The sequence below is a fragment of the Talpa occidentalis genome, unplaced genomic scaffold, assembly GCF_014898055.3.
Source record: "Talpa occidentalis isolate TD23 unplaced genomic scaffold, MPIMG_talOcc4v2.1 talOcc4.4, whole genome shotgun sequence".
In the NCBI taxonomy this organism is placed as follows: domain Eukaryota; kingdom Metazoa; phylum Chordata; class Mammalia; order Eulipotyphla; family Talpidae; genus Talpa; species Talpa occidentalis.
Window position 1 is genome coordinate 86,088,402 of NW_023604295.1, and position 137,738 is coordinate 86,226,139.

The 137,738-nt window shown below is 41.3% G+C and overlaps 1 protein-coding gene, 1 non-coding gene and 1 pseudogene across 3 annotated transcripts; 2 read left to right on the forward strand and 1 right to left on the reverse strand.

Annotated features, from left to right (window-relative positions):
* Positions 1-12,574: 12,574 nt before the first annotated feature.
* Positions 12,575-12,678, reverse strand: LOC119258361 (small nucleolar RNA U13). Its single transcript, XR_005128224.1, has one exon. It is a non-coding gene; the product is annotated as a small nucleolar RNA U13 (small nucleolar RNA).
* Positions 12,679-47,895: 35,217 nt separating this feature from the next.
* Positions 47,896-110,834, forward strand: CLRN1 (clarin 1). 2 transcript variants are annotated; one of them, XM_037524641.1, is made up of 7 exons: positions 47,938-48,194; positions 66,649-66,671; positions 81,692-81,731; positions 83,310-83,326; positions 90,167-90,212; positions 92,224-92,274; positions 97,153-97,315. In XM_037524641.1, the coding sequence occupies exons 1-7, from the start codon at positions 47,938-47,940 to the stop codon at positions 97,283-97,285; spliced, it is 567 nt and encodes a 188-aa protein (XP_037380538.1). In that variant the 3' UTR covers positions 97,286-97,315. The 2 variants fall into 2 exon arrangements, with proteins under 2 accessions (XP_037380536.1, XP_037380538.1); XM_037524639.2 differs by lacking the exons at positions 66,649-66,671; positions 81,692-81,731; positions 83,310-83,326; positions 90,167-90,212; positions 92,224-92,274 and adding an exon at positions 110,077-110,834 and having other exon boundaries at positions 47,896-48,190; positions 97,153-97,332.
* On the forward strand, positions 56,845-60,952 carry LOC119257050 (Y-box-binding protein 1-like; annotated as a pseudogene).
* Positions 110,835-137,738: the final 26,904 nt, after the last annotated feature.

Below are 137,738 nucleotides of genomic sequence, written 5' to 3' on the forward strand. Positions count from 1 at the left end.
AGAGACATGATTGATTAACTCACTGGTCTTTGGTGATTGAATTCAATCTCCACCCACCCACTCCCAGCCCCTGAGGTCAGAATAATAGGACTGAAAGTTCCAACATTTCAATCATCTGGTTGGTTCCCCTGGCAACCCCCATTACCCTTTGGTGACACAGGAGAACTATGAACTTTCCAAAAGTCATCTCATTAGCACAACAAGCCACATTTCATGGTTCTCAGGATTTAGTGAATTCCAAGGGATTTAGGAGCTCTATGCTAAGAATGGGACAAATGCCATATATATATAATTAAAAATCACACCACCCCTTCCCAAAAAACAGAGGGCCTTATATCTGAACCTAGAGACTGTGTGAGTTTTGGTGAAGGAACAGAACCAGCAACCAGCCTGAGGGAGGTTCAGGGGAGTAGATACAGGGACCTCTACCTCATTCTGCCCTATAGCACCCTATTGATCAAAATGAACTGGAAGCAAATGCAAGAGAACACTTGTGATGTGCCTGGATAGGTCAGCTTCCCCATAAGTAGGGTGAAGTAGGGTAAAAAAATTAATCTGGAAAGGCAAACAAGAGATATCTGGCAAACCTGCTTTTTAAATAAGCCCCTCTCCCCTTATCCTTTACTTCCTTCATCTCTCCCTCTCTCCTTTTCAGTAAACTTCATTAACCTTTGTACCAAGCACTGTACTGACTGCTCTCATACATTATTTCTTTTAACCCTTAACTTTTTTTTTCTGAGGGAAGGGACATTACTTTTCCTAAGCAAGCACCTCCCATGATGTTGATTTCTCAGCAGTTTTCAAAGTTTTTAATAGAAGCGTTCTTTTAAAGAAATAAAACCTTGTAAGAATTCTAATATGTGAAACTATGTAGGGGCAGGAAGGCCACAGAGCAGGTTTTCTGATCCAGCAGACCGGGTAAAGGAGGAATCAGAGTCCTCAGTTGCTTTTGCAGGTCTTTTATTTAGATTTACCAGGCACACGGCAGGCAGGGGTGCTGGGGGCCGGGAGGCTGGCAGTCCTCCCAGCCCCCAGCAAATCCTCACTCTATCTGGGCCTTCTTGCGTTCTCTCTGCTTCTCTTCTCTTGGCTTCTCTGCTTCTTTCTCGGCTTCTGCTGGCGTCCCCGTGACGCCGCCCTTAAAAGCCCAGTCTTAGCCCAGGTGAATCCCATCTACCTATGCCCACACCCTACTCCAGGTGCCCGCCATCAGGCATGCAAGGATCCATCATCTATCCTGATGGCGGGAGGGCAGAAAAGCCTGATATTTTTTCCTTACCCTACAAACTAATAACACAGTTTTTATGGAAGTTTTAAAATGGAAACTTACATTTCCTTATTGTTAGGTTAATCAAGGAGAACAATAATGTTTCTATTAATGCAAATGTTTAAAGTTGGTTTCATTGGCCTACCTTGACATCAACAACCTGGAACATTGATAGACTTTTTGAAACAACTTGATAACCACTGACATAGTGTCTGGGAAAATATGAAGCTTCATTTTCCCTAACCTACAACTTCTCAGCAATCCTCCTCCAGTTTGTAATGAAAATCTGACAATGTGTAAATATGAGCTTTGACTCATAGCTATACTTCTCCAATCTCCTGGTCAGGAAATATCCCACCCCTCCAAAAACTGAAGTTTTATGTTTCAGTTATCGAACACTTTGCAGCAGCTAGCTGAGGGAAGGCAGGCTCTGATTAGAAACATGAAGATTTAGGGAGCGGGGACATGATTGCCATGTTGGCTTTTAGCCAAATAACCTGTTAGGCAGCAGAGCCAAGAAAACAAGCACTGATTAGTAGTCCCTGCATTTACAAAAGAGGTTTAGATCCAATCCTAACAATCTGCTGTGACGAATATTCCTAACCTACTGTATCTGTAACAGGGCTGCCTTAAAATTAAGAATTAGTCTAATCAAAATTTATTCATCAGTGCTTCTACTCACAAAGAAAATCCCATAAGATTATTTATATTTAAATTTAGCAGACTGAAAATCTCGAAGGCACTCTCTATAAAACATAAAATTGAACTTTGAACCTACTTATAAGGTTTCTGTTGCCTAATGTTTATTATAAAAATGTTTCAATGTTAAATTTAGTCATTCATTCATTTAACAAATATTTGAGTGCAGATCATGTACCAAGCACTGTTCTGAATTCTGGTAAGAGGTCTCAGTGAGCTATAGCAGAAATAAACAACTTTCTGAATTTAATCAGAATTGGTAGACCAGTTTTGAAGGCATTTTAATTCAAGTAACAGAATTTCAAATTAATGCTAGTTCAAATTGCCTTTGGTATGTTTGCCCAATGCTACAGGGAAGCAACCGCTGCCTATGGTTCAGGGTATGACAGCCAGGGGCCACACTTTTGAAATACTCTTGCTCTTTCTCTCAGACTCATCACGTTATGTTGAGCAGATGACTGTGAGGGAAGGAGGGACATAAGGAAATAAGTAGGCAAAGGTGATGTTGGAGGAGGGATGTGATAACAAGCTTTATTTGGGGTAGGGTGAGTGTAAGGGCAGGAATGACCACTGAGCAGGTTTTCTTTGATCCCATGCAGACTGGGTAAAGGAGTCAGAGTCCTCAGTGGTTTTTGCAGGTCTTTTATTGGGATTTACCCGGTACACAGCAGGCAAGGGTGCTGGGGGACCGGGAGGCTGGCAGGCCTCTCAGCCCCCAGCAAGTCCTCACTCTATCTGGGCTCTCTGGTGATCTCTGCTTCTGCTTCTGCTTCTCTCTCAGCTTCTCTTTTGGCTTCTGCTGGCGTCCCCGTGACACCGCCCTTAAAAGCCCAGTCTCAGCCCAGGTGAATCCCATCTACCTCTGCCCACACCCTAATCCAGGTGTCCGCCATCAGGCATGCATTCAGGGCCACAAGGATTCATCATCTAGCCTGATGGCGGGAGGGCAGAAAAGCCTGACATTTTTCCTTACCCTACATTGAGTCAATGGACTTGGTGTTCTGATGACACCATATGTCCCATAGGCAACTGTCCTATAGACATATGTGCTATAGGCAATTAGAGACACAGAACTGGATTTGAGCACAGGAGTCAGAGTTGAGGAGGAGGATAGAGGGGGGTCAAGAAGGCAGAAAGAGTCTAAATTGAGAACTTAGGTGAATAGCTTTTTCTAAGAACTGAGAATAATACAACTGTGAGGAGGGGATGGCCTGAGGCGAGGGGAGTACAGATGAAACAGTTGAAGTATATTAGCCTCGTTAAAGTGGGAGATGAGATCCTGTGGGAGGGGGAATTGGACCTTACTGAGTGATTAGATTGGAAACAACCAGTGTGCCAGCAAACAAGGGCCAACACAAGCTAACGCAGCTGAGAGATGATAAAACGTAGTGACCCAGGGCTGCAGATTTCCAAAATATCCACGATGGCAATTTAGAGATGAACAGTGCTAGAGGACATGATGACCTAGGGCTAGTGATGACCCTGAGATGAGGACTCTGGGCATGTGCACCATGAGCAGGTAGAAGGGGCTGTCTGGAAAGACAGGCAGGAGAGCACCCAGGGAGTCAACCCCTATGATGAGTTCACCTGGGGCCCTGTTTCATTTCCTACTCTTCCTGGTCCTGGTTGGGTGCAATTGGGTTTATCTCCATGCAAGACCAACTGCAGAAAGCCAAGGGTAGAGAAAAGGGATACTGTTTCCAAAAGAAAACTGAATAAACAGTAGACATCACAACCATGAAGAAGTTCACCCAACTCCAGCTTCTAGCAAAATTCTTGTGTAATAGAACTTTATCTCCAGAGTTTGGATTACTTTTGAGGGGTTGACTCAAAGTCCTACCAGACTGATATAGTCACTCTTATTTTTTTAGACTTTGTCTTTCTTTTTTTTTGCCTTACTTTTTTTTTTTAAAGATTTATTTATTTATGCATACAAGAACCAGGGTGCAGACCAGAGGGGTGTGTGTGTGGGTGTGTGTGTGTGAGAGAATTCACCAGAGACAGAGTGGGGAGCAGAACAGGCCAATTTACTGAAATACACTCCTAAGGGGAACGGCAGGTGAGAGGAGGAGAGGTCTGCTGTGCCATGTGGGTAGATCCCTGGCCGGGGATCAAACTTGTGCTGCTGATCGCTTTCTGAGACTTAACCCCTTGTGTCACCACAGAGGCCCCTTCTTTGTTGTTTTTTAGTTTGAAAGATTTTTATTTAATAAAAAAAGGTGATATGTTCTCTGGGACTGGAAGTCTGATCTATTTAGGCCTTCAAGTGTTGTGGTGGTGATTTTGTCCCTCTCACTGCAGAGGGAGAAAGTCATGAAGTATATACACCATTTAGACTGCAGAACAAGCAGTTATCCTACTAAATATGGTGTAGCAGCAGGAAGGGCACAGTGCAGGTTTTCTATGATTCTAGCAGACAGGGTAAAGGAGGAGTCCTGGAGGTCTCAGTGGCTTTTGCAGGCTTTTATTGGGATTTGCCAGGTACACAGCAGGCAGGGGTGCCTGCCAGCCTCCCGGCCCCCAGCAAGTCTTCACTCTATCTCTCTGGCATTCTCTGGTGGTTTCTGCTTCTCTGCTCTCTGCTCTCCTCATGGTTTTCTCTGCTTCTGCTACTCATTGTCTGTTTGTTCTGCTTTGGATTATCCTGCCAAGTACGCCAATTGTAATGGCAGGAGGACATGGAGCAGGATCTCTATGACCCGAGCAGACGGTAAAGGAGGTGAGAGTACTGGAGCCCTCAGTGGCTTTTGCAGGCTTTTATTGGGATTTACCAAGCACATGGCAGGCAGGCTGGCAGGCCTCCCATCCCCCAGCAAGTCTTCACTCTTTCTGGGCTCTCTGGCATTCTCTGGTGGCCTTGTTCTCTGCTGCTCTTGTGGTTCTTCTGCTTCTCTGCTTCTAATGGTTCTCCTTCTGCTTATGTCCCAATGACGCCGCCCCTATAAGCCCAGTCTCTTAGCCCGGGTATACCTTCTTACACATACTCACACCCTACTCCAGGTGCCTGCCATCAGACATGCATTCAGGACTACAAGGATCCATCATCAATCATAATGGCGGGAGGGCAGAAAAGTGTGATACTTTTTACCTTACCCTACATCTGGGTTTAGCTGTTTTGTATAGTTACATGAATGTTAGTTTCTTCAGCCCGTGGTGAGGAAGGGGGAGAATGGAGAAGTGGAGAGACACATCAAAAGTGGAAAAATTCAGGGCTCTGCAAAGAAGGGAAGGAGCTCCCCTAGGCTTAGAGAACAAGTAACTTAAGGAGCTGTGATGTGTTTCACCCCAATGAACATAAAAGGAACCTTGGGGGTGAGGGTAAATTATATGTTGGCCTAAATCTGCTCCTCATGGTAATTAAGCAGGCTGTCCCATAACAAAAAGCTTCCAAATGCTTAATCTCAGATCTACCCAAGGAAAGCAGTAGAATAGAAGACACTATTCATCCAGCTGGGTTCCTGGTGACAGGCTTAAACAAGTAAGAGGAAAATGGGGCAGTCAGGTTGCTGGCTGGTGGGTAGAAAAGAGATCTGGGCATCACTGAGAAAAAAGAAAAACAAATAAAAACCTGACAATTGTGGGTTCTAGATTGATGGGAGTTGAGAGAGAGGAGGGGAGTAGCCTAGAATTCCAGTCAATCTGCAACAATTCTGTTGTGGATAACTCCCATATGGATTTCTGAAACTTTGGGGACACTTAAGGAAAGAAAGAAATGTCCACTATGACAAAGGGTGGAGGAGACTCAGGGTTGCAGGGCCTCACCTGACAGATACCGAGGGAATCTAGGTAGACTCCCAGCTTTAAGGACGTCTGCATTTCTGTTATCCCGCACCTGCCGCAAGCACCTTTTTAATCTTACATCTGGTTGGGGGACAGGGAAAACAGGGTATGTGTCGGAGGAGATGTATATGCATAGCTGTTATACTTCAGTTCATCACAAGGTGTGGATGCTGACTCCCATGCCTGCCACCACATCTGGTCCACAGAATTTAGTATGTTTTGTGAGATGGTTTTTAAAAGTACCTGTCCAGGGCGCCAAGAGCAACTTCTCTTATTCTTCTCTGTTGAAGAGTGATGTTCTCTAAACCTTCCCTCCAATAAGGAAGGGTTTTAACTTAGAAGAAAGACAGGCTGATTTTTCTTTTATGAAGTCATCTCCTCCTCAAAACTAAACCAAAACAAATCCTAGAAGTCTGTCTACAGAATCAGACTACTAGAAGGGAGGTAGGGATGGGAGCCAAGTGGAGAGGGAGACAATAGGCTGTAGATGTGTGAACCTGTATCCCTAAACCATGTAAGCTAATGGTGCCTCAATTTTAAAAAGATACAATTTATTTATTTATTTTTTTACGTGACATTTTATTTTTTTATCTTCCATTTATTTTATTTTTTTAAATAAATTTTATTTTTATATTCCCCATACAATTGCAATCCCCTTATTTTGACCCCAATCCCTCCCCTCCCCGCCCCCCATCCCCCATAGAGTGTCTCTGGTTCATAGCTGTTTGTTGATTTTGATTTTCACTTTCTTATAGTTATTCATTTTCCTGGCCCCTTATTTAAGTTTTCTAGATTCCTGCTATGAGTGAGACCATCCGGTATTTTTCTTTTTCTTTCTGGCTTATTTCGCCGAGCATGATCCCTTCCAGCGCCATCCATGTTGCGGCAAATTGCATGTGTTTATCTTTTTTGAATGCTGAGTAATATTCCATGGTGTATATGTACCACATCTTCTTGACCCAGTCATCTATTTTTGGGCATTTGGGTTCTTTCCAAAGCTTAGCTATTGTAAACAGTGCTGCTATAAACATAGGGGTGCAGGTGCTCTTGGAATTGATGTTTCTGTGTCCTTTGGGTAAATACCTAGGAGTGGAATTGCTGGATCATATGGAAGCTCTATGTTTAGTAGGTCCAGAAATCTCCACACAGCTCTCCATAGTGGTTGGACCAGTTTGCATTCCCACCAACAGTGCAGGAGAGTTCCTTTTTCTTCACATCCTCGCCAACATTTGTTGTTGCTAGGTTTTTTAATATGTTCCATTCTTACTGGTGTAAGATGGTATCTCATGGTAGTTTTAATTTGCATTTCCCTGATTACAAGTGATGTTGAACATTTTTTCATATGCCTGTTGGCCATTTGCATTTCCTCTTCAGAGAAGTTTCTTTTTAGCTCTTCTGCCCATTTTTGACTGGATTATTTTCTTTGTTTGTGTTGAGTCTCATCAGCTCTTTGCAGATTTTTGTGATCAGTCCTTTATCGTTAGTGTTGTGTGCAAAAATGTTCTCCCAGTCGGTGGGGTTTCTCTTTGTTTTTGTTATTGTCTCTTTTGCTGTGCAGAAGCTCTTTAATTTGATGTAGTCCCAGCTGTTTATCTTTGCCTTCACTATCCCTGCTTTGGGTGATGTGTCTGTAAAGATGTCTTTGATGTGCATATCCCGTAGTGTTTCGCCTATATTTCCTTCTATGTATTTTATGGTTTCTGGTCTTATGTCTAGTTCTTTAATCCATTTTGAGTTGATTTTTGTGTATGGTGTGAGGTAGTGGTCAAGCTTCATTCTTTTGCATGTAGCGACCCAGTTTTCCCAGCACCATTTATTGAACAAACTTTCTTTGCTCCAATGCATAGTCTTTGCTCCTTTGTCAAAGATTAGTTGACCATAAATCTGTGGGTTTATTTCTGGATTTTCTATTCGATTCCATTGGTCTGTTTGTCTGTTCTTGTTCCAATACCATGCAGTTTTGATGATTATGGCTTTGTATATAGTTTGAAGTCTGGGCATGTGATGCCTCCATTCCCTTCTTAAAAAGATACAATTTAAACAAAGATAATGAGTTCAGGGAAATAAGCAGGAAGAATCACTTTTAATGTCCAGTGATAGTATACATGTGAGAGATGTTGCCACTCCACAATAAAGATTGTCCATTATCTGAGTAATTTCTATTTAAAAAATATAATAAATTTAGCAAGATATAGATTTGCATTAAAATATTCATTAAAAAGACAAACTCATTGTCCACCAAGCAGATAATGAGCAAACTATTTTGTTACCCCTCACCAATATGATTCGAACAGTAACAGACTCACAACTATCAATTACTTTGTGAGGTGGGTCCAACAGTGATTTCCCAAAGGGAAACAAAAAAGATGACTTTACCTGAAACATTTCCCAAATGTATTTCTATGTATAGAGAAAGAATAACTGTGTGGCTATTTCAATTTATATAAAGAGGTTAGTAATTTTGTTTAAAATGGCTGCATTTCATCTTTCTTATGACTATAATATACTCCATGGTATGTACATAGCACATCGTCTTGAACCAATTTCTGTTCGTGGACATTTAGGCTGCTTCCAAGTCCTAGCTATTGAAAATAATGCTGCCATTAATGTTGTGGAACATGTGGGGGTTTTGTTGATGGTTTTATATTCTATGGATATATGCCCAAGAGTGGGATTGCTGGGTCATATGGTATTTACCATTTTAGTTTTATAAGATAATCCAGATTGTTTTCCATGTGATTGCACCAGTTCACTTTCCCACCAGTGGTTTAATAGAGTTCCTTTTCCTTTATATATTTTCCAGAACTTATTGTTGGGGATTTTTTTACTATGTGCTATTCTCACAGGTGTGAAATGGTAGCTCATTGTAGCTTTAATTTGCATCTCTCTTATTAGCAGGAAATGTGAAAATTTTTTCATGTCTCTTGGACTCTTGGATATCCTCAGGTGAATTTTCTGCTCCAATCTGCAGCCCTTGTATTAATTGGGTTGTTTTTTAATTGTTGGATTTTTCATATACCTTGGATATTAATCTTTTATCAGTTATATATCATGTAAATATTTTTTTCCATTCAATATAATGTCTATTTACCTGTGTTGTATTTTCACTGGTGTGTAAAAGCTTTTTAACTTGAGGTGATGCCATTGTTTAATTTTGTTTTTATTTTCCTTGCCATAGGATTTGAGTCACCAAAAATATCTTTATTGCTGATATCATAGAATGTATCACCAATGTTTTCTTCTATGTATTTCATTGTTGCAGTTCTTATATCTAGCCTTTAATCCATTTGAAGTTTATTTTTGTGTACGGTATTAGTGAGCAATCCAACTTCATTGTTTTATATGTGGCTTTCCAATTTTTCCAGCACCATTTATTAAAGAGACTGTCATTCCCCATATTATGATCATAGCTACTCTATCACAGATTAGATATTGATATGTACATGGTTTTATTTCTTGGCTTTCAAGTCTGTTTCATTTATCCATATACCTATTTTTATGTCAATGCCATGTTATTTTTAATATGACTGTTTTATAGTATGAAGTCAGTTAACGTGATATCTCTATTTCTCTCCTTTTCTTTTTGGGTTGCTTTTGCAATGTCAGGCCTTTTGTGGTTTGTTATGAATTCCAATATTTTTTGCTCAGTTTCTTTGAAAAACATTGCTAGTATTTGATGGGGATTTTATTACATTTGTAAATCATTTTTAGGCACGATAGTCATTTTGAAATGTATTGATTCCCCTCATCCATTAGCATGATTTATCCTTGCATTGCCATATGTTGCTACTGAAGTTCTTTAGTAAGAAGTTATATTTTCATTGTATAGGCCTTACATAGCCTTAATTAGCTTAATTCCAAAGTATGCATTTCTTTAGGAAGCAATTACAAATTGAGTTATTTTCTTAATTTCTTTTGCTTCTTGTTCTTTTTTGTATATTAAAAAGGCTATGGATTTTTATATGTTGATTTTTTAAACTGCTAGTTTTCTGTATTCACCTATTGATGGAATTTTTAGATTCTCTATGTAGAATATCATACTGGGGCCTCCCCTGGTGGCGCAGAGGTTGAGCGCTGGGCTGCGAGGTTGCCTGCAGCCTCTATAGCGCTGGTTCGTTCCCCGGCCGCTGGTGAGGGTCCTACAAAAAAATAATAATAATAAAAAAAATCATACTGTTTGGTAACTCTGGCATTAGTTTGAACAGAAGTGGTGACACTGACCGTCTTTATCTTGTTCCCGATCTTAAGGGAAATTTTTTTCAGTTTTTTACCACTGAGTATTATATTGGCAGTTGGTTTGTGATATGTGGCCTTTATTATATTGAGATAGGTTCCATCTATTCCCATCTTGTTTTGAGGTTTTAATCATGAATGAATGTGGAATCCAATTGCATGTTTTCTATTTATCTATCATAAAATTTTTATTTTCATTTTTGTTGATAGTATGTATTACATTAATTGATTTACATATATTAAAGCATCCAATGTAGCCCAGGGATGAGTCCTGCTTAATCATTGTATATATACTATCATTGTAGTATACTATTGAATTCAATTTGCTAGTATTTTATTGAAAATTTTTGAATTGATATTCATCAGGGAGATTGGTCTATAATTTTTTCTGCTGTCATTATTTTGGCATTAGCGGAATGTTGGATGTAAAATACATTAGAGCACATCCATCCTTCTTGTATTTTAAGAAAACAATTTGAGTTAGATGAGCATTAGTTTCCTTTAAAAGTTTGATAAAATTCTTTTGTAAAGCTGAAGTCCTGGACTTTTCCTTTTCAGAAGATTTTTTATTATTGTTTCAACTTCCACATTTGTGATCAATTTTATTGATTTTTATGATCTTTTGCATTTTTGTGCTATTTATGGTGATAGCCTCTTTATTTGTGATTCTGTTTATTAGTGTTTTTTTTTCTCATTTTTGTTAGCCTAATTACAGATTTGTCTATTTTGTTTCTCTTCTTGAAGAACAAGCTTTTAGATTCATTGATTTATTATATAGTCTTTAAAATCTCTGTTCAATTATTTCCACTCTTATTTTTATCATTTCCTTCTTCCTCCAACTTTGGGTATTGTTTGTTCCTCTTTTTCAAATTGCTTTAGTTGTAGTGTTATATAATCTGGGATTTCTCTCGATTCTTCATGTGGATGGGTACTGTAATTATTTATCCTCTTCCATTACTTTGCTGTGGTAGATTCTGAATAGATACATTGAGTCTGGTAGCTTGTTTTATCATTCCCATTAGTCTCAAGGTGTTTTTCATAGTTTCTCCTGTTTCTATTTTCTAATATTTGATTTCTAATTTATGGCATTACAGCCAGAGTTGGTATAACTTCAATATTTTTATTTATTTTTTATTAAAATTTTTTACATCATTGTTCATTTTTAAACAATATTTGCTTTCCCCCACCCCCTCAGGTGTAGTCCCCATAGAGTTTCCTTCACCAATGCACCCATGCACCATCACCTCATTCCCCTGTGCTCCTCCCTCTCTCCCCCTGATCCCTCTCCTGCCTCCTCCCCTGCAGTATGTCTCTGACTTATAATAGTCTGTTTTGCTTTGTTGGGTTTTGTACTGTTATTATTTTTTTACACTGATGTCTTATTTGGTTCCCCTATATTCCTGCTATAAGTGAAACCATCCAATTTTTTTTCAATATTTGTTTTATTGACAATTGACTTATGTCTCAGCATGTGGTCTAGTAATGACAATGTTCTGTGTGCCCTTGGAAAAAAATGTGTATGCAGCAGTTTTAGGGTGGAGTGTTCTATAAATGTCTGTTAGAGCTATTTCATCTAGTTCCTCATTTAAAGCAATTGTTTCATTTTTTTATGCCTTGTCTTGTTGATCTGTCCATCACTGCAAGTGGGTTATTAACAGCACCTGGTATTACTGTGCTGTTATTGGTTCCCTTACGTTCTGTTATTAATTGTCATATGTACATCAGCACTCCATCATTTGGTGCATATATACTAATGAGTGTTATTTCTTCTTGTATTAGACAGTTTATCATATAGAGTCTACCTCTATGATACTTCTTAACTGGAAGTCCATTTTATCAGATATAAGTATATCTGTTCGCAAATTTTTTTGGTTGTCATTTGCTTGTATAACCGTCTTGTAGCCTTTAACTATATGTTTATGCTTGTCTTTGTTGGTAAGATGAGTTTCTTGTAAACAGTAGAAGGTTGGACTTTGTTTTGAAATACATTAAGCCACTGTACATATTTTAACTGGTAAGTTCAGGACATTTATGTTTATGATAATTATTGAGACATAAGTTTTCATTGCCATTTTGTTATGTTTTTGTTGCTTTGGTTTGTCACATGGGTTCTTATTTTTTGAAGGTTCTTTGTTATGTTTTGTTTATGTTCCATTTTCATTGTTTTATATGTTACTTTTATTATTTTTGTTTAAGGATTCTACTGAGCTAGTATATGATGGGCTACTTTTGTGATGTATTTGACTGGTTCAGATGGGCCACTCTCTTACTTTCCTCTTTACTATTAGGTAAGTTATGGGTCTGTGGCCAAATATTCATTACTCTGTTGCTTTGGAATAATGCTTTTATAATTTCTTTCTTGTGCAACAGGTAATGATAAATTCTTTTAGTTTTTACTTTTCAGTGAAGATCCTTTTTCTTCTTTCTGTCTTGAATGTTAATCTTTCTGGGTAAAGGATTCTGGGCTGGAAGTCTTTAAGTATTTTAAATATCTACTTCCAGTTCCTTTGTGCTTGTAATTTTTCCATTGAAAGATCCATTGACAGTCTGATTGATGTTCTGTATACTACCTTTTTTTTTTTTTTTTTTTTTTCACGTCAGAAGGGTAATGTGCCGACGTCGTAACAAGGTTTAAGGGAGGCACATCTCACACAGCCGCGTGAGCACCCAATCATCACGCTTATGAACCGGAAAAGGATCTGTATACTACCTTTTATTCTCTTGATGTAGTATTCTCTACTTGTCTTTGATTCTCAACTCCTTTCTTATAATGTGTCTTCATGTCTGTCTGTCTGGTATTTTTTCTTTCTTTCTTTCTGGAGTGCTCTGAAGTTCTTGGGTTACAACATCTGGCTCACTTCCCAGATTGAGATGGTTTTTAGCAATTATTTCTTTAAATAAATAAATGTTCTATGCCTTTCTGTCATTTCTCCTTCTGGGACCCATATGATATACATGCTATTTCTCTTAAGTTGTCCTGGATGGTTGTCATAGTATTTTCATTTTTCAAAATTCTTTTTCTCTACATTGTTTTATTACTGTGTTCTCCAAAATTCTAATCAATAAACAAGAAGTCAAGAAAAAGACAAAACTTTCAAGCAGATCTTAGACCTGAGACACGGAGCAAAGGCAGGAAAAGAGGAGGGATCAAAGCAAGGGAGGGAAGAGCACAAGGGAGTGTGGTGATGGATCACAGGTGCTGTGGTGGTAAGAGAACTACTACAGGACTACACCTGAGGAGAGAAATCAAATACTATACAAGAATGAACAGGGATGTAAGAAAATAAATACATAAATTTTAAAACAGATTTAAATTAAAAATCAAAATTGTGGTTGAGTCATTCATTTTCTCCATTGCTTTTATTTGTCTCCTATTGAGGCTTTGCATTGCATTTTTATACTTTTTAAAGAAATTTTATTTTTTGCATATAAGAGCTGGAGTGTAGGCCAGAGGTATGGGGACAGGAGTGAGAGGATTAACCAGAGACAGAGTGGGGAGCGGAACAGGCGAATCTACTGAAATACATTGTAGAGGGGAACAGCGGGTATGACAGGAGAGATCTGCTGCGCCATATGGGCTAGCTCCCTGGCCAGGGATCAAACTCAGGCCATAGCTGGTGATAGCACTTGAGCCTTATCACTCAGGCCACCGGGGAGGACCTGCATTGCATTTTTAAAATCAGATTATTTCTAACTATAGTGGCCTTATATTTTCCTTATCTTTTTTCTATTGTTGTTTTATATAATCTGCTCTTTTGTGTTCCATAAATTTTGCTAGAACTGTTGCCCTGAACTCCCCTTCTCTCAAGCTCCCCAGTTCCACTCATTTCAGGGATTATTTTGCTCTGGCATTTTTGATGTTTTCTTTTCTCTCTTCATTTTAAAATTTTTTATGGGTTTTTATAGGGATAGATTTTCAGACTGTTGTTTTTATACCTGTTGAATAATCTGAGGACTAGCATCAGTGAGGATTAGAAATTATAAAAGAGGACTGGAGCAGTAGGTCACCAAAGAATAACCCCCAGTAGACTCATGAATTTCACCTTGCTTTTGCACTGTGGAGGCCAGACTTATGGGGTGGGGATCCATAGTAATCCCTCTTTCGGGCCAGCTCGTCAGTCTTAGCATTTTTATAGTCATGCGTCCACTTCCACTCTAGGCTATTTTTGAGCACAGATTGTAGCTAATAAAGGACCACTGGCTAGGAGTAAAACAGTGCCAAGGAGGGGGACAGTTTACTCTGGATTCTTACCTATATACTAACAATTGCAAGACTACTCAGACTCAGGGAAAAAACAATAGGGTTTTACTAACAAACAGGAGCTTGGGGAAAAGGAAAGAGTTTCTAAGGCCACAAGTGGCCAGCTGTCTCACCTCAGATAATGTTCACATTATCTTATTGTCCACAACAAAGACTGCCCATACAAGATGGCACTGTACCTTCAATGAGAGCCTGGAGCTGGTGACAAGCTGGTAAGGAGTGGGCCAGGATCCAATTCATGGTGGCAGTTGAAGGTATTCACAAGTGTGACTATGGAAATGACAATACAGCAGCAACAATCTGAAGGCTGGGTTGGACAGTGCCAGACTCAACAGCATGGGTAGGTGGTGCTGGTTGATAAGAAATGGTGGAAGCTCTCAGAGGTGACCAGACACAAGTGGCAGTCTCTGGTCACCAGGAGACGATGTCAGACACCAGTGTTACAGCTCTTTGTGAGCAGTTGGCCTATACCAACAGGGAATAGCTCTGTATAAGAGATACTAGGTTGAGGCTGACAATGCTCCTTGAAGGCAATGTTGGAGGCCAGTGCAGTGCCCAGGTCTGGCAAAAGTCTGTGAAGTCTGAGAGGGTCATCTGCTGAATTCCATGGAGGTAATCTGCTCAATCTTGTTTGGAGGTCATCTGCTGAATGAATCAAGGTGGCTCCTGCTCTGCTTTATGTCCTCTTCAGGGTCCCACCTTATAAGCTTGATTGGACTGTTTTTCAATCCTAGCTGTTTGGTGTCAATTAAGCCCCAATCAGCTTGCCCCATTTTCAATTTGTATAATGAACTCAAGGGCTTGTTGTAGCTCGAGAGCTCAAACCAGATTGGTCCATGATGATCCTGACTCCAGAATCAAAAGGAAAAACCCATGCCTGCTGAGACACAGTCTGCACTGAGGTCAGGGAAGGATCATGGGCAAGTGGGCTCTGGGGAGACGTGGTTGGAGCAGGTTTCAGTGGAGCTGAAGGCACACTAATCTGGCACCCCTCTGGAGGGGAGTGTGTAACAATGCTGGGGGCCTGCAGCAGTGATGGGACATGGCCACTAGGAGCCTGCCATCTTGTCCTGGAGCACTCAGGTCTCTTGCCCTGTGCCTTCAGGGAGCTGCAGTGTCAGGGCTGCCCCAGCAGGGCCCAACACTACTTGCAGGGGTCCTAAACCAGGGGCCCCAGGGTTTGGGGGCTCGGGGTTGCCTCTACGGCCAGATTCCCAGGGCTAGCCAGCTCTGAGGAAGAGCAACCACTATGGCTGTAGCTATTGCAGCTGTTGCTGTTGGGGTGGCATGGGGCTGCCCCCATGCAGCACACTTTGATAGTAGGCCAGGAAACTCCTGCCACTGCTGCCACCCAAGTGGATGCTATTGGAGCCCTGGAGGCTCGATGATTAAGCCTGGAAGGGATGCTGTGAGAGGAGGCAGGATGGCACCAAAAACTTCAGCAGGCCCCTCTGCTTTAGCAGGCAGACTACTGTAATAGCCGTTGTCCTCTTTTCTTTTCCAGGGCAGAGTCTTTATAGTAGAGTGTTCACTCCTGCTATTGGTAGGTAGTTGAGCTCTAGTTTGTTCAAGTATTTCTTTATTTTAATTTTAGACCTGGAGTGTGGGTAGCAGGTGTTTGGATATTTTAGTCTGGGCTTCCAGTAGTAATGTTATAGGACAGGGAGAGGGGCAGCCCAAACCCCGCAAACCTGCCTATTCTAAATGGGTTCTGCCATTCGCCGCATCAACACAAAACATATGACACTTTAATGGGAAGGAACTTTAATAAAAACTAGGAAACAATACAGGTAAGGCAAAGAGTCTAGTTTCTAAATGAAGCACCCAAAGTTACCCGTCCCCTCGTGGGTAAAACTCCATCCATATGGGGTCGGCCCAGAGCAAGGCCCCAAAGCCTGCCACAAGTCTAAAACATCTTCCAGTGGGGACCCACAGAAAAGGGTCACAAACAACCGGACAAGCCCGGAAGGAAAAGAGCAAAATCAACATCCAGATAAAAGCTGCCATTGTCACCTCCCCACGGGTCTCACCCACATCTGTGTCACCCAGTCCACGACCAAAAGACAAGCTCAGTTTCTTTACGTGTCTCTAGGCTCCATGCGCCTCCTCCAGGTCTCCTGGCTCCATCCTGCTTCCTTCCTCAGTCCCTTCTTGCAGCTTCTTCTCTTCCTGCTCAGCTCCACCCTCCCTTGGGTGGGGCAGGGAACCTCCCCCTTTCCTGGGGACCACCCTTTTACAGTAAGTCCTTCTAAAAGGAAACCCAGGTGCTCTCACCTGATAGATAGAGGTTACAACTACTTTATGTCAAGAGTTTCAGACTCAAGCCAATAGTCTTCACTCTATGCCCCCACCCCTGAGCTCTTCAACAATGCACCCTCCATCCTGGGTACCTGCTTGTGCACTCCCTTATTTAGTGCAGTACTATGTACCAATGTTGGAGTGTGCACGAGTCAATAGCTATAAGGGGGCTCTATGCAGCAGTTGCTCTTCCTCTTGTGGGTTATACTCCCCCATTCTCACTGAGCCAATGTTCCTAGTTTGTGCTGTGGTTATCTTTCTTTCCTTCAGGGCATTTGGGGCTTTGTTTTATAGCAGGTTAGTTGTATCTGGAGGAGGCAAGCCTTTTGTCACCAATCTGCTGCTATCTTGGTGGACCTTTCAGGTGATTGTTTTAAAGAAATTCTATACTCCTCTCTATCTTTAGCAGCATTTTTCTCCTGGGTGGGAGAAAGGTAATGGCAGATTAAATAAAGTTTAATAGAAACAGGTTTGTTTTTATTTTTTTTGCATAGAAGAACTGGGGTGCAGGCCAGAGGTGTGGGGAGGTGGGGGGGGCGGTGGCGGTGGTGAGAGGATTAAGTAAAGACAGAGTGGGGAGCAGAAGAGGCAGATTTAGTGAAATACACTGCTAAGGGGAGCAGCAGGAAAGACAGGAGAGGTCTGCTTCTCCGTAAGTGGGTTAGCTCGTTGGCTGGAATTGAACTCAGGTCCTCAAGCCATAACTGTGATAGCAATGAGACTTAACCCTTAGGCCACCAGGGAAGCCTTAGAAACAGTTCTTAAGAATTTCCAGTATTTGTTTTGTTTTGTATTATTATTATTTTCCCTCCTGATGTCTTATTTGGCTCACCTATATTCCTGCTATAAGTAAAACCATCCAATATTTCCAATATTTTTCTTTTTCCTTCTGATTTATTTCACTTAGTGCAAATCCTTCTTGTTCCATCCAAATGACATGAGTTTATCTTTTTTTGATTGCTGAATAGTATTCCATTGTGTATACATATATATATCACATCTTCTTGATCCAGCCATCTATTTTTGAGCATTTGGGTTATTTCTAGATTTTACCTATTATGAATAGTGCTGCAATAAATATAGGGGTACACGTGTTCTTTTGAATCAATGTTTTTTGTGTCCTTTGGGTAGAACACATGTTCTTTTGAATCAATGTTTTTGTGTCCTTTGGGTAGATCGCTAAGAGTAGAATTGCTGGGTCATATGGTAGCTCCATTTTTAGTAGACTGAGAAAAAACAAACAGACAATTAGAAACCAGAGACATCCTGCATGGGAGGAGGAGGGCGAGGGATAAAACAGAGCGAGGGAAAAGCACAGGGGACTGTGGTGTGTGGTGCATGAGTGTATTGGTGAAGGAAATTGTACTGGGACTACACCTGGGGAGGAGGGGGAGAAAGCAAACACTGTTTGAAAATGAACAATAATGGGCCTCCCCGGTGGTGCAGTGGGTTGAGCGCTGTGCTGTGAAGCTGTCTGCAGCCTCTGTAGTGAGGGCTCGATTCCCTGCCGGCCAGGGAGATATCCACATGGCGCAGCAGACCTCTCCTCCCTTGCCTGATGCTCCCCTCAGCAGTGCTTTCTTTCCGTCTGTCTGTTCTGGTCCCCGTTCTGTCTCTGGTGAATTCTCTCACCCTCCTGCGCCTCTGGCCTGTACCCCAGTTCTTGTATAAATAAATAAATAAATCTTTAAAAAAATGAACAATGATGTAAGGAGACCCAATAATTGGGCCTCCTTGGTGGCCTAGGAGTTAAGTCTCAGAGCTATCAAAACTATGGCCTGAGTTCAATCCCTGGCCAGGGAGCTAATGCATATATGGCACAGCAGACCTCTCCTATCTTGCCTGCGGTTTCCCTCAGCAGTGTATTTCAGTAGATCCACCTATTCTGCTCCCTACTCTGTCTTTGGTGAATCTTTTCACACACTCTCTCCCCCACACCTCTGGCCTATACCACAATTCTTCTACACACACACACACACACACACACACACACACACGAATATCCAATAACTTTTTTTCTCCTCTTACCAGAATACCTTGAATCTATAATATGTTACAGTGGCTAAAAGTACAGGTCTTTACTAGTGAGGACATGGGAAAATGGGAACCCTGATTCATTTCTGGTCATAGTACAAAATGCTGCAGCCACTGTAGAAAACAATATGGCAATGTTAAACATGCAGTTACTATATGAGTCAACAATTCTACTTGTGGTTGTATCTCTCAAAGAAATGAACGTGGGAACTCAAAGAGATACACATAAGTAGGAGCAGACCCACAAGTCAATCCAAAACGCCTGTCAAAAAATGATTGGATAAACAAAATGTGAAATGTACATACAATGGAATATTATTTATTGTAGTATGTATCAGGAATGAAATTCTGATGCTAGAACATGGATAAATCTTGAAAGCACTATGCTAAGTGAAATAAGTTTGACATAAAAAGGATAAATATTGTATGACTTCAATTGTGTGAGGTACCTGGAATAGCTAATTCATAGAGACTGAATAGTGGTTCCTAGGGTTTGGGAGAAGGGGGTATGTAAGTTATTGTTCAATGGGTATGAAGTCTCATTTTGGTATTATGAAAAAAATTCTGAAACTAGCTAGTGGTGATGGCTACATATTATTGTGAATATACTTAATGTAGATGAATTGTACATGTTTTAAAAATGACTAAAATTTTATCTATATTTTGACACAAAAAAGCAAAGAAAACCCTCTTATCCAGTTCCAACCATCAGAGGCAGAATTAGCCATTCCCTTGTGACAAGATGGTTGTTTACAAGTATGTGGCCCTCCAGAGGCATTCCTGATTCCTACAGAAGTTCCTTGTACTCTTGCACTCCACAGTAAGGGGAGGGACACATATAAATTAGGTGTGGTTGGGTGATTGAAGGGTCTGTTGTGGTAGAGCTCCAGAAGAAAGTAGGAGGATGTGGTAGGAGAATAGTACTAACAATGCCAAGATTTCAATCTTTCAAGTGGAAGGAACGGTGCCATGAATTGGTGAAATCAAATGACAACTCTTGTCTCTTCACATTTTCACTTGAGAAAATAACTTCTTGTGTTTAATCTTCTCCTTGGGAAAGAAAGGTGGTTTCTCTAGTCACACAGAATTCTGAGATGTTAGTATTGGAAGGTCATTTACTGGTCATCTAGTACAGGCTGTCACCTGAAACAGCGGGCATTTCTGAAATTGCAGTGGAAGTTGGCTGTTTGGTATCTCCTTAAACTCTCCTGAGGATGGGAGCTCATTACTTGGTGAAGCAGTTCAGGTCTGATACTTAGACAACTGCCCCTGACTTGAGATTGAAATTTGCATTCTGGGAACTTTCATTTACCTACCCCAGTTTTATCCTCTAGTGTCTCCTGAGGTAGATATATTCCTTTTCTCAAATGAGAGTCCATTTAATTTTTCAATGTTCCTCTCAGGTTTTCACTAATGCTTCCTTTTTATTTTGTTAGATCAAATTTTTCAAATTTTTTGTTAGATCAGATTTTTCAAATTTTTCCATTTCTTTAACTTCTCATCCAGTGGCATGGCTCTGGGACGTCGCATCATCCTGGTCTTTATATCTCAGTTGGTCAGGAAATCCTGAGGCTCCCAAACCTAGAAACAGCATTTAAGCTGTGGGCTGACCAGGAGGAAGAATAGTGGGGACACTCCCTCCTTTAACTGGATGCTCATGATACAACTTCTGTAACCCAAGATTGCATTTGTCGCTTTAGTCAGATGAGGCTTTAACCCCATCTTCTGGGATTTGAGTGTACTGCCATTTAACTTTGTTTTCTTCTTCTGATCTTGCAACCAGGGCCACATATGATACTTGTACTGAATTACCCTTCTCTGACTCTAAATTCCATATGTCTTTCCAATCCCCAGGAATCTCTTATTACCAAGTGCCATGATTGCTGCTTCCATCTCCCCAAATGAGACACTAGTTCAGTTATTGAGTCATTGCCATGTGCCAGGAATTGTATTAAGTGCTATCGCGGTGGTGCTTATGAGGAGCTACAGGTTATTTGGGAATAGTTGACATCAAATAACAGATGTGAAGGAGCAAGGACACAGAAAACCTTATTTTCTATCTTGGGCTTGGTTTAGTAGCAATGGAAAACCCTTAGAATGCTTCAAGAAGTTGGGAAAGTAATCAAATTTGTGTTTTACTGAATTTGTGTTTATTGAATTAAAAAAAAAAGCACTAATTTGGAAGCAGACAAATTGGTTGGAAATACTTAACCCACTGGGTTCATTCAAGCAAGGGATATTGAGGACTTCTATGAAGACAGTAGTATAATATGATGCAGATCAAGCAATGTAGTGCGTGCAATTGGCAGGCCTTGTTAGTAGAGAACTGTGAATGACAGAGAACATACAACAAAAACAACAAAAGTCCAGGTTGAGGGCCTCCACAGTGGCGCAGCAGTTGAGCCCTGGGCTGTGAAGCTGCCTATGGCCTCTGCAGTGCCAATTCGATCCCTGGCCACCGGCGAGGGTCCCACATGGAGAGCAGACCTCTCCTGCTACGCCTGCTGCTCCCCTCAGCAGTGTATTTCATCAGTCTGCCTGTTCTGCTCCCCGCTCTGGCTCTGGTGAATTCTCTCAGCCTCCCACGCTTCTGACTGTACCCAGTGCTTGTATAAATAAATAAATAAATCTTTAAAAAAAAAAAGTCCATGTCGACTCCCAGAAATATGGATTAAATGGCTGGGAGTATGGTGATACAACAGGTTGGAAGGATAGAGGGAACCAGGAGTTGAACTTTGAACATGTGAAACTCCAATTGCTTATTGACATGAAATTTATAATATCTAATAAACCTTTTGATTTATGTGTCTGAATATCACAGGCCATGTTGGGAGATGGAGGTCTTCAATTCCTCAGTGGAAGTCAAAAGTCTAAGAATAGATGAGCCAGTACAAGGAGAGTATGGAGCAGCCAAAGGATTGGCCTATGACTATTTAAGGCAGATTTTACAAACAAGTTCAGCACATTTTCTAAAGTTGACACAGTCAAATTTGACTTTGTTGCCAACATTTAAAAAACAAAAAATTTCACCTGAAAATGAGCATTTCCAATTCTCTGAAAATCATTTATGTTTTCTCACAGCAACATTCCACCAAAACTGAATGGCTATATCCCCTTTAAATGGGATATATACGTTCCAATTCCTTGTAGCATCCACTACTTCCCACTGTCTTTCAACACTAAGGTTCGTGTAAATTCCCATTAATAATTACGATAGTGCTATTTTATATACTTGCTTCATTTACTTATATTACTTGCCTGGTCCTGGTAGATACTTGAGTTTTTAATTCTCAGCTTAAAATGTGAGTAAAGCAAGATGATCCCATTAGAAACCAAGAAGTACAGTTGGAGAAATGAAAAGGAACCAGGAGAGAAATATCCTAGTTGCCAAGAAATTTCAAGAATGAGAAGTTGAACAGTGTCAACTATTAACAAACAAAAAACCGTGTCAAGTATATAAGATGTTTAATAAGATAAGGATTGAAAAATGCCTACAGGTTTGTAAATATGAAAACTACTAGAGATCTTTGCCAGAAGAGAATATTTGTCAGAAACAGTTTCAGGGCCTCCCTGTGAAATTGTCGGCAACATCAGCAGCGTGGGTAGATCCCAGCCAGCTGGCCAGCGAGGGTCCCACATGGTGTGGCAGACCTCTCCTGTTGCCCCCGCTGCTCCCCTCAGCAGTGTATTTCTTCAGTCTGCCTGTTCTGTTTTTGCTCTGTCTTCGGTGAATTCTCTCACTCTCCCACACATCTGGCCTGTACCCCAGTTCTCGTATAAATAAAATAAAATCTCTAAAAAAAAAAAAAAGAAACATTTTCAACAGAAGGGTGTAGAATGGACTGGAATCACAGGGGTTTGAGGAGTGAATGGGAAGTGAGAAAATAGAGAAACAATTTTCTTCCTTCCAGAAACTTGACCAGATCGGAGACCTGGGCAGTAGTGAAGTGTTTTTTTTTTTTTAAGATTTATTTATTTATGCATAAAAGAACTGGGGTACAGGCCAGAGGTGTAGGGGGGTGAGAGGATTCACCAGAAACAGAGCAGGGAACAGAACAGGCAGATTGACTGAAGGACTGAAGTACACTGCTGAGGGGAGCAGCGGGCGAGTCAGGAGAGGTCTGCTGTGCCATGTGGGTAGCTCCCTGGCCAGGGATCAAACTGGTGCTGCAGTGGCTGCAAATAGTTTTATAGGTTGCGTCTTAACTCCTTGCTCCACCAGGGAGGCCCAGTAGTCAAGTTTTAAGGGGTGAGAAAGGCTAAAAGAGATTGTCACTTTCTAGAGGGAAGTCTGAGCATATTTATGGATTGCATGCAAAGATTCAGTAGGAAGGAGAAAAATTGGTGATCTAAGAGAGATGATAATGCATAGATGAAGGTGCCAGAGATGCAAGAGGGTGATATCCTGTGTGCAGGTGAAGGGGATAACTCTGAGGGGTAAAGAAATTATGGGAAAAGGTCAAATTGTTTACGTTCAATCACTTCTCTTATTAAAAAAAAAAAAAAGGTTCTCTCTTAAATGTGAGAATTGTGAATTGGAAGTGAAGATCTCAAGGATCTCAGTGAAGTTTTGTCTGAGTTCCAGGTGGGGACGCGAGTGGGGTTCACTGAGGATAGATCAGCACAAAGATTGTAGAATGACCCCAAGGATCCAACTGAGGCTGTAGGTCAGTGATGCCAGCTTGGTTAAGTGAGTCTGTCTAGCTTTCAGGAACAGGCTCAGAATTGCATACAGCACACAGTAATATCTTTAGGGGCAGCAAATCCAATGGCTAAAAACACAGACTTGGCGAAAAGGCATGTATCACTGTCATCTTAAGGCATTAATGTTCTAAAGCCCTCAACTGAATTGCTGGTGTCATTTCCTGTACATTTCTCAGGTTTTAGCAGACAGAGAAAGATAGCACTTGACTCAAGAAAGCTCTTGTCAAATTGGTTTTCCCAATTTTCTGTTAACTAAAAGTGTTTATTCTGGCCCATGGTAAGCTAACCATGTTTCAGGGAAGTTCAAAGCATAAGGAAGCAGGAGTGTCCAAATCTCAGCCAAAGGGACAGTTAAAACTTGAATAGAGAAGATGCTTTTGTTGACTGCAAACAAAATCAAGCAGTTATCCCAACAACAAAATAATTTGGTTTTTGTTCAGAAGCAAAACATCTGACGAGAAAACAGATTGGAGAGTGCATTCATGCCACCCTCATGCGTTTCCCACATGCCCTTCCCCAAATCCGAGTCTAACAGCCCCTAGAGTCACCTGTGGAGGATCTCCCCCTCATTTCTTATGGGAGACTCAGGGCATGTTGGGGCTTATTATTTATTGGTTTGTGCAAGTGTGGGCTCTCTCTAGTCTTTCAACCTCATTTAATAGGATTCTGAATAATAACGTCCACATTATTGTGGAAAAGCCAGAAAGAAGACAAAGATTGGGGTGAGGTAAGAGTCAGGGACAGCCCTCCATTTAGCCCTCCATCAGTCTTGGGATTTGAATCTGGGCCTGTATCTATAAACTTATTGATACCACAACCCTGAGGAACATGTTCATTCCCCCTCACACCCTCCACTTGTCACTGAAAGTTCACGACTTTTGTTTTCAAAAGTCTATTATCAATTAATGGAAATTGTTGTCTAAGAGTAGCTGTAAGACTATAATTCTGCAGACGTTTTGCCTCTTTTGTTATCTAACCTTTATTTAAATATGAGGGTAACATTATGCTTCAAAACAAGGTCTATTTCACAGACACATGTAAAGATTAAAACAAATTGGGAAATTTAAATCTTTCTCCATCTATTGTCTGGTTATGTGACCATGGTTCCTTTGTTTAAGCCGAGTCCCTTTAAATAAAAAAAAAAAGTCAATGAATAGGAATTTATTCCATGCATAGTTCCATAAATTAACATTCTCTGATTATGAAAGTGCAAAGCACTACATCTCCCTGTCCTCAAGGTGTTTTTCTGACTAGTATGAAGAGAATACAAGTGTGATCATATTTTTTTTGGTTATGTCAGTGCCAGGGTTGCTCTTAGCTGGAGAGCTGTTACTTCCTCTAAATATCCCTTAGGGATTATGCCAGAATTTTTTTTATTGATGTTATTTTGTGTTTGTTTAAAATTTTATGTTCCTTTGGTTGAGATCCACCCTATTTTTTTATGTGGAATCAGAGCCATTCCATCATAATCTTCCTACCAGAGCACCTCTTTCATCACCTCCTTTCTAGGAATTCTGGATTTCCCAGCTGTGTCAGGATCTCCAAGACCATCCCCCATTTGCTGATTCACTAGAAGGATTCACAAGACTCAGCAGAAAAAAAAAAATCATACTCATCGCTGTGCTTGATTATAGTGAAGGGATACGAAGCAAAATCAGTGAAGGAGAAAGGCACCAGAGTGAGGGCAGGAGGAATGCAGGTGTGAGGCCTCAAGAATCTTCTTCCAACAGAGTCACACGAGATGTGCTTAATTCATCCCACACTGAATTGTGATGTCCTGTGTGACATGGCATCAGTATTGCTCATTACAGACTCAGTACCCAGAGACCTTATTGGAGACTGGTCACATGGATATGCTCTGCATAGCACATTCCAAAATTCTAGGCTCGGAAGGAAAGGTGTTCAGATAGTTTAGGCTCAGTGAGCCACTCTTATTACTTCCTATCAGCATTGACTGTTTACCAGCAACATTCCCATCACCAGCTGAGGCCCAGCCTTGCATGCAGCCTTCTTAAGCATATCAGGCCGGCTATGTTCATTATTTTCTGCACACCAACACTATGAAGATATTTGTTGGTTATAATAAACTCACTTTAGAATACTAAGTAACTAAAACTAAAATGAATTTTATATATCTACATATATTTGGTAGTCTACTTGTTTCTCATCTGCCCCTGTAAGTTTGAGAGGATAGGCCATTGTCATGTTCATTGCAGTATCCCTGGCATCTCTAGCCCCCAATACCAGCTCAGGGACTCAGTTAATAGTGGCTGAAGGAATGAGGAACAATAGACAATTCAGCCTGGTACAAGTTTGGGTGTGAGTCTCCTTGGGACATTCAGGGGCTACAATTCCTTCATGGGTGTCCATCCATGATTATCAGAAAGGATGAGAGCTCTTCAAAGTGCTTTTCAAAGGCAGTGTTGTCACAGGGATTCCTGTGACTTTCAAAGAGGAGTCTCCAAAGACCTCAGCAACAGCTATAAGACAGAGAAATGTAAGAATGTTCTTCATCTGCTCATTCCCTTCTCCTCTTATTAAAGAGAACAAAGTGCAGTGAGTTTTTCTTGTGTTCCTCCCCATGCTCAGAAACATTTCTAATGTCCAGACTAAGTATTTCCTAAGGGTAGATAAACTATATTGCTATTGAAAAATGACCATCTATACAACCTTGGAGAAACCTTAAAGGACTTAAAGGTACATCTGGACTGAAAATCAGTTCTTATTTAGTCTCTTTTCTAGCTATTGCTCTGGCAGTTGAATGAGGTCAAGTTTTCATCTTACATAAGATGATCAGGCAATTCAGCTTCCAAGGAGTGCAGTAAATTTCCCTAACGCCACATAGGACAGACACAAGTGGCTACATAAACATGTAAGGAAAGCTAGAAATTTGAGAGACGCTAAATGCTCTGAGGGACACATCACCCCTGGGGAAAATTAACAGTTATGTCAGCTTGCAGAACACTCCTCCCCATTACAAGTGGGGCTCATACAGTTTTATGACCACACTACTGGAGGAGAAAATGACTTTATGTACACATTTTTCGTTATTCACTCTGAGAAAGAAAATAAGCAATATCTTTTATCTCAGGATACTGAGAGAGAAAAAAAGCAATACAGCCATAAATAGTGAAAGGCATACTATTTGGGGTGAGAACAATGTATTAGTTGGGGATCCAGGAAACAGCATACTCAAAAGGATTGACTGAAAGGATTTAGCGATGGGACTAGTTACAGACCTGTGGGTAGGTTAAGGTAATAGTGAGGCACCCAAAGACTGATGACAGCAGGAAGCTTATACAACTTTTAGACCTGAAAATAAAGGATTAGAAGAGGTATAGTCCTGGAAGAGGAGCCACCAATAGATGTTGCAGCTGAATGCAGAAGGGCCAGAACCTCAAGAAAATCTTTTTCCTCTTACTCTCCAAACTCCTATTGATGCCACTCACTGGCTAAAGCCAATAGAAAGGCAGGGACAGAGTAAAGTCTGTATGAGAGAGAATGTAGAGGTCAGTTTTTTGGGGTGTAGAGCAAGTCAGAGGAAGACAGAGAAGGAATGGAAAATTGGAGAGGGCAGACAGACACAGTCACTGCAAGTGATTCTTACAATCCTCACCATCACACAACTGCTGGCAGTGTCTGACATTAGTTGAATGTGTTAAGCATGGTCCTTTGTCCCTTCACATGAAGAATCCCACTTAATACTCCTGAAGTGACTTACACAAAACTAACAAAGTTGAAGTTTCAGGCCTCCTTACGTGCACAGACACTTTTCGAGGTCCTTAGAGGAACATAAAAATAAGTTTACAAAGTCATATTTTTGGAAAAATATGTGAATGTAAGATATGTGTACTTCAGCTAATATGTAAATGTAAGATATGTGTCACTTTCCATTCAAAGTTCCCCCACCGTCACATTTCCCTTCTTGTCAGGTGGCCTTGAGTATCTGTGGAAAGTTTTGGGGTCTGGAGAGCCAGAGGTCAAGTTGGGATTATACTTAATTCGGGTTGAATGTTGTGGAATATTTTTAGATGGTTTACAATCCTCAAGTGTAGGATGCCTTCCAGGAATGCTCCTTCTGTCCACTGTGTAATATGCAAGTGACCTACTGGATACGTGGCCTAGAGGAGAAACATGATTGGAAAGAAACAGGCAGAAGCTAGTCCCTGGAAAATTCTTCCACTCACTGGATATGTAAAATTGTTAGAGGACTGAATTCTTATTGATGCTTAGATTAAATGGAAGTTCTCTGTTGGGCAAGTGCATACAGTTGTAACAGCATTGTTCTCCCCCGCTACTTTTCTTATTTTTTTAGGTTTCACTGATTTCTTTTTGTGTAGAAGAACTGCGGTGTAGTCCAGAGGTGAGGGGTAAGAGGATTCACCAGAGACAGAGTGGAGAGCAGAGCAGGCAGATCTATTGAAATACACTGCTGAGGGGAGCAGCAGGGGAGACAAGAGAGGTCTGTTGTATCATAGTGGGTCAGCTCCCTGGCTGAGGATCTAACTTAGGGTGTCACAGTGGAAGTGCTGAGCCTTAACCCCTAGGTCACCAGGGAGGAACCCCCTGATTTTCTTGAAGGGAATAGAATGAAATAGTGGAATTCCTGTGCCTGTAGAGCATATCACCACTATCACCAATATAACCACTGCTTATATGCAAGTTATAAGAAATTATGCATTTTTTAATGTATTTTTAAAATTCCATTAGTAAAACTAGAGAAAAATATGTGTATAAATATATTTTAGAATAATGTAATATTAGTTAATATTTACAAAGTTTGTACTATGTGTCTGGCACTGAACTAAACAATTTATAGATAATTTATTTAATCTTTGCAACAACCTTTTAAGGTGAGAGGTAATCACTTTCCTAGGACATATAATCAAGGCAGAACCTTTCTCAGCATAAAGCCAGGGATTGCAGTGAACCTCGGAGGCTGGGCCCTGGGTTATCATCAGGATGTGCTATGGACCAGCAAGGTCAAAGCTGGGATGGAAAGAGCTTTATATAGACATGAAGGAAACCTGATGCTAGTAGAAAATCTATCTGGATGGACTGAAATGAGGATTATATTGATTTGTAGAAATTAAATAAAAATTTTCAAACTTCTGAGTTTAAGGAGTAAGATTTATACCTGCTATCTAGGTCCAACTCTGAAATGGAATCAAAGAAATTATATATCTTAGTTTCACCTCCTTCAAAGTCTGGGGTAACTAATAGAAAGGACATTGGCTTGTGAGCCAAAAATAACTGACTCTAAATTCCAGTTCATTTGGTTGAATGACCTTGAAAATTTTATAAAATCTCCCTGAGCCTTATTGTCCTCAGGGCTAAAATGGGTGTCATTGTGAGAATTAACTGAGGTCGTGCACTTTAAACTCTAGCATATTACTGTATAACAGGCACTAACTCTTGGTTCCTTTTAAACTATATAAAATATAAACACCTTTTCAGAAGAAAAGTGTTGGAGAAGCATACATTACACCAACCGTTCCAACTCAACCTAGCTAATATGTTTTATGAAGAAACTCAAGAGAAATTTAAAAAAATGTTGAACTCACCCAACATATCCCCCTACCCTATCCCACCCTGCTTTCTAAAACTGGAACCAAGAAGGTGAGTGTAGCTATCTATGCACCCGCATCCATCAGAATCTGAAATTTATATGAGCACCATCTCAGTCTGTTTATACAGTTCTCCTGGCTTTGAGGCAGATAGTTCTGCTTCAATTAGAACCTAATCCTGTTCACTGCGTACTTGCAATACTCTCACTAAAACCAGTGAGAAGGAAAAATAGTAGTCTACTTAATTAAATTATGCTAAAGCTGAATTCAGTTTATCAGTGTATTAAGAAGATTTTGAACATTGATTACTGTTCCCAGCATGAAAACTCCACTCTTGCTCCCTAGTATTTCCCTAATAAACAATGATGTTTCCCCATCCCTTGTAGTTTTTATTTTATTTAAAACAGATTAAATATTTCCAGTTCTTAAAACCAAAAAAATTTAATTTCCCTCCTCCTTTTCTTTGACAATCTGTTCCTAGCTTCTGGGATTTTCTCTCTACCCTTGCCCCAAGCAGCCCGTCTAGGTGACTACTTTCCTCCTGCTGCCCACTGTGACTGTCCTTTGGGATGCATTGTGCTATTGGGGTTTTTTCCCTCTCCCTTCTGCTAACTATCCCTAAAGAAAGTTTTGTCTTTGCCAAGGACCTCACCCTTAGATATGCTAGGTATCTCCCAATTTTTGCCTGCCTAGAAGTTACACAAAGAATGTGTGAAAAAGCCTGAATTAACTGATGCTGTTTCTAATCTATTGGAATGATCTGATGCCCCATCTAGAATCTGTACACCAACCCATCTCTGTATGAAGGTGCTTGAGAAATGTCTGATGGCACACTGCTCTGTCTCGAAGGGTAAGGGCCTGCTGCTTGCTAGAGTTGGCTAAGGAGTAAGAATTGGGAAGAGAGAGTTACTTGTAATCCTGATTGTACCATAAAATACCAGGGGATTTTAAAAATAATATTGAAATCCTAGTTCCACTTCACCTAACTTAATGGATCTGGTATGGCCCTAAGATGGGTAACTTTTTTTTTCAGATTCAAATAAACAGATAAGTTATATTAAGGTATATATATATATATATATATTACATTTTTTAATTTTTATTTTTAAACAATAATTGCTTCCCCCCACCGCCACAGATTGAGTCCCCATAGAAATTTCTTCCCCATGGCACCCATGCACCATCACCACAGTCCCCTGTGCTCCTCCCTCCCTCCCTCTGATCCCTCTCCCTCCTCCTCCCCTGCAGTATGTTTCTGGCTTATAATTGTCTGTTTTTGCTTTGTTGTGTTTTGTACTGTTATATTTTTTTACACTGATGTCTTATCTGGTTCCCCTATATTCCTCCTATAAGTGAAACCATCCGATGTTTTTCTTTTTCCTTCTGGCTTATTTCACTGAGCATAATTCCTTCTAGCTCCATCTATGTTGCTGCGATGGCATGAGTTTATCTTTTTTGATTGCTGAATAATATTCCACATCTTCTTGATCCAGTCATCTATTTTTGGGCATTTGGGTTGTTTCCAGGTTTTGCCTATTGTAAAAAGTGCTGCAATAAATATAGGTGTACAGGTGTTCTTTTGAATCACTGTTTTTATATCCTTTGGGTAGATCCCTAGTAGTGGAATGGCCGGGTCATATGGTAGCTCCATTTTCAGTAGATTGAGGAAACTCCAGACAACTTTTTATAGTGGCTGGACCAGTTTGCACTCCCACTTGCAATGTAGGAGAGTTCTTTTCCACTACATCCTCGCCAACATTTGTTGTTGCTTGTTTTTTTTTGTTTTGATACGTGTCATTCTTACTGGTGTAAGAATGTGGTTTTGGTTTGCATTTCCCTGATTATAAGGGATGTTGAACATTTTTTCATATGCCTATTGGCCATTTGCACTTTAAGATGGGTAACTTTTTAAAACTGGTAAAAAACACTTAGACATGGGCCTCCCTAGTGGTGCAGTGGGTTGAGCGCAGCACTGTGAAGCTGTCTGCAGCCTCTTCAGCTTGGGTTTGATTACCCATTGGCCAGGGAAATACCCACACGGTGAGGCAGACCTCTCCTGCCTCACCCGCTGCTCCCTTCAGCAGTGTCTTTGGTCCTTCTCCCTGTTCCATTCCCCGCTCTCCTCTGGTGAATTCTCTCACCTTCCCGTGTCTTTGGCCTGTACCCCAGTTCTTGTATAAATAAATAAATCTTTAAATAAAAAACACTTAGACATGTTAATATGTTTTGAGATCACCCAGTGAGTCCACCAACTTTGTTCTTTTTCAAAATTGTTGGTAACTTTGGGTCTCCTGTGATTCCATATGAGTTTGAGGATGAATTTTTCTATTTCTGAAAAAAAAAATCTGGATTTTGATAGGAGTTACATTGAACCTGTAGATCACTTTGAGTGGTATGATCATTGCAGTGATATCATCCTTCAATCCATGAACACAGTATTTCTTTCCATTATCTGTGGTCCATCAAAGTTTGCATTTCCCCCAGCCCCAGTAATTTTTTCAGAGATCTTTTCCCCTTAGAGCCAATGAGGCAGAGAAAATTTTTCTCAAGATATCTGAAGCAAAAACAAAGCTCTCTTCCCTTGTGCCTTGTACCTAAGGGGATATAGAAACTGAAGCTGTTGTCACCACGAAGCCTGGGCTATTGTCAACACAGTAGAGGCCAAGACAAGAGAATGGAGGAACACTGCGCCCCAGTGACTGACTTCCTCTTTCCTGAAGCCATCATGACTCCAACTCTTTTCAATTATGAACATAAACAAATCCCTTTCTGCTGAAACCAGTTTCAGCTGGCATTTCTGTCAGTTTCAACCAAATCCTACCTGATTTAGAAATCAAGACAGTAAGTCAAAGAATGGGTGGTCAGGAAGCAAGAACCTAGGCATGAGTTTTTAGCACCAGAAAAATTCTGCACTTCAGCAGAAATCTATGCCATAGTTGAGACCAGTCTGCAATTCAAGAAGTTGTCAACTTTCCTGCAGTCTCTACACCCATCACATTTGGAAGATCCTTGCAGGTTACTCTCCCCTTCCTCCTCCTCTATCCTTTAATGTCTCAGCATTAATTTTCTTCCCATCGACAATACTGTCAGGGAAAGATTTAATAAATGCATTCATTTTAAGGTTTACTACTCATATGTTCCTACTTGTTAGAATATCTGCATTTTAAGAGGGGACCAAGTGTCCCAATAGTGAATAAAGATTCTAGTGATAAAAGTTTTTAGACACATGAAGGTGGCTACTTAAATGAAATTTAAATTGTCATGATTCACTCTACTGTCATTGAAGCCTAATTCATCGCAGGCAAATGAATTCGTCTACACCTATATGGCTCTATACTAATAGTCTCAGATAATGACCCAATACTTTATTATTATTATTATTATTTTAAAAACATTTATTTATTTATTTATTTATTTATTTATTTATTTATTTATTCAAGCACTGGGTAGTCAGAAGCACGGGAGGGTGAGAGAATTCACCAGAGCCAGAGTGGGGAACAGAACAGGCAGACCGATGAAATACACTGCTGAGGGGAGCAGCGGGCAGCAGGAGCCATGTGGGACCTTCGCCGGGTGGCCGGGGATGGAATCGGCGCTGCAGAAGCTGCGGGCAGCTTCCCAGCCCAGGGCTCAACCGCTGCGCCATAGGGGAGGCCCCCAATACTTTATTAACCATTACAGAATACAGCAATTCACAGTAGGCCTCATAATTTACCCTTCCTCTATACAGAAAAGTACAGAGTGCTCTCAAAAACCTCAAGGACATCATCGCCATCATTAGTTGTTTATTCAACACTGGTTATATGTTCTGAATGCTAGGCATTGTTCTAAAAACTTTATATACATTAGCTCATCTAATTCTCACTGATACTCACAAGGTAGCCACATTATGAATCTCATACTGCAGTTGTGGAAATGAAAGTGCAGAAAAGCTAAGTAATTTGTTTAAAGAGACACAACCACTAGCTGAAGCAAACTATGGAGCAAAAATCTATGCAAGGCACCAGGGTAAGACTGAGCGAGGAGTAACAAACTGATAGCTCTTGAAATTGTAAATTGAAAGTTATTGTCTTAACATTATAGAATTTGGGAGTGTTCAGCAACCAATTAAATGAAAGAAAAATGAGATCCAATCTGAATGTCAGAAATGACCACAAACTTGGCATCCCCAGTGCTCTTTGTAACTGTTCATTCACTTGCTTACTCATTCATTCCTTTATTCAGCATAAACATTCCCTAGAAAATCTTCATTTGCTGGATCATGGAAAATGCTGGGGATGCCAATTAATAATTAAAAATTAAAATGTAAAAATATAAACATGTAAGCAAAATAAACACTTTGCCTTAAAGAAAAATTGTGTTGGGGAAAAGATGTTAAATCTTTACCATAAAATCTGACAATGCCCTTATCAGTCACTTAGAAAGGAGCCTGGAGGTACCAAGAAAACTTCACAGAGATGAAAGAACAGGAGTTTTCAAAAAAAGGCAAAGCAGGGAAGGGCATTCAGTAAGGAGAAGAAATTGCACAGAAGAAATTGCACAGGGAGACGGTGGGTGTGAGTCAGTGGGGGAAGTGTCAGGGGCCTGACTGCAGGAGGTGAGACAGAGAAGGTAGGCAGACAAGTCATGAGAAGCTCATTTTTGGAGTAATAGGTATTCTTGGTCAGATTTGCAAATGGAAACAAATGAAAAATTTCAGGTGGGGATAGCAGTTAGAGCTGAGTGGACATGCTGGGTGGGGAATTTTAAGTCCTGGAAGTGATGGGCCTCCCTGGTGGCGCAGCGGTTTAACGCTGGGTTGCGAAGATCCCTGCAGCCTCTGCAGTGCCGGTTCAATCCCCGGCTGCTTCCTGGCCACCGGAGGAGGGTCCCACATGGCGCGCGGACCTCTCCTGCCGCCCCTGCTCCCCTCAGCAGTGTACTTCGGTCCTTCTGCCTGCTCTGCTCCCCGCTCTGGCTCTGGTGCATTCTCTCACCCTCCCCGTGCTTCTGACTGTACCCAGTGCTTGAATAAATAAATAAATAAACAAATAAACAAATAAATAAATAAATAAATCTTAAAAAAAAAAAAAATCCGGGAAGTGACCAGGTCTTTGCTCTTGGGTTACAGTGGGATGGGGGTGCCTCTGAAAAGCTAGGAGGAAAATGAAAGAAGTTCTAAGGAGTCAGGTTCAGAGGTTATTGCGTTAGTCAAATGAAAGTTCATGAGCACTCTGCCAGGCAAGGCTGCTGTGATGGGGAGCTGGACTTCATTTAAGAGACAGGAAAGGAGTAAACTCAGAGCTTGGCCATTGTCATGTGGGGATTATGAAAGAAAAGGCATCTGCCTCCCTGTTTCTGAGCTGGGGGATGGAGTGGATGGTAAAGTCTACCTCCACTTTTTGCAGTAATACATGCAGATGGTAATCAATTTAGTACAAGAAGTGGATGAAGTTAACAAGTGATAGTTCCCTTTTCCTTTTCCTCCTTCACCACCAGTATCATTTCCGAAGGCGTAGACCCTGATAATATTTTGGTCTATTAATCAGATGTTTTTCTATAGTCATGCTGATCACAAATTTTTAAGCACTAAGAACAACTCTGCTGCATTCGTATTTTGTTAGATTGTTGAAGTTTCTACTTTGTCAAACATATGTATCACAATGTTGGGTAGAATTTCAGGAAGGAGGGTAGTTTCAGCAAGTATACTTCTTGCAGGACCTTATCTCTGAGTTCATATCGACTTATGTCATACATTCATGCCTTGTTACAGTGTCACCATGCATTAGCCCATAAGATTGCTATACAATGCTCAAGTGTAATGCACTAGAAATTAAATTGATAAGGCTTTATTAATAAATTTCCTCTAAAATAGGCATATTTACACTTCAAATTAAACATAACATATATTCCCTTTAATATTCAATGCTTTGGAAATACTAATGTGATTGTACATCAGCTTTCAGCTGGAGAATTAGATATGGAAAAATTGCTCAATCCTGTGACCTGGATAATATTGCTCCTACAAATTAAAAATAAGGCAAATGTCATATGGATATGAAGAGATGTCTTTGATGGCATATGAAATATGAAACTGAATGAGAGCATACACACACACACAATATAAAAAGTCACTCAAGTTGGCAGAGCAAAAAGGAATCTTCTTTATGCAATAAAAATAAATCATACTACACACACTGAATTGTGTACATTCCAATGGAAATTCACTTATTGGGAATTACTATCAAGGACTAACATGAAATAAATTAGCTCTTTTAAGAAATCTAAATCTTTCTAAAGTTGTGTTTAAGAGAGACTCTATATCAAAATGTAAGATGGGTAACTATACTAGGACATTGGGCAAGAAAAAAATTCAGTCCAACTTGTCAAAAATTTCAGTTTTATGTTTAATATTTTTAACTTGATGTAAAAATAGAGACTATTTCATATGCAGTTTGTGTTAATTCTTGGTTCATTGGTTTTCTTAACCTTAATATTTTAACTGCTTTCAGTGAGGTATCATCCCAGTACAGAAAGTAATTGTAATAGGAATAATAACTATTATAAAGAATAGCTAACATTTTTGAGCATTAATTATGTGCCAGGTACTGTTTCAAGATGTTTATATTATTATTCCATTTCATCCTCACAATCCATTATTCTCCCCCATTTTCAACATTCCTTACTTCTAGTTTGGGCATTTTAGACTCAAGGACTGCTTAACCAGGATATTGCTTGGGGATAGCAAAACATTCAGTGGTTTCAAAAACATTTGTCCAGAGAAGCCTTGTCCAAATCAGATATTTGAAGCTGCTTGATGATTGAGAGTAAATTGCCCAGGTTGGTTACAATCTAAGGTATAACTCAAGCTGTTGGTGCCACCCCTTCGACAGAGAGCCCACACTCTTGCACATCTTGGACTAGTGGTTGCCAAGATGGGGTGTCTAATGTGGATGCAGAGAACTGTTTTTAAATCTAGAATTAAGGAGAGGTGTGCTCATCCTAGGAAGTTCTAAAGGGTGGGTGTGGATATATGCACGGACAAGGGCACATGCTTCATCAGTGAGATCCAACTCCACACAGAATTACTAAAAGTTGAATTTGTTGCTGTCAAAATAATCAGATAGAACAAACAACTGAAAGAATTATATATATATGTATATATATATATATATATTCCCATTAGAATGTTCAATAGGACTTCTTGTTAAATGAGAAAAAGTCAGCTCCTCCCTGGTGGTCAGGGATTAAAGTCTCAGTGCTATCAAGCTATCACCAGTCACTGCAGTGTGAGTTTGTGAGTTCAATCCCCAGCCAGGGAACTGACCCACATAGCATATCTCTCATGTCTCATCCACTGCTCCCCTTAGCAGTGTATTTCAGTCAATCTGCCTGTTGTGCTCCACACTCTATCCCTGGTGAATCATCTCAACCCCTGCACCTCTGCCCTACACCCCAGTTCTTATATGCATAAATAAGTAAAAAATAAACCTTAAAAAATTAAAAAACAAATGAGAAAAAGTCAGATGTAGAATAGTGTACATGATATATTAACATTTGTTTAGAAAGAAGTTGTTAGAGGAAGGATGCATTTATACCTATGTTAACTAAAATGATTGAAAATTATAATAGGCAAGTTTCACAAGAAATAACCTTAGGGGTAAAAACCCAGGAGAATAAAGATCAGGGATAGGAGATTTGGTTTTCACTCTATATCTTTTTATCATTTTAAAATTTTCTAAGTCATGTATGTTAATTTCTATTTCAAATAGAGTAATAGATGACCAGAAGGGTGGATGGATGGAGACATCTATAGTGAAAGAGTTCCTGGACCCAATTCCAATGTGATTGTATGTGAAGGCTTCTCCATACCAACAGGCAATTCTTGTACATCAGCAGGGTGTCTGAGAATTCAACTCAATTCTATTTAACTCTGACACCTACTGGAGATAGCATCAGATTTCACAATGAAGGGTTCAGTCCTGTAAGTTGGACCTCCATTTCAGATGTGAGTTGCAAGCCCAGGCTGTTACCTGTGCTTCTGACTGATGGGCTACAAATTGGAGGTTCCTACAACCTCCTCTTTAGACTTTAGAGAGCAAGTCCAGACTGTTCACCTGGGCTTTTCACCAACTGGGTATAAATCAGAGGTTCTCATGACCCCCCCCCCCTCAGGTTTGATTAACTCACTAAAGTGGCTCACAGGTCAGAGAAACATTTTACTTACTAGATTACCAATTTATTATAAAAGGTTATAGTTTGAAATACCCAGATGGAAGAGGTGCCTAGGACTAGGTAAGGGGAGAGGGTGAGGCATTTCCAGATCCTCTTTAGGTATACCACTCTCCTCAATTCTCCACAGCCACCAGCCTGGAATAGCGCTCAACATGGTTGTTTGGGACTTTTATGGTGGTGTCATTACACACACACAGTAATTAAATTATTGGATACTGGGACTGATGCATCATTCAGGTCTCTCCCCTCCCCAGAGGTCAATGGGCAGGACTGAAAGTTCCAAATCTCTAACCACAAGGTCAACACAACTGGGACCAGCCCCATTCTCAGGTCAACTAAAATCAGCTCATTAACATAACCAAAGACACCTTGATCTCTCTCAACACTTAGGAAATTGCAAGGGTTTTAGGAGCTGTGAAGCAGGATATGTATTTTCATATAAATCACAATATCAGCCAGTAAGCAGGATCTCATCATTTCCCCTTTTATAGTCGTCCTTTCTTCTCCACCTTGCCCTATGCCCTTGAGTATAAAATACACATTACTAGAAGTCAGGAATTGTTAGATGTTGAAAATAAGGATATATTTGGGAGGTGGAGCTGGAAGAATAAGTCGATACATTGAAAGAATCTATGGGTTTTTTAACTTGTACTGAGCAGGGCCAGGGATGCCACTAATAAGGTGGGAAAGATCAGGATTGGGAAGGGAGAATGAAGAGTTCTGTTTCAGTTTTGTTAAACGAGTCACCCAATTGCTATCATTTTATGGTTAATCTGTCAGAGTTCTGGGGAAGACTTAGCTCATATTCTTATTTTTGGAACTCCTTGTTCCCCTTTCTTTTTAGACCCCATAATACAAGGAAACTGACAAATCAAGTAACTGGATTTTTTTCTTCTCTCTGTTTCTATGAAAAAAAAAAAAAAAAGACATGACAATAAACCAAAATGGATTTATCTATGAAAGAACTTCTAGGGCATAAAAGGGTCAATATAAGTTTAGCCTAATTCTCCAAACCACCTAAACACTCTAATCTACCTGAAAACAAAAGCTGATGGTCCAAGTGGCCAGGGTGGTGATTCCTGGACTCTGCAGGTTATTAGTCTTCTGAATCATTACACAAAGATTGACTTATTGGAACATTAGGTTAGTATTAGGTAGACAATGGCTTACATATAATATCCCCTCAGCAGAACCCCAGAAATACTTCATGGTGATAACTGAATCCAGCAATTTTTCACACATTTCAGGGGTGACTCCTTCAAGAATTCCAGATATGTGAGAGTTTTTATTTTATTTTATTTTTTTTATTTTTTAAATATTTATTTATTTATTTATACAAGCACTGGGTACAGTCAGAAGCACGGGAGGGTGAGAGAATTCACCAGAGCCAGAGTGGGGAACAGAACAGGCAGACTGACGAAATACACTGCTGAGGGGAGCAGCGGGCGCAGCAGGAGAGGTCTGTCATGCCATGGGACCCTCGCCTGCGGCCAAGGATCGAACCGGCGCTGCAGAGTCTGTGGGCAGCTTCACAACCCAGCGCTCAACCGCTGCTCCACTGGGGAGGCCCTATGTGAGAGTTTTTAAAATGTCCCATCACCTCCAAAGATACTAAAATGATCTTTCAGGTTATTTTCACCCTTGGTTATTTCCCTTAACTCATTGAAACCACCATCTGTGATGGGGGCTTTTCCCACTAAGTGTTTCTCACCTGTATCTGCACAGGAAGAGAAATGGTTAAGCGCTATGAGTCATATGAAATCTACTTTTGTGAAGCAGGGAAAAACAAAAACCAAAGAAGAAAGTTACTTACCCATGGTCACTGGGTAAGTTAGCACCAGGAGCAATAGTGAAAGCCAAATCTTCTGACTACATTACTTCTTCCAAAATACATTGAATATTTATTGCAGAACAAATTTTGAAAAAAGTATTTCTTCAATTGTAGTTCTTTTGGAAGCAGTGACCTTTGTATATAATAGTACATATTCTAACTTTGTTAAACAAATGATTGAATTGACTAGAATATCCTAGGTTTTCTATTCTAAGAAAGGTTAATGTTTAACTTCTTGTATAAAAAATACCTAGAGAACTATTGCTGAGTGGTAGCATTTCAAGATATTTTGTTTTCATTCTTTAGGTATAATTTACAGATCATAGAATTCTCCCTTTTAAGGTATAAGGTTCTAGAAATTTTGATAAATGTTTTCAGGCATGTAATCTTACCACATTTATGATTGACAAAGTTCCTCCTGCCCCTTAATAATCAATACCACCTCTCCACCTCCAGCCCCTGACAATCAATTTTTACTTTTTTGCTTCAATAGTTTTACTTTTTCCACATGTTGTATAGATGAAATCACACAATTGAGCTTGATGTTTTTCACTTGACCCCCCCCAAAAAAAAAATGAGATTATCCAATCCTCATAGTCGATTAGTGAGTCTGCCACCAGACCGCAGCCCAGATGTTGCCAGCAGTGGACCAGCAGCAGGGGTTTCCTATTCATGCAGCAGGACTCAGATTGACTCTTCCTATCCCCTTCTGTTCCTTTCATGAAGTTTATCCCAGAAAGTTCAGCAGCCCCAAACTCTTGTGGTTCCTCCAGGTTTGGAGAGTGGGACCCTGGATGTCTATCAGGGTCCAGGAAGGAAGGAAACCTTCACCCTTGATGAAGGTGGGACCAGACAAAACCAGCCTGACTGAAAGCTCCCACTGAATGAAGAGGTGTTGAGCACAGAGCCTGTGACGGACAAGCAGCTCTGATGCATGTGCTCACGCACCACATGTGGGGTTTATGGCAGTCATCAAACATCCTTTACGTAGGCCATTTTCACTTAGTGCATGGCACCAAGAACCCAATGGTAGGATGAAAAGAAATTAGAGTTTTCCAGGTACTTTGAGAAACAGGAGTTGGGTGTAAATTTGGTAGAAAATTGAGGAATTTGGGGAATAAAGGGCAATTCAAGGCCTTCTCTCTGGAAAAAGATTCTGCTTTCTTCTGTCTCTCTGCAGTCTGGCTTTCAATACCTTGACTTATATCTCTCAAAATCACTTGCAAATGTTTAGAAGACAAAATTTGATGAGTCCAGATATCTATTTCTAATTAAAATAAACTAGTAAGGGTGAATCTCATAGTGCAAACGTGACAGCCCTGTTTGTTCACTGCTGGCAATATCCATTCTGTGGGTGTTGCAGGAAGTTCTCAAAGAAAGAGTTTTGGGTGGGCAGATATACCAAAGGTATCTGCTACACCATAGCAGCACTTATAACAGTCATTTTACACTTTTGGCTCCTATGGAGCTCATTGTGTAGCTCATTGTCCTTTTATGTGAATGCTTGGTAATCCAGATTTTTATTTTATTTTATTTTATTAATTAATTAATTAATACAAGCCCTGGATACAGTCAGACGCACAGGAGGGTGAGAGAATTCACCAGAGCCAGAGCAGGGAACAGAATAGGCAGACCGCCAAAATACACTGCTGAGGGGAGCAGTGGGAGCAGTGGGAGCAGGCAAGAGAGGTCCGCGTGCCATGTGAGACCCTCACCGGTGGCCGGGAATCCAACCAGCGCTGCAGAGGCTGCCGGCAACTTCGCAGCCCAGCGCTCAACCGCTGCGCCACCAGGGGAGGCCCCAATCCAGATTTTTAAACCTGAAGCTATCTTTGGCTTTGGCTCCATCTTTATAAACTATTAAGATAATCTTGAATCTTCATTAGATCATATGTAGTTTTTAGTTATCTCTGTCCATAGTAGTTGAATAAAGCTGTACTTACAATGACAATAAAAGTTTGGGTGACATAATAGTCTACGTTTCATGCAAGTCACTAATAGAAATATTTGGGGGAATTAATCCAAATATTTCTCTAACAGAAGTCAACACTGTTTATTTCTGGAGATTACCCCAAGAGTCAACACTATTTATTTCTGGAGATCTGACAAGATGTAAATCCACCTAATTGTACTATTTTTCAATTCTTCATCACAAAATTATTTTAGGAGACTTTGTGATCTCTCCAACAATTAAGCTATCCTACTGCCTGCAACATCTTAAGAGAGGAATGGCAAGAAATCTAATAATTGCCTCAGTGTACCTAAAAGAAAGGAGTTGACACAAGATTAAAATACCTAGAATAGGGCTGAGATAGAGAAAGCCCCCATTTGTATTACATTTTTATTAATAGTACTACTATTATTTTGGTGCAAGTCATAAAGAAATTGTCAGTATGGTAGTTGCTAAGTGTCTCAAACCCACACCAAGAAACATACTTAATAATAATAATAATTGTTGGTGATGGCAGAATTAGGTTTATCATCTCAATACAGCTATCCAGGTGATAGCAATGAGGAACATTATTATTTCTTGATGCTAGGAATCTGGTTCATGTATTATTGTCAAACTGTGCCTCCCTTCTTAACTTTAGATTGCAGTTAACCCGCTTGCTTTTAATATCTCAGGCATTCTGCTGGGTTGAAGTTTAAGTATCAATATAGCCTTGGTCAGAGACACCAACAAGAACTGCAGAAAAAGCTACTGGACAGATACCTGGCACAATCTTGCTCCACTTCTGACTCACTCTCTGTCAAAGAAGCTTACACTTGCTTAAAATGTCCCCATAACCAGCTCTGAAAATCCTTGCACTGAATCCTCCCTTCCAATCCAGTTCCACTGTGGCTTCATCAGTATTTCGAGGGAACTTTGTTTTCTTTTTCTTCCCTTCCTTCAACTCTTTTAATTCTCCAGTTCAAGCAATTAGCTTTACAAATGTTAGCTGCAATCAAGGTCTAGCACACATGGTAATTTCTCCCTTAATAAATCAATCAATTTTTTTTCTGTGGAGTGTGTGTGGTTTTTTTTTTCCCCCTTACAGTCATTAGAGAATTACAGTGCTACTGAGGATCACCAGCAACTTGAATTAGTCAAGGAACATCAATCAAACTTGCCAGATTTTGCTTTAAAGATGAGAAAAATGGGATAGATTCTGAAAGATCTCGTCTTTGAATAGGAAGCTTAATAAATTATTGTTGAATCTTAGAGAAACCTTGGAGAAAAATGATGTATTTGGAAGAAAATCAAAATCAGTGTTGCTAGTGACACAATCTAGAAACTGTCTAGAAATTAGACACAATCTAGAAACTGTAATTAAGTATCTAAATAATCTATCAATTAATAATTGGAATAATCAGCCATATAGAGTCTCTAGGCAATGTGATATTCTGTAAAAGTAACCAAATTAGTTATAAGCAAGGAAAAAAATAATCTAGCAGATTGACAAATTTTAATTCCATAACTCACAAAAATGTATCTTAGTTAAAAGAAAACTAAAGAATCCATGCTCATCACTGTGTTTCTCAGAGCTGACTTGTATATGTGGGGGGCTCTCAGGGAGCAGAGGGTGGGGAGTACTGACAGAGTTACTTGATCCCACCCATTCCAGCTTAGAGGCAGCTTGATTTTATCCCTTACCCCACCTAAGAGTTCAGTTGAGGAAATGGTTTCTCTTGTTAAAAATAATTTGAGAATGGCCTGTTATAGCTGAGACCATTCTTTTCATAGGTGAGTAAAATGAATGCCAGAGAAATTAGGAAATTCTTAGTGATGAACTGGGGTTACATCTTTCTGCCATTGTTCTTTCCACATCTTGGGGAGCAAATCACATGAGAATTCCCATGCCATTGGATTTGAGTCTTATTATTATTTTATAATTTTTTCTCTTGTTTTTGAATGGGAAAAAAAATAAAGTCAAACTAGTATGACAACAGGAATAAATGTTACATTGAAAGTAAAAACAGTCTTCAGTCACACTCCTTTCTCTGTATTCTTTCTTGCCATCCCTAAGAATTATCTTCATCCAGTCCTAAAGTGGTCCTGCGGGAAGATGGAAAGGTCTCTTTCCATTTTCCTATGTCACCAAATATATTGCTATTACGATTGAGAGAAGTAAAGATTTCAGTAGGATACTTGGTGAAAACCTGCTGACATTAATGACTCAAATTCTCACAGAGACTGCAAGGAAAATGGTGTCATCACTGTCATTCAAGACATTTAAGATGAAATTTCAAAAGAAGGCTGTCAGGCATAATGACTGCCAGGTTCTATTATATCATTCTCAGAGGGTGGATCACACACACTCCCTGTGGGTGGTTGGTATTAAAGTTTGAAAGGCACCTGCACAGAGAGTAGGTGAGGTGGGTGTAGGAGCCAAGAGGGAGCTGTCTCAGAACCTGGAGACATCATCATTGTCATTCACATGGTGACTTGGGCTAAAACTATTATCCATGGCTGGTCTTTAATTTTGGATATGCTGAAACTTGACCTCATTAGGACATATTGACACAATCATGCTCTTCGTGCTGCCCAAAATTCAGGAAGCTTGAGCTATCTGTGGTAGTGCCAATTTATTAATTTATTGGAGAATATTTCTCTAGTGACCAGGACACTCATGACCATGTGCATTCAAGTACCTACTAGCCTGCAAAGCCTAGTTAGTAATCAGAAGGCTGCTGAGTGGGAATGAATGGTGGAAGAACTCTGGTTCCCAGCTGTGGCTTTACATTGCAATCACTGGGGGTGCTTTCACACCAAAACCATTCTCTAAAATCAAATCTGAAACTCAAGGATGAGGACCTAGAGCAGTATGTTGTTGTTGTTGTTGTTTTTTTTTTTTTTAGAGAGATATTTATTTATTTATGCATTCAAGAGCTGGGGTACAGACCAGAGGTGTGAGGGGTGAGAGGATTCACCAGAGACAGAGCAGGGAACAGAACAGGCAGATTATTTAAGTACACTGCTGAGGGGAGCAGCAGGCGAGACAGGAGAGGTCTGCTGTGCCAGGTGGGTTGCTCCCTGGCTGGCCGGGATTGAACTCATGCTGCAGAGGTTGTGGGCAACTTCATAGGCTGTGTTTTAACTGCTTGCGCCACCAGGGAGGCCCTAGAGCAGTATGTTTTGAATCTCATATGATTCCAGTGAGCAGGCAAGTCTGAAAACCACTGGGTTAGGGCAAAGAGAAATCCAGGCCATAGCTAGGCATCAGGCCTTGTCCTTTCTACACAGGGATGCAGACCTTGTATGTCATAGGCCAGTGGGTGTGGTTTTGTTTTTTCAAACTGAAACAGATATGGTTTGACAGATTTTTAATGTGTCAAGAAAGGACATTAAATTTTCAGCTACCATTATTTTATCAGAGAGGAAAATTTAACAACAAAAACTAGGAAGGGCAAAATTTCAGAATAAAAGTTTAACTCACTCACTTGTACTCATTTCTCTTATGTTTCTATACATCAGGGACTCTTCACTATAGATTGGTACAAACTTAAGAATGGGTATGATTCATCTATAGACAGGATTTTTCTTCTTGGATAAATTGAAATATACTTGGCTGGGTGTAAGGGCAGGAATAGACACGGTGCAGGTTTTCTGATCCCATGCAGACAGGGTAAAGGAGGAGTCAGAGTCCTTAGTCCTTTTGCAGGTTTTTATTGGGGTTCAGTGGGTACGTGGCAGGCAGGGGTGCTGGGAGTCTGGCAGTCCTCCCAGCCCCCAGCAAATCTTCACTCTATCTGGGCTCTCTGGCGTTCTCTGCTTCTGCTTCGGGCTGCTTCTCTTTCGGCTTCTGCTGCTGCTTTCTTGGCTTCTGGCATCCCTGTGACGCGCCCTTAAAAAAATCACAGTCTTAGCCCAGGTGTACCCACTCCAGGTCCCCGCCATCAGGCATGCATTCAGGATCACAAGGTTCCCTCATCTATCCTGATGGCGGGAGGGCAGAAAAGCCTGATACCTTTTACCTTACCCTACACTGGGTTTTGGTTCATTAAACCACTGTCCATGCTAATTAGCCTTCTCTTTATATTTTCTGTAAAAATATTCACAACACTGATAAAGTATTAGGTAATTTCTGCTCCCACACTTGGAAATGTCCTGTCTCCTCCAATTATAGAACATATCAGTTTGTTTATCTTAGCTCTCCTCAGACATTTGAAACTAAAGTTTTTAGGGTGGGCATACATGTACTCCCAGATGACTATTTATTGGGGGCACTGGTGTCCACTTGCCTTACTAGCGCACTTGATGACAATCACTCTAAATGTAATGGAGAATTCAGTCAACCTGTGATGAGTTGTTAAATCTGTGTGTCAAATTACATGAAATAAAATATATATATATTGTTAACTTGATTTTGTGTAATCTTTGGAATATTGTATGTACCCCATTCTGTGGCCCTGGTCTATGCTGCCCCCCACCTCCCTTAAAGCGACTTTCACATTCTTGACTCAGTTCTGTATTAAACTATCTTTAACAGGATACTGCCTGGCCGCTAAGGGAGGGCAATTATGCCAAGAAGTTCAGGACTATACTTCGATTTCCTCTCAAAGCGCCATAACCTGAAACTCATTTATGATAACAATGGTGTGAAATAAATCTTCATTCATTAATTTATTCTAAACGTCTGTGCTTAAAAATGGATCCGGAGAATAGAAACTAGCATAAACATGTGCTTTTGATATCACAATTATCTTCTTCATCATCACTTTATATGGCAAATGTGTCAATTGATAAGATATTTTAGGTAAAGCACTAGCAAAGTACCAGACATACTAGTTCTTACTAAAAGTTAACTTTGTAGGTCGCAGTCTAGCACAGCAAGGTGGCATACAATGGAGAGACGGTGAAGACAGAAACACCATGATACACACACATCTGTCCTACATCTGCTTGTGGAAAGAGGAATCTGTTTGGAAATGCAGAATTGAAAAGTTGTCACTGAATTCTGAACGTTGGTTTTCAGATCTTGACAATTTAACTAAACACACTCTGATAGTTAACCTTACTCAGGTCTCTCTACTCAATCACCTCTGCTGGGCGTGTATGCTTTATTATCTGGGGTATGGTCCCGTGAAATTTCCACATCAATTCACCTGTGTAACATCACCATAGTGAACTGGATTGTCAATCCTCCTTTGTGCATTTCCCACCCCTGTTTTGATACAACTATTTCCTTCCCCTGAAGAATGTCTCTGGTTTATAGCTGTGGATTTTGACTCCCCCCCCCTTTTATACATTTTTATATAGTCCACGTGTTTTTAGTGCAGAATGTAATGCTCTACTGAGGATTTTCTTTTGCTTTTACTTAATTATAATTACTTTTTTTCCCCTGATCCCTTATTTGGATCCTCTACATTCCTCCTATAAGTGAAACCATCCGGTATTTCTCTTTCTCTTTCTGGTTTGTTTCACTGAGCATGATCCCTTCCAGCTCCATCGATGTTCCTGTGAATGACATGAGTTTATCTTTTTTGATTGTTGAGTAATATTCCATGGTGTATATGTACCACATCTTCTTGATCCAGTCATCTATTTTTGGGCATTTGGGTTGTTTCTATAGCTTACCTATAGGGGTGCAGGTATCCTTTTGAATTAACATTTTTGAGTCCTTTGGGTAGATACCTAGAAGTGGAATTGCTGGATCATATGGAAGCTCCATTTTTAGCAGTTTGAGGAACCTCCATACATCTCTCTATAGTGGTTGGACCAATTGCATTTCTACCAGGCAGTGTAGGAGAGTTCCTTTTTCTCCACATCCTCGCCAACATTTGTTATTGCTAGTTTTTTTAATACGTGCCATTCTCACTGGTGTAAAGTGGTATCTCATTGTGGTTTTGATTTGCATTTCCCTGATTACAAGTGATGTTGAACATTTTTTCATATGCCTGATGGCAATTTGTATTTCCTCTTTGAAAAAGTGTCAAGGAGAAGTGGCCAAGGAGCTACCCACATGGCCAGCAGACCTCTCCTGGCTCACCCACTGCTCCCCTCAGCAGTATATTTCAGTCAGTCTGCCTGTTCTGTTTCCCGCTCTGTCTCTGGTGAATCTGCTCACCTCTGGCCTGTGCCCCAGTTCTTGTATACCTCTGCCCATTTTTTGACTGGGTTATTTACTTTGTTTTTGTTGAGTCTCATCAGCTCTTTGTAGATTTTTATGATCAGTCCTTTATCATTAGTATTGTGCGCAAACATTTTCTCAAAATCAGTAGGGTGTCTGTTTTGGCACTTCCTATCCACAAAATTATTTTCAATACCATATCCTGCTACAATTAACATTTTTAAAAAAATGAATTGATTACCAATAGTTATACATACATTCTTCTTACTTCTGCCAAAGCTCCTCCCTGACTATACCAACCAAACAAATAAATAAATAAATAAATAAATACACTTCAATTAATGAATATCTCATGAAAACAAATTGGCATAAGAAGTAAGTTACCTTCAAAATTCTTTGAAAGTTTTATATTCTTTATAAAATGCTAGATGGTATTTCTTTTTGGAAATAATATCCATGTATCTTTCTTCGTTCTTCTATAAATCAGTTTTTCTTATTTTTAAAATATAAAATCAATGAAATGAAAAATAAAAGAAAAGACAATCTCAAAGAGCTGAAAATTTACCATAGAAACCAAGCCTCTTTCTGAAAGTTTCAACTCACCCAATCAAACAAAAGGTTGAGGAAAGGGGTGGTATTGATCAAGTTACATGTAGGACTCCTCTGTTACCTTAGACCTTTGTTACTAAGTAACACAGAGGAGATACTCAAAGGCAGCTTGAAGAATTTTAGTTCACAGAATCTTAGTTCAAAGATTTCAAATTAGGGAGAAGAAACGGAATACGGAATAGCTCAGTAAGTGTGGTGAAGAAGCCTGAAGCCTGGTATATGACTGACGTTTGACCTGGCAGAACCTCTGTCCATATGGTAAAGTAGCCTTTTCAGTGGGATCTGTCTATTCAGTTTCTATAATAAATGCAGCCAAACGGGAAGTCACTTCTCATCGCTCACAAAGGTCTTGGTATTGAACCTCACCCGCATAAAGGCCATTTCTCAACATGCCAAACCAACAGAAGAAAATAATTTTTTGCACGGCCGGGGTGCTAAGTTTCTTGTGCGCCCTCGGAGTTGTGACAGCTCTAGGGACGCCGCTGTGGATTAAAGCCACCTTCCTGTGCAAAACAGGGGCTCTGCTCGTCAATGCTTCAGGGCAGGAACTGGACAAGTTCATGGGTGAGATGCAGTACGGGCTTTTCCACGGAGAGGGCATAAGGCATTGCGGCTTAGGAGCGAGGCCCTTTCGCTTCTCTTGTAAGTAACAATTGCGTTTGAATTATTTAATATGGTAGGCACACTTCCAAGTCTGCAGGGAATTATTTTTAAGAGCCTTGCCCTTTTTATTGCAAGGCTTTCTAAATAGGTGTGAACTATTTAAAACAGCTAGGAGTAATTTTTTCCTTCATGATAGTAATTTCTTCCTAGTTTTTATTATTTTTCTAGCTTTACTATTTCATCATGGCTATTTTTATTATAGCATATAATTATTGAGTTGCTGTGTAATTGAATTTTGGAAAAGATATGCAATTAAAATTCTTCTTAAACAGTAAAACTTATATGAGAAAATGTGGGGTCTTTTTACAAGTGGGGGACTGGGAGAAATAGGGAATCTGTAAGAGATGCTCATAATGTGTCTTGTTCTTTAAAAAAGTCAGAATGTCCTTAAGCAACCTAAATTATCTTTCTACCTTTGTTTGGTTTCCTGTGACTTTGTTTCCTGCATCTTCCCTGCAATTCCTGCTAGGAACTTTTTTGCTAATAAATAGTCTGTTTTTTGTATGGTAACCAATTTGGAATCTCAAGGCTATAGAAATTTAGAATGATGTACTCTGCCAACTAGAAAAAAAATAAATGCCTCTTTAGTTTATAAAATTTGCAAACTGATTGATCTTCATGTGGAGAACATGAGGCAGATTTTCCTATCATGGTTTTTGTGAAATGGAAGTGTTGTCCACAGTATTTACAAACTGTTTATCTTGAGAGAATTTAAAAAAATTACCATGTGAATAGGTAACTCATTAAATGAAAATTAATTAGAAGTCATTTATTATATCTCTCACAACACACATTCAGAAATTATGATTATTTCAAAAGGGTTGACTTAGAACAATCTTATGAAGACACAGCCAGTAAATTACTGCATAAATCACTCTTCAGGAAAGGAGGTTACCAATTGAAGCATTTAAAATGAATTATTATTTTGCCTGAGTATTTCTTTTCTCTACTATAGGTAAAGGCCAAATTAATTGAATTTATTATTAACATATGCAGTGTTAATTAAAATTCATTACTGGCCTATTTATATTTCTGCAACAATCCTTATATCTTCTTAGCAGTCATTGGACACCAACCTTCAACTCACACAGGTTAAGTGATATGAATTTTCATAGGATTCCAGAAAATTCCTAAGAATTAGTATTCATCATTTCAAGAAATTATCATCAACTACAGTTTATGAAGTGAATACAGACTTTCTCTGAATGAAGTTAATTTATTAAGGTTATGAGGATGTTGGAGTTGTTTAGCTTTTCTTGGGGGGGGATTGGAGAACAAAGCAGACTGTGACATGATCTGCAACTGTATTAAAAAGAAAAAAGGAAAAAGACTAGTGAAAATATTTAACCATGAGTCATTGGCAAATAGAGAGTGAGTAAAGCTTTATACAAATGAATTTAGACAAAAGCAAGGTGCTTAGAGTGAATTTTCTAGAGTCTTTGCATTTTGACAGTGAAAGGGAGATGAACTTTACTCAGGCCATAGGATATGTTTCCAGATGATAACCTATATTCTGAACACTTTCTGCACACTAAGCACTGCACGTGTTTTGTCTCTTAATCCTCACATGGCCACACTCCTCTGTGAGCATGTCTGTGAAAGTCTGGATAATTTTCTATGCTGTGTGCTGTGCTGGCACTGTCTGTGATGTTGTCCTAGTCAGACAACATGTTCCTCCTTTACTTTCTGTGAGGATTCACAGAGCCAGTGAGGGTTAAACAGCTTCATTTGTCTCCCCAACCTACTCTGAATATTTTCCCCAGTCTAGACATGTTAAAACACTATTTCAATAAGACCTAGCAAAGTATACCTACAATATAACTTTTCTTTGCTTTAGCATTAAAGTATTCCAATGAAACATGAAAATTGGGGAAGTTATAGAATAAATAGATCAAATTCTTTCTAAAAGAGCATAATGCTCATTAAAAAAACACACCGTTTTCAGTATTAGAAATTCTTAATCAATGACCCATGTGGCATTTGTGCCCTCTTAAGTTTACATTTACATTGCAATATTAGCTTCATGGGCTACAGCTTCCCTTCCAAAATGACATCATCCCATCAGTGAAGATACATTAACACTTTCATAAAGAAGGGGAGTCCCCCAGTAGTCTTCCTTATAGAGAAGTATGGCTCTATGAATATCAAAGAAGCAGAGCCTGGCCCTGCCTCCTTAATAATGGCTTCTTTCAAGCAAGAGCTATCACCTCCAAGAGCTATCACCTTGCAGAGTCCAGGGTAGATAATTCTTTTGTTTCTTCCAGAACCTAACTCTTATCTCAGAACTACCTTTCCTTCTTTTCCCTTTAGAAAGTTATTAAGCAAACATTTGGATTTGCAGAAACTTACCAGTTTAGAAGGAATGGAAAAGTTAACTCATGAAAGTATCAATCACTTTTGTTACTAGTTTTGTTCATGTTGTTACATTGTCAATTAATATGAATTTATATTTCAATTCCATTGGATTGCTAAATGATAACTCACTTACCAACATTTTCAATTAGATCAGTTTTGCCCAACAGAAATATAATGCAAGCCATAAATTCAAGTCACACGTATACTATTCAATGTGCTAGTGGCCATAGAGAAAAAGCAGTCATTAGAAACAATACATTATTCCTTTTGGTGTGATGTCTTTGAAATCTACTATTTTACTCTAATACCACATCTCCATCCAGACTAACCACATTTTAAGTGCTCACTAGCCATTTCAATGTGACTAATAGCTATCAGGCTGGACAGTGCAAATTTAGATAGAGATTTTGTCTGAATACACTGGACATTGACAGTGTCCATATTCTAAGTAAATTTTTGCTTAGTTCTGCTCTACATGCTCATATGTGTTATTTTTATGTGCAATGTATGTGTTACTTTTAAAACCCAGAAAGATGGTATAGCGTGAGGATGAACGAAGGACTAGAAAAACAGGCAATGTTGTCATGCTTGTTCCTGTTAAATGTTCCCTATTGACCACTCTGTCTCTTAATTATGACAAAAATCTTCCTTGCAGCATGCACAGTTATGCTGGGAAAACTTCTGCCTCATTTACTTTGGCTGATTCTCATCCATTTATGGGTCAGCGGTTCATTTTTAGAGGTCACTAGCATTCATACCCAGCACACAATTTCATTCATAATGAGGGGCTGTTTTACTTTCAACAGAACTGGTGGACTTAATTTTTCCTGATATGTCACCTGTAAAATTTTAATGATGATGTTTAAACTCTCAATGTAGCTATCAAGCCAAAAACTGACAGTTTTGAGCTCAGGAAAACTGTATGTGTGTATGTGTGTGTGGTTTTTATTTTGGTAATTTAAAACACTGGAAAGCATCATCAAAATATGATACCCAAGAATCATATGGTTATCAATCACTCTTAGATATGCTGATCTAGTCATTGCCAAGACAGTTCAAAGAGCTGTTAAAAACATATGGAATATTTTTGAAATATGAAAAATAAGAATAAAATTTAACCAATCATGTAACACTGATTGCAACTTTAGTCATATTTTTAAAAGTATTTTAATTCAGACCTTATTTTTGAAAATTTGTGAAGAGCTTCATAGAGATTTAACTTACTTCATATTTTAGAAAAACAGTTTCTTTACCATATGAACATATGATCCAGTTTGCAGAAGAGATGTTGAAACAACTTTGTGAGCAAGAAGATATCTTATCAAACATATTTTGGGGTAGGGGCCTCCCTGGTGGCGCAGCGGTTGAGCACTGGGCTGCAAAGCTGCCCTCAGCCTCTGCTGCGCCAGTTGGATCCCCAGCCCCCTATGAGGGGTCCCACATGGCGCGCAGACCTCTCCTGCAGCACCCGCTGCTCGCCTCAGCAGTGTGTTTCGTCAATCTGCCTGTTCTGTTCTCTGCTCTGGCTCTGGTGAATTCTCTCACCCTCCCGCGCTTCTGACTATACCCAGTGCTTGTATAAATAAATAAATAAATCTTAAAAAAAAAGAGACTGTCTTTAAAAACAAACAAACAAACATATTTGGGGTAGAATAGTTGGCACTTAGGGTTTCTAAGACCATCACTGAGAGTTGGCACTCTATTTCCCTGGCCTCCTGTTAGGGTGACTTCTGTCTCTTGCTGATCCTACCTGCCCCAGGTGATCTACTGGTCAACATCTTATACCTTCTGCAGCAGTCCTACCACTGCCCACCCACATACTGGTCCTAACTTCTTGCCATTATCAATTTATGAAATTAGATTCAGGGAAAAAGTTTTTCAGTTTTTGTTTTTCAGTGATGACAAAGGAAGAGTTTTTAGGGAAAAAAATGGAGAAAGGAAAAATTGGAGGGAAAATGGAGCCCATCACTATCTTTTTATCTTCATCCTTTGCTGCTCTCTCATTAATACTATCTTAATTATTTGAGTGTTTATGGCTGTTTTGCTCTTTGGAGTCCACTAACTCATCTCCCTAGAATTCCTAAGCATGCCATTCTTCATTTTCTCCTTCTTTAACCTTCACTTTTCTATGCAAAAATAAAAGGTTATGAAAGGCAAAGAAAGAAGCATTCATTTGGATAATGAAATTTGTTTGAGTCCTGAAAAGTGGTACATATTTCAGTATACTTTACTTTAAAAATGATGACCTTTTTGATGACCCAACAGTAAAGGCATCCAAAACTTACCACTTCTAGTGATTATGGCCAAGCTCTATCAGTGGAGGCTTCAAGCACTGAGGTTAGATGGGTCATGCAATTTTAAAAACTGGAAGAACCTTTTCTAGAACAGCCAGCTTGACACTATTACAAAAGTCATAGTGTGTGTGAACTGGGAGAGATTACCTAGTTTCACTTCCCATTACATAGATGCAAGAACTGAAAAAAAAAAAAAAAATCAATAAAGTCATGTGATTTCCTCAAAGTCAAATTCCCAGTGAGTGGCAGAAACTTCCTTAAACCCAGACTGTTTAATCTCAATAGTGAAAATTCACTAAATATTTATGAATACCTCTTTTTTTTATAATTATTATTTTTTTTGGAAAGATTTATTTATTTGTTTGTTTGTTTGTTTATACATACAAGCACTGGGTACAGTCAGAAGCACGGGAGGGTGAGAGAATTCACCAGAGCCAGAGTGGGGATCAGAGCAGGCAGAAGGACCGAAGTACACTGCTGAGGGGAGCAGCGGATGGCAGGAGAGGTCTGCGCGCCATGTGGGAGCCTCCTCCGGTGGCCGGGGAGCAGCCAGGGATTGAACCGGGGCTGCAGAGGCTGCGGGCAGCTTCGCAACCCAGCGTTCAACCGCTGCGCCACCGGGGAGGCCCTATAAATACCTCTTTGTGACAGGCACAGGTAGTCCTGGTTTGAGTGAGCATACTGGGAGGGGTAGCCCACAGCCCCTGACTTCTTGGGTTCAGTATCTTGTAGAGAAATATACATTCTCAAATACCTTCAATACAGTGTGATTTGAAATAATAGAGTGCATATCCAGCTCTGGGAAAAACAGAGGAGGAAACAATCTTTGGCCAAGAGAAGTTGAAGATTTTCCCTTCAAACCAGTGCTTCTTTTATCCTATATTTTACTTTCGTCCATGGGAGGAAAACAATATTGTTGGATTGTTTCAGTGGGTAAGACCAGACAACTGGGCCTTGAACCAAAAACCAGGGGACCCATGCACGCTAGGTAACATGGGGCAAATGACTTTCCTTCCTCTTCCACCAGGAGGTCTCCCCAGGTGTTCTCCTTAGGTCTCCCTCCCACACTTCCTCCGCGGGAAGGAGGAGAGACAGCCAGTGTTATTAGAGGGAGGTATATCAAGGACCTCTGCAGCTTTGCCATCGGTGGGCAGTGGTAGGACTGGTAGGAAGTGGTAGGACTGCTGCAGAAGGTATAAGATGTTGACCAGTAGATCACCTGGGGCAGGTGATCTACCCCAAAATATGTTTGAAGTTGAACCAGTATGTTCAATGCACCAAAGATATTCTTTACCTGAAGGAGGAACTTAAACAATAATTATCCTTGAGTTGGTGAGAAATATGGGAAAAATGCTTCCGAGGAAAGGAACTCCTGGTTTTCCTTGCCTAGTCCAAGAAAAGAACAACTACTTGTTTTATCCTTATCAGAAAAACAATCCAAAAAAATCAGCCATGTATGACAATTATAATTTTGAATGTATGCATGTATTCCAACCCCCCCCCCACACAAACACACACACATACCTTCCCTTTAACCTCCACCCTAATAGCCAGTAATGCCACTGACCTGGACTGACCTGAGAGATGAGGGACTAGTGGAGCTGTTTCTTTTTTAAAAATAAATTAATTAATTTTTAATTATTTCATATATTTTTTACATAATTTTTCATTTTTGTAAAATGTATGCATTTTCATCTTGGTTATAGTCCCTGTAAAATTCCCACCACCCATTCACCCATGAACTATCACCATGGTCCTTTGTGCCCTTCCCATCCTTGTTCTGATCCTGCTCCTTTCTCCCCTCTGTAGTATATCTCTGATTAATAGTTGCCTGTTGATTTTGATTTTTACTTTATTATAATTAGTTTTTTTCCCCTGATCCCTTATTTGGATCCTCTACATTCCTGCTATAAGTGAGACCATATGGTATTTTTCTTTTTCTTTCTGGCTTATTTCACTGAGCATGATCCCTTCCAGCTTCATCCATATTGCTGCAAATGGCATGAGTTTATCTCTTTTGATTGCAGTGGAGCAAAGAAAGTTTGTTCAATAAATGGTGCTAGGAAAACTGTGTTGCTACATGCAAAGCAATGAAGCTTGACCACTACCTCATACCATGCACAAAAACCAACTCAAAATGGATTAAAGAACTAGGCATAAGACCTGAAACCATAAAATATATAGAAGAAAATATAGGCAAAACACTGCATGACATACACCTTAGAAACATCTTTAAAGACACATCACCCAAAGCAGTGATAGTGAAGGAAAGGATAAACAGCTGGGACTACATCAAATTAAAGAGCTTCTGTACAGCAAAAGAGGGATAAACCAAAACAAAGAGACAACCCACTGATTGGGAGAAAATTTTTGCACACAATACTAATGATCAAAAATCTACAAAGAGCTGATGAGACTCTACAAAAACAAAGTAAATAACCCGTCAAAAAATGGGCAGAAGAGCTAAAAAGAAACTTCTCCAAAGAGGAAATGCAAATGGCCAATAGGCATGTGAAAAAATGTTCAGCATCTTTTGTAAACAGGGAAATGCAGTTCAACACCTCAATGAGATACCATCTTACACCAGTGAGAATGATACATATTAAAAAAAACTAATGGAGCTGTTTCTGACTTTCCATGGTTAGCAGGTCCTAAATAGGACTTCTGGAACTTAAAATGTGTGAACTTAACCTGTTGGAGGATGATTTCAAAATCGTTTTTACAGTTTGCTGTTCTGTCTTATCTTTTTGACTCATCTTCCCCAGGGACTTTGAGACAACCCAGAAGAGAAAACACTTATTTCAGTTGCCCATTATTTGGTTGCCCCATAGATATTAAGCATTTTACATATTTTTTCTTCAGCCCTTACATGGAAGTTGTAATGATTCTATTCCTCTTGAATAATTGTGCACATGTGGTTACGTGGTTTAGGATCCTTGCCAATGAAATTCTCATGGTATGATCTTCAAAATTAGTTTGATTACAACAATGATTTCCCCACGGCCCGACAAAAATGACAGACTCTTACCTGAGGTGATATAATTTCAAAAAAAAAAAGGGGGGGCTCAACAAAAATGGAAAATCAGGTACATATCATTTGATTCATTTCAAAAAACTGGTATTTTATTAAAAGCCAATGGAATAGAATAGAGCATAAATTAAAATCTCATAAAAATGAAACTGAAATAAAAGCTTGTAGGCTAAGGAAAAATGTCAGGCTTTTCTGCCCTCCCGCCATCAGGATAGATGAGGGAACCCTGTGATCCTGAATGCATGCCTGATGGCGGGCACCTGGAGTAGGGTGTGGGCAGAGGTAGATGGGATTCACCTGGTTTAAGACTGGGCTTTTAAGGGCGGAGTCATGGGGACGCCAGTAGAAGCCAAAAGAGAGGCCGAGAAAGAAGTAGCAGAAGCCGAGAGAGAAGCAGAGAACACCAGAGAGCCCAGAGAGAGTGAAGACTTGCTGGGGGCTGGAAGGCCTGCCAGCCTCCCGCCTCCCCCCCCCAGCACCCTTGCCTGCTGTGTACCGGGTAAATCCCAATAAAAGACCTGCAAAAAACCACTGAGGACTCTTGACTCCTCCTTTACCTGGTCTGCTGGTCAGAAAACCTGCACTGTGTCCATTCCTGCCCTTATAAAGCTTTTTTCTATCTCTAAAATATATCATGGATTTCATAAAGTTATAGGGATAGTTATTAAAACAAAACTCACAATTAAAGATATATTTGCCTTTCATCTAGTCATGCAACCAGATATCAAGACTGATTATGATACACCTTTATTACAGGTATGATAGAAAATTGACTTAGAGCAAATTACCTAGCAGACTGATTTATGCAAGTTGTATTTTTCTCCCTCTCAGTATGTTGTAACTGTGGCAAAGCCATTCTTGGGAATTATTACCCCCAGGATAATCATTCCCTGTGGACTGGGAGCAGTTATATGGGTTCTATTAGAGACACATATGCTGTTCCCCAAGCCACCATGGGTGATGAAGACTCACTAGTGGGGATGCCTCTGAATAGGCTGGAGTCAGGTGGGAACGCTTCAGCTGAGAGAAATTCAGGTGTGGTGCTGAGAAAATTGTATTTTAAGCGGTTTTATCATACTATCTACTCTCCTTTCAAGTGCTGGGGTCATGGATTTCATTCTCCCTGACCACATAGCCATTGGAAGACTGTCTTAATACCTGGGAATTAGATTACGAGTGCCATTAAAGAGATGAATGTACTGAGCTTATGTCATGGAATGTCTTTCACTGAATTTTCATAATGACTAGGTGCAGATAGGCTGAGGGCAAAGTCATATCAGTATTTCTATAAGAAGAAAGAAATCTTCCCTCTTATTCCCTTTCAAGAAAATGAATAGCTGAGCACCAAAGGGCCAAATATAACTTTTTCTAAAACATATTTTTATATGGAGAAGCATTAGGTGAGAAAGAAAACAGGGCATTTTGCCTTTAATTGAGGAATAAATTGCTGCAGTGTTGCTGATATCTTTATCAGAGGCTGCTTTCCTTTGGAGAACTTCACAGGTGGTGTTACCTGCATTTTACACTTGGCCACCTGAAGGTGAAAAAGGGTTGATGAGACCCAAACCATTAGATCATTGGTCCTTAACCTGGGCTGCACTTTAGTATCACTGGGGAGACTTTAAAACTACTGTATCCTGGACCAATTGAATCAGGAACTGTGGAGGGGGGGCCTGTGTTGCAATAATCTAGAAGGTCCCAGGTGATTTTAACGTGTAACCCAGGCTGAGAATTCTTGAGGCTGAGGACCAAGACAGGTGGTCAGGTGAGGTCAAGAGTAGAGTCCCCAATACCACTGAAAAGTTGTGGGTGGAGTGGGGGGAAGCAGTTTTTCATTGTTTCCACACAGTGGGTAACCACTGGTCAAATTCCAGCTGGGATCCTTGGCCTTTCTTCCTCTCCCTATATATTTCTATGAAGAGTCTCACTTTCTCCACACCACCTGGCCCAGAGGGAATGACAAATCTAATGAGTTTGCAGTAAGAAAATGAATGTTATTTGAGACCCTACACTTCTCCTCTTTCCAAATCGGCCCACCAGTTATAGCCTACCAGTTAAACTCTCGCCACCTGGCAAGAGTAATGCACCAGCTCTGTCCTAAAAGGGGGCTTCAACTGTTCATCCCTGCTTGGGCAAGTCTGCCTAATTCAGCAGAACCAGAAATAAGCTATCATCTGACCTCTACCTACCTGTCTCCTGTGGAAGGACCCCATTCCTAGATACCAGGGGTCCTCTTTAGAGGCATACAGTCTAAACAGTTTAGATAATATGGAGACTGTCCAATACATCACATAAGGGAAATAGAAATGAGAATGGGAACAATATATCAGATTTGGAGGAAGGACTATATAACAGGTAGAATAAGTAATTAGATATAAATCCAAAGTTCACTCGAATTCCATGTAATCTAAAGCTACCTTGCAGGGGCTGGTTGGGGGAGAGCGATTGTAGGATCTTTAGTGCCAATATAAAGTAAATGCTTTGACCAACTGTGGAACAAATGACTGATCCTGAGACTTGAAAATGCAGACACTCACTGCATTGATTTCTTATATCTCTCCACTCATCTAGTGGAAGTACAGCTCACCTGCCATTCTCATTATGTTTAAAAAAAAAATTAGGGAATTGGGTCTCCCCTGGTGGCACAGGCGGTTGAGCACAGTGCTGTGAAGCTGTCCGCAGCCTCTGCAGCACCGGTTCGATCCTGGCCGGCCAGCGAGGGTCCCGCATGGCACAGCAAACCTCTCCTGTCTGCTGCTCCCCTCAGCAGTGTATTTTGTCAGTCTGCTTGTTCTGCTCCCCGCTCTGTCTCTGGTGAATCCTCTCACCCTCCCATCTGGCCTGTACCCCGGTTCTTGTATAAATAAATAAATAAACAAACAAACAAATAAATCTTTTAAAAAAATTAGGGAATTGCTTCAAATGTACAAAGAACTTCCACATAAATGATTTCACTTGTATCTCTCAAAATTTCTGTGACTTATTCCTATTACCTTCCTCTAGTGCCAGCATGACAGGGCAGGTTCACTGTAGATTCAGGCAGAGAGAAAGGAGAATCCTGGAGACCCCAGTGGATTTTACAGTCTTTAATACTCTCTCAGGGAGCCAGGTACATAGGCACGCCAGGCAGGGAGGATGCATGCAAGGAAACAGGCATATGCCAGCAGGGGGTGCTGGGAGGCAGGCAGGCAACTGAGCCCCCTACCTTTAACCTCCCAGCAAGTCTGTGCTCTTTCTCCTACCTCTCCCTGGCCGTTTTTGGTCTTGTGTCCTCTCGTGGTCTCTCCTCAGTTGATGCTCCCTTTTCATCCCTGGCTCCTCTGGACCCAGGTATCCATAATCATAGGTGCAAGTGCTCTGTGCCCAAGCCCCTCACCCCTGGCTTTCCCAACCTGCCTGGTTGCCTACCTGTCTCCCTTCCTGTCAGCCTCTCCAGACATCTTTCTTTGGTGGTACTTGATATTCCAACCACCTGATATTTTTGTTTGATACCTAAATAGGTTTAGATTGGATTTACCAATTCATCCTGTGCGAATTGGAATCCACAATACTGGAATCCCTGATAGATAAACGGAGAACAGTTTAGGATAAAAATAGAACAGAAGAACCCAGAAGAGAGAAATAAAATAAAATTTAAGGCAAGGAAATGAAAGCCATACATTTAGAGATATCAAATAAAACATGGATTAATGGTAAGTAATAAAGGAACATTCTTAGCAGTTAGTAAAATAATTCATCATATTCTTATTACCCTCTGGTGATCTATTGAGAACACCATGACTCTACATGTAAGACACAAATTCTTTGTAAGTTAAAGGGTATATGTGCCTTCACCATTCTCCTTAACCCTCCAAAATTATCACTGGGTCTCTATGACATACCTTAGCGTTCCCTGGACTCTGAGGACATGAAAGGCACAGGAGAGGATATTTGTTCACAAACAACTCAGAATCTAGCAGAAGATGATAGTCAACTTAGAAAATACCAAGAAATCTATACCAAAACTCATAGAAATAAAAGCTGAGTTCAGCAAGTCACAGGACACAAGATAAACTCATAAAAGGATGCCAACAAGATGAAACAACAGGAAGGCCCGTGCTCTCCTTGACTCTATGAAGCCACCATCCCGAGAAGCTTCAGCTGAATCAGCGGGAGGAGGGGGGTGGGTTTCAACATCTCTTTTGCCAGGAGCAGCAATGCGGAGACCTAGTTGCGGCCCGGCCCCTGACCCTCAGCTCGGGCCACACCAAGCCTCGCACAGACGCATAGGCAACTGAGGACCCACACGACCTCTCATCAGAGGCGGCTGTGCGAGGGCAAAAAGGTGATCGCAAGGAAGGTTTTGGGAACAGCAAAATGGTTCAATGTAAGGGAAGGATATGGTTTCATCAACAGGAACACACCAAGAAAGATGTATTTGTACTTTAGCCTGCCATAAAGAGAAATAACCCCAGAAAGTACCTTCGTGGTGTAGGCAATGGAGAGACCACGGAGCGTGATGTCAGAGAAAGGGGTGCAGAGGCAGCAAAAGTGACAGGCGCTGGTGAGGCATTAAATGCGCAGCGGACAATAACCATTATAGGTGCTCTCCACGCCGCAGGATCCACACAACTACCAGCAGAATGATCAGATTGTGACCAGAGTGAGGCCTGCCCTAATGCAGGGGTCAGTTCCCATCTGACTATGTGCGGTGACCTTGTGGGCTGGACCAGAGCATCCGCGCCTCTTGTGCTGGGAGAGGTGATGGAGAGTGCTGCTAACCAGGGTGCAGGAGAATATTAGATAGACTAGTGAGACAGAGCATGTGTCTGGGCTACAGTCCACCATTCGGCAGGGGCCCCTCCCCAAAGACAACCCAGAGAGGAAGGCAAAGAAGAAGATAGGGAAAATTAAGGAGATGAGACTCAAGGTCAGCAACCACTTCATTGTTGGTACCCCGCAACTTCATTTACTGTCCACGATGCCCAGAAAACCCTAAATCACAAGACAAAGACAAAAGCAGCCTATTCGCCTGCTGAGAATTCCTCTGCTCCTGCGGCTGAGCAGGGCGTGCCTGAGTGAATGCGGGTTACCATGCTTACCACCACTGTAGTCTTCCAGCAACAAGAAATGAATATGAAATTCCAGCAACAAGAAATGAACAAAAGATTGGGGCTGGAGACTTTAAGTACTTGCTTTTTGCCAGTTGACCAGATAATTGCAACTATCTGCATTATTTACGCAGCCTGGGGTTTTTATTATCTTTACCTAAAGATGTCTCTTTTTGGTAAGGACAAACATGTTTTTTAAAAGACTTTTTTTCTCAATACAACTTTAAAGGTTTTTAAATTGCTTCATATCTGATCAAGTTGAGATATTTAAACTTCATTTTTAATTTGTAATTAAAGTTTACAACTTGATGTTTTTCAAAAAGGCCAACAAACTTCAAACACCAGTTAATAAAGGTCTTAAATTTAAAAAAAAGTTAAATCAATGTAAAGAAACAAAAGTACTTTAAAAATTATAGTGTATCTCCTGCAATAGAATATATACAATTATTAAGCTTAGAGTTTTCCTGCTTTTTTTCCAAATCACCAAGGGAGAAGATGGACATACTTGGGAGATTACTCAGGAAATAATCCTTTAGGAGGACGTTACAATGATGTGCAAAGAGGTCTCATGAACTCTTCACTCACACTCCCAATATTAACATCTTGCATGACTATATTATTTATTTATTTTACCACTTTAGTTGTGTTCTCAATCTCTCAGGACATCTTTTTCTTAGTCTTCATTTTATTTTGAAATACCACTACCACTTCTTATATCACCTGTCCCTTTCCCTCCCCCTCCCTCTTAACCTCAGAGCCCTCATAGTGTTTATTGATGTCCACTGGTTTTTGAAAGTGTTTTACTTTATTGAATCATCTATTATGCAAATGTCCAGTATTAGTTTTTATTGTTCTATCTTACTTTGCTATAAATAATTCTCTCAAACTCCTTCCATGTTGTTAAAAATGGTTGCATTTCATTCTTTTTTCTAGTTGATTAGGACTCAATGGTGTGAATATTTCACATCTTCTTGATCCAGTTGTCCATCAATGGACATTTTGGTTGCTTCCCTGCCCTACCTACCTCAAACAATGCTTCTATGAGCATTGTGGAACATATGGGGGGTTGTGTTCATGGGTACGAGTGTTTATTTTTTCAAAGAACAAACTCCTGTTTGCACTGATCTTTTGGGCTGTGTTTTGGTTTCTATTTCATTTACCTATGCTTTAATTTTCAGTATTACTTGCCTTCTATTGGTTTTGGGTGCTTTTGTTGTTCTTTTTCTAGTTTCTTCAACTGTAGAGTTAGATTATTAAGTAGCCATCTTTCTTATTTTTTATGTGGGCCTCTATTGCTATGAACATCCCAAATAGAACTGCTTGCAAAGCATCCCATAGGGTCTGGTAGCTTGTCTCTCCATTTTCATTAGTCTCTAGATATTTTTATCTCTTTGATTTTTTCATTTACCCAAGAGTTGTTCAAAAGCATTTTATTTAACCTCCACATTTTTTGATTTGATCCAGGAGTCCTTTTATGGTTAATTTCTACCTTTATAACATTGTGGTCTAGCACTGGTAGCATTGTGAAGATGCATGATATATTGTCTATTTTCTGAGACTTGTTTTATGTTCCAGTTTATGATCTATTCTTGAAAGTGTTCCATGCACACTGGAGAAGGTGTATTTATGGCTTTTAGGGTAGAAAACTGTAGATACCCAATAAATCCATGTGACCTAATACTCCATTTGAGACCTTTGTATCTTTTTTTTTAAAAGATTTATTCATGCATACAAGAACTGGGGTACAGGCCAGAGGTGTGGGGGGTGAGAGGATTCACCAGAGACAGAGTGGGAAGCAGAACAGGCAGATCTAGTGAAGTACACTGCTGAGGGGAGCAGCGGGTGAGACAGGAGAGGTCTGCTGAGCCATGTGAATCACCTCCCTGGCCAGCTGGGGATCGAACTCATGCTGTAGTGGCTGCGGATAGCTTCATAGTGCTGTGTCTTAATCCCTTGCACCACCAGGGAGACCTTTATTTCTTTGTTAATTTTCTGTGTGGATGATCTAGTCTTTTGTGTCAGTTGAAGTGTCCAACAATTGTATTTTTGTTATACTATTTTGATCTGTTAATAGTTGTTTTATATAACTAGGTGTTCCTATATTTGGAGCATAAGTATTAATAAGAGTTTTATCTTCTTGGTGAGCTGTTCCTTTGATCATAGTATAGTGTCCATATTTGTGCCCAACTATCTTTTTAAGTTGAAAGTCTAGCTTATTTGATACGAGAATGGCAGTACCTGATTTACTCTGAGTTATTTGTATGTATGACCTTAGTTCAGCCTGTTATTTTTAGCTTTTTTCTTTTGATTTTAAAAGGGTCTCTTGTAACTAAAGTATTGATGACTGGAATTTTTTTATGATTTTTTTTAAATTTTAACATTCATTGTGCATAATTCCTTCTAGCTCCATCCATGTTGCTGCGAATGGCATGAGTTTATCTTTTTTGATTGCTGAATAATATTCCATTGTGTATTTATACCACATATTCTTGATCTGATGACTGAAATTTTTTATGCACATTGTTAGCCTATGTATATTGTTGATATAAACTTCTTATTTTAGTCATTTTGTTTTTGATTTTTGGTTGTTTATTTTTCTGTTATTTCTTTTTTCCTTTGTTTCTCACTAGTACTTCTGGATGGCTTTCATTGTATTTGTATCAATTTCTTTGCTTCTTCATCTGCAGGTGTCTATTCTGGCTTTTTGATTAGTGGTTATCATGGAGTTTTGTGTGAATTAGTATTTTAGGTCCTTTATGAGCTGTTGTCTGTTCTCTGACATTAACTCAAATGGCTCTACCCATTTCTTCCTCTCCCTTAGTATTTGGTGCTCTTGACTTATAGTGTTATTGCTCTTGATACTGGTGTTACATTGCTCTTGTCATTTTAATAAGGAGTTTGTGCTTCATTTTTCTTTTCTTGTAGAAGAACTCCTTTTAGTAGTACTCAAAGAGCAGTGGTGGCAAATTCCACTGGCTTCTATTTGCCTGAGAAAACCTTTATTATTCCTTCATACTTTATTGATAATTGTGCAGGATAGAGAATTCTGTGCCAACAGTTCTTTTATTTTGGATTGCAAATATTTCCTTCTGAAAGAGACATGTAAGAGGGGGATATAGCCATTAAGGACAGTGCCCAATAGAGGACAGGTCACTGTCTGTGGTTTCTTCACCCATGTGCACAATTGTTGGACCACTCAGGCTCAGGGAAGAACAACAATGGGGTTTACTTAACAATCAGGGGAAACAAGGAATTTTCAAGGCTACAAGTGGCTCACTATCTTACTCCAGTTAGTGTCCAAAATTCTTAAACATTCAAGAGCGCACCATCTTACGAAGGAAGGCCTGGAGTTCATATCATATTAGCAAGCAGGTAGGGGGCCAGGATCCAACTCACCACAGCTGGACACACTCACAGGTGGGGCTGCTGGGATGATGCTGCAGCAGCCCCCAGCATCAGCCTGAAGGTCGGGATGGTTAGCATTAGATGCTAGACAGAAATGAAGGCAGCATCACTGGGAGATGGTGCCACCAGACTATTAACAGCTCTCAGAGGAGACCTAGACACAGAGTGCCTGTCACCCATCAATAGTGCTGGAGAGTACTGCCAGTAGTGCCAGCCACCTGGTCACTAGCATCACAATATTTTGTAAGTTGTTAGTTCATACCAACAACAAACAGATTTTCGAGTCACCAGACCGAGGCCTGGTACTCCTTTCAGGCAATGTCATAGGCAGACCGAGGCCTGGTACTCCTTTCAGGCAATGTCATAGGCAGACCGAGGCCTCGTACTCCTTTCAGGCAATGTTAGAGGCAGGTCGAGGCAGATGCAGCCAGTACAGCTTCTGTGAAGCTCATTGGCTTCTCTGCGAAGCTTTTTAGCTTTTTTCCTTCCTTTGAAGGTCGGTGTAGAGTCAGGAATGGTCACTCAGCAGGTTTTCTAATCCAGCAGACCGGGTAAAGGAGGAGTCAGAGTCCTCAGTGGTTTTTTGCAGGTCTTTTATTGGGATTACCAGGTACACGGCAGGCAGGGGTGCTGGGGGTCCGGGAGGCTGGCAGGCCTCCCAGCCCCCAGCAAGTCTTCACTCTATCGCTCTCCGGCCTTCTCTCGGCTTCTGCTTTTCTTGCTTCTCTCTCGGCTTCTTTTTAGGCTTCTCCTCGGCTTCTACTGGCATCCCCGTGACGCCGCCCTTAAAAAAAAAAAGCACAGGGTCTCCCCCGTGGCGCAGCGGTTGAGCGCTGGGTTGCGAAGCTGCCCGCAGCCTCTGCGGCGCCGGTTCGATCCCCGGCTGCTCCCCGGCCACTGGAGGAGGGTCCCACATGGCGCGCAGACCTCTCCTGCCGCCCGCTGCTCCCCTCAGCAGTGTACTTCGGTCCTTCTGCCTGCTCTGCTCCCCGCTCTGGCTCTGGTGAATTCTCTCACCCTCCCGCGCTTCTGACTGTACCCAGTGCTTGTATAAACAAAACAAACAAACAAACAAATAAATAAATAAATAAATAAATAAATAAAGCATGCCTCTATTTAAAAAAAAAAAAAAAAAAAAAGCAGTCTTAGCCCAGGTGAATCCCATCTACCTATGCCCACACCCTACTCCAGGTGCCCGCCATCAGGCATGCATTCAGGACCGCAAGGATCCATCATCTATCCTGATGGCGGGAGGGCAGAAAAGCCTGACATTTTTCCTTACCCTACAGTCGGCTACCAGAGGAATCTGAGAGCAACTAGTCTGAGCGAGCAACTGTCGAGTCCAAGTGAGTCCGAGCATGCAAGTCAGAGCAAATGCAGAGCATGCAGGAGTGTAGCCATCTGAGAAAGTGCAGTCTGAGTAAGCCAGTTTGAGCAAGTCCAAGAGATTAGTTAGTGAGCAAGCCCTTCCCCAAGCTGGCTTCTGCCTCCCCTATCTCCTCCTTCAGTGTCCCCCACCTACCAGTCCAATCGAACCAGTTTCAATCCTATGGCCCGATTGGACCATTTATCAACCAGTCATAGCTTGTACCTGATTAGTCCATTCTACAATCCAGGCACCAAATCCATGGGCCTCTCCACTGCCTGCAACCGGAGGCAGTCACAGCGTTGGAGCTACATGTCCTGGGGTGATGTGGTAGGGGAACCACTGCCATCCGCCATCACTGCTGGCCTCTGCCAGCAGCCTGTACCCCAGGGATGTCATTAGTGGTGGGTGGTAAAATGCCCACCACTTGCTGCCACTTGCACTGCCTGCAAGCAGTGCTCTGGGGTCAAGTGCTGAGCCCCAAAGCAGGGATAAGGGATGGGGGAGATGGGGGGTGGGGAGGGGAGGAGAGCGTCTCCAGTTTCACTTCCACTCTCTTCTTGAGTGTGGACTGAAATTGGGGGCAACCCTAATTTGAGAGCCCTTATAAGTTATTATTTTTCCTTGTTTCCTGCAAATTTTTTTCTTTGATTTTTAATAGTTTGACAATGATGTGTCTGGGTGTAGATCATTTTTTAAATTTTTTAAAAAAATTATTTTATATATTTTACATCATTTTTCCTTTTTGCACAATGTTTGCATTTTCATCTTGATTATAATCCCCATACAATTCCCACAACCCTTGTTTTTATCCCATTCCCTTCTCCCCCGCCCCTGTAGTGTGTCTCTGGTTTATAGTTGCTTGTTGATTTTGATTTTTACTTTATTGTAATTAGTCTTTTCCTGATCCCTTATTTAGGTTTTCTAAATTCCTGCTATGAGTGAGACCATCTGGTATTTTTCTTTTTCTTTCTGAGTTATTTCGCTGAGCATGATCCTTTCTAGCTCCATCCATGTTGCTGCAAATTGCAAGAGTTTATCTTTTTTGATTGCTGAGTAATATTCCATGGTGTATATGTACCATATCTTGATCCAGTCATCTATTTTTGGGCATTTGGGGTGTACATCATTTTGCATTTAAGCTTTTAGGTGTTGTAGGGGCAGGAATGGACACAGGGCAGGTTTTCTATGATCCAGCAGACCAGGTAAAGGAGGAATCACAGTCCTCAGTGGCTTTTGCAGGTCTTTTATTTAGATTTACCAGGCATATGGCAGGCAGGGGTGCTAGGGGGCCAGGAGGCTGGCAGGCCTCCCAGCCCCCAGCAAATCCTCACTCTATCTGGGCTCTCTGGTGTTCTCTCTGCTTCTCTTTTTCTTCTCTCGGCTTCCGTTCGTTCTTGGCTTTTGCTGGTGTCCCTGTGACGACACCCTTATAAACCCAGTCTCTCAGCCCAGGTGTACCCACCCACTTCAGGTGCCCGCCATCAGGCATGCATTCAGGACCACAGGATTCCCTCATCGATCCTAATGGTGGGAGGGCAGAAAAGCCTGATACTTTTACCTTACCCTACAATCACCCCCTCAGGGTTTTCTGCCAGACAGTCTATACAAGTCATGTACGTTTTTCTTGGCAATAGAACACTGCAGCCATGACCCACAAAAACAAATACTATACATCACAATAGAACAAAATACATAAAATACAACAGAACACAAATAATTCCAGGCAGGGCACCAACCTAGTGGCAAAAGACAATTATTGGCACCAGCAGATGAGCCACCAAATCTGCTGCTGAAGGCACTGCTCATACGAGGGAGGGGAACCACTCATGGCATGTGCTGTACCACACCAGGAGCCGTCAGGCTTCCTGGCCTTCTCTGGCTGTAGTCTCGGCTACAAGCCACACACCACATCCACCCCCAGGATTCACTCACTCTGGAACTGGTGATTCTATTCTACTGTTGGGGGCAATCGCCATCCCTCAGGGTTTCTGTCTGCAATCGCTCCAACACTCGGCCTTCATAGCCACCAATGTGATACGCAGACCCCTGCACTCAGGCCAACCCACTGCACAAGCACATGGGTCGGGGATCCAGACTCTACATGCGGTCTTTCTTGGGTCCCCTCTTCGGCTTGGGCTCCACCCCAAGCCATGTTCCCCACCCATCCCCCAAGGATGGGTTCCTCAGCTCCTCACCCTCATTTGACAACAAACAGGGCATCGCCCACAGGTGATTTTACGAGACTCACTGGCCTTCCTCAGCTTACTTAGTGCTTCACAGCCACTCAGGGCTTCCCAAACTTAGCATCGGTACCACCTTTTGCCTCTTCTAATTGAGGCTCATAAATCTCAGAGTTTCCTCATTTTTCCTTTGTCTTGAACTGTTCTCTTCTCCTAAATATGTAATTTGTTCATTTGAGTCTTCTACAGCTGAAATTCTTCTGCCATTTTGATTCGAGTTAAAGCACTAAGTGTGTCTGCATATCATTCAGTATCTCTTTTTGTGACCTTTTTATATATTCAACCTCTTTAGTGAAGGAAAAAAAAAAAAAGTCTTTATTCCTGAATCTCCTGTTGGAGATCTTGTGTCTGCTTATCTGACTTTGACAGACCTTCCAATATCTCACTTAACATTTTTGTTTCTGTTGTTTTGAAGTCATTGTCAGATAGTTTCTTTTTTTCTGTCTCCTTTATATTTGTCTCAGGACTTCTGTCCTCCTTTTGCTTTTGCATCTTGTATGGAGATACTCCTTTTCTCCTACGCCTTATTTATAGGTATTTCCTCATGTGTATGTGGCTTGGGCAGTGGGGGATTTACCTTCTTAGTTTTTCTTGGAGTGAGGTGGAGATAGGAGGGGAGTCCAGGGCTTTAATACTTGATCTCAGTTTGAAGAGTGAATGTTAGTCACCTCTACATGCGGTTTTGTCCCACAGTAAGCTGCATTCTGTGCTTAGGCTGTCTTTACTTCCTTCCTCACCTCCCTGTTGTTTCTGTCTTTTGGGGGTTGTGATCTTGGTTGTGAAGCTTGGGCTTCATAGTGGGAAGACCTCCAGATTCACACTCTGCTAATAATTTGCACTTGGTTCAAAGATGGCATTGTGTGCTTGTGTAGCTGGCACATGTGTGTCTACTTAACGCTATGGCTGCCCAGAATGGCCACTGCTGCCCCACCCCTGCCTCAGCTGCTGCTTTGCAGGGTTAGAATGTATACATGCTGTTGGTTTGCCTTCCCAGATGATTTTTGAGTTTGTTCTAAAACCCCTTTTTTCTGCACATGGGCTTTTATGGAGTCCAGCCTGGGTGGGCCTGGCTTTTTTTTTTATCTCTTCCAGGAGTGGACAGGAGTGAGCTTTCAGTAGGCATGCTGCCCCAAGTGTGGGGCTCTCAATTTACAGGACCAGCGCCTGGTTCCACAGCCTTGTGTGTTGCTTTCATTAATTTTTTTTTTATCTTTTTTTTTTTAAATAATAAATTTTATTGTTATATTCCCCATACAATTGCAGCCCCCCCATTCTGACCCCAATCCCTCTCCTCCCGCCCCCGCCCCCCTAAAAGTGTCTCTGGTTCATAGTTTTTTGTTGATTTTGATTTTCACTTTCTTAAAGTTATTCATTTTCCTGGTCCCTTATTTAAGTTTTCTAGATTCCTGTTATGAGTGAGATGATCCGGTATTTTTCTTTTTCTTTTTGGCTTATTTCGCTGAGCATGATCCCTTCCAGCGCCATCCATGTTGCTGCAAATTGCATGTGTTTATCTTTTTTGAATGCTGAGTAATATTCCATGGTATATATGTACCACATCTTCTTGATCCAGTCATCTATTTTTGGTCATTTGGGCTGTTTCCAAAGCTTAGCTATTGTAAAAAATGCTGCTGTAAACATAGGGGTGCAGGTGCTCTTTGGAATTGATGTTTCTGTGTCTTTTGGGTAAATACCTAGGAGTGGAATTGCTGGATCATATGGAAGTTCTATGTTTAGTAGGTCCAGAAATCTCCACACAGCTTTCCATAGTGGTTGGACCAGTTTGCACTCCCACCAACAGTGCAGAAGAGTTCCTTTTTCTCCACACCCTCGCCAACATTTTGTTGTTAGTTTTTTTAATATGTGCCATTCTCACTGGTGTAAGATGGTATCTCATGGTAGTTTTGATTTGCATTTCCCTGATGACAAGTGATGTTGAACATTTTTTCATATGCCTGTTGGCCATTTGCATTTCCTCTTCAGAGAAGTTTCTTTTTAGCTCTTCTGCCCATTTTTTGACTGGATTATTTTCTTTGTTGTTGTTGAGTCTCGTCAGCTCTTTGCAGATTTTTGTGATCAGTCCTTTATCATTAGTGTTGGGTGCAAAAATGTTCTCCCAGTTGGTGGGGTTTCTCTTTGTTTTTGTTATTGTCTCTTTTGCTGTGCAGAAGCTCTTTAATTTGATGTAGTCCCAGCTGTTTATCTTTGCCTTCACTATCACTGCTTTGGGTGATGTGTCTGTAAAGATGTCTTTGATGTGCAAATCCCGTAGTGTTTCGCCTATATTTCCTTCTATATATTTTATGGTTTCAGGTCTTATGTCTAGTTCTTTAATCCATTTTGAGTTGATTTTTGTGTATGGTGTGAGGTAGTGGTCAAGCTTCATTCTTTTGCATGTAGCGACCCAGTTTTCCCAGCACCATTTATTGAACAAACTTTCTTTGCTCCAATGCATAGTCTTTGCTCCTTTGTCAAAGATTAGTTGACCATAAATCTGTTGGTTTATTTCTGGATTTTCTATTCGATTCCATGGGTCTGTATGTCTTGTTCCAATTGTTCCAATACCATGTTTTGATGATTATGGCTTTGTAGTATAGTTTGAAGTCTGGGAGTGTGATGCCTCCATTCCCTTCTTTTTTTTTTCAGGAGAGCTTTGGCTATTCGGGGTTTTTTGTGATTCCATATGAATTTCATCAATAATTGTTCTATTTCTTTGAAGAATGACATTGAAATTTTGATTGGAATAGCATTGAATCTGTATATTGCTTTTGAAGGATGGCCATATTAATAATGTTTATTCTTCCAATCCATGAGCAGGGGATGTCTTTCCATTTCTTTGTGTCTTCTTCTATTTCTTTTAACAGTGTTTTATAGTTTCTTTTGTATAGGTCCTTTACCTCTTTGTTAGATTTATTCCCAAATATTTGATTTTTTTGTTTCAATAACAAAAGGCATGGTTTTTTTGATTTCTTCTTCTTCAGATTTATTGTTTGTGTATAGGAAGGCTACTGACTTTTGCGTGTTGATTTTGTATCCTGCCACTTTACTGAACTGACTGATGAGTTGAATTAGTTTTTCTGTGGAGTTTTTGGGGTTCTCTATGTATAATATCATATCATCTGCAAATAGTGATAGTTTGACTTCTTGTTTTCCTATTTGGATTCCTTGGATGTCTTTCTCTTGTCTTATTGCTCTGGCTAGGACTTCCAGTATTATATTGAAAAGCAGTGGTGAGAGTGGGCATCCTTGTCTTGTTCCAGATCTTAATGGAATTGCTTTCAGCTTTTCACCATTGAGAATTATACTGGCTGTTGGCTTGTCATAGATGGCCTTTATGATGTTGAGGTATGTTCCTTGTATCCCAAGAATTTCAAGGGCTTTTATCATGAATGGGTGTTGCACTTTGTCGAAAGCTTTCTCAGCATCTATTGATATTATCATATGGTTTTTATATTTCTTTTTGTTGATGTGTTGGATAACGTTGATTGATTTTCGGATGTTAAACCATCCTTGTGTCCCTGGAATGAATCCTACTTGGTCGTGGTGAATTATCTTATGGATACATTGTTGGATTCTGATAGCTAAAATTTTATTGAGGATTTTTGCATCAGTGTTCATTAGGGAGATTGGCCTGTAGTTTTCCTTTTTTGTGTTGTCCTTGTTCGGTTTTGGTATTAGTGTAATGTTGGCTTCATAGAACGTGTTTGGTATTGTCCCTTCCTTCTCAATTTTTTGGAAGAGTTTGTGAAGGATAGGCACTAATTCGTCTCTGAATGTTTGGTAGAATTCATTTGTAAATCCATCAGGTCCTGGGCTTTTGTTTTTGGGGAGGGCTTTGATTACCATTTCAATTTCGCTGCTTGTAATTGGTCTGTTTAGGTGTTCTATTTCTTCTTTATCTAGCTTTGGGTGATTGTAGAGTTGTAGGAATTTGTCCATCTCCTCTAGATTGTTAAACTTGTTTCCATATAACTGTTCATAGTAGTTACTGATTATTCTTTTGATTTCTGCTGTGTCCGTTGTGATTTCTCCTCTTTCATTGATGATCCTGTTTATTTGTGCTTTCTCCCTTTTTTCCTTTGTGAGCCTGGCTAGGGGTTGTCTATTTTATTGATTTTTTCAAAGAACCAGCTCTTGGTTTCATTGATCTTTTGGATTGTTTTTTTAGTTTCAATTTCATTTATTTCTGCTTTGGTTTTTATAATTTTTTTCTTCTACTGGTTTTGGGGTTTTTTTGTTGTTCTTTTTCTAGATCTTTGAGCTTCGAGATTAGGTTGTTTCTTTGAGTTCTTTCTTGTTTCTTGATGTGAGCTTCTATTGCTATGTATTTTCCTCTTATTACTGCTTTTGCTGCATCCCATACATTTAGGATATTGGTGTTCTCCTTGTCGTTCAATTCAAAAAATTTTTTAATTTCTTCTTTGATCTCCTCATTAGTCCAGTGGTCTTCCAGTAGTGTGGTTTTTAATCTCCATGAGGTAGGAAAGTTCCTTGCCTTCTTTTTATGGTTTATTTCTAGTTTGATGCCTTCATGGTCAGAAAAGATGGTTGATATGATTTCAATCTTGGTGTATCTGTTGATGTTTGTCTTGTGCCCCAGTATGTGATCGATCCTGGAGAATGATCCGTGTGCACTTGAGAAAAATGTGTACTCCGTTTTTTGGTGGTTTAGTGTTCTATAGATGTCTGTTAAGCCCAATTGCTCTAGGTCCTTATTTAGAGCTTTGGTTTCTTTACTTATTGTCTTGTTGATCTATCCATTGTTGATGGTGGTGTGTTGAAGTCTCCCACTACATATGTGTTTTCTCTGATGTCTGTTTTCAGAGAGGACAACAGTTGTCTGATATATTTTGGTGCTCCTTCGTTTGTGAGTATATGTTAATGAGTGTTATTTCTTCTTGAAGTATTGTCCCCTTGATCATAATGTAGTGACCATCGCATGTCTCTTTTTATCTTTTTGAGTTTGAAGTCTGTTTTATCTGATATAAGTATAGCTGTTCCTGCTTTCTTTTTTGGTCCATTTGCTTGTAGGATTGTTTTCCATCCTTTAACTTTGAGCCTATTTTTATCTTTTGTAGCTAAATGTGTTTCCTGGAGACAGCAAAAGGTTGGATTTTGTTTCTTAATCCAGGCTGCAACTCTGTGTCTTTTTATTGAAGAGTTTAGTCCATTTACATTTAGAGTTAATATTGATATGTTAACATCTGTATTTGCCATTGTGTTTGTCTTTCCTTTGATTTTATTTATTTATTCTTTTAATAACCTTTTTTTTTTTTTTTGGCCTTCTTTCATTGTTATTCATCCCTCTGAGGTTCTGGCTTTAGGACTCCTTGTAGTATTTTTTGGAGTGGGGGTTTAGTTGTAATGAAATTCCGGAGTTTCTGTTTGTCTGAGAAGGTCCATATTCTTTCTTCAAAGAGGAAGGAGAGCTTTGCGGGATAGAGTATTCTTGGTTGGCATCTGTTTTCTTGGAGTCTGTTGACTATGTCCCTCCACTCTCTCCTTGCCTGTAGTGTTTCTTCGGAGAAGTCTGATGTCAGCCTGATTGGCTTTCCTTTGAATGTTATCTGTTTCTTCCCTCTTGCCAGCTTCATTATTTTTTCCTTGTCCTGGATTCTTGGGAGCTTCACTATTATGTGTCTTGCTGTATTTTTCCTTTCGTCGTGGAAGTTTGGTGTTCTTCTTGCTTCTTGTATATCAATTTTCAGCTCCTTCTTCACATTTGGGAAGTTCTCTTCAATTATCTCTTTGAAAATTTTCTCTGTTCCTACATCTCTCTCCTCTCCTTCTGGTATTCCTATAACTCTTATATTTCCTTTCCTCATGGAGTCAGATAGTTCCCGTAGTCTTTCTTCGTTCTTTTTCCTTTGTACTTCTCTTTCCTTTTCTGTTTTGGTTCTTTTTATTTCTGTGTCTTCAAGAGAACTTATTCGTTCTTCCATTTCATCTATTCTGCTTTCATTGCTTTTCCCAGAATTCTTTAGTTCTTCCATTAATTCTTTGATCTCCTGCATTTCTTTTACTTCCCTCTTTAGGGACTCAATTTCATTCTTCTGATCGTTGATTATTTTTCCCTTATCATTGTTTTCCTTTATGACTTCTGTCAGTTTTTTAATCACGGCAATTTTAAATTCTCTTTCTGGAAGGCTCAGAAGTTCTTCCAAGTTACTGTCGTTGCAATCTGGGGGCTGGTTTTCTTTTTGTGGTGTGCTTTTTCCCTGGGGAGTAGCTAGGTTGCATGTGGTTCTTCTCCTCCCTACTGTCTGTTTTCTAATTTGCCGTATGCGTTGGGATTCTGTGTTGTTGGGACTGGCCGGCATCTTGTGTGAGCTTCTCCTCTCCCCTCTGGTTCCTCCAGGAGTCATCTGTCAGTTTCAAGCAGTTTTTACTGGAGAAAGGTCCCTGTTCTAAAATGCCGATGTGGGGACACACTCCCCTGTGTGCCTGGTCTGCCCCGGCGGTGGGTTCCTGCTCCCCCTCTGGGCTTGGACTGCAGGCCAGAGGGGGTCTGGCGTGGGCGAACTTCCCCCACTCACCTCTGGCTCCTGAGGAAGCCTTCTGCAGGTAGTCTTTACTGAAGAAATGTCCCTGTTCTAAAATGGTGATGTGGGACACACTCCCTGTGCGTCCAGTCTCAGGCACACTCTTCTGCGCGCCTGGTCTGCCCCGGCTGTGGGTGCTCGCTCCCCCTGTGGGCTCAGACTACTGGTTGGAATGGGCCCGGCGTGGGCTAACTCCCCAGCTGGCCACTAGCTCCTTCAGAAGCCTCTGCTGGTTTCAAGTCGCTAGGTGGCGCCAGAGATCTCTCCTAGAGCCCTTGGGGAGCTGATTATCCACCCTGTGGGACAGGGAACAGAGCGGGGATGGTAGGGTACACCTCAACGGCTTTGGGGTGCTGTGTCTGCCTTGTGCCCCACCGTCATGGGGAACGCACGCCCCTAATTTCGTGCCCCAAGTCTCAGTTCCAAAGCCCTCAGTTCCAGGACGCGGGCTGTAGCCCAGTTCAGTGGCGCGGGAATGGCGCCTTTTGAATCCCGCTCCCCTGCCTGGGCACCTGGTTCCTGCTCACTCAGTGAGGGCCTCCGCGCGTCTCCCTGCAAGCCTAGGTCGCAGGCGCAGGGACCTGGGCAGCTGCGATCCGATCCGGATCCACGTTTGCTTTTCAACCGCACTGCTTTTTCAACCGCTCTGCTTTTCCGCGCCATCCCGTTTCCGCTCCGCGCCGCCTTTCCGCGCAATCCCGATCCCGATCCCGATCCGCGTCTGCTTTTTCCGCGCGCCGCTTTTCCGCGCAAGCTTACCGGGCGGCCCGGGGCTGTGTGCTGGTGCTGGCCTCCTCCCCGGGGGGCGAGGTCTCTCTTTAATGGCGCCTGGAGCTCACCTCCGCGGCGGATCCTGCAGGGTTCTCCACAGCTCCCGTTCACGGGGTGTGGTGGCTGCAATAGTTCCTTTCCACTCCCAGTCCCGCTTGCTGTGTCCTTTGTTCTTGTTGGCCGTTTTGGTTTGTTGTTTTCCTCCTCTCTGCTGGTCGGAGAGTGCCGCCTCTGTGGGCGGGGGAGGGGAGCAGGGTTCTGCGCTTCCCTCCCTTCTGGTCCTCTTTTATGGCCACTTTCTTCTTCGGGCAGTTTGCTGGCGTCACCCGTTTATCTTCCGTGTCCCAGTTCTCACTGGGACCTGCCGCTTTTCCTCCCTATTCACTTTTTTTAATGGGAGATCTTACTCGCAGCGTCTCCTCGCCGCCATGTTGCTCCGCCCCCTCTGCTTTCATTAATTTATTTGTGGATTCTACTGAGATCAGTGTGAGATGGACTGTTTATGTGACAGGCTGGATAGTCAGGTCTCTGACTTGTTTTGATGGGCCACTCTTCCTCCTTTATGTTAAATGATTCAGCTTTCTGTTGCCTTTATATTCATCGTTCGTTCTGTTGCTTTATAATAAGCCCTTAAAGATTTCGTTTGGTTTTGTATATCTTGATAAATTGTTTTAGTTTTTGCTTTTTAGTAAAACTCCTTACTCTTCTTTCTGGTTTGAATGTTAATCTTGCTGCATAAAGGATTCTGGGCTGGAAGTCTTTTCCTTTAAGTGTTGTAGAGCAACCCTGATACAAAACGGGGTGCCTGACTGTGGGTCCTCACCCGCGCACTTAAAAGGACTTATCAATGCTCTACTGCAGGCACACGTGAAAGGTTAATAAAAGGTTTATTTACAAGGGAAGGGGAAATGAGGAAATGTACAGCTCTGGGAGAAAAGTGGGAGACAAAGTTTTAAATGAGTCCTACCCGATCCGCCGATTAGGAATCCCAAAATGGCCCTCTGAGAGTTGGCCACCAGCCAGGAGCGGTGAAGCCAGGAGGCGAGCGATCGCGAGCCAGAGAGCCCAAGGCCCACGTGTTTGGTTTTTTATATCCAACCTGGCTGCCCAACTCCACCCTCAGGTCCCAGCCACCCTCCCTTGGTGGTGATGAGATTTGTCTTTCCCAGAGTCTTGATGACTTTAGTCTGGAGTGGGGGTGGAGTCCACAAAGTTAATCCTGTATGGGATTAACTCAGGACATCACTTCCCCCTAACATAAGTACTTTAAATATCCCCTAACAGTCCCTTTGTATTTGTAATATTTCTACTGAAAAGTCCACTGATAGTCTTATTGGTGTGTCTTTATAGATGGCATTTTTTTCTCTTGATGTTTTCTAATAGTTTGTTCCAGTTGTTGGTTTTCGACAGCTTTATTATTTTGTGTTTTGGTGTGTTTGGTACTATTTGGAACTTATCAGGCCTCTCAGATCATAATGTCTGTTTGTTTCCCAGATTGAGATAGTTTTCAGAAGTTAGTTTTTAAATATACTTTTTTTCTAAAGATTTATATATTTATTTATACAAGAACTGGGGTACAGGCCAGATGCACGGGAGCGTGAGAGGATTCACCAGAAACAGAGCGGGGAACAGAACAGGCAGACTGATGAAATACACTGCTGAGGGGAGCAGCGGGCACGACAGGAGAGGTCTGTGGTGCCATGTGGAACCCTCGCTGGCCGGCTGGGATTGCACAGGTGCTGCAGAGGCTGCGGACAGCTTCACAGCGCGGCGCTCAACTGCCTGCGCCACCAGGGGAGGCCTTAAATATACTTTTTATGTCTTTCTCTTCTCCTTCTGGGAGCACCATTGTTGTGCCAGCATGCACAGGGCAGGTTCACTATCCATTTGGGCAGATGGATAAAGGAGAGTTCCTCAGTCTTCAGTGGATTTTTTAGGCTTTAATGCTCTCTCAGGAAACCAGGTACACAGGCACACCAGGCAGGAGGCTGGCATGCACAGGTCTGGCAGGGGGTACTGGGAGGCAGCTAGATAACTGAGCTTCCAGCCCCCCACAAATCTTTACCCTCTTTCTCTGGGCTCTCTCTGGAGTTCTCTCTCATGTTTTCTCAGGGTTTTGCCTTTTCTGTAGTCATACCCCCTGTCCTCTCACTGTCGCCGCAGTGCAACTTCTGCCCCCCTTTTAAGCTCAAGTTTGCACACTTATACACGCACACATACCCATACTCAAGGTGTCTACAGTCAGGCGTGCACACCCCACGTCCACAAGCCTTCTGCATCAAGTTCACAGATTACAGCCACTGAGGCTAGTGGCGTATAAAGCCTGATTAATTCATTTACCCTACACCCAAGATACGGATGTTGTTTTTTTTTAATTCATCCCAAAGTGCTTTTATACTATTTTCAAAATTTTTATTCTTTTTTCTCCTGTGTTGTTTTATTTGCCTATTTTCCAACATTGTTTTTTCCAAGCTTATTTTTTTTTTTTTGCTTCAGCATTTGTAGTATCTTCTTCTGTCTCCTCATTTTAAATTTTTATCTATTGCAATAGGGATAGACTTTTAGATTATTGCCTTTGCACCTGCTGAAACACTCAGAGAACTGGTACCAGCAGGGATAGTACATTATAGTGCAAACAGGCACAGGGCACAGGGTGGGCACGCAGGTTGATTGTGGAATCAAGCAAACGGATAAAGAATCTTAGATCCTAGTTGGTAGATTTGATAGGCCTTTAATGCTGAATCAGGGAACTGGGTATAGGCAGATTAGCAGGAGCAGAGAGGCAGGATCTCTGGCAATATTGGCTTGCTCTCTCTGGTTTCTCACTGACCTCTCTCTCTCTTTCCCTCTCTCTCTCTCACTCAATGATCTCGCCCTTGATGATCTCCACATGGGCATCTGCACTTATAGGTCCGTGCACCCTGTGCTCTCTGACTTTTGGGCCCGAGTGCCCATAATTACAGGTATGTGTGCCCTGTGCTCATGCTGTTTGGCCCTTGTCCATGAGTGCCCCATGCTCATGCTCCCAAGCACTTTTTGCATCAACGGGTCATCACTGGTGGGCAATGAAAACTGGGAGGCAAGCAAGGCTGCAGGTGGCAGCCATAGAGGCTAGTGGTAGGAGATGAAAAAGAGCCTGAGTAACTCCATTTTCCCTACCTAAGTATAAAGGAGGACTGGGACAGTAGGGCACCAAAGGATCACTTTCAGTATGTCAGGAATTCAAATTAACTACTATGCTGTAGGTACTAAAGTTGTTTGTTGGGTGTAGGGCAAATGAAGATGCTCAGGCTTTTACACTGCTGGCCTCTGTGGCTATCACCTGCGACCTTAAATGCAGAAGGTTCTTGGGAGCATGGGCTTGGGGCATTGTTAGGGCAGGACAGGCCACAGTGCAGGTTTTCTGATCCAGCAGACTGGGTAAAGGAGGAGTCAGTGGCTTCTGCAGGTCTTTTATTGGGATTTACCAGGCATCCAGGCATGTGGCAGGCAGAGGTGCTGGGGGGCCGGGAGGCTGGCAGGCCTCCCAGCCCCCAGCAAGTCTGCACTCTATCTGGGCTCTCCGGCCTTCTCTGCTTCTCTCTCTGCTTCTGCTACTTCTTTCTCGGCTTCTCTTTCAGCTTCTACTGGAGTCCCCACGACGCTGCCCTAAAAAAGCATGGTCTTAGCCCAGGTGAATCACATCTACCTATGCCCACACCCTATTCCAGGTGCCCGCCATCAGGCATGCATTCAGGACCGTAAGGATCCATCATCTATCCTGATAGCGGGAGGGCAGAAAAGCCTGACATTTTTCCTTACCCTACAGGCATGCAGCCTGATGGTGGACATCTGGAGTATAGTATGGGCGTGTGTAAGTGAGAATACCTGAGCCGAGACACCGAGGCTATAGGGGCGGCCTCACACAGGGGACAGGAACAGCTATGTTAGAGAGCAGCTATGGTGGAAGAGCTAAGAGAGAATATCAGAGCGAGTGCAGAGAGAATAGATTCGGCTGGGACTGGGAGGTTTGCCAACCTCTTGGTCCCCTGGCCCCCCTACAATGTCAACTGAGGAGAAACCATGATAGGGCATGAGACTGAAAACACCAGAGAGTGGTCAGAGAAAGAGCACAGAGGGCTGGGAGGGTAGGGGCGCTCGGTTGTCTGCCTGACTCCCAGCACCCCCTGCCCAGTCCGTGCCTGCCTCCTCGCATGCCAGCCTCCCTGCCTGGTGTGCCTGGTTGTCTCACTACAAATGGTATAGGATGATCATTAAAAACCTGAAAAGTCATGAGGACTCCAGGGCTCTCCTTTACCCATCTCCCGAATCAATAGAGAACCAGCCTTCTGCATGTTTGCCCCAACACTGGGGATCCTTTACCCATCTCCCGAATCAATAGAGAACCAGCCTTCTGCATGTTTGCCCCAACACTGGGGATCCACAGTTTTCCCTTCTTTTAGACCAGCTCCTCAGTCTTAGTGCCTCTTATATTGTCATGTCCACTTACATTCTAGGTTATTTTTGAGACTAGATGCAGTGTTTGGCATATATTTTAGTCAGTATGGGGTCATGGGCCAGGAGTTGTTCTCTCTTTTTTTTTTTTTTTCCAGCACAGAGCCTTATCTTGGTGTGTTTACTCCTGCTACAAACAGGTGCTTGAGCTCTAGTTATTCAAGAGTTCTTTTGTTGATTTGTTTTAGCCCTGGGGTGGGAGGTGTGGCAGGTAGTAGTGTGTCCATGAGGAAACACAGACGATCTTACTTGTTTCTTCTCAAGATTCAGGCTCCAGCTGTTCTGTGTTGAGAGCCTCCAGCTCAAGTAATCCTTGCTTTGCATACCTAACCCTGCAGCTCTCCAACAGCTCACCCTCTGACCCTGGTATTAGTGTGTGCCCAAGTCAACAACTCTACAGGACTCTACAGCAGTGATGGTTGCTCCTCCCTCTTGTGGGTGGTAGTCCTATTAGCACTCTGAACAAAGTTCCCTTGAAGTGTTTGCTAACCCTTTCTGCTGGACCATTGCCCCTGGTGTGTGCTGTAGCCATTCATTTTGTCCCCGATGGGTTTTTTGGTTTTGTTCTGCTGCAATCTATTTGTGGTTATCTGGGGAAGATGAAACCCAGCATCTTTACCGTCATCTTGCTGGACTCCCCCAGAAGTGTTTTAAATAACTGACTGTGTTATAGAGTTGTGCAGATACATCCGTCAGTATGGACTGGCTTATGTTTTAATAAGAAATAAGTTCAAATATCATAAGCATAAATCAACAAAGATTTATTTCTTGCTTCTGGTACATATTTAGAGATTAATTCTAGGTCCATTCAATCATGCAGCCACAATCTGCAATGTTGCCAGTTATTTTAACAGAGAAAAAGAGTTATGGAGGATCTCATACTGGCTACTCAATTCTATGATCCAGAACTGATATCTTCCACTTCCACTTTTTTTTTTAAAGATTTATTTATTTATTTATTTATACAAGCACTGGGTACAGTCAGAAGTGCGGGAGGGTGAGAGAATTCACCAGAGCCAGAGCGGGGAGCAGAGCAGGCAGAAGGACCGAAGTACACTGCTGAGGGGAGCAGGGGGCGGCAGGAGAGGTCTGCGCGCCATGTGGGACCCTCCTCCGGTGGCCGGGGAGCAGCTGGGGATGGAACCGGCGCTGCATGGGCTACGGGCAGCTTCGCAACCCAGCACTCAACCGCTATGCTACTGGGGAGGCCCCTCCACTCCCATTTTAACAGCCAAAGTATGTTACCTGGCTACTTCAGATGGGCCATAGTGTGCAATCGTACCATGAGCCCAAATGGGAAATACCAGATGGTTCAACAGCACCAATTACTATCAAATTACTGTATTGTTCAGAAAGCTGCAATAGGAGAGTTACTTTATGTCAGGACAAGGCACAAGTAAATCATAAAATTTCTTAAGAATGACTTGGAGTTTGCCAGATGGCATTGAAGAAGCAATTTTGAGCAAAGGGACAGCATTAGCAAATGTATGAATTGCCTACTGTGCCATGGTTACAGAGGTCATGTGAGAGCGAGGAGGAGAAAGATAAGGCCAGAGAGGAAGGCAATGACTAGAATGTGAGAACTTTGCTGATTGGGGCATTTAATTTTATCTTGTAAATAGTAGGAAGTCATTTGAGGTTGTTAAGCAGGTATGTGAAAAGATAGATGATGGGCTGTGTAGGTAAATGAAATGAGAAATCAGTCTTTTTTCCACCCTCCTACAGCCAGTGTGGATGCCTGGGCCTGAGGGGTATGGGCCCTGGGAATTCATGCCTGTGATTGTGGGCACCCGGGCCTGAGAGCATGGGACACCTGGGATTGCACATGTGTAAGTGCAGGCATGTAGGGTAAATAGTTTCCAGGCTTTTCTGCCCTCCCCCTCCATTAGGATTGCCTTGCCTGATGGGGGTACCTGCAGTTGTTACATTGTTGTAAGGTGTCTTGTTTACTTCTGTGGGCCATGGGATGAGTATTGAGATATTGGTGGAGAGAAACAGAAGCAGGAGAGAAGCAGAAGCAGGAGAGAAGCAAGAGAGAGGCAGGAGAGAAGCAAGAGAGAGGCAGGAGAGAAAAGGGGAGAAAGGAGAGAGAGAAGCCCAGAGTGAAGACTTGCCAGGGGCTTGGAGGCCTGCTGGCCTCCTGGCCCTCTGGCACCCCTGCCTGCCATGTACCTGGTTGCTGCACTACATGTAAAAGTTCAATAAAAGCCTGAGAAAGCCATCAAGGGCTCCAGGCCTCCTCCTTTACCCGGTTTGCTTGGATCATCAGAAAACCAGCTCAGTGGCCATCCTGCCCCTACAAGGCACCGGTGCTGAGAGGCCAGGGATAAAAGGGCATCATTGCTCTGGGACAGGCCTTCATCTGCTGCTCTGGGAGGACCACTCGGATGTGAGACTACAGACTACACAAGAAAGAATGCCAGAGAGAGAGAGAGAGAGAGAGAGAGAGAGAGAGTGTGCGTAGTAGAGGGCCCCCTGCCTGCCCTACCTGCCCAGCCTGTGCCTGCCTCCTTAAAGGCCTATAAAATCACCAAAGGTTCCAGGATGCGCTTACCCTTCTGCCCGAATGGACAGTGAATCTGCCCTGGTCATGGTTGCACTAGAAATTTGAAGGAGACCAAATGAGAGGAGGGGATAACAGTCAGGAGCCTCTTCCAATATATTGGAATCCAAATTGAAGCACTGTCAGATGGGTAGGAAAGAGGGGAAATAGTTCCAAATAATCAGAATCAAAAATCAATATCACTTAGTGACAGAGGATGAACCCCAGATTTCTGCCAGACAGATGGTTGTTACTGTTCACTGAGATAAGAAATACAGAAGGAGAGTGTTTAGAGGGAAAATAAAATTATTCTTGGTTATGCTTAATGCAGTTTAACTCATGGGCATTAAGAGCTATCCATCAGTTACACAGATTTGGAGGTCAAGAGAGAGACCTGTGGGAGAGGTCAGGAAGTGGGAATCAGCACATTCCAGGTGATAGTTAAAGCTGTAAAAGAAAATGAGGTTTTCCAGGAAGAGGAATCAAATGAGAAAGTGATAAATATGTGTCCTAGAAAACATCAACACTTATGGTAGAGGAGGAGATTGAGAGGGAGGAACAGTGAGCTGGAAGGGGACAAATTGAAGGGAAACCATGTCTTGTGCCAGCATGCACAGGGCAGGTGCACTGTCAATTTGGGTAAACAGATAAAAGAGAGGCCTGGAGCTCTCGGTGGATTTTTCAGGCTTTAATGCTCTTGCAGGGAACCAGGTACACGGGCACACCAGGCAGGGAGGCTGGCATGCAAGGAGGCAGGCATGGTCTGGGCAAGAGGTGCTGGGAGGCAGGCAGGCAACCAATAACCCCAGTCCTCACCACCCCCGCCAAGCCCAGTGAATCCATGCACTTTCTCTGGCCTCGTGTCTATTCTTGGTCTCGTGTCCTCTCATGGTCTCTCCTTAGAGGATGCCATCCTTTTATCCTGGCTCCTCTGGGCCCAGGTTTCCACAATCATAGGTGTATAGGCCCTGTACCCAAGCCTGTCAGCCCCCCATGAATCTCTGTGCTCTGTCATGGCCTTTCTCTGGCCTCTCTAGTCTCTTCGGAATTCTCAGCCTTGTGTTATCTTGTGGTCTCACCTCAGAGTGTTACTCCAGCCGTGCCCCCATTTCTGCCTTTGTCCTCACCTCACAGGTGTGAGCATTTACACAGGTAGGATCCATAAAAAGATTAAGGCAAGACAGTAGTTAGAGTTTTCCTAAGGCCAGGTTGGTGGGGGGGAGGGGTGGTGGCAGTGTGTGTAGAATGAGAAGATCCTGACTATGACACTATGCTGAGGGGACAGAATAGTAGGGAGACACACCCCGGTGGGGCAGCGGTTGAGCGCTGGGCTGCGAAGCTGCCTGCAGCCTCTGCAGCGCCAGCTTGATCCCCGGCCACCAGGCAATGGTCCCGCATGGCACAGCAGACCTCTCCTGCCGTGCCCGCTGCTCCTCTCAGCAGTGTACTTCGTCAGTCTGCCTGTTCTGTTCCCCCTTCTGGCTCTGGTGAATTCTCTCACCCTCCTGCACTTCTGAGTGTACCCAGTGCTTGTATAAATGAATAAATAAATCTAAAAAAAAAAAAAGAATGAACAGTAGGGAGGCAAAGACTTAAGATAGGAGAGGCAGTTAATTGGTCCAGAAAGGACCCACAGAGATGAAAAAGAATGAGGTTGGGAACATAGGGAGAAGTCTAAGTCTTGGTCAGAGGAAAAAAATTTCCACAAAGAATGAAGGAAAGCTTGGGCCAGGACCAAAGAGAAGGACGGCAATGGGGGACTGAAAAGTTGAGGGAATTCCCTGATAGCTTCTGTTTTCTCTATGAACTGTAAGAATTTACTTCATGAGATGTCTTGGAGACTTTTTTAAGGCAGGTACATAAGACTAAGAGAAATGAGAGAAATGGAGGTGGGGGGTATGATAGGTGCTTAAGAGTATGTATGTGTGTGGGTGGATGAGGGAGGGTACTTGGATCTGAAAAGGATCAAGAGAGTTTTGGAAAGACTAGAAAAGGCTTTGTGGAATGGCAGACCCACAGATCAAAGGGGGTCACTATCTAAACAGGAAAGTGGGGATATAGAGGGGCCTCCCTGGTGGCGCAAGGGGTTAAGATGCAACCTATGAAGCTATTCACAGCCACTGCAGCACGAGTTCAATCCCTGGCCAGGGAGCTACACACGTGGTGCAGCAGACCTCTCCTGACTCACCTGCTGCTCCCCTCAGCAGTGTATTTCAGTCAATCTTCCTGTTCTGTTCCCCACTCTGTCTCAGTGAATCCTCTCACCCCCACACCTCTGGCCTGTACCCCAGTTCTTGTATGAATAAATAAATAAATCTTTAAAAAAAAAGAAAGTGGGGGGTATAGAGACAAGGGGCATACTCCAAAGAGTCATTTCTACTCTCCCCTTCCCAATGATTGCATGTATATAAATTTTCTATAGAATCCTTATGGCTGAGTTTTCACTCCAAGTCAATAACTTATGACTAACTCAGCTCTAGTTCAGTAGAGCGAACTATAGTCACCAGGGTGACAGCCTGTCTCTGTGCACTAAGTGAGATATAGAACGTGGGTTTCTTCCTCTCCCCTTCTGCTGACTGCAGTATCTTCCATTTAAATGTTAGGAGAGTGAACCAACAATTAGCTCTAACTAGTTCTAACCAACAACTAGTGCTAACCCTATTTCTGGTCATCTTATCTATCTCCCAGTCATCTTGCCTAAAAAAAGAGTTTTGTTGTGTTCAGATTTGAGATGAATTCTTTAATGAAGTTCCAGAATTTAACCCTGTTAATTAAAAGCAGTCAGTTTCCATATAGCATGTTGACAACCTCCCAACTATGTTGGATTAACATTTTTCTTTTAATAAAGAGAGTTAAAATTCCATTCCAGTTACCAGTTCTCAGATCTTTCAACTTCTAAAATAAACCAAAAAAAAAAAAAACCCCGAAAAAACCCACATTGGCTCTATCATTCCTCTGGCTACTCTTCTATTTTATCTCCATTGTCCCAGATTCTCTCCAAAATCTTTCAATTCGACTTATACCAGCCCCCGAAATAGCTCACATTCATGTCAATATTGACCACCAACTCAATGGACAAATTCTAGTTCTTAACCAGACACTCCCAACTCACTTAATACTGCCAATCCCCCACTTCTCCGACTGTGGATTCACTAAATGGACTGTAGATTCCTCGTCTTCCTTCCCTGTTCACAAACATGGCACTAATTTCCTTCCATCTGAAATGACAGCATGTTTGTGTGCTGATGGGTCTGACCTAATAAACGGGGATATGATGATTTGGCAGTAAGAAGAGGGAATTTCTCAGCAGTGTTGTTGAGGAAGTGACAGGATGGACCAGGAACAGTGGTAAAATTGACCTTAGATAGGGGCACCCAGAGTGAACCTCTGTTGAGAACCTACTATGTGTTATGGACGTCAGTACACCGATGTTCTTGAATCTTCACAAGTTTGAGAGAATGTCTTATTTTTCATGTAAAGAAATCAAGGTTTAAGGCATTTACAGAGTTAGAAATGAAGCTGGAATGTGAATTTCCTCCAAATTCAATTACCTGACACTTTCCCAGTTTGCCCCATTGAGCACAGGGTCTCATTTTCTAGAGAGGCAAACAGGGGCCCATTAACCCCCACAGTGGAATAGAACCTGGGTCCCTGACTCTTCACCCAGTGCCCCCTTTCTTCTGTATATTATGATCTTCCTTTTCCATGTCAAATTGTCACCCTTGCTGAGACATCTCTCACATCTGGAAGACCCAACTCATTCCTCACCTTGTTCTTTCTACTCATTTTTGGTTTGTTAGGTTTATTGAGGTATAATTTACATAGACTAAAATTTGATCTTGTTAGGTACACAGGCCTATGCATTTTGACTAATATATGGTAGCATGTGAACCTCACAACAGTCAAGACAGAATATGTCTGTCCCTGCCTCCCATTTTCCCTTGTGCCCCTTTGTGTTGAATCGCCTCTCCCCACCCCACTGTGGGCTATCACTGTTTGTTTTTGTCCTTATCACTTTGCTTTTTCTAAAATGTCACATGTATGGAATCATATGCAGTATTTTGTGCGTTTAATTTATTTCATTAGCATAATGCATTTCAGATCCACCCATGTTATTGTGTTAAAGTCTGTTCCTTTTTATTACTAAGTAGTATTTTATTATATGGATGGGCCACACTTTGTTTATCCATTCACAAGTGATGGATATTTAGGTTGCATTAAATTTGGGCAAATATGAATAAAGCCACTGTAAACATTTGTATGCACAAAAGAATTTTTGTGTGGACATATCTTATTAATTCTCTTAAGCAAGCATCTAGGAAGTGGGATTGCCAGGTCACATGCTATGGCTATGATTAGCTTTCTAAGTGCTGAAATAATTGGATATTCATATGCAAAAAAAATTAATTTTGGGGCCTCCCTGTGGTGCAGCGGTTGAGCGCTGGGTTGCGAAGCTGCCTGCAGCCTCTGCAGCGCCTGTTCGATCCCCGGCTGCTCCCCGGCCACCAGAGGAGGGTCCCACATGGCGCGCAGACCTCTCCTGCCGCCCGCTGCTCCCCTCAGCAGTGTACTTCGGTCCTTCTGCCTGCTCTGCTCCCCGCTCTGGCTCTGGTGAATTCTCTCACCCTCCCGCGCTTCTGACTGTACCCAGTGCTTGTATAAATAAATAAATAAATCTTAAAAAAAAAAAATTTAAAAAAAAAAATTAATTTTGCCTTATTAAAAGAAAACCTCAATGTGGATTGTAGACTTAAACTAAAACTAAAAAAACTTCTAGATAAAAACATAGGAGACCTTGCCTTTCACAAGGACTCCTTAGATTTGGCATCAAAAACATGAAACATAAAGGAAGATATTTGAGAAATTGAACTTCATAAAAATAAGAGCTGCTTTTCAAAAGACACTAAGAATGAAAAGACAAGTCACAGATTAGAGAAAATATTTGTGACTTACTTATCTGATAAAGTATGTTTGTATCAGCATGCAAGGGTTCTCAAAACTCAATGACAGAACTAAAATTAATCCAATAAAAATACACAAAAGATATAAACAAAAACTTCATGTGAAAAGATCTATGAAAGGTAAATAAATTCACAAAATATATGCTCAACATCATTACTCATTTGGAAAATACAAATTAAAACTACAATGATATATACTGCACACCTATTAAATGATGACAGTTTTATTTTTTTTTTACTTTGAAACTTATTTATTTTTTACATCATTCTTCATTTTTACACAATATTTGCTCACCCCCACCCCCTCAGGTGTAGTCCCCATAGAGTTTCCTTCACCAATGTACTGGTGTACCATCACCTCAGTCCCCGTGTTTGTTTGTTTCTTTCTTTCTTTCTTTCCCTCCCTCCCTCCCTCCCTCCCTGCGATCTCTCTTCCCCCTCCTCCCCTGCAGTATGTCTCTATAGGGTAAATGGTTAGGTAAATGGTTTTTAAGCTTTTCTGCCCTCCCACCATTAGGATTGCCCTGTCTGATAGGGCACATGTAGTTGTTACATTGTTGCAAACTATCTTAATTACCTCTGTGGGTCATGGGAGGGGTATTGAGATAGTCACCATGAGAAGCAAAAGTAGGAGAGAGGCAGGAGGGAGAAGGGGTGAAAGAAACCAGAGAAGCCCAGAGTGAAGACTTGCAGGGGAGCTTGGAGGCCTCATGGCCTCCTGGCCCCCTGGCACTCCTGCCTGCCAGGTACCTGGTTGCTGCGATGCATGTAAAGCTCAATAAAAGCCTGAGAAAGCCACTGAGGGCTCTAAGACTCTGCTTTACCAGTCTGCCGGGTCATAGATAACCTGCTCAGTGGCCATCTGCCACTAGTCTCTGATTTATAATTGTCTGTTTTTGCTTTGTTGTGTTTTGTACTGTTATTATTTTGTTTACACTGATGTCTTATTTGGTTCCCCTATATTCCTGCTTTTTTTTTCTGGCTTATTTCATTGAGCATAATTCCTTCTAGTTCCATCCACGTTGCTGTGAATGGCAGGAGTTTATCTTTTTTGATTGCTGAATAATAGTCCATTGTGTATATATGCCACATCTTCTTGATCCAGTCATCTATTTTTGGGCATTTGGGTTGTTTCCAGGTTTTACCTATAGTAAATAGTGCTGCAGTAAGCATAGAGGTACAGGTGTTCTTTTGAATCAATGTTTTTGTGTCCTTTGGGTAGATCCCTAGGAGTGGAATTGCCGGGTCATATGATAGCTCCATTTTTAGTAGACTGAGGAAACTTCAGACAGCTTTCCATAGTGGTTGGACTAGTTTGCACTCCCACCAGCAATGTAGGAGAGTTTAAATGATGACAATTTTAAAAAGCTACCAAGTGCTGGCAAGGACTTGGAACAGCTGACTCTTACACATTTCTGGTGGGAAGGTGAAATGGTACAGTCACTTTGGAGAGCACTGGGCAGTTTCTTAAAAATGCAGGAGTTGTGGTGACAATGGATAGGAGTTGATTGTCAAGGGGACGTCTTTGGAATGGTGGGATTGTTCTGTATCTCGATTGTGGTGGTGGTTACATGACTTTATGTCAAAACTCAGAACTATACGCTCAAAAGGGGGAAATTTTTTACTTTGTTAATTTTACTTTAATACTAAAAATGGAGGGAAAAAGTCAAATCAAGGACAGTGCTGTGCAACCCTCCCAGGCAGGTAGATTCATTGTCAGTTCCCACAGATGAAAAGAAAATTTGGGACATTTAGTGGATTTTGCAGGCCTTTAATGCTGAGCTAGGGGTGCCAGATATACACAGACAGGCAGAGCAATAGAGACTTCAACACTGAGGCAGAACAGCAATTCCACTGCCCAGTCCCCTCTACACTGTTAAGTGCCCATAGCCACACAAATGATACAGTGTTGCAAATATAAGGCCCATCTAGAGAAGGAATGGCAGAAAATAGCATTTCAAGGTACAGGCTGACTGGTGCGTGAATTACAAAAACTAGCCTGATTTTCTCATTACCCCTCTTCCAGCAATGCCACTGTGAAGTTACTTAACTTCTCTGCGCCACAGTTTTTTTTTTTTTTTTTAATATTTACACCACCCTATAATGTAAGAATTTAACATATTGATTTATGTAATATGCGTGAAGTACCTAAAATAGAAAGTGCTATACAGGTATTGGTGGTTACTTTTTACTCTTATTATTATTACTTGTATATTGTTCTTTGAATAAATTTGATAATGAAATAATAGCAAGAAAAGCACAATTAAGGTTTTGGGGTAATTTAAGGATGAAGAGACCTAGTTCAATAAATTGGCTCATAGAGGGATTGGAAGAAATCAGAGATACAAGAGTGAAAAAGAAGAGAGACCAATTCTGAACACTCAGGTCATTCCTGTGCAACTAATGTGGCATCAGCTGCCAACTTTAATCAGTAACTCTCCTGCATTTGTCAACAGCTAATCAAGTAATTGCTGGAGGCCAGAGGCACTTGTTGGATTAATGACAGCCCCTCCACAGATCAAAATGTTTAAGTCTTTTCTATGTGTTGTTATCCTAAACCTAAAAGAACAGAAAGACCAAAAAAGTGTGTCACATAGCTACATAATATCCAACATCATTGAAGTGACACCGCCCAATATTTGTTTGAATGCTTGGCTCATGCTTCAGCCAAGGAAAATTGATATTAGTGTTTGTTTGTGTAGGGTAAGTGATTTTCAGGCTTTTCTGCTCTACACCATTAGGATTGCCCTGCCTGATGGGGCACCTGCATTTGTTACATTGTTATAGTTGTATTGTTTACTTCTGTGGGCCATGGCTGGCATAACCAGTTACTTGCCAAGAGAAGCAGAGGCAGGAGAGAGGCAAGAGAGAGAGGGGAGAAGAGAAGGCCAGAGAACCCAGCCAGGGGCCTAGGAGGCCTTATGGCCTCCTTGGCCCCCTGGCACCCCTGCGTGCCGTGTACCTGGCTGTGCTGAGAAAGCCACTGAGGGCTCCAGGACTCCTCCTTTACTCATCCAGTCTGCTCAGATCATAGAAAACCTGCTCAGTGGCCCATCCCGCCACTACAGTTGGAAAGGGGAGAGTTGTCACCAGAGTTCTGACTGAGCACTACAGGTGCAGAGAACTTACACCAGAAAAAGAAACTTGATAAAATGTAAGTATGATATATAGATTACTATTCTGCTGGACAACTTCGTACAAAAATAGTAATTTTAAGAGACTTAAGAGTTAAAATGTTCCAGTCCTCCCTAGTGGCGCAGGCGGTTGAGCGCCACACTGTGAAGCTGTCTGCAACCTCTGCAGCGAGAATTCCACATGGCGCGGCAGACCTCTTCCTTCTCGCCCACTGCTCCCCACAGCAGTGTATTTCGATCATTTTGCCTGTTCTGTTCTGGTGAATCCTCTCACCCTCCCACGCATCTGGCCTGTATCCTGGTTCTTATATAAATAAACAAATCTTTTTTAAAAAAGTTAAAATGTTCCACATGACAATTTATTTATTTCCAGAGGCAAACCGGTACAAATTCTTTCTGTATGTGTTTCAATTTGGTAACAAGCCTCCTCCTATTCAGGCAGGCTTTATCCACCTACCCTTTTAAAGATGGGGTTGCCACCTCTTTTACAGGTGGGAAGATAAGTGGAAAAAGGGTTTTTGATGAATGCTAATAATAACCAAGGCAAAGGAAGACCAAGTGCACAAAGAGCAGGTTAGATTAGTTGAGCTGTCTCAGCAGTTGGAAGCTCTCTAGGGCCGGCAAGCTTCGTATAAGATCAGCTGATTCATGAGTGTTTCCCCAGAAACAGAGAGGGCCACGTGGTCACTGACAACAGAGGTTTTACACTTGTGAACTTTTATACCCACTTTGTCATTACTCCATTCTTTCAAACAGAGCTGGGGAATTTTAAAATTTTGTTTCTTACCCATTGACCTATCTATCCATCCACTCATATCCTTCCTAATTGTTAAGAACTTTTAAATACATAGCCACAATACCATCACCATAACAACAAAATCAATAGTAGTTAATATTAGATATTAGATATTATTTTCCCTAGTTATTTCAAAAATGTCTCTTATAAATTTTTTATTCAACTCACAAAGCATATCCACAAGCAATACCCATATGTTGCATTTGGTTGATAAGTCTCAAGTTTCTTTTAATCTAGAACAGGCATAGGAATTTTTATGTCTTCATTCATCCTACCATTTAAAAAAGTATTATATTTATTGAATAGATATACTTGCAGGGACGTGAAAAGTAAATCCCAACAGTATGGAAAGTTCATAATGAAATATCTCCCAGGGTCCCTCCCAAGAAGCACTGTGTGTGTCCTTCCAGAATTAGTCTCTGCGGATACAAGGATGTCTGTCCCTGAGGCTGTTGTCTCATGGTTTTAAAGAGGGAGAACTTGAGTTCAAATCTGTGTCACTTACTTAGTAAACATCTTGGACTTGCTCCATCACCTTTGAACTACGGTTTTTTTCCTCCAGTAAGTGGGACTAATAATAGTACCTAGCTCATTAGGGCTGTTGAGAGAATTAAATCAGATATGTACTTAATTATCTGTTAGTGTATATAGTCCTCTTTGACATTTCCCCAAGTGGCAAACTAATGCATATTTCTCTTTATTTGGTTTGAGTTTTCATCTAACATTTTGATGATCATTCCATAGATAGTCTTACAGATTTGCTTCGTTTTTTGTAATTATTGACTAACATTCCATTGTATGTATATACTACTGCTTGCTATATAAATCACTTCCTACCTTTTTGCTACCAAAAAAACTGATACTACAATGACTTATTCTTGTAATATTGTATTGGATTAATGTGAAAAAATATCTGTAAGATAAACTCCTAGAAGCAAGGGCTGAACTAAAGGGAATGTACATTTTAATGCTTATAGGGAACATTCAGCTGCCTCAAGGGAGGTCGTGCCACATTACACTCTGGTCCCCTTTTCTCTAGGCACTAGCTAACATGATATTATCCTCAGGATGCAAATTATCTGTCAGTTCTCGTGAGGAGGGTATCCCTAGCTAATAGTACTAAGCATGTCTTATATATGTGTCCATGCATGTAGTTAGTTATATTGATCAGCAGTGAAGAGTTTGTTTTGAACCCATGTAACTCCCTCTTCTGGTCACTTTCTGACAAGTGGCCAGACATAGAGCACTGTGGCCATGGACATTTGCACAGTTTTGGCCATGAGACAGGCTTTTGGACAAATGTGTGTAGCATTTGTAGGCTGACCACTTCCACTCCTTGGGACATTCTTTTCCCTTGGCCTCCCCATCATTAGGGGGGGGTTATGGCCCCATGGCTCTTTCTCAGCCCTCCTCTAATAATGATTCTCCAAGGGTAATAGCCATTCCCCTGGCTTTAAACATCAGGGCCAGGTTTAGGTTGAGGCCACTGAGGCAATTAAGTCATAGAATGTAAGGAGACATTCCCCTTCAGGCTTATATAAGTGCAGGGCTGGAATCTAGAGTGACTGTCTTTTTAGATTTTGCACCCTAGGTACTTTGCTTGCCTCATCCTAGTACTGCCTTATTAAATACACCCACCTTCTTCCTGGACCTCCAGATAGAGAAAACCTATTTGAAATTTCTACTCAGAGGCCTTAAAACACTTCTCAAATTTAACATATCTAAAACAGAACTCTTGCAATGCACACATACAAGGGCAACTCATTTACAATACACAGTGGAGCAAAAAGTTTCTTCAACAAATGGTGTTGGTAAAAGTGGTCAACCACATGCAAAGCATGAAATTAGACCACTGCTTAATACCATACAAAAAAGTCAATTCAAAATGGATTAAAAACTTGCATGTAAGTCCTGAAACCAAAAAATTCATAGAAGACAACATAGGTAATATGCTCTTGACACCTAAGAGATGTCTCTGGGGATTCCACTCCAATGGCAAAAAAGTGGGACTACATCATATTAAAATCTTCTGCACAGTGAAAGAAACTATCATCAAAGCAAAAAGACATTCTAGAGATTGGGTGAAGATAGTTGCATGTATCTAACAAGGGGTTAATATCCAAAATGTGAAAAAAAATCATACAATTCAACAACAAAAAGCAATGTAATTAAAAAATGATCAGAGGATCTGACTAGACATTTCTCCATAGAAGACATGCTGATGGCCAATAGGCACATGAAAACATGTTCATCATCTCATTATTAGAGAAATGCAAATCAAAACAATTAGATATCACCTCATAACTGTGAGAATGGCTATGATAAAAAAGACAAAAATCAAGTGCTGGACAGGCTGAAAAGGAAAGGGAACCTTTGTAAACCGCCAGTGGAAATGTAAATTAGTGCAGTCACTATGGAAAACTGGAAAAAATTAAAAATAGAAATTCCATCTGATTCAGTTATCCTATTTCTGGGTAGCTACCTGAAAAATATGACACCACTAATTCAAAGAGATATGTGCAACCCCATTTTCGTCACAGCATTATTTACATAGCCAGAAATTGGAAACCTAAGTGCCCATGAATAAAAGATTGGACAAAGAAGATATATATACACACAAGCGTGCACGCACACACACACACACACACACTGTAATGTTATTCATGGAATTATAATTATAAACAGATGAAATTCTGCATGGATGGACCTAGAGGGTATTATGCTTAGTGAGATTAGCCAAAGAAAGATAAACACTATGATTTTACTGATGTGGAACATAAAGAAAAAAAACAAATGAAATAATAAGACAAAAGTAAATGTTTAGATCATCAGACCAAGTTTGTGGTTACCAGAAGGGAAGAGGGAAGGCCAGAGTGTAAATTGGGTAAAAGTGGCCAATTCTGAAAGTGGAATTCTAGAGGTGAGTTTATATGAATGTTGATGTATGATGCACACCAGAAACCTATATGATGTATAAACCTGTTACTTCAACTTAAAAAGTAAAACTACAGTCTTCTAGGAGAAATAATTAAATTGTTGGGGCCTCCCTGGTGGCACAAGGGGTTAAGACACAACCTATGGAGCCCTCCACAGCCACTGCAGCACCCGAATTCTATACCCCCTAGGGAGCAACCCACATGGTACAGCAGACCTCTCCTGTCTCGCCTGCTACTCCCCTCAGCAGTGTACTTCAGTCAAACTGCCTGTACTGTTCCCCACTCTGTCTCAGGTGAATCCTCTCACCCCACCCCCTCACCTCTGCCTGTACTCCAGTTCTTGTATGCATAAATAAATAAATCTTTTAAAAAAAAGAAAAAAAAATTAAAACAGTTTTTATAGCACTTCCCATCCCCATGCCCAATCCTGTTCTTTTCACTTTCTATCTCAGTTAATAGCATCATCATTCATTCAACTGCTCAGGCCAAAAAAAATCTAGGAATTTGGTTCCTTCCTTTCAATAAGTCATTGTCTTCTACCTCCAAGATGTATTCCAAATTTGACAACCTCTTACTACCTCTTACAACCTCTGCTGTTACTACCTTAGGCCAGACCCCTATCCCTCGCCCCTGGAAATTGCTGTGCTAGGCCTCCCTGCTTCTCATTTGCCTCCTCCCTCTCCCCATTGTTGTCAACACAAGCAGCAGAGAGCACTTTTAACATCATTACGATGTGCTACTTGTCTACTTTAAACCAATGCATTTAGACTAAAAACCAAACTCCTTACCATGGTTATTGAATCAGGATTTAGTGGGTACAAGGATCTGATCCCAGTATATAGCCCCCTCAACTCACCAGGCTGTACCTTGTTGGCTTGCTACTGCCTCAACTGGCTTGTTCCTTTTACCTGGATGCTTTTCCCAGCTGAACTTTGCAGGGCACCTCCTTCTTATGGGTGTCATTTTTTTCTGACCAACCCCACACAATCACCCACTTGCTCAAAATCCCACTATCCTGTTTTATTTCTCCACAGCTTTATCACTATCTAAAAATTATTTATTGTTATTGTTGCAAAATAGCATCCTCATAGCCCAGGAACATAAAACAAAATTTTATTATTTCAGCTGAACAATTATCGATTGGGTCCATAATACAGTTGCATTCAAATAGCAGCTGAGGTATAGTTATCTGGACTTTTCTGGGCTCGACAGCCAAGACACATACTGCTGGTACTCCTCTGGGTGGCCTCCCTCTCTAGCAGAGTGGCCTGAATTTCCAATGGTAGCACAAACTGTAACAGGTAGCTGAAGCTAAAGACGGGTGGAATTGCTGAAGATTCCAAAAACACTGAAGTCCCGAATGCTGAATCCCAAACACTCAAGCTTGAAAGCTTCACCCCAAGTATGGAAATCCCGGGTGGCTGCTTCTTGCAGTCCCTTATGTTACTTATCAGAGTCCCCACCCCAAATGCCATACTTTGTTCACATTTTCCATGGGACTGTCTATCCACATCTGCTACCCCCTCCAGGGAACACCACCTGTAATGGTTTTTGGCTTCAGCCACTGGTTACAAAACCTCAATGAGAAAAATGAAATAACTGGTCCTCTTGTAGGCTGGACTTAGGTCTGAAATGGTAAACTGCTGCTGCTATATTCAGATGTCAGAGTAGTCATAGGCTAGCCCAGTTTCAAGGGGACTGAGAAATAAATTCTACCTCCTAAAAGGGAAGTGACTTGTGTAAAAGGAGGGAAAATATTGATGTAGCTATCTTTGGAGATGAGCTATCACAAGTATTTGTTTACTCATTGTCTATTGACACCCATTAAATTATAAGCTCCACAATGGGGCTCTTGTCTATCTTGTCTTAGGCCTCTTTTTTCCAGAACATAGAACAATGCCTAGTACATAGTAGGTGCTCAGTAAAGATACTAAGCACTTGATAAATGTTTGGGAAACTAAAATAGACTGAACTAAACCTCTCCACATTGGTCTTGCTGGGTTTGCTGATGCTCAGCTGCTGATGCCTCGCCAGATACGAGAAACCCTACATTTATAAAGTATTTCATTTCTTCTGCAAACAAGGAAAACTTGCCCTGAAACAAAATCTAGAAATAGATCTGGTGAGTTTTCTAAATGGAAAATATTTCTTGTATCACCAGAAATTATTTTCCCACAGCTTGTGCTACATCAAAATATTGAAGTTGAAAATATCCCATTTTTTAATATTGGTGTGGGTTAGAAATAATTTTTTTGCAGCAAAGAAAATATAAAAGCCTCCTGATGTTTGCTCTCCCCTAGATATCCCCAAACTAAAAATGTACTTGCAAGTTAAGATCATTTAAGGAAAACAAGAAAAATGACCACTGGGAAATGTGCTTAAACCTTTGGTGATCAAAATGTATGCTTTTTTTTTAAAGATGTATTTATTTTTATACAAGAACCGGGGTACAGGCCAGATGCGCAAGAGGGTGAGAGGATTTACCAGAGACAGAGCAGGGAACAGAAGAGGCAGACTGACGAAATACACTGTGGAGGGGAGCAGCAGGCAGACAGGAGAGGTCTGCTGCACCATGTGGGATTCTTGCCGGCCGGCCAGGATCAAACCCGCACTGCAGTGGCTGCGGACAGCTTCACAGTGTGGCGGTCAATCGCCTGCGCCACCAGGGAGGCCCCAAAATGTATGCTTTTTGATTACAAAGCTAGCACTTGTTTATTTAAGAAATTACATATGATCAAGGACGGGGAAAAATTCCTCCCCATCCTCTCTTTTAGTTTTTATTAGTGTCCTCTATGAAACAACCCCATTGTAAATGCAATTTTACAAATTTACATTTTTCAAACACAATAATAAATTAGGGAGAATGTAGTTATCTAAAGGAGTTTCGTAATTTTTGAAGTTCAAAAAAAGATTTAATTTTTAAAATTATGCTTGCAGGCTACCATTATTAAGATTTCTTCTAATTGTTCTTTCATCTTCAGTTTTCCCAGATTTGCTCAAAGCCGTCCCACTAAGCATCCACGTCAATGTCATACTCTTCTCTGTGATCCTTGTTGTTTTAACCATGGTGGGGACAGCCTTCTTCATGTACAACGCTTTTGGCAAACCTTTTGAAACTCTGCAAGGTCCACTAGGTTTGTATCTTTTGAGCTTCATTTCAGGTAAGTACAAAATTCTACCCATGATAACAAATGTGCTTTTTAATGTATTAAGGGACAGGTCCACCTAAATAGAAAGTTACATTGTAGATACATGGATGTTCATTGTGCCATTATATATGATAGCAAAAAGTGGAAAAAAATATATCCAACAATAGGGAATTCAATTAATATGTTCAGTTAATACATAATACCGTAATGTATTAAGTTATATTAACTTGTAAGTTAAAAAACATAAAAGAGATTTTATAAGCATGAATAAATACATGCATATGACATAGTATATATATATTATATATGGAAAGAGGATTCTGCTGGGAGTGGTTAAACTTTAAACAGTGAAATTATAGATGATTTTCATTTTTTCCTCATACTTTGTATTATTTTTAAATGTTCAATAATATGCATTAATTTATTCATAATCAGAAAAATAAATAAAAATCATCCCAAGTGAGTAAAAGGCCAGTGTCCCACCCACTTATGAGATGCCATACTCAGGTCTGTAGGTACATTGTGTGGTCTAGTGATAGATGTCTCTGGGCAAGGAAAATTCTAAGCCCAGAATTAGTTCATTAACAAATAATTCCTACTCAGTAACCAGGGCTTATGGGAAATAATTTAAAATCCAGGCAGTGCCACATGGTGCTTAGGATAAGTTTAGAAGGAGAGAGAGAAAAATAAGAAAATAATAAATATACTAACTCATATGTAGTCATTCTTCTGTAAGAGGAGAGGTCTCTGATTTCACCCCACTCCAAACTTGCAAAAAGACTCCGTGCAGTGTCATATTCCCAAAAAGCAAGTAATTTTATTAATGATTTCATGGAGAGAGAGAGATAATACAACTTGCAGCAGTAAACAATGTATTTAAAAGCCCCTTTAGGCTATTTTGCTCTTCTCTGTAGTTGTGTTTGATTGCCATCAGTCCCTAGGCCCCTTGACCCTCTTACCTCCCCCACAGAAGCAGGCCTATAGAGGGGGTGGGCATGAGCCAGAGACAGGTGGGATGAAATATCAAAAAAAGAAGGTCAAGCACTTTGCTATCCGGGCACAGGAGGAAGAGCATAGGCACAGGATGAGGATAGACAGGCCAAGATAGTGATTCAATCTCATGGGAAAGTCCAGGTTAGAAATGGGTTTTGGGGATTACTTCTCCCCACCCAACATATCAGTCCCCACTGGTGACTCTGAGTGGTGTGCTATTTTAATGAAGGTCATTCAATCAATGAGGGGTCAGCTGGAAAACAAAATACGCACTATTTTAACAGAGGGAATATAATGTTCCCTCTGAAAAATAGGTCCCCAGCATCTGCATCACCAGGGAATTTGATAGAAGAACAAATTCCCAGGCTCCACCCCAGACCTCCTGCATCAGAAGCTCTGGGAGTGGGGCCCTGCAATCAGTTTTAACAAGGCCTCCAGGTGATTCTGATGCAAGCTCAAGTTTCAAAAGTAGGGCTGTGGGGAATTGATTATACAGGTGTTGCAGGACTGAAAAAGAATGAAAATGAGACCCTGAGGTAACTCAAACATGGTAATTTGAGAGAACAGCTACCATGCCAAGGTCTGAGAGAACCAAAGGAAGAGCTTGGAGTCACCAGAACTGGAGGTTACAGGAGCCACCCGGCTCTGAGACTCAGGCCCTTGAGGAGAGGGCACTGTTATGGGACCCCAGGGGGCAGTTCTGGAAGTGTGCAAAGCTCTTAGGAATAATCTAGCTCTTAGGAATAATCTAGCTGTGTCTGTGGGAGAAATGCTCTTCCTGTGGCAAAGCAGAAGGGGGAAGAATGTTCTCAGCTGCCCAGTGTCGCCCCCCTTTTTGGGGGCTCTTTATTGGCAGAGCCTAGTGGGAAGTAGCTGGCAAGGCAGAACTGCAGTCTGAGAGTCTTGACCAAGCAGCACAAAGACGGGAAGAGAAGAACTGTTTGAAGTCAGGACGTAACCGCTTATTACCTGGCATAGGCATCTAGCACTTTAACTTCTAAATGAAATTCAGAACAGTCCATTTGGAAGACAAATTATTTGATGGTTCAAATGTAGAGGCAAACTAGTAGTATTTGAAAAGCAAGATCATTCAGAGAACGTAGAATTTTTTAAAAAAATATTTACCTGGCAAGGGAGATACCACAATCATGAAAATGTAGACTTTAATCCAACTCCAGCTTCTTTTCTCAGGCTTTGGCCAAGTCTAATGTAAAGAAAAACTGAGTACACAGATATATGCGGGAACAAACAGACTTTATGCTTACGCTGTATCTTACTTATCTTTGATCTTTTTTGCAAAAGTAGATGCTTAACAAAGGTTTGTGAACAAGTGAAGGAAGAGGGGCAGAGAAAGCAATAGCATGAGCCAGCTCCAAATCTGTACCACCTATGATAAAAGCCTAGCGTTCCCAGATCAGCCATTGCTTAAAGCTCCAAATTATTATTTTTTAATTCTAAAATTTTCAATAATTTTTTATTAAAAAAACTGCATGTTTGAGAGTCAGAGGAACTGATGGTTTGTGACTTCTGGGTTGGGGGTAACAGGTCACTCTTAAGTCACAGACTGTCTCAGTCTCCTAAATATATATACACAGGGATGGAAGTCCGTGGAGTCTGGGAGATGTTTGCCTAGAGTTGTAATGCTCATGTAGATCTCAGCTCTAAACACTGCATGTGAAAGGGTAGGGGCTGTACAGCCCTTATCACACTCCCAGTGTGAACCAGCGAATCACACACTCAGAGGCTAGAAATTGTATAGGGTGTCCTTGAATTCCAGTGGGAATCACATCCCACTAGAGATCCTTGGCAGCTCTGATGCACTGATTTTCCTCCTGTAATTCTCTGCTCTGGTGGACTTCCTCAATCAACAGAGAAAACTCCTTCCTCTCAGACCCTTCTCTTCCTCTCACCTCCAGTTTTCCCTTTTCTTTGTGCTGACATCATTCCAGGGCCATTCTCCAGCTATCTGCCTTCCTGCTAGAAGCTAGACTTGGCATCCTGAGGTATGAAGATGGGGAGAAGGGAAAGGAAAAGAGGCCTTCCTGGACACCTAGGACATTCCACATTGCCCAGTATAACAATACTGTGAGCATCTCCTTAGGCTTCCTGATGTGGTGGTGCCAGACCAGGTTGAGAAGAAAAGGGAATAACCCTTTGGTTTAGGTCACCAATAGTTTCAGTCACCACAAGTGGCTCATACTTAGGGCCTACTATCGTGTTATGGCATCTCCCTGTCATTTGCCAAAGTCTCCAGGTAGGCTCATTCCTCAGTGGTCTTCCTGTAAGTTTTCTGACAGAACCCATGCAAGTCGGCTATTTTGTGCTTACTCATCGTGTCAATTATAAATTAGATCTGAGAAATTTTTGCCCAAATTTGGATTTTAGTAATATCTTAATGACCCCCATAGTTAGTTTTGGGCAGCAGTTCTCTTCCCAGAATGTATATGAGAATCATCTGAAGAGTTTTCTCTTCACATACAAGACTGATTACATTGGAGGTGAGGTCTGGGCACTGATACTGATATACTGATACATTTTAAGTTCTTTTTGATAGTTCTAATGTATGACCAGTGTTGAGAACCACTGATACAGGTACACATACTGCATTTATTCAACAAACCCTGCTGAGTTCCACCATGCCAGTTACCCTGACATGTGCTGATGACACCACAACATCTCAGGTACACAGCCCTTTCGAGGGACTTACAGTTCAGGGAGGGCATCAAATCTAAGTCTCAACAGGCTGCTGCTGCTAGAGAATAAAGGGGAGGGGGAATTGGACTTCGATGTGGTAGTCATCAGAGGCCACTCCAACTAGCTTAGTTCTAAAGATACCAAAGAGCTCAGAGAACGCCCCCAGGAAAGGAGAAGGTGAATGTGTGAACTCCAGGGAAAGAGACTGGATTGTTGCAGGGGCTGAAAGAATATTGATATGGTTGGGGGGTAGGTAGTGAGAGGGAAATGGCAAAAAAGCCCCCAAAATTACAAAGCTGGTTGATGCCAATTAATGTCAGACCCCAAAAGCCATAGTAAGTTTTTTAGAATTGATTCAAATTGCAATAAGACGCTTTTGAGAGTCTTTAAGATGTCTGGTAGCTGATTTACCTTTGAAAAGATGTCTGGTGAAGGACTAGGCTATTGCACTGAAGATGGAGAGAGATGAATGGATTCAAAAAACATTTTGAAAATAGATCTGAAATATTTTGCAGATAGTTTAAGGAATAGATAGTAGACAATGATGTAATTAACCAAGATGAATAAGACAGGCTTAGAATTTATGGCAAAAAAAGAGGAGAGGAGCTTAGCACTAGAAATTAAGTGTTCTATTTGGGGCATATCTAGTTTGAGATCCTCAGAGATATCTAAGTGGAGATTTCAAGTAGACAGGCAGATATATGAGTCTGGAGCTCAGAGAAGATGTCTAGACAAAGGACATCAATTAGGAATTGTCAGGATATAGATACTATTTAAATCAATGAAAATGGCTGAGATCATCTAGGGAGAGAATGTAGATAGAGAAAAGTTGGCCCAGAATCAATCTCTAAAGAACACTCTTAGTTAATTTCTGGATTGAGGAGGAGGAGTAGCCAGCAAAGGATACTGATGAGGCATGTTCAGAGAGGAGGAAGGAAAACCAGGAGACCAGGGGAATCCAGAGCCTACAAGGAAGGGATATCTCAGGAATAACAGTCAAAAGTGAGTGACCTATGAAAGTAAAAAGAGGTGGGTGCCTGGGGATGGCAGAATGGGGAAAATAGCCATGAAAAACGATATCTCAAAGTTTATATAGGATGAGAGAGAGTTGCACTCAAAGGAGAAGAAAAAGAGGGGGATGAGTAAAACAAAGGGACCCCTAGTTTCGTGTTGAAACATTGATATATGTGTGTATAGCTTTTACACATTGTATGCTAGAAGTTTCCTGGTTGCTGGTGAGAAGTCTTACCCAGAAGCAAAAGTGAGCTTCTAAGTGGATGACTTGCCATCAATCAATGGTAGAACATCGTGTATTATTCTATGAATATTCTTTGATGATGCTATCAAATGTATTCACTCAGAATATTTGAAGGTGATTTAAAAAAACACCAAAATGTGGGCTTTATGTCTATTGTATTTATTATAAATTCTCTTACAGACAGTGTCATGTTATGAGTTATACATAAACATACACATATACAAATAAGGAAAACAAATAAAATGACTGGCTCCTAATATGAGCCTAGTTAATTATAATAATTACAATGATGGCATTCCACATAAATAAGCAAAGACATATACAAAACACAAACAGGAAAATAAAGATTGATAAAAAATAGAATGCTTATGTATCAGTTTCAGAATTAATAATACCCTGACCTCTAATAGGTCTAGCAATACAATTCTGCAACTGTTGTAAAAACAACCTGCATCTGGGTCCCAATTCAGTCCTTATGGAAGAGCTATTGTTCATGATCCAAGAAAGAGATGTAGAGATATCCAGGCATCAAAGCCATAGAACTCAAAGAAGGATAAGTATGTGTGGTTAGAAAAGTCTTCAAGAAAAATATTATTCTAGTTTCTCAGCATAGACCTTAAAAAGGATGCCACAGAATAAAAAAAGGATATTAGCCAGCCTGTGGTGGCAATGTGGAAAAAAAATCTTGTTTTGGGATGTAGGGCAACAGCTGAAGGGGCAGCAGTGTGGAGAGTGGGCTACATTCCTGGTCACACATGTCAAGGTGGCTCATCTCACTTTGTTAGCTATAACCGTGTGCAAGGAGATGCTCAATCCTACTCTAGCAGTTGCAAAGAGGCTGCCCAACTCAGAATACATAGGTGTGTCTTCTCTTCGGTTTCATTTAGAGTCATAGCTGAAGTCCTTATGAGAACCTTCAAAGTCCCAATGATGTGCCCAGCCCAGAAACACACAGAGACACACATGGACATATACAGTCATCCACCCGTACACACACACACTCATATGTCTTACCCCCCATCACACACACAGAGCTTTATCTCTTACTCCTCTCTGCTTCTCTTCCTGTTTCCATTCATATCACCTGATTTCTTTGCACTTACTATCTCTGCTTAAAATGTTCTTTGTTGGAGACCCCTAAGGCATGCAGTGCTGAGACAAGGAAAACATCAAGGTCATGGCTAAAAAACTGATCAGCCCAGGTGGGAGGACTGGCCGTGTACAGACCAGGATGTTCTTTCTTGTGTCTGTAAATCTATGTGTAGGGGACAAACTAGATTAGAAAAAGAAACAGAATGCCCTGATGGCCCAGAACCTAGGTGTTGAATGTGTTCCCAGACAAGGCCAAATGCTTAGAGAATACTTCATTGTCTAGTAACTAACCTGACATGGGGAGGGGTGCTGCTTTTATCAAAAATACGAGTTGCACCAGGCACTGGGGACGCTTGAGCATGAATGAGAGGCCTTACATTCTCTGGGTCCCACTTCTCTTAAATGCTATTTTGTGTCTGTCATTTCTTTATTATTTCCTCGGTTCAATTGGATTCCTCTCTCAACCCTGTTCACCGGGGCTGGATGCCGGCAGTTCCTCCTTACAAATACTCACCTCACTCCCCTGACTTCCTTTAAAAGGCAATAAAATAACATCTCTGGGGTGCTCCTGGTGGTGCATGGGGTTAAGTCCCAGCACTACGAAGCTGTCCGCAGCCGCTATAGCGTAAGTTTGATCCGCAGCCAGGGAGCTGACCCACATGGTGCAGCAGACCTGTCCTGTATCTCCCCCTGCTCCCCTCAGCAGTGCATTTCAGTCAATCCACATGTTCTGCTCCCCACTCTGTCTCTGGTGAATCCTCTCACCGCCCCCCGACACCTCTGGCCTATACTCCAGCTCTTGTATGCATAAATAAATAAATCTTTAAAAAAATAAAATTACATCTCTGAGGTCACCTCTTCCCTGACCATACCCCTGCCCTTTTTTTTAATTTATTGTTTTAGTGCAAATCATATACTGATAAACTGTAGAAATGACTTATCTCGTTATTGTCTCTCCCTCCAACTGTTGCACCATTGATGCTCCAGGAAGAGGGGGACATCTGTCCGTTTTGCTCAGTGCTGTACATCAGCACCCGGAGCAGGCAGTATCCAGTAGATTTTCCTATTTCCTGGTAACAAATGGCATTCTTTTTGAAAAATCAAATCAAATTAGAAAAAGAGTATGTTTTTAAAGCATTTCTTCTTTGTACCAATCAGTCTTCTCACTAACATGCCATTTGTAAAACTTAAGTTAGATGTGGATTGCACATTCTGTAGATTGCAGAAGACAAAAAGAAAGAGCTGAATCCAGGTGGTATTGTCCCTTTATCCATACCACTCTTTGGAAGTGCACAGTGACCAACGCTCTCCATCAGGACCTCACACTCCACTCTTAGGTATTTACTTGTTTCACTTGTCCCCTTTCTAGCTGGTCCCCATTGGTTTCTAAGCTGTGTGGAGCCAGAACAACTTCTATTTGGGGAAGAATTCCTTGCAGGTGACCTAGCTTTAATAACCGACTTTCTAGTGAGAGTGCATAATTTCACAGGAAATTAGCACCTAGACCTGCAAAGTGTGGCTTCTTAACTCATTTATCATCTCGCAAGACTCCTTCAAGAAGGAACTTATCAATTTATCATTCTATGGAGGAAATGAAGTACCTCTAATATTTGTCACCTCTAAGAGCATTTAAAGATAATGTGTTAGCTTTCTGGAAATGTTGGCCATTATCTTAAATGTAATTGAAATTCTAATTTATTATTTCCCAAAGTACAACCTTAGTTATAATAGGAGAATATTTCAGAGATTTTACCCCCACTTTGAGGACACATTTATACTGAAATCCATGCTACCCTGGACCCCCACAGATCTTGGCAGGATGTTCCACCCACAAAATCATAGTCACCTTCAGGGTTAGCTAGGGGTGAAGCAGCAGTTTTGTTCTTGACTGTGACTGCATACCCTATTTTGTAAGGACTGGAGGCAAGAGGTGCCTGGTCCTGCAGTCCCAGATGGCTGTCAGAGAGTCAAGAGCGTATGGTGTCTAGCACACTGCAAATGATATTTCATGGTGTGACAACCCCATCATTCAGATACTCTATTCCATCAGAAATTAACTCAGCAATCAGTATCATTAAAAGAAAAATAAATAAAAAGTACATTAGTAGCCAGATGGTGGAGAAATCAAACACATGAAGAAAACCTGGGCAATAAAACCTGGGTCCTATGTCTGATATAATCCAAATAGTAGCTTGAGCAGGGGTTTACAGGCTTTCCTAAATCCTAGTGCACTCAAACCTTTCTCGTGGATAGAGCAGGGTTGGACATGTGGAGAATCTGTCCAAATGGCTCCAGCTGAATTTTTGGTTCTTGGTGTACATGGACAACTGGGAAAAGGAGGAGGGAAGTCTACAGACCTAATTCTAACATTTGTGAAACCTTGGGCAGAGTCTGAATGAAAGCCTACCTACTTACTACATGTGTAAAGATTTAAAAGTTAAAAGCTAATAAGCTATTCAATAAGACATGTTCTAGCTTTCTACCTCAGAAGCATCGCTCTACAAGGACCTAGAAGACCAGGTTCAGATTTGGACTTCTGGAGCCCTGGGAATTCTGCACATGGATGTGGCCCTTGAGTGCCAGCCCCTGTGGTCCACTTCCCTCCCTGCTCTCGGTTCTGTCACACATGGGCAAGGGCACCCAGCACACATGTGGCGACACCTCGTGCATCTGTGCTCTGGTGGTGCCTCTGAAACAGCGGACTTGGCCACCCACAGGCCTCCAGACTGCAGCATCAGCCACAGTCGACCCTTGGGAGGGCAGGACCAGGAAAGATGTCTGTGCCTCCCGGGAAATGCATTCAGGGCTGTTCAGGAGGGAATTCCCAGTGTCAAGAGTACAGACTAGGGTGGGTTAAGGACTCCACATGAGCCCAGCCATGGACCTTGAGGATTCCTCACCCTGTGGGCAGGGAGATCTCCAGAAGACAGAGTAGAGCTGTCTAAATGGGGGGCCCTTAGCAGAAATCCCCCTGTCTGTAGTCTCAGACCACAGTGGAAACATGCTAAGCCCTTTTCCACCATCATTTTTATTCCTTTCACGCCTCTCTCTATGTCCCTAGCAGGCAGGTCATGGAGAAAAACTCTTCCTGTGTCTCTATATAAGTCATATGTAGTTACCCTTGGTCCCACAACTCTCTTTTTTTAATTTTATATATTTCTTACATCATTTTTCATTTTTGCACAATATATGCATTTTCATCTTGGTTATAGTCCCCATACAATTCCCACCACCCTTGTTTTGATCCTACTCCCTCCTCCCCCGCTGTAGTGTGTCTCTGGTTTATAGTTGCTTGTTGATTTTGATTTTGACTTTATTATAATTAGTCTTTTTCCTGGTCCCTTATTTAGGTTTTCTAAATTCCTGCTATGAGTGAGACCATCCAGTATTTTTCTTTTTCTTTCTGGCTTATTTCTCTGAGCATGATCCCTTCCAGCTCCATCCATGTTGCTGCAAATTGCACGAATGTTCAATATCACTTGTAGTTAGGGAAATGCAAATCAAAACTACAATGAGATACCATCTTACACCAGTGAGAATGGCATATATTAAAAAAAACTAGCAACAACAAATGTTGGTGAGGATGTGGAGAAAGAGGAACTGCTGGTGGGAGTGCAAACTCGTCCAACCACTATGGAGAGCTGTGTGGAGGTTCCTTAATCTGCTAAAGATAGAGCTTCCATATGATCCAGCAATTCCACTCTTAGGTATTTACCCAAAGGACACTGAAACATTAATTCAAAACGGCACCTGCATCCCTGTTTACACTTTTTACAGCACTATTTACAATAAGTAAGCTATGGAAACAACCCAAATGCCCAAGAAGATGTGGTACATATACACATTGGAATATTACTTAGCAATCAAAAAAGATAAACAATCTCTTTTAGATCCATTGCAGAAAGCAGCAAAAGTATTGAAATTTACTAGGAGTTGTTTCCCTTCACATCTCTGAGCAGTCATGGAGGGGTTGGCAGAAACTCAGATGGGGTTTCCATGCTCTGACTCTGAAATGAAAAAGTTGATCTCAAGGTGAAGTTCAGAATTCACAGCAGAAACCAAGACCATCCTCCCAACTGCCAGCCTGTGTGCACTGTTTGAGCATCTTACGATCTTGAAGCATTAGCTACAGCAAAAGGCTGTGAGTCTTGCAACACCCAAGGGGCTTTTACTTTAGGGATCTGAAATTCAGGCTCACTATAATGCTATCTTCTTAAGAAAGTAGGACCTTTAAAATATTTAACAAGTTGAAAAGGAAACCAAGCTTGAATTTTCCTTTCAAGCATTCAGGAAATACAGTGTTTCATTTCTGTCTGCAACTCACCATCTATTCAGACGAAGAAGGCTCTTAAAGTAAAAGCAATGGCATTTTCTCTACAATTTTCAAATAAAAGATAAAGAGAAAGCAGAATTGTGGTCTTTTTGTTGGATCTAACAATAAAGGAATAATATGGTTTTGCCAAGGGAGAGCGCTGGTTTTAAGCTCAGAATACAAAAACAGGTTGACAAATTTTACAAAGGAGTGTTCTCAAGGGCTCTTCCAAGGCTGCCAGGATGCAAAGGGTCAAGAACATTATATCATTTGATTATTTGCAGGTGTACTGTATAACGATGATGGGCCAGTCCCAGGCAAAATTCTACAGTAGAAAACGTGTGATTCCTCTTTTCCCTTTCACCCCTACTCCCACTTCCATCCCCATCCACATGATCCAGTCTCCACCTCTACCCCAATCCCAACCAGCCTTTGGAAAAGGAATGGGAACCCTCATTTTCACTGTAGCTCCTCCTGACTGGAACACTTTCCCTCGCCCACATCCTGCCTCCCTTTGATGCTGCTGCCCGCTCTCAGTATTAGCACCCTGTACCTCCTTTACTGTTAAATCTCCCTGTGGCTGAATTGTGGTTCCTTTATCTGTGTTTCCTCCCTGATTATACTGTTAGAGTAGATACCACATGACTTTCCTCTAATGTTTAAACTTCCACCATGTATGTAATAAGTCTAATTGAATAAATGACTGAGTGAATTAATGAATGGGAACTTAAGTCACTTGTTGCCGCTCCCAGGGTATTTAAATTAACTGTAAGTGAAAAACAAAATGCACTTACCACTCCTGAAGGAGTCATAAACCTAATGGAAGTGTATTTGGAGGAACAAAGCACTGTGACACATTCTTTTGGGTGCCTGTCTGGTACAGTCAGATTCCCTTCATTGGGGGTGGGGTAAATAAGAGAGTATGCTAAGCACTTGCAAGAAAATAGAATACATAAAAACCGTGGGAATAGCTATTAATTAAGCATATGTATCTTTGTTAGTTCTGCTCCTTCAAATGTTAAGCCGGCATCATTTTTATTATCCACATTTTGTAGATCAGAAATAGAGACTTGGAAATTAAAATTGCCTAATTTCACATAATATGTGAAAGAATCAGGATCACTGGGGGAAGCCCTTGGAGTCCTGCACCCCGCCCCTTCCTCGACACCCCCCCCCCCACTCCGCTCCTGACCCTGTACCTTTTGCCACCTGTTGTGGCCCTCTGTGCCAACCACTTCCCCGGAGTCTCCCACTCCCCATTCTCAGGGGAGAGGCTTCATCAGAATTTCCGGCCTGGAGTATCCCTGAGCAGAGACTCTGCCCAACCACAGCTGCACCAGATTAAGATTAGATTATGTACAGAGGGCTAAACAAGGGGAAAATAAGGCTAGTGGGTCAACCAAAATGATGTTTATTTTTCTCTCACAAATAAACCTGAGTTTGAAGTCCCAGGCTGGTCTAGTGGTTCTGGGTAGCTAGGATCCAGGTTCCTCCTTTCCTGTTTTTCCATTGTATGCGATTTTCCCTTTAGAAGCCACCTGGCTCAAAATGTCTGCTGGAGCTTGAGGCATTGCATCCTTGATTCAGTCATGGCATGGAGAAAGAGATAAGGGCAGCCCCCTAATACATGCATATAGTTGGTCCTCAAATAATGACATTTTATTATAACTTTGAAGAAAAAAAGAATCCTAGTCAACACTGAACTAAACAGCTCAAAGACCTTCTTTCATTATAATTTCCAAGAACCTATCCATGACCTTCAAAGAGGATTCACTGTACCTTTAGGCAGCTCTCCTATCTCTATATCCTAGTCACTTTCAGTCAAACAGTGTAACCTTTTTTTAAGGCAGTCACATGCCTTTATTAAATTTCTGAGTTCTGCTACAAACAAGAACAGATGCACCCTCCACACCCTATCCATGGCTCTGTTTGCTCAGCTACTCCTTCAGGTGGCTGTGGCCAGGAGGAACTGGCAGAGGTGGAGGCTGTGTCAACTTCTGAAGGAAGCCAGTGGGCCCTTCATGAGACGGTTGTATGACTGGCCTTTATCCTGCATGGCCTGTGAAATACAGAGTAGCCACATGGCTTGAACATGTCACAACAGTGGCTGCTCTGTGGCCTGGTTCCACCATTATGCGGTTAAGATACCTGGCAGTTCACCTACTCATCAAGCAAAGAGGAACAATTCTCAGTCTTTGTAAGATCAGCTTGATGTCATCCTCCTAATCCAAACACTGTCACCCATGGGTTGGGGAATCAGGCTCATGATTACAAATTTGAAATGATATATTTTTGCCAAAGAATGCAAATAGAGATGATGGTAAACTTGCTTAAATTTGCACATGACTCTCTTCCCTGGCTTTTACAATAAGTAATTTGACCCCAAATATTATGCCTTCTGTTACAGGATCTTGTGGCTGTCTTGTCATGATATTGTTCGCCTCTGAAGTGAAAATCCACCGTCTCTCAGAAAAAATTGCAAATTATAAAGAGGGGACTTATTCTTACAAAACACAAAGTGAAAAGTACACCACCTCATTCTGGGTTGTTTTCATTTGCTTTTTTGTTCATTTCCTGAATGGGCTCCTTATCCGACTTGCTGGTTTTCAGTTCCCTTTTGCAAAATCAAAAGACACGGAGACAACCACTGCAGCTGCAGATCTAATGTACTGAAAGGCAGACATTTCTGTCATTTCCCAAGTATGGGAGTGAACTCGCTTTGGTCACCTGGATATAGCTAATTTTGTCCATCAGTTTAGATGCACAAATTAAAGCATTCAACCCTCCATGGCAATGTTTACAAATTATGTCCTAAGAATACACACAGATTGGAAAGTAAGAGGAGCAGAAGGAAGGCTCCCAAAGGTTGTTTTATCTGGTGCAAAACTGCTTCACCCAGGGAGTGAAGGAGTTGACACGGTGTTAATTCATATAAATAATCAAATGCAAAAAGTCTGCTTCATCAGCAAGGAATCTAAAGGCATGTGGAATATATTTCAATGTAAAAACAAATACTATGTCTGATACACATACATATTTGTTACCATAGACACCAGAAAACAACTGGAATCATTTTCATAATGTGATAGGGCATCAAGTGAATGTTCATAAAATGTATTGGCGTGGTGCATTTTTTTAAAAAGTTCATTTAAATCACAGAGTATTTAGCCATACCTTGCATATCTGCAAATTTGAATATATGCAAAAAAAATATAACACAATACTTTCAATAGACAGAATTGCTGTGACTGGACCATTGAGGAGTCAGGAAAATCATTTTCTTTTTCATAAAACTTGATGCAAATATGACTCACTGGGACTGTTGTTTCTAATTTTTGTGTCTCAAGTACTAATTCTCAATTATGGAAATGATATTACAATCTGGAATAATGATGGTATCACTGTGTCATCTTGGGTATTGGTATGGCTATCACAAAACATGTCCCATTTTGCTAAGAATTTCCTGTGAAATTGATCTGCAGCTGACCATAGGCCTTGACTAAGGCAGGAACTGACCCTCTCTCAGTCCTCTACCTGCTGCCTGAAGAAAGTGCTCAAGAAGAAGCACAGAAGGGCAACAGACGCACCATCAGGCTCCTAGCCACAGTGGCTTGGTACTTAGCCCCCATACAAGGATTGTGGACGTGCTCATTCAAAGTAAAATACCTTTGGAACAATTTGTGCTAAACAATGACCTGCTTGTATACCTGAGAATATCTTGTTTTCATGGGGATTTGTAGCCCACAGCTAACATCAGAAAACGTACTTAGCTTGCATTTGCTACTCCCTTCTTCCTTCAGAAATGCCTGGAAAATTTCTAGAAGACCACAAGTCTGTCTAGTGACAAAGATGTGTTAATTTTGGTAATGGGCTACACTAGCTCAGTTCTGGGAATCTTCAGCTGAAAGGGTTAAATACAGAAGTATGGGTAGGTAGGAAGGGGCAGGAAAAGCACAAGGACCACCACTGTCACCACTGTGGGTACTGGTCTGAGATTCCAGGAAGTTCTCCATACTCATTTGACCTCTTTTTTCAAAGGTTTATAAAACTTTCAACAGTTCTTTGTTCTGTAAAAAGAGAACTTGGAGTCACAGCTGAAAATCTAATGAGAACCTAATAGACAAACTAACTGTATTCCTTTGGAAGTAGGGGCAGGACTGCTGGTCCCTGCAATTATGTCACACACAAAACAAAAGGAGTGCAATCTGAACCCTTGAAAGAGTGCTCTACCTTTTCAGATGAATCGTGTGGTCACAGTGGCCTAAGATTGTCCTTAAAAGAAGGATGAGGCCAGGACACCCTCTTGAAATGCTTTCCATGGGGATCACAACTCCCAAGGAAAGACATTCTTTACATTGAGTCCAACCTGCCTCCCCAGGTGGCAGCTGACATCTCTCTTGGGGACACAGGGCCCCCTGCTGGCTCTGGGGCAGCAAACACAAGGTGCTCCTTCCCTGTCTGCAGTAGCCTCCCTCAGCTTCGGGCATGGCAGTACTCACAGTGCTGAGGGGAAAACTGCAAGAAGCACCTAGGAAAAGCATCCCAAGATCTTCAGATTAGCCCCTGCAGTGGACATGCAGGACACAGTCACTAGGAGGGAGCTTCAGAACTAGACAAGCGCAGATGGGAGGTCACAAAGGGAGGACTTCTATGTGCTCTGCGCTGTTGGCCAAGGTCTGCTCTGGTGTCCCGTCTGCTCTCACATCACTTCACAGGCATTGAAAGTGAGGTTTGACTGGTGACTCAAACACTGCACAGTCCTAAGGCAGGTGCTCTTCTAGTGTCTGCCCATTTGCAGGGAGAGGCTGGGGAATGAGGGTGGGGGAACTGTCCCCTCCCAACTCTGGTGGAGGAGGGGTTCACATTGATACGTTAGGTACATTGACTCCCAGGTAAGCGTGGCTTATTATTAAATGAATACTGTCCCCAACCATTTACTCTAGAAACCTGAACAAGACCAAGGAGAGAGTCTGAGGAGGGGGCATGGAGGCTATAGAGAACCAGGAACTTTAATTTTTCCTCTCATCTTTCCTCATCATCAATAAGATTCAGTATAGGTGGCCATAGAAATGCTGCCCAAGACGAGTCCCAACCAACCCACTGCAGGTTCCACCTGCCTCATTGCCCCCATCCCTTCTTTTTTGGTGTTATAGACAATGTGCCCCTGGGTGCTCGTTGCCACATGTGGCGATGTGCTGGCCCTCAGCCTCCTCCATCCTGACCATCGTTCAGGGCTCCGGGCTGGTGGCAGTTCATGCCTCCTCCTCCAAGTGGCAATGGACAGAGCAGTGCTATCAGTTTTCAGGAAAGGATACCTGCTCCTTGACTCTAAAGGGCAGAGAGAAAGACTGTGTGGGTCTGAGGCCTAGGCTGTAGAATGAAGTTCCCCCTTGAGGGAAAAGTTTTCTTGGTGCATAAGAATGCTGGTGATCCAGTAAACTAATACTTGATGTACAGACCTTTAGTCCCTGCAGTACACACTGACGTGTCACAGACACAGGTAGGACTCGCTGTCACATTGGGATAGTCTGAAAGAGCCTGAGGCTCACTGGCTGAGCCTAGTCAGAAATCTCCTGAGGGTGTTCCCTGCAGGCCTAATGAACAGTCTCTGGAGGTGATTGTAGGGAACCCCGGGGGAGAGCTCTGTTGCTGTGAGAGCCACCCAATGATTAAAAGGCAAAAGAAGTCTTGGGCCTCCCCGGTGGCACAGCGGTTAAGCGCTGGGTTGCGAAGCTGCCCGCAGCCTCTGCAGCGCTGGTTCAATCCCCAGCTGCTCCCCGGCCACCGAAGGAAGGTCCCACATTGTGCGCAGACCTCTCCTGTCGCCCACTGCTCCCCTCAGCAGTGTGCTTCGGTCCTCCTGCCTGCTCTGCTCCCCTCTCTGGCTCTGGTGAATTCTCTCACCCTCTCACGCTTCTGACTGTACCCAGAGCTTGTATAAATAAATAAATAAATCTTAAAAAAAAAAAAAAAAGCAAAAGTCTTAAAGGATTGTATTTCTCTGCTGCAATCTTTGCCTAAGGGATTTGAACCATGTCTTTTATTTTATTATTATTATTATTATTATTATTATTATATTTTTAAAGATTTATTTTATTCATTTATGCATACAAGAGCTGGGGTGTAGGCCAGAGGTGCGGGGGAGGGGTGTGTCAGGTGAGAGGATTTCCAGGACAGAGTGGCATACAGGACAGGTGCACTGACTGAAATACACTGCTGAGGGGAGCAGTGGGCAAGACAGAAGAAAGTCTGCGGTGCCATGTGGGTCAGCAACCTGTCCAGGATCCAACTCATGCTGCAGTGGCTGGTGATAGCTTGATAGCATTGAGACTTAACCTCTTGCGCCACCAGGAAGGCCCAATTTGAACCAATTCTGAAAGGAAACAGAAAGATTGGCAGGTAGAGGTATTCCTCACTTAGCAAAAAATTCCCTGTAAGTAGTTATGAATCTAATTCTGTAAGCTTTTAATCTAATTCTGCAGGAGAATGAGACTCAGGAGCTCCTAAACTTGTCTGCCCTCTCTTCTCCAATCCAGTTGGTAAGAAGGTACATGGAGGAGATGCCCAGGGCCCTTAAGCAAGAAGTACACCCTACCAGAAACAGGCAGCCTCAGTGCACACAGCTGTTACCCTGCCCTTGCAGACCCCTTAGTTTCCAATTTGTCAAGGACTTCCTTTATGCAAAAAAGTGGATGGTATCTGAGGTATGGAGCACAAGATGCCACAGGTCTCTGACTTACACTTACATTACTCTTTTTACATTTAGCCAAGTTTAATGTAGAGCGTGACTTCATTTAGAGTAGATGGTGTTTATTGCACCTGAGACCCCAAGAGAATTGGTATATACATTTGTATTTGCTGCCATCTAGGTGTTTCTGTCACCCTGATCTTTTGCTATAACAATTTCCTCCTCACTCTCTGTGGCAGATGATGCTGTGCTCCCTTACCATACTTTTATTAAGCACAAGCTAACCTATGACATGTCTCAGCTTCCTCAGCAGTTAGGTCCTGTGAATGAGTTTGCACTAATGGGATTAGTTTGAGAGAATTGGCCAAATCCATATACTTTCAAGATCTGGCCCTGAATATCCCATGCAATCCTTCCACTCCCTCTTCCCCTGCTTTTTATAGCTCTAGAGGTCATGATATCCAGATGACAAGACTACAAGGCTACAGGCTTCCCAATCTGCACTCAAGTGTGAAAAGAGTGGTAAATAAAAATTTAGTTTAAAAACCATTGCATTTGAGTGATTATTGGTTACTACAGTTTGGCCTAGCCTATAAAGTCCTCTTCTCCAGGTAAGTTTTACTTTGTGCCAGTGAGACATTTCTCCAAGTCTCTTGGGGTGCAGCCTGAGGCTAGATGCTCTCTCACCACCACCATGAAGCTGCTGTCTGTGCCAGTGACCTTGAAGCCATGACCCCTGGTTACATCACCTATTACCTGCTGAAAACAAGATCAAAGAGTAAATTTTTTGCATAAATATCTAGGGTAAATAAACACTTTTGCTTATGCTGGATGCCTTCCAGATTCTTTCCCAATGGCAATTAATAAAACTTTTTTCATTAATTCTAAACTTTTTTTAGGATTTATTTATTTATGCATACAAGAGCTGGGGTATATGCCAGAGCTGTGAGGGATGAAAGGGGTCACCAGAGACAGAGTGGGGAGCAGAACAGGCAGATCTCCTGAAATATACGCTGAGGGGAGCAGCAGGTGAGACAGGAGAGGTCTGCTGCACCATGTGGATTAGCTCCTTGTTTGACTGGGGATTGAACTCATGCTGCAGTGGCTGGCAATAGGTTGACAGTGTGGTCTCCTTAACCCCTGTGCTACTAGGGAGGGCCCCTAATTCTAAAAGATTTTATCTTTCATCTACAATGGATCTAGCTAGACATAAGGCACTAAAAATTGGGGGGTGGTGAGGAAATAAAAAAATCAGAAAAAAATGTTTTCTTGATATTTGGTTGAAAGCAGGGAAAAATATCCTTCAATTATATCTTTATTTTCTTTATAAAACTTCAAATTATTATTAAAGACACACTTTTAAAAATTTGCCCTTAAAAAACTCAAAAATAATCAGATGAGATTCCTTAACTACATAACTTCCAAAAAGTCAATAATTATTCTAAAATTTTTAATGTTCACAAAGTGCTATAAGAAAAGTGCACTAGAGGGGGCGGATCAACATGGTGGCAAGGAAATGCTGCGAGTAAGATCTCCCATTAGGAGAACATTTTTGCACCCAACACTAATGATAAAGGACTGATCACAAAAATCTGCCTAGAGCTGATGAGACTCAACAACAACAAAGAAAATAATCCAGTTAAAAAATGGGCAGAAGAGCTAAAAAGAAACTTCACTGAAGAGGAAATGCAAATGGCCAACAGGCATATGAAAAAATGTTCAACATCACTTGTAATCAGGGAAATGCAAATCAAAACTACCATGAGATATCATCTTACACCAGTGAGAATGGCACATATTAAAAAAACTAGCAACAACAAATGTTGGCGAGGGTGTGGAGAAAAAGGAACTCTTCTGCACTGTTGGTGGGAGTGCAAACTGGTCCAACCACTATGGAGAGCTGTGTGGAGATTTCTGGACCTACTAAACATAGAGCTTCCATATGATCCAGCAATTCCTCTCCTGGGTATCTACCCAAAGGACACAGAAACATCAATTCCAAAGAGCACCTGCACCCCTATGTTTATAGCAGCACTGTTTACAATAGCTAAGCTTTGGAAACAACCCAAATGCCCAAAAATAGATGACTGGATCAAGAAGATGCGGTACATATACACCATGGAATATTACTCAGCATTCAAAAAAGATAAGCACATGCAATTTGCAGCAACATGGATGGTTGGAAGGGATCATGCTCAGCGAAATAAGCCAAAAAGAAAAAGAAAAATACCGGATGGTCTCACTCATAGCAGGAATCTAGAAAACTTAAATAAGGGACCAGGAAAATGAATAACTATAAGAAAGTGAAAATCAGAATCAACAAAAAACTATGAAACAGAGACACCTTTGGGGGTGTGGGGGGCGGGAGGGGAGAGATTGGGATCAGAAAGGGGGGGTTGCAACTGTATGGGGAATATAAAAATAAAATTTATTATTAAAAAAAAAGATCTCCCATTAAATAAAAGTTAATAGGGAGGAAAAGCGGCAGGTCTCAGTGAGAATTGGGACACGGAAGATAAACGGACAACTCCAGCAAACTACCCGAAGAAGAAAGTTGCCATAAAAGAGGACTAGAAGGGAGGAAAGCTCAGAACCCTGCTACCCTCCCCCACCCACAAAGTCGGCACTCTCCAACCAACAGAAAGGAGGAAAAAAACAAAAAAACTAAAACAACCAACAAGAACAAACTACGCATCAAGCAGGACTGTAAGTGGAAAGAAACTATTTCAGCCACCACACCCCGTGAACTGGAGCTGTGGAGAACCCTGCAGGATTCGCTGCGGAGGCGAGCGAACTGCTCCAGGTGCCATTAGAGAAAAACAAAGACTCCCGGAGACCTACACACAGCCCCAGGCCAGCCAGTAAGCTTGTGCGGAAAAGCGGCGAGCTTGAAAAGCAAACGCGGATCTCAGCTGCCCAGGTCCCCACGCCTGCAACCTAGGCTTGTGGGGAGACACACAGGGGCCCTCACTGAGGTGAATGTCCCTCGCTGAGTGATCAGAAACCAGGCGCCAGGACACGGGAGTGGGGTGCAAAAGGCGCCATTTCTGCGGACACTGAGCTGGGCTACAACCCGCATCCTGGACCTGAGGGCTTTGGAGCTGAGACCTGGGGCATGAAATTCGAGGCGTGGGTTCCCCATGACGGTGGGGCACAAGGCAGATACAGCACCCTAAAACCGTTGAGACTTTCCCCACCACTCCCACTGTGTTCCCTGTCCCACGGGGTGAAAAAAAACAGCTCCCCAAGGACACTAGGAGAGATCTCTGGCTCCACCTAGCGACCACAAAAAAAATCACCAACACCCCATAGAACAGGGACCTTTCTTCAGTAAAGACTGCTTGAAACCAGCAGAAGGCTCCCAGAGGAGCCAGTGGAGAGCTCGGAAGTTCGCCCACGCCAGGCCCATTCTGACCAGCAGTCTGAGCCCAGAGAGGGAGCGGGCACCCACGACCGGGGACGACCGGGCGCGCAGAAGAGTGTGCTTGAGACCGGGCACACAGGGAGTGCGTCCCACATCGCCATTTTAGAACAGGGACATTTCTTCAGCAAAGACTGCCTGAAACCAGCAGAAGGCTCCCTCAGGAGTCAGAGGTGAGCTGGGAAGTTCACCCACGCCAGGCCCCTTCTGACCTGCAGTCCGAGCTCAGAGCGGGAGCGGGAACCCACCACCGGGGCAGACTGGGCGTGCAGGGGAGTGTGACCCCACATCGGCATTTAAGAACAGGGACCTTTCTTCAGTAAAGACTGCTTGAAACTGACAGATGGCTCCCGGAGGAGCCAGAGGGGAGCAGAGAAGTTCACCCAAGATGCCGGCCAGTCCCAGCAACACAGTGTCCCAATGCATACAGCAAATTAGAAAACAGACAGTAGGGAGTAGAAGAACCACATGCAACCTAGCAACTCCTCAGGAAAAAAGCACACCACAAAAAGAAAACGACCTCCCACATTGCAACAACAGTAACTTGGAAGAACTGCTGAGCCTTCCAGAAAGAGAATTTAAAATTGCCATGATTAAAAAACTGACAGAAGTCATAAAGGAAAACAATGATAAGGGAAAAATAATCAACGATCAAAAGAATGAATATATTCCCTAAAGAGGAAAGTAAAAGAAATGCAGGAGATCAAAGAATTAATGGAGGCACTAAAGAACTCTGGCAAAAGCAATGAAAGCAGAATAGATGAAATGGAAGAACGAATAAGTACTCTTGAAGACACAGAAATAAAAAGACCAAAACAGAAAAGGAAAGAGAAGTAAGAAGGAAAAAGACCGAAGAACTATCTGACTCCATGAGGAAAGGAAATATAAGAGTTATAGGAATCCCAGAAGGAGAGGAGAGAGATGTAGGAACAGAGAAAATATTCAAGGAGATAATTGAAGAGAACATCCCAAACATGAAGAAGGAGCTGAAAATTTATATACAAGAAGCAAGAAGAACACCAAACTTCCACGACAAAAGGGAAAATACAGTAGGACACATAATAGTAAAGCTCCCAAGAATCCAGGACAAGGAAAAAAATAATGAAGCTGACAAGAGGGAAGAAACAGATAGCATTCAAAGGAAAACCAATCAGGCTGACACCAGACTTCTCCAAAGAAACACTACGGGCAAGGAGAGAGTAGAGGGACATAGTCAACAGACTCCAAGAAAACAGATGCCAACCAACAATACTCTACCCCGCAAAGCTCCCCTTCCTCTATGAAGAAAGAATAAGGACCTTCCCAGACAAACAGAAACTCTGGAATTTCATTACGACTAAACCCCCACTCCAAAAATACTACAAGGAGTCCTAAAGCCAGAACTTCAGAGGAACGAATAACAATGAAAGACAGCCAAAAAAAAAAAGTTATTAAAAGAATAAATAAATAAAATCAAAGGAAAGACAAACACAATGGCAAATACAGATGCTAACATATCAATATTAACTCTAAATGTAAATGGACTAAACTCTTCAATAAAAAGACACAGAGTCGCAGGGTGGATTAAGAAACAAAAGTCAACCTTTTGCTGTCTCCAGGAAACACATTTAGCTACAAAAGATAAAAATAGACTCAAAGTTAAAGGATGGAAAACAATCCTATAAGCATATGGACCAAAAAAGAAAGCAGGAACAGCTATACTTACATCAGATAAAGCAGATTTCAAACTCAAAAAGATAAAAAGAGACCCCAACAGTCACTACATTATGATCAAGGGGACAATACTTCAAGAAGAAATAACACTCATTAACATATATTAACCAAATGAAGGAGCACCAAAATATATCAGACAACTATTGTCATCTCTGAAAACAAACATCAGAGAAAACACATACGTAGTGGGAGACTTCAATACACCACTATCAACAATGGATAGATCAACGAGACAAAAAATAAGTGAAGACACTAAAGCTCTAAATAAGGACCTAGAGCATTTGGGCTTAACAGACATCTATAGAACACTAAACCCAAAAAAAATGGAGTACACATTTTTCTCAAGCGCACACGGATCATTCTCCAGGATCGATCACATACTGGGACACAAGACAAACATCAACAGATACAAGAAGATTGAAATCATACCAACCATCTTTTCTGACCATGAAGGCATCAAACTAGACATAAACCATAAAAAGAAGGCAAGGAACTCTCCTACCTCATGGAGATTGAAAACCACACTACTGGAAGACCACTGGACTAATGAGGAGATCAAAGAAGAAATTAAAAAATTCTTTGAATTGAATAACAAGAGGACACCAATATCCTAAATGTATGGGATGCAGCAAAAGCAGTAATAAGAGGAAAATATAGCAATAGAGGCTCACATCAAGAAACAAGAAAGAACTTAAAGAAACAACCTAATCTCGAAGCTCAAAGATCTAGAAAAGAACAACAAAAAAAAAAACCCAAAACCAGTAGAAGAAAAGAAATAATAAAAACCAAAGCAGAAATAAATGAAACTGAAACTAAAAAAAACAATCCAAAAGATCAATGAAACCAAGAGCTGGTTCTTCGAAAAAGTCAATAAAATAGACAAACCCCTAGCCAGGCTCACAAAGGAAAAATGGGAGAAAGCACAAATAAACAGGATCATAAATGAAAGAGGAGAAATCACAATGGACACAGCAGAAATCAAAGGAATAATCAGTAACTACTATGAACAGTTATGTGGAAACAAGTTCAACAATCTAGAGGAGATGGACAAATTCCTACAACTCTATAATCACCCAAAGCTAGATAAAGAAGAAATAGAACACCTAAACAGACCAATTACAAGCAGCGAAATTGAAATGGTAATCAAAAACCTCCCCAAAAACAAAAGCCCAGGACCTGATGGATTTACAAATGAATTCTACCAAACATTCAGAGACGAATTAGTGCCTATCCTTCACAAACTCTTCCAAAAAATTGAGAAGGAAGGGACAATACCCAACACGTTCTATGAAGCCAACATTACACTAATACCAAAAATGAACAAGGACAACACAAAAAAGGATAACTACAGGCCAATCTCCCTAATGAACACTGATGCAAAAATCCTCAATAAAATATTAGCTATCAGAATCCAACAATGTATCCATAAGATAATTCACCACGACCAAGTAGGATTCATGCCAGGGACACAAGGATGGTTCAACATCTGAAAATCAATCAACGTTATCCAACACATCCATAAAAAGAAATACAAAAACCATATGATAATATCAATAGATGCTGAGAAAGCTTTCGACAAAGTGCAACACCCATTCATGATAAAGCCCTTGAAATTCTTGGGATACAAGGAACATACCTCAACATCATAAAGGCCATCTATGACAAGCCAACAGCCAGTATCATTCTCAATGGTGAAAAGCTGAAAGCAATTCCATTAAGATCTGGAACAAGACAAGGATGTCCACTCTCACCACTGCTTTTCAATATAATACTGGAAGTCCTAGCCAGAGCAATAAGACAAGAAAAGACATCCAAGGAATCCAAATAGGAAAAGAAGAAGTCAAACTATCACTATTTGCATAGGATATGATAATATACATAGAGAACCCCAAAAACTCCACAGAAAAACTAATTCACCTCATCAATCAGTGCAGTAAAGTGGCAGGATACAAAATCAACACACAAAAGTCAGTAGCCTTCCTATACACAAACAATAAATCTGAAGAAGAAGAAATCAAAAAACCATCCCTTTTATTATCAAAACAAAAATAATCAAATACTTGGGAATAAATCTAACAAAAGAGGTAGAGGACCTGTACAAAGAAAACTATAAAACACTCTTAAAAGAAATAGAAGAAGACACAAAGAAATGGAAAGACATCCCCTGCTCATGGATTGGAAGAATAAACATTATTGAAATGGCCATCCTACCAAAACAATATACAGATTCAATGCTATTCCAATAAAAATTTCAATGGCATTCTTCAAAGAAATAGAACAATTATTGATAAAATTCATATGGAATCACCAAAAACCCTGAATAGCCAAAGCTTTCCTGAAAAAAAAAAAAGAAGGGAATTGAGGCATCACTCTCCCAGACTTCAAACTATACTACAAAGCCATAATCATCAAAACTGCATGGTATTGGACCAAGAACAGACACACAGACCAATGGAATCGAATAGAAAATCCAGAAATAAACCCACAGATTTATGGTCAACTAATCTTTGACAAAGGAGCAAAGATTATGCATTGGAGCAAAGAAAGTTTGTTCAGTAAATGGTGCTGGGAAAACTGGGTCTCTACATGCAAAAGAATGAAGCTTGACCACTATCTCACACCATACACAAAAATCAACTCAAAATAAATTAAAGAACTAGACATAAGACCTGAAACCATAAAATACATAGAAGGAAATATAGGCGAAACACTATATGATAGGCACATCAAAGACATCTTTACAGGGCCTCCCCAGTGGCGCAGCGGTTGAGCGCTGGGTTGCGAAGCTGCCCGTGGCCTCTGCAGCACCAGTTCTATCCCGGGCTGCTCCCCGGCCACCGGAGGTGGGTCCCACAAGGAGCGCAGACCTCTTATGCCGCCTGTTGCTCCCCTCAGCAGTGTACTTCGGTCCTTCTGGCTGCTCTGCTCCCGGCTCTGGCTCTGGTGAATTCTCTCACCCTCCGTGCATCTGACTGTACCCAGTGCTTGTATAAATAAATAAATAAATCTTTTTTTTTTTTTTTTTTAAAAAAAAGACATCTTTACAGACACATTACCCAAAGCAGTGATGGTGAAGGCAAAGATCAACAGCTGGGACTACATCAAATTAAAGCGCTTCTGCACAGCAAAAGAGACAATAACAAAAACAAAGAGAAACTCCACCGACTGGGAGAACATTTTTGCACACAATACTAATGATAAAGGACTGATCACAAAAATCTGCAAAGAGCTGATGAGACTCAACAACAACAAAGAAAATAATCCTTTCAAAAAATGAGCAGAAGAGCTAAAAAGTAGCTTCTCTGAAGAGGAAATGCAAATGTTCAACATCACTTGTAATCAGGGAAATGCAAATCAAAACTACCATGAGATACCATCTTACACCAGTGAGAATGGCACATATTAAAAAAACTAGCAACAACAAATGTTGGTGAGGTTGTGGAGAAAAAGGAACTCTCCTGCACTGTTGGTGGGAGTGCAAACTGGTCCAACCACTATGGAGAGCTGTGTGGAGATTTCTGGACCTACTAAACATAGAGCTTCCATATGATCCAGCAATTCCACTCCTAGGTATTTACCCAAAGGACACAGAAACATCAATTCCAAAGAGCACCTGCACCCCTATGTTTATAGCAGCACTATTTACAATAGCTAAGCTTTGGAAACAGCCCAAATGCCCAAAAATAGATGACTGGATCAAGAAGATGTGGTACATATACACCATGGAATATTACTCAGCATTCAAAAAAGATAAACATGCAATTTGCAGCAACATGGATGGCGTTGGAAGGGATCATGCTCAGCGAAATAAGCCAGAAAGAACAAGAAAAATACCGGATGGTCTCACTCATAGCAGGAATCTAGAAAACTTAAATAAGGGACCAGGAAAATGAATAACTATAAGAAAATCAAAATCAAAATCAACAAAAAAACTATGAACCAGAGACACTCTATGGGGGGGTGGGGGCGGGGAGGGGAGGGATTGGGGTCAAAATAAGGGGGTTGCAATTGTATGAGGAATATAAAAATAAAATTTATTTAAAAAATAAATATAATAATAAATAAATAAATAAAAGAAAAGTGCACTAAATTATTCCAGTTAAGTTTTTTAACATACCTGAAAGAACTGAGATGAAGGAGAGTGTGTGGCTCCCATCACCATCCTGGTTTGGGGCTACCACCTGGGTACTATCACTGGTATCATCCTTAGCCAGGCAGCCATGTCCCTTCCACACCACCAATTTCTCTCACTTTATTAAGGGGTCAGGGCATTTGGATGAGGGGTTTGACCCACAATTTTGGGTCAAACAAGAGATGAATAAATTTTTGGGTCCCTCTCTTAAAGAACACCTGCACCTTGCTGACCGCTAAGCACTAACTCAGTCCCCCTCAATGTTCATTGGGATGTAAAAAAAGATGGTACTTGCTCCAGCAGAGACTCTGGTTTAGTTTAGAATGTTTCCCACCCCACTCATCCCTGTCTATATACACAGACCAGAAATGAGGGGTGTCTTGTGGCTCAGAGGGGCCTGGAAGTAGCATGAGGGCCAGGGTAAGGGAGAAGGAGCCCAGGAGTTCTCCAGAATAAGATGTGAGTGCAATAGGTACCCCCAAACCACCTGTCATGGCTGGTTAAAAATGTGATTCTGTACCCTATACATAATCCTCAATCCCAGGTCCAGTGCCTTGAAATGAATGCCCAAATTTCTTTCATATTTTCTAATCATTATTATTTCTTAGAATCACAGAGTGAAAACCACTGAGAGAAAGCTATGGAAACTTATTTCTTATTTTATTTTATTTATTTATGCATACAAGAGCTGTGGTGTGGGCCAGAGATGTGGGGGCGGGGAAGGAGAGGCTTCATCAGAGACAGAGTTGGAGCAGAACAGTCAGATCTACTGAAATACACTGTTGGGGGAGCAGCAGGTGAGAAAGGAGAGGTCTGCTGTGTCATGTGGGTTAAATCCCTGGCTAGGGATCAAATTCATGCTGCAGTGGTTGTGAATAGCTTCAGAGTGCTGAGACTTGGGCCACTAGGGAAGCCCTGGAAACTTTGTTTCTTTGTGTCTTATTCACAGCTGTGCCAGTGGACTAAAAAATATTTCTTTTTCAAAAAAGGTGGAGGCAGTTTTAGATGATTTCTACTGCAAAGAAGTTTCATCTTTAGACTTTTTCATTCACTTCCAAAGTGAAAGAATCCTTTCTCAGGTGTCCCCTCACCCATATCACAAGGCACCTGTAGCCAAACCCATCTATGTAAAGAGTTGCATGAGCCAAATGGTCTGAGTTGAGATTGTTCTGATCAAGTTTACAAACACACATTTCTCTGGATGATGCTGTTATCCTGTCTTCTTATCTCCCTTCTGCCTTATTCCAGCTATTCTGTAAATGACATTCAACTTCTTTATTTCCTAAAGTTCTTTATCTCATGCATTTAATATCTTTGCTGAAGGACTTACCATGGACATATTTACTCCTAGTTATTGCCCAGAGTTGCAAAATGAACTCACAGAAACTTGGCCATTTGGATTCAAGGTGACAGTTCTCCCAGCCTCATCTAAGTGGTGTTTTGTGACATAGTTCTAAAGCACACCCATAGAATGTCCATTTTTTTGAGTATTCTTAGAGAAATTTCCTTCTAGGTTAGTATTAGGATCACTGTTCTTATTCCAGAAAAAAAAATGTCATTTCAGTGGCAGACCATGACACTATAGTTTGGTCAATGAAAAGCCAACAGCCACACCTGTGGCTCACTGTGGTGGTGTCCGGATGTCAAAGGTGCAAGTAACATCATAACTAGCCTCTGCTGACTTGGTTTGGGGTTCTGATGCTTTCAAATTTTTTAAATCTCTTTTACTCATGGATTCTATTTTTCTTCTATATTCTTTTCGTGAATTGCACATTGCATATTAAGTGGCTTTAAATTTTTAGAATAGGGTGGGATATAAATTTTGCCATTCCAAACCTTTCTGTCACAATAGGGCTAAGGGCATAAGGAGATGTGTAAAGAAAGTAGAAATCAGCCCTCAGCTGGTGGAATACTTTCACTTTAAATCAATTCTGTTTTGTCTACTGTTGAATCTCTGGTAAGTGAAGTAAGACCTGACATGTGCTAAACACTTCAGAAACACTTGTTGAATGAAAATGACCAATTTCCAAACTTTTCTGTCCCAGAGATGTGACAGCTTCTCATCTTTGCTGAAGCCCCGAGGCAGAGTCCCTTCCTACCATCTTGCAAGTACCCTTCTTTCTGATTTTCATCTAACCATAAATCTGTCAGGTCTTTCATGCCTTCATCTTGAAGGAGGTGGTTCTTTTGAGACATAAGGTCTAATGCACTATCAGTTCTTTGTCAGGAACTTCCCACAACACCCAAAAGAAGATTCTGAGACTGGTTCTAACGATGAATCAAGTGACTCAGAAGACACCGATCAAGCTTCAACCGTGTGCCCTACAGGGAAAAGAGGGATAAGGTAAGAATCTGCTTTTAAAACTTAACTCAGTTTCCAAAATCATAGCAATTATGGTTGTACTAAAACACAGATGACTTTCTCAGTAAGTGCATTCCAGTTGAACTGGATTATTGAGGTGGGAAAGAGATTTAGTTCAGGTCCAGACTTTCGCTTTCAGCAATTCTGTGATGTCAAGCTATCATCTAACTCTGCGTGACCTTTCTTGTCTGAAACTAATCTAAATGTCCTGGGACCTCACCGGCAGATGAACATGTAGCTGAGTTTAAACGGCGAAATTGGTCTCAGAGCCTAAGACCACAAAATAGATAGAAAAAAACCTATCTAAACTTTTCTCTGAGACTTGGTTTTGGGGACACAGCATGCCTGGAGGCTTGTCCACTAAAGTCAAGCTGAGTTCAGACTGGATAGAGGCAGGAGATACTGAGAATCAGAGGAGGGAGGTATTCGGAGGCAAGGAGCCCATCAACAGAAATTCAAAACCCTGCTTACCTGGAGAAAAGCCTATTCCTACTTTTTTTGTGTATGGTGCCCTGTAACTAGCCACCAAACATCAGCCTAAATACATAATTTTTTGTTCTTAACCCACTTCAATAAAATTTAACTCCTTTGTTCTCAACTCTGGTCCCTAGAACCTATGTAACTTCATTCCCTTTCTTAAGTGAGGAGGTAGATTTATCTCCTACCTCCTTGCCAATTGATTTGCAAAAAAACTTCTTCTCTTCTCAAAAACCCAGTCTCAAAATAATCTGATTTATGCATGTAGCAGGCCCATTGTACAGTAACAAACATAAGTATAGTTATACCGGGATTCAATTTCCAAATTTTGATGGTTCTTAATAGTCAGGTCCCTACCAAATAAAGAAACAACACATCACTTCTCACACTGCTCTCTCCCCACTTCCTTACCACTTCATTCTGGGAGCCTCTCAAGTCTCCTGTCTATTGTTCACTCCCAGGCAGCTCAGTGTACCTACCTCGGAGGCACTGTGAGGAGACTGCTTTGCTGAGCAAAAGGAATTGTTCCCTGAGGAAGCTCTACAAATCTAGGATTCCAGAATGCACTGAAGTCTGAGCCTCTCCCTATTCGGCTACAACTAACCTTCTTTGTGTCTTGCATGCCACATATCTTCCCCCAAAAGCTCCAAACTAGATCTGCTGACTGAGCAGAACACAAAGGCAACAAGGTGCTTGCATCTTCTCCTGTCACAAGCTCTTCTTCTAGGCTCTTCAGGCATCAAAGGCAAATTTTCCTTCTTTAACCCAAAAGGAGAAGACCTATGCTAATCAGTCTGTCCTTGTCTTATCAATGTATCCAGAAAGCCCATGATCTGGAGAATCAGGATTTAAGTGACAACTGGATTATCCATTAGATGAAAGATGATCTGCCTGCAAGATCTCTGAACACAACGCATTCTCAAAAGCACAGTACCAATGGGTAGGGTCACTTGGCACTGCGAGCCCAGACCTTGGCCACGCAGGGGTGAGCACAATCCAGAGCCTGTCCCATCTGACAGCCCCTCACCACAGGGTCCTGCCAGGCAGACGGTATTGTGAGCTTTCGGTATTCCTTACATTTAACATTTAGAGTTTCTTCTTCCTTTTTATTCTTCCTTATATTACTACTACTTCCCATTTCTCTTTAAGTATGAAATGGTTATATCAAGTTTTTAAAATGCTTCACTTTGGAAATTGAAAGTTGTTGCGCAGGTGACCTCAGGGACTTTCCAAATCTGTTCCCTGCTCAAAAGTTCAAATCTTCAGCATCTTGTGAGCTGAAATTCCCCAGATCCACGTCAGAGTAATCATTACATTCACCTGAGGTTTCATCCTGGTCCCCTCCCCCCCCATTAAAGGTAGGAAAGACTGAGTTGGTTTAGCAAGCTGATGGAGTAGAAGAAAGCAGAAGCAATGCTGATTTAGGTCTACCTAATTTGGGCTGTGGAGAGGATCTGCATGAAGGTCAACCCTAGGATGGCGTGGCAGAAAGCAGCACAGACCAAAGGGAGGGGGCTGTGTTTTGGGAGTGGTACCAGCAGCTCACTGTGGGGAAATAGCATAGTTAGGTATAACTACAGAAGAACAACATACTGAGGCCTGTTGGGGAGGAACAGTGATTGGTCAATCAGAAAACATTTTATTATTTATTTTTGAAATAAATTTTATTTTTATATTCCCCATACAATTGCAACCCCCTTATTTTGACCCCAATCCCTCCCCTCCCCGCCCCCCACCCCCCATAGAGTGTCTCTGGTTCATAGTTTTTTGTTGATTTTGATTTTGATTTTCTTATAGTTATTCATTTTCCTGGTCCCTTATTTAAGTTTTCTAGATTCCTGCTATGAGTGAGACCATCCGGTATTTTTCTTTTTCTTTCTGGCTTATTTCACTGAGCATGATCCCTTCCAGCGCCATCCATGTTGCTGCAAATTGCATGTGTTTATCTTTTTTGAATGCTAAGTAATATTCCATGGAATCACAAAACATTTTAAAGAAACTCAGTCATGGATGACAGTGTGACTTAGGCAGTAAGAGGGATGCAGAAATGTTTTTGAGGCAAAATAGGAGGGTTTTAGTGCTTGATCAAATGTGAGGAATGGGGAACAAACTGTCTTTGCTGCACTCAAAAGTTGAATTTGGTTATCACTGAATTCTCTCTCTCACTACAGGAACTTGAATAAATCTGTCTCACCATTTTTAATAAATGTATGGTAAAAAAAAATTGTATCACACCACAGACAAACCACCTAAATGTTACAAGATGGATGAGGCATAAGAAGATAGACTGTAGGACTGGAGCTTCCAAGGCCAGTGAGGGCATTCGAAGAAGCCACATAGGTGGACCAAATGCTTTGGAGGTGCCTCAGATTGCAAGAAGATCTAGCCATGCAAACATATGAGGTTCAAATCTACTTTACATAAACATGCCTATGAATACACACAGTATGGTGTGGACATGTGCAAATGTGGACATGCTTACAACAAACTAGGTGTGGTGGGATGTCAAGTGGAGGTGGAGTGAGTTAAAAACTCTTTGTATTCTCCAGAAAGCCCACCTCTTTGTTTATTTTCCTGATACATAACATTCTTTTGTTGGGAAAAAATGTATGCTTAAAAAAATATTTTTTATTGAATAACTGGTTTACAAAAACATACAGTTTTCTGGTGGCAGCATTGTGGTTCCACACCTGTTTGTGTTGCATTATGACCTCTACCGAAAGTCAAGTTTCTGTCTAGTTTTCTCCATACAATCAAATGTATTTTATGAAGTAATTAGAATTAGTGTAGGGCCAACATGATCACTATGGGAGAGGTATCTATCTACAAACTAACATTTTAGTTTCAGTGTCAATAAGCTATTAGAGCATTCTTTAACAACTAATTTTGATTGAAAAAGAGCATGGAAACAGGAAGAAGCCATAATTCACCTTTCACTTTGAGAGGGTGAAAGGGAATAGTTTTATATGATGAGGTTATCAAATGTTAGTTTTTGCCAATAATAGAATTGCTTAGTTTAGGTTTTTGCATGGAAGAGAAACTCATAAACTTAAGCATAAACAAACAAAGAAATTTACTGAAGAACAAAGGAAACTCACAGAATATAAGAACTTGTCTGACTCCGGGCCCCAGGGTTTGCAGATCTCAGTCACTAAGAGGACTCTTAGCATCATGTTACCCTCAAGTCATATTGTAACATGGCTGAAGCCAAAGATTATTTCAGGTGGTGTCCCTAGAGGTGGGTGCTGGTGAGGATAAAAAGTATTCCACCTCTTTTCCCAGGGAAAAAAAGTATTGGTGCCAACAAAGTATCCATGGGGATGGAAACTTTGATAAGAAATATAAGGGACTGGGCCTCCCCGGTGGTACAGTTGGTTGAGCGCAGCTCTGTGAAGCTGTCCGCAGCCTCTGCAGTGCCAGTTCTATTCCTGGCCGGTCAGGGAGATGCCCACATGGCATGGCAGATCTCTCCTGTTTCGCCCGCTGCTCCCCTCAGCATTGTTTTCAGTCTATCTGCCTGTTCTGCTCCCCACTCTGTCTCTGGTGAATCCTCTCACCCTCCCGCGCCTCTGGCCTGTGCCCCAGTTCTTGTATAAATAAATAAATATTTTAAAATATATATATAAGGGACTGCAGAAGCAAGCCCCAGGATTGAGTGTTTGGGATTTAGCATCTGGTATTTCATTGTTTTCGGATCTTCAGGGATTCCAGGGTCAGCAATTTTTGCTCCACCATGCTGATCTTCCAGAAGTCTGTTGTGGTCCTCTGAAGGACATGGAGAGGCCTCCAGCAGTCAGCCTCAGAGAGGAAAAGTTCAGAGGCTTTGCAAGTAGCCTAGTGACTGAAAGTTTTCCCGGTTTGTGGCTTTTACAGCCTGGCAGGGAAGGCAAAGACCCAGAGCCAGATGCCTCACTGAGTTGCATGAGTGTGGCTGTTTGTCTGGTCTCATAAATTTAAGCAAAAACAAACACAGCAATTTACTGAAGCTGCTGCAGCTGCTGCTTTGAGTGTTGCTTGTCCAGTGCTGTGCTGGGGCATCTCAGCAGCTCTGGTGAGCATCTCCTGTTGTGTCTTCTGTTGTGAGTTGGGTCCTGGCCTATTGTCTGGCTACCACGTGTTCTAGGTCCGCAGTGGCAGGAAGACACCATCTTGTGAGCGTTTGTGTTTAGGACTTTAAAGCACTGGACACTGCTTCAGGTGAGGTAAACAGCCATTTTTGGCCTCAGCAACTCTTTGTTTTTCCATGGTTTGTTAAATAAATCCCATTCATGTTGTCCTCTGACCCTGAGTAGTCTTGCAATTGTGTGCATGGGTGAAGAACTCAGACTGTGACTGGTAAACTATTGGGGCAGTGTCCTTGGCCAGTTTTAGTGCCCCTTGTTGCCCTGTAGCAATATGAGGGATATATATATATATATATATATATATATACACACACACACACATATAACACTCCATCCCTTCACCCCCAAAACACACACACATACACACAAACACAAAATCAAGTCTGTTTGGGAATGGGTTCTACACTTGAATTGACCAGTTATGAATGAGGTCATGTTACAGATAGGTGGCTCCTGGAGGCTCACTCTGAAAGAAGGCAGAGTGATAAGATTTAGGGAAAGTGCCATTCCCTGGGGCTCCCTCCATGCCTCGCAGCCATGGGGATATACATTATAAAGCCCAAGAACTTCCACACCCATCTTTGTATTCAGTTATCACATAAGGTGAGCTAAGCCGGAACTCTTTCCTGTGATGCAATGATGCCATCTTCAAAGTGAGGAATATGAGTTTTATAGTACTTAATTGACTTACCCAAGGTCACAGGCGAAGTAAAGTTGGCAGGACTTCAACCTATGTATCCTGAGCTACAGAACCAAGTATGTGAGTGTGGGTGGGAGTGAGGGGTGAAGAGTGACCGTGTGGCTAGGCATGCACTGTTGGCTTACATAAATTGAGTTAGTGAAAGTAAGTGGGCTTATTAAAGAGTCAAGACCAAGGACTCAGTTCCGGAAACAGCCTCCAGATAGCTCTGGGCAAGCTGCCTGAACGCCAAACTTCTCCATAAGAATTAGAAACAGTTCAGAACATGAAACATTTCAGGGATTTCTGCAGAGAATCTGGGTAAGGATCCAGTTAAAGTGTCTATCTGATGTTGTCTATGTAATGAGAAAAATAAGGAGGATTGTTAAAATTTACCCAATCTATTTAGTCTTATCTCCTGGGAACTGAAAATTTTTGTAATGTCACATCTCTCAGAGCTGACATTTTTTGAAGTTACTTATTTGTCTGGAGGCAGCCATTTTCAAAATACAGCATTTTCACAAAGACATCATTTTTTCCCCCTTCTGGCCACCGTTTCTTCAGGGCCTGACCAGCTGTGCCCTGACATGTATCTTGTGCCCCTTAATTGGGGCCAGGAAGAGGGGTATTGACTTAACTGTTAAGTTTGGGTACCACTATGAATGATAGGTGAGTGGGCATCTAGATCAGAATGCTCAGGACTGCAGGAATGTGATCGCTGGGCTCCTAGAGCAAGGAAGGGAACAAGAAGGAAGGGAAACGGGGAGGAGGAACCAGAATAATGATGGAGAGGCAAAGGCAAGAAATAAGCTCAAAAGGAAGGAAGGAAGGAGTAGAGAAAGGAAGAGACTCACATCAAAAAGGAAATTACCTAGAACCCACACATAAATAACTCAATAAGGCATCCATGCCAGAAACTATTGTCCTCCAAGAGCTCTTCTTCCCTGTTGCTTCTCACTAGGTAGTGAAAAATTACTTAGCACAATGAATGGCTTCCAGTTAAGGGCTACATTTCCAAACTTCCTTCTAAGTAGCGCCAGCACAGTTCTGGTCTATGGCATGTGAGTAGAAATGACATGAAAATTCCACATCGTGTTTTTAAAGGGCATGTTCTGTCTCTCCCTTTCCTAGCCTCTGGAATACAGTTAATGGCAGGAGGTGAGGCAGCCATATAAGACTATGAGATGCAAATCAAATATGTAGATGGCAGAATTAAAAAGTGAGAGAAGTCAGGGTGCCTGATGATTGAAAAGCCACCGTACTAATCACTGCCAACTCAGACTTATTTTATGTTAAGACATAAGTTATAATGAAAAATAACAAAATGTTATGCATCATGTATCATAATGTGCACCAGAAAATGATAAATGTTTCTAAAATTGATGTACAGACTAATAATACAGAGGAAAAAATCTGGGTATTGGAGTAAGGGATTAATGGTAATGTTGATGTCTTATTTGTTTTATCTACTTAAAAATTTTAAGTGATTATAGATGAATAATAAAATTATTAATAAAGAATTTCAGCTATTGAAATTTTTAAATGCTTGGAACTTTTAATACTACATCACCTCCTCAAGGATTCTTTTCTCATAGGAATACTTTTTTCTCCAGTTATTACTACTATATATGTAACTACTATAATTATATGCAGTATAATTACATTTTGGCACTTGTGTGAGATTTTTCATAGACTTTCTCCAAAGGACAGATTTTAAATCACTGATTATGAACATTAAACATTTTAGACTTTTTACTATGGGAAATTTCAAATATACATATATGATTAGAGAAAGTAATTCCTATCTGCCTATTACACATGTTCAACTATCAACTTCTGCCCAATTTTATTTCATCTATATGGCGTCATCAATTCCAACACTCCCTGTGTGAATTATTTTGAGACAAATCCCAGATATCACATCACTTCATCCACAAATACTTGAGTACACATCTCAGGATAAGAACTCTTTATTAAAAATGTGAGTATACTACTATTGTCACACCTAAAAAAAGTCAGCACTTTTTAAATTATTATTAAATATATAGTGTTCAGATTTCCCCAAGTTTCTCAAACTTTTTTTTTGCTAGATTCAAATAAATTCCACACTTAAAATCATTTAATATGTCTCTGTTAACACATAGGTGACCTATAGCCATACATTTACGACAGTGTTGGTCTTTATGGGAAAGACCAATGAGCTTCTGGCTCATAGAAGACACTGTCACTTGGGGTCTCTGTGTCATGACAGGGATGTCCTCAAGTCTGATCTCCCCACTAGGTCTGCTGGGGCCTTAGTACACGACCATTGCAGGGCCAGTTCTGGGGACAAACCCGTGGCTCATTACACTGGTCCCCCGACCCGGGCCTACCCAGAGCAAGACAGGGCCGGATTCTAGCAATGGCTCCTGTTTTGGGTCAAGAACCATCCTCTTCAACCCACCTTTCAGTCAGGCAGCTCTAAAGTGCTGGGTTTCTCCTAAAGCAAGAGGCCCTGTTCACCCAAACCTCAGAGTTTCTTTTCTAATGTAAGAAGAAACTGTGCTGAAAATTAGTCAATTTGTAAAATGAAGTTACAGGGATTAAACTGAGGACCAGTGAGGTGAATTAATTCAACTGAAAGCCCATACCAACTTAATGACAGAGGCTAAATTAGAACCCGTCTTTGTCCCTGAAAATGCGCAAAAGTGGAGAATACTTCAATATGCACAAACAGTATACTCAAGAGCCATTTGAAAGGCCAAAGACAGAGAACCAGAGCTTATACTCGTTGCCATATGGATACAGGATGACAACAGAGAGCCTGACTGCCGTGCCCGTTTCCTAGTAACCATCGTCATCCTGATGAAAGATTGCTCCCACTTATTATTTATGACTTAGTCCCAATAGGGAGGGTAAATGACTGTTTATATTTAGTTGCAAAATTCAGGGGAATCCTGATCTACCATCTTAGGATAGACACAAACCTTTTAACCACAGCTGCCAGAAGATGGGAGAAAGCAAAGAAAGCTGCAATGTGCAGTGTTGTCCCTGTTACTAACAACAAGGGTCACATATAGCAATTACTGACTGCCTGACACAAATAACAGATGGTGTGAGGGGAGACTGCGAGGGAAGGGATGCATTCCTATTAATACTCTACAGAGGCAGTCATTATGAAAAACCTTTCTACACCATGTTCATTACCGGGAGCATCTGTTAATTTTGCCTGCCTTTGGACTTTGTTAGCATAACTCTGCTTCTAATACCTAGAATTATGTTCCTGAGAATGAATTGTACTCTCTCTAAAGGGACTTTCCTGGTTCCATAGAAAATTGGAGGATCTGAAGTCCAGGCAGAGCACAAAACATTACAAAACCACAAATGGCCTGTACATCAAAGTGTGTTCATGGGCTTTAGTCAAGAGATTCCAGGTGAAGTTATATAGAATTGGCATACTAGGCAAAAATCAGAGAAGGCAAACAGCAAAGAGGTTATCTGGTGTCGTCCATCCCAGATCACACAGCAGATTCAGTGAATCTATACTTCATTATTTGTTGCCCTGTGACCTTACCCAAGCCTGAGAAGTCTCAAAAACAAGACAAAAAACATCTTGAAGCATGCAGAGGTAAAATGCCAACTTGATGATTCAACATGGCACCCCCCCTCTTCCTTCCATCCACACATGTAAACAGTTGTGTGTCATTGTGCAATCATAGGAAAGTAGATGAAAGAGATATTTGTTAAAAGAATGAGGAAGCCAAGTCCTAAACAATAACCCACCCTAAAGTGTGGTGCTTTTCATTTAACAGAGACTTGCAATCCCCTGAATTTTGTAACAATGTTAATTGGCCAACTGGGAAGGGATTGTTGTCCCTATTTTGAAAAGAAACAGCTAAGAATTATGGAACATTTGCTATATACGACTGTTCTAAATACTTGTTACGTATTAACCAATGAATCCTCACAGTGGCACAGGGATGTGGTTAAAATTATCATCCCCATTTTTCCAATGTAGAAAATGAGGCACAGAGAAAGGAGATGGTTGGCCCAAGACCACTGTCAGCACATTGGTGCTATGAGTACACCCTAGAGTGACCCTCCAACATGCCACCCTTTGCATCTGACCCTCCCCTTGAGTGCTAGGGGGACCTGTGACTTGCCTCTTATTAACAGAATATGGAATAAGGATGGACATACTAGCAGATAAAGATTCTCCAAGAAAACATAATCATTTTTGATGTATTTGCACCTAACAACAGAGTGCAAATTTTGTGAGGTTAAAAAAATGATAGAACTTCAAGGAGAAATAGATAAATCCACTATTATGATTGGAGAGTCAACACCCCACTGAGAAATGCACAGAACCAGTAGGCACAAAACTGGACATAGTCAGCTGAACTCGACAATACCATCAATCAACTGAATATAATAGACGTCTATAGATGGCTTTATAAAACAACAGCAGAACACACATTGTTCTCATGCTTACAGGGAATACTCACCAAGATAAACCACATTCTAGGTTATAAAACATACCTGCCTGCTAACTAGTTGACTTCTTTGAGTTTTTACAAAACTTAACAAACTTGAAAAGGATAGAAACCATACAATGTCTGCTCTCAGAGTACAGTGGAATTAAGCTAGAAATCAGTAAAGAAAGATAGCTAGGAAATCCTAATCTTGGTGAAGATAAACCAACGTATTTCTAAATAACACACAAATTAAAGAAGAAACATCAAGATTATTAAAAATAGTTATGTAAATGAAAATGAAACATGACTTTTCAAAATTTGCACTGCAAAAGCAGTTCTTAACAAATAAATTTATAGCACTGAATGAATATATTAAAAAGAAGAATAATATAAAACGAATAACCTAAGTTTTTACCCTAGGAAAATAGAAAAAGAATACCAAATTAAATCCAAAGTAAAGAGAAGAAAATAAAATAATAAAACTTAGAGCAAAAATCAATGAAATTGAAAATAGGAAATCGACAGAAAAAACCAATGAAACCAAAAAGCTGATTCTTTTAAATAAAGCAATAAAATTAATAAGCCACTATTCTGGCTAATTATGAAAAATAGAGGATACAAATGTCCAATATCAGAAATGAAAGTGGGGGTATAATTACAGAGCCCATGAACTTTAAAAGAATAATAAAAAAAAGTACTGAACAACTCAATGCTCACAAAGTTGATAACTTAAATGAAATTGACTAATTCCTTATGACAAAATCTGCCAAAATGCGTGAAAGAAAAAAAACCAACAGAAAATGGCAAAGGTGATGGGCTATCACTTTTATGGTTGTGTTACCTTATATGACAAATGTGAAGGGACTTTGCAGATGTAATTAAGGTCCTTAATCAGTTTGACTGTCAGCTAATTAAAAACAAGATTATCCTTGTTGAGCTTGACCTAATCAAATAACTTCTTTAGAAGATAACTTAGTTTTCTCCCAAGATCAGAGACCTGGAGCAGCAGACACAATTCTTTCTCCCACTACTCTTGAAGAAACGAGTTCTATCATGATAAGAAAATGAATCCTGCCTACAACTATGAGTTTAGAAGAGGCCTGTGAGCCTAGAGGAGAAGTGAAGACTCGGCGGACACCTTGACTGTAGCCTGTGAGACCCTATGTAGAGGACCCAGTCAAACCATGTCTAGACTCCTGATCCATGGAAACTGGGAGATAATAAATGGGTGTTGTTTAAAGCTGCTTAATCAGTGGAATTTGTTAGCCAGCAATAAAAATCAAATACAGCTGAGGAGCAAAGATTCCCACCCAAGCAACCTGACTCTAACACGTGTCTTGAAATGCTAATTGTCAGGTTCTTTCTGACACCAAATGGTTCCCTCAATACCAACTAATTGTCAAATGCCATCTAGGCATCCTAGAATTGAATTTAGTTCTAACATTATTTGGATTTAGGCTCCACAGATTTAAGGGCTCAGTTGCACATGACTGAGTATCTCACTTGGAGATACTAGTCACAAGTTTTAGGGCATCCAGTGTTTGACCAAATATGAATTGGGGGGTGCCTACAAATCTTCCTCAGACACAGTAATTTGCTAGAATGATTCACAGGACTCAGGTAGCCACTTTACTTAGATTTACTAGTTTATTATAAAGGATATAAAAAATAAACAGTGAGATGAAGAGCTATGTAGAGTGAGGTCCAGAGAGGCCCACAGTACAAGAATCTACTGCCTATGGAGTTGCAGTGTGCTGTCCACGTGGCACATGAATGTGTTTGTCAACTTGGAAGCTCCCCCAAATCCCACTGTTTTGGTGTTCAATGGAGTTTTAATTACATAGGTATGATTGGTTAAATCATTGCCCATTATGAAGCTAGGGACTGGGACTACAAGTTCCTGGATTTTCATCAAGATTTGGTCTTTCTGGTAACCAGTGCCAATTCTGAATCCATCTAGAGACCATCAAGGCTCATAAGAACAAAAGATGGTACATTGCCTTTGATACTCAAGAAACT

Coding starts and splice junctions, on each gene's coding strand:
- CLRN1 (XM_037524639.2), top strand. CDS start 47,938: ATGCCAAACCAACAGAAGAAAATAATTTTTTGCACGGCCGGGGTGCTA. Junction 48,191..97,152: donor GAGGCCCTTTCGCTTCTCTT/GTAAGTAACAAT, acceptor TTTCATCTTCAG/TTTTCCCAGATTTGCTCAAA. Junction 97,333..110,076: donor TCTTTTGAGCTTCATTTCAG/GTAAGTACAAAA, acceptor CTTCTGTTACAG/GATCTTGTGGCTGTCTTGTC.